This window comes from Diceros bicornis, chromosome X (assembly GCF_020826845.1).
Source record: "Diceros bicornis minor isolate mBicDic1 chromosome X, mDicBic1.mat.cur, whole genome shotgun sequence".
Taxonomy (NCBI): domain Eukaryota; kingdom Metazoa; phylum Chordata; class Mammalia; order Perissodactyla; family Rhinocerotidae; genus Diceros; species Diceros bicornis.
The window spans coordinates 118,950,212-119,081,151 of record NC_080781.1 but is presented as its reverse complement, the minus strand read 5'-3'; the positions used below and the strand labels follow the sequence as shown (position 1 = coordinate 119,081,151).

The 130,940-nt window shown below is 39.5% G+C and overlaps 3 protein-coding genes and 1 long non-coding RNA gene across 9 annotated transcripts; 1 reads left to right on the top strand and 3 right to left on the bottom strand.

Annotated features, from left to right (window-relative positions):
* Positions 1-2,552: 2,552 nt before the first annotated feature.
* RBMX2 (RNA binding motif protein X-linked 2) lies at positions 2,553-19,941 on the bottom strand. The gene is made up of 8 exons (XM_058535109.1): positions 19,935-19,941; positions 19,017-19,051; positions 13,788-13,882; positions 13,479-13,594; positions 12,055-12,106; positions 6,648-6,777; positions 4,832-5,009; positions 2,553-4,384 (listed from the first exon to the last, which is right to left on the bottom strand). Exons 1-8 carry the CDS (start codon positions 19,939-19,941, stop codon positions 3,882-3,884), a joined length of 1,116 nt encoding a protein of 371 aa, XP_058391092.1. The 3' UTR covers positions 2,553-3,881.
* A 9,224-nt stretch (positions 19,942-29,165) lies between these two features.
* GPR119 (G protein-coupled receptor 119) lies at positions 29,166-30,260 on the top strand. Its single transcript, XM_058535108.1, has one exon. It carries the CDS (start codon positions 29,166-29,168, stop codon positions 30,258-30,260), a length of 1,095 nt encoding a protein of 364 aa, XP_058391091.1.
* Positions 30,261-42,791: 12,531 nt separating this feature from the next.
* Positions 42,792-72,427, bottom strand: SLC25A14 (solute carrier family 25 member 14). 5 transcript variants are annotated; one of them, XM_058536715.1, is made up of 10 exons: positions 72,252-72,426; positions 66,981-67,074; positions 65,525-65,660; positions 62,981-63,075; positions 61,586-61,671; positions 57,117-57,212; positions 51,609-51,733; positions 50,685-50,820; positions 44,188-44,268; positions 42,792-43,085 (listed from the first exon to the last, which is right to left on the bottom strand). In XM_058536715.1, exons 1-10 carry the CDS (start codon positions 72,381-72,383, stop codon positions 43,062-43,064), a joined length of 1,005 nt encoding a protein of 334 aa, XP_058392698.1. In that variant the 5' UTR covers positions 72,384-72,426; the 3' UTR covers positions 42,792-43,061. The 5 variants fall into 5 exon arrangements, with proteins under 5 accessions (XP_058392698.1, XP_058392697.1, XP_058392700.1 ...); XM_058536714.1 differs by having other exon boundaries at positions 42,792-43,244; positions 72,252-72,425; XM_058536717.1 differs by lacking the exon at positions 72,252-72,426 and adding an exon at positions 71,875-72,114 and having other exon boundaries at positions 42,792-43,244.
* A 10,321-nt stretch (positions 72,428-82,748) lies between these two features.
* On the bottom strand, positions 82,749-89,204 carry LOC131400602 (uncharacterized). 2 transcript variants are annotated; one of them, XR_009217378.1, is made up of 3 exons: positions 89,064-89,204; positions 88,251-88,355; positions 82,749-83,276 (listed from the first exon to the last, which is right to left on the bottom strand). It is a non-coding gene; the product is annotated as an uncharacterized LOC131400602 (long non-coding RNA). The 2 variants fall into 2 exon arrangements; XR_009217379.1 differs by having other exon boundaries at positions 82,749-83,212.
* Between the last annotated feature and the right edge of the window lie 41,736 nt (positions 89,205-130,940).

The window sequence follows — 130,940 nt, the reverse complement described above, 5'->3', positions numbered from 1 at the left end:
TTGAAGAAACATGATCATAGTCATCACCAACATCACTTCTTAAGCCAATTCTAACCCTAACCTAAGGTGAATGGAAGGATATCAAATGCCTCAGCTTCTTATGAGGCATGAGAAAAAAGAGAGCATTTCTTTTCAATGACCTCTTTAAAAGAGGCTAGGTCATATTCAATCGTCCTCAAAGTACTCCTCTAAATTCTAAGCTGGCAAACGGTAACCAAATTATTGACTGATATGCATTATAGAGAGTATATTGGCCTTTGATTAAATATACAATTACAATAGCTATATATTTGTGTGACAAGCATACACTTTAGAGTAACTTAATTAACATGTGTCATATGGTTTTGTCCCTTTATAGGACCTGGCACATAATTTCAGTATTTTTAATGATTCATCTAGGGACCAACGTATCTTTGATGACATACTAGTGGTCATACTTAATTTATAGAATACCAAATGCTTATAATGAATGTAATTGTTGATTATTTCCTACTGAAAAATATGACCTGCTCTTATCATCTGTTTTATGACATGGTTTCCAGTAACAATTGCAGAAATCAGGGACCACTTATTTAGTAAAGGAAGAACACTAGGTTAAAATCCTTCTAGTGCAAATAATCACACCCAGAATTATGTCGTCTAAGTTTACATTTTTAGATAAAATAAAAGACACCAGGAAACACTTGACCTTATTTTTTGGTCCTAACAGCACAGTACAGAACACTTTACACTTCACTAGAATACCATTTAGACAATGATGAGCCTATTCCTTTCAAAGAGCTTCAAAACATGTTTACAGAAGGGACATCCTGTACCAGACAAGGATTATTTCCAATTTAAGATTCAATGAGTCCATAAACTGCTAAGACAGATCCTTAGTAGGTATATGCCCTAATAGGTTAGAGGAAGCAAAAATAGAGCCAGACAGAAAGACTAGGGTATTAATTAGGCCATATGAAAGAAATATTGAGACACCAACAACTAAAAAGCATTCTTAATGAGTACTTCATTCAATGTGGCTGTTTAGCTTTGAGGTCACTGGGAATTTGTCCAACGACTTCCAACAACCGTCTTCTGTGAAGTGAACCCATGAAAGGAACAAGTATACATTCACTGTTCCCAAAGACTAACTAAAACCAATCACTAGCTGGTTGTTTCAGGCTGGACCTAGTGCAGGGTGTACACGCGCCTCTCAGGTCTCTGAGTGCAGGAAGCATAAGTGACCTACGGCCACAGCTGCTGGGCTCTGAAATCCAACAGTGCTGCAGCTGAAATCCATCATCACTGCATTATCACCAAGGCTCAACTTCCCACAGGCTGTTCTCAGCCAACGACTGAGTGTGGCAGAGATACGAAGACAGGCCATTCCTGCGAGACACAGGACTCCCCTAACACGTGACTTTGGGTCAGGAATGCATTCAGGGAAGAACCCCCCTCACAAAGGATAGCAAGAAGTAGACGTGACTACTTCACAGGTGCAGAAAGTAGACAGTGACTTAATGGGTTAGAACAAGACAGTTGACTACAACACAGCAAACAGCATGAGTATCAGCACAGTTTTGCCAGTTCCCCTGCCCCCAAGTGCCACAGGGCAATGCAATGGGCTCAGATGAATGCCACCCATACAGTGGGATGAATTACAGCTGAGGAACATGGGGTCAAGGACCTGGGACTTTTGAGCAATGAACAAACCAGTGCCCCTCCCCTGGGAAGCAAGAAGTTAAATGGTAGTCATACTGCGCTCACCTTGCCCTACAGAAACGGCTCAATATCAGGAGGCAGATAAGCCTTGCTTAATGACCCTCACCAAGAACGTGCAGGGATGCTCAGGGCCCCTGGTGGACCACGTCTCCCAACAGACACAGTTGCTTTGCAAAAATGTTCTTAGAACTGCACCACATAGCCTGACTTTTCCTACCCACCCTTTCTTCCTTCCCTCTCTCCTGCACAGGGGTTAGACCTGCATTTAGTCCAACAGCTCTCCCTGACTACTCTGGATCTCTCCCCATTTTCTCCACAGGCATTTTCCCTAATAAATCTCTTATACATCTAATCCTCTTATTTTTTTTCTGTGAGGAAGATCAGCCCTGAGCTAACATCCATGCCAATCCTCCTCTTTTTGCTGAGGAAGACCGGCTCTGAGCTAACATCTATTGCCAATCCTCCTCCTTTTTTTCCCCAAAGATCCAGGAGATAGTTGTATGTCATAGTTGCACATCCTTCTAGTTGCTGTATGTGGGACGCGGCCTCAGCATGGCCGGAGAAGCGGTGCGTCGGTGCACGCCCGGGATCCGAACCCGGGCCGCCAGTAGCGGAGTGCGCACACTTAACTGCTAAGCCACGGGGCCGGCCCACGTCTAATCTCATCTTGACACCTGCTTCTCAGAGAACCCAAACTAGAACAAATGGTGCCAGTGCTGGTCCAAGAAAACAGGCTGTGATAAGATGGAGTTCTGGGACTGCTTTAGTCATTGCCTATGAGCAAAACAGACACTGTCCTGACGGGAGTGTGGGGCATGGATAGTGCTAGGCACAGGGTGGCAGTCCAAACTAACACACCAGGTAATCTAACTTAGTGTGCTCACTCTTAAAGCTCTAGTCCTCTGTTTTGCAGGGTCAGAAATTCAATTTTAAAAATTCAGCAAGGGTATTAAGGTCCTGTATAGTAATTCCTACCAAACTCATAAAGGAAGGACTGATAAAGTAGCATGACAAGACTCTCAAAATGAGAAAGAATTGCCAAGCAGACCAGACAGATATGCAATGGAGCTGAAAGAGTGTTCCCTTCTTAGCAAGAACAGCTACTTGAAAAGCAGACTAAGCCCCGAAGTAGCCTAGTATGTCTGGAACATGGAAAGGGAGCTGGCTAGGCAAAAGGTGGAAACAACCCAAGCATTCATCCACTGATGAAGGGACAAACAGAACGTGTTATATCCCTCCGATGGAATATTACTCAGCCATAAATAGGAATGAAGTACTGATGCATGCTACACCGTGGACAACGTTTGAAAACATTATGCTAAGTGAAAGAAGCCAGACACAAGAGGCCACATATTGTATTTCACTTATACGAAATGTCCAGAATAAGTAAATCCATAGAAATGGGAAGCAGATTGGTGGTTGCCAGGGAAAAGAGGAGGAGGGAATGGGGAGTAATTGCTAAATGGGTACAGGGTTTCACTTTGGGGTGATGAAAACGTTTTGGAAGTAGACAGCAATGGTGGTTTTAATGGTGGTTTACACTGTGAATGTACCAAATGTCACCGAATTGTTCCCTTTAAAATGGTTAATGTTATGTGAATTTCATCTCAATAAAAATAAATAAATTGCAAGAAAACACGTGGAGACATATTAACCAAAAAACAAAAAGGAAAAAAAAAAAAAGACGTTTAAAATTTCAAAAGAAAGGAGGGGAGCAGGCTGATGTTAAGAATCGTTATCACATTTGCATCAAGCTGTCTGAACCTAGGTAACCCAGGCTTCTCCACTCCATGGCTCTATCTGCCAACTGGAAAGGTCACTGCAACGGTTCTAACCATCTAGCACACAGACTAAAAGCCTAGAATTGCCTGGCATTTCCCCTTTCTTGGACATTTCATCATACAGTGGGGTCATAACTTCAAAGGCCATGTTCATGAACCCAAATTTAGGATACATACTCTGATAAGTACCAAGTGTATTCCCAGGAACAACGGATCTTGGTCCAGGACATTCGGCTGTTGAAACTATAGCTCTCTCAATCACTCCAATACGCAAGGGATGACAAGAATTCAGCTCAGAGATTCTACATAGAGAAATAGTAAAAGCATAACTGAATTTGATTGCATTTTAGAAACGTAGGTAATTTCCAATTCTACCGAGGAGCTGAGCAGGCTGCAGCGTCAGTGATGCCTGCGGTCACTGGGATTAGAGGACTCCTGGTCCCAGGAGTGCCGGGCCCTTTTATGCCTATGAGATTTATCCTGGCTCCTACTTCTACTTTTGTGACTACGCCCCTCAGAACGCTCACTGTGCCGGCTAGAATGCGTGTCTGAGTTTCGACCTCGGTCTCTGGCCCTGTTCTTGTCTTCTCTTTCTTCCCTCCTGCTTGAGGCCTTGTGTTCGTGCGTGGGCTTCTCCTTCTTGGGCTCCCTCTCTCGGTCCTCTGCTCCACTGCGACAGGTCATCGTGGCCTCAGGGGAGCTGGGGTGCTGCTTCTGCTCCTCCCTGGACTCTGACTTCTGACCCCTCTCTGAGTTCTTGCTGCTGGACTTTTTAGAGCCGGGGTCATCCTTTTCCTTTATCGCCTTGCTTCTGGGTGATGAGGAGGAGGCTGGCTGCTCTGCCTGGACCTCCCGCTCAGTCTTCTCTTTGTCTTTCTTTCTTTTCTTTTTTTCCTTTTTGTCTAGAGGGAAAAACGGGTTCAATCAATAAGAAAAGGAAGATGGAGGAGATGGAGTATACGTAAAAGGACAGCATCCCTGGCAGCAGCATGAAGCAGTCATAGTCTATACTTCCAGAAAAGTATAGAAGCCAAATTGGATGTCCGTCACCCTTGATATGTCAAGTCGGTGTATAAGGCAATTCCCACCTTTAATTACCTCTTTAATGACACTACCTCCAAATAGAGTCACATTCTGAGGTACCGGAACTTCAACATACAAATTTGGGGGGACAGAAGTCAGACGATAATATTAGACTTCCACTGATACATCTCCCTTCCCAATTAAAGTAAGGTTCCCCACACCTTCCCCCTTCACACTTAAGCACTGATTATCAACTCTCGTTGAATCCTAGGAAAAGTAAACACTAAGACTACCCAGAATCTTCTCTTGGGTCTTAACGCTTTTACCTTTTTTGTGTTTTTTTGTGGGTCTGTCATCTTCAGAGCCCTCAGATGAACTCGGTGAAGGGGTGTGAGCCCCACAGCCCTTCTCCTGGAGCCCTTTGGTCACATCATCCATTTCTTCTGAGTCCTTAGGAGCCCGATAGTTAGACACATGATCCACTCGGATAGTTCTTCCTTTGATCTAACACAGACAGGCAATGCTTCAGCAAAGACAGCCCTCCTAACAAACTATTTGAACTCAGCTACAGAAAGCCAGGGTTTGAACCACACCCATTACCTTCCTGCTCATTCTATTTCTGAGGAAATCTCTAAAGCAGATGTGCCCAACTGGTGTGTCACAGCACATATACCTAAATATTAACTCGCTCAGCCCTCGGGGCAGCCAGGTGGGGCCTGGGGCTGCTGGCGCCCTCGGGGCAGTTGTACCAGCAGCAGCATCAGTTTACCCCAGTGTACCATACAAATATTTTCATGTTCTGTGTGTGCCAAGAAGTGAAAAAAGGCTGGGAAGTACCACCCCAAAGCACAAGCAGCAGGGAAAACTGCGAGAATTTAGATGCACAAACAATGAATTACCCTCGATCTGTAACATTAATTTACAGTGAAACATACCAAGAAAAAGCCTGGCAGCTGGAAGGAATTCCTGAAATCAGGCTCAATGCTACAGCTGCTTTCTCGATACAGTAATTAGGATGAGGCCAAGGCAGACCAATAGTTGGGAGGGGGGAAGGAATCTAGAAAAGACCACTTTTTTTCTTTAGCCTTCACACTTTGTCCTACCCCCACCATACTGGAACAACTGACTCACACTGATACTTACACTGTGATTCACAACTCTCCGGGTGGTCAACAAAAAATTAACCCCTCACTTAAAAAGATTCAGGCAAATACAGACTTATTCTATAGGCAAAGCCATTGAAAATTTAAAAAGTCTGGCTTTTATCGTTCCAATACAAGAGCACATTTTTATGCTTACCTTTAAGCCTGAGTGGCTTCTGTCCTCTATCCTATTCCCCATTTCAAAACATTTTGAAAACCTTCCTTTTATGGTGACTCCCTTTGACTGCTGGCTCTCTTAAACATCAAGCCTACAAGCTTGTTCCACCCCGTCCAATAGTCTCCAGCTGTTCCATACTGGTGCAATCAGTGACAAACTCTCCAAGTCAAGCGTCACCCCCCAACCGGTGACAATGCTCATTTAACTGCAGTGCTTTTCCTAAATGAGTGCAGGGACCACGTGGAGCACAGATAAGCCTCCCTTGCCTCATCTCCTTCTCGCAGACCAATGTCTCACAAGGGCGGGAGTAAGAGGGCACAGAGCAAAGAAAACTTCAGAATGAGTTACTTATGTAGAATTTGTCATCAGATTGTAACTAGAGAATTTCCAGGGCCCAGTATTGCTAAGTCTGTGGAGACATATGACAGACATACACAGCTATGTCCTAGGTCATGAAGCCATGACGGAGCCCAAATCCCCTGACACAGGACAGCATGGAAGAGATGAGAGGAGCGTATGAGGAGTGAAAGGGGAGCAACAGACGCCTGGTTGGGGAGGAGGGGCATAATACCTATGCTCCTGGGGAGCCCCTGGTTTGCTAACAGATGAGGAAAAGGAACAAGTGCTCTCAGGGTCATGAGCCAATACAACTATTTCCCAGGATCATTTCCTGGTCAGTATGTCCCCACACTGCTGCAACCCTCACAACACACCCAGCTGACCAGTACTGTCCTTAAGACTGTGGCGACCAGGTGGGAAATGAAACCAAACCCCTACACACAGGAGAAGTCAGGCCAAATCCTGCTTAGTAAGCACACTCACCTTGATCCCATTAAAATTGTCAACGGCCAGAATTGTGCTCCTCTGGTCCTCATAGCAGAGGAAACAGAATCCTTTGGATTTCCCAGTCTTCTTGTCCCGCACCAGATTAATGTTAACAATTTCTCCATATCTATTTATTTTATAGAAGAGTAAGACACTATTGATTTAAAATGCAAAAACTTTCAGGTTGGATGACAAAACAAAATTCAAATAATATAGTCTGTACAGGAGATACATCTAGAACAAGATAACATATAAAGATTAAAAATAAAAAGTTAGACAGGGATATAGCAGGAATACCCAATTAAAAAATGGGTGGTAATATTAAGATCATAGATGAATTCAAGGCCAAAAAAACATTAAATGGGACTAAGAGGGCTCTTTTACAATGCAAAATATCCTAATGCATAACAAAGATATAAATCAGGAAACTATACACAAATTAACAGATCAAAAAATTTAATTAAAAAATGATTAGAAATACAGAGAAACTAATAGTTAAAGCTATGAAAGATTTTAACACACCACTTTAAGTTCATAACACATAAAGATGACAAAAATAAGGTCAGAGGAATTAATTAATATAATTTATATATAATTATGTAATATAAATACAAATAAACATATAATTAATAACATAACAATTATACTGTTAATAAATACTAATGTCAGACTAGTAGATAGACAGATAAATTTGAATCTTACAAAAAGATGACAATTTCTTCTCAAGAATTCATGAAACACATATTAAAACTGACTACAGAATAGGTCCCAAAGTAAACCTCAATATCATCCCAAAATAGAACAGAGCATGTTCTCCAATCACAATGTTATAAAGCTGGAAATAATTTTTTAAACAAAAAACATGCTACAAACTAGAACTTGAAATCTACTCTCCTAGCTAACAACCGGATGAAGGAGAAAGTGAAACAAAATAAAGAAAAATAATTGATGGCAGACTATTTAGAAAATAACAAAAATGAGAAGAATATATATCAAAACTTAATGGGTATGGCTAAAACCATATTCTGGAAAATCTGTAACCTTAAAGAATTTTACTGTTAAAAAAGAAAGAATGAATATAAAAGAAAGCAAATCTAAGGAAAGCAGAGGGGAATTAATAAAGATACAAGTAGAAATTAATTAAATAGGAAATAGAAAAAATTCCACCTTACTCCTTATACAAAATAAATGCCAGGTAAGTTAAAGCTTCATAAATTAAAAATAAAGTCATAAAAATAAAATAGGAATTGATAGATATGTTATAACATGATCACATACATACACCTCAGCCCGAAATCTAGGCATCTTACTTAACAGAAAATACTAGAGATGATTCGACTAAGGTCAGGAACTATTTAACACTGTTTAATATTGCAGGTATTGACCAATGCAATTAGGAGAAAACAGATATAAGAAATGAAACAAGAAGAAGTAAAACTACCTGTTTGAAGATTATACATGATAGTATATATAGAAAACCCAAGAGAATCAACGATAAACAGTGATAAAAACAAACAACATAACACTTCAGTAAGGTAACAGGATATACAGTTGACAAAAACAAATCACCTTCTTACAAACAATAACCAGTTAGAAGGTATAATGAAAGAGAAACTCCATTTATAATAGTAATGAAAAAGATAAAATACTTAGAAATAAACTTAACAACAAGCAATGTACAAAGCCTATATAAAGAAAACTTCTTAAAACTCCTGAAAGACACAAACATCGACTTGAACAAACATAAAGACATCCCTTGTTCTTGAATAGGATGACTCAACATCATCAAGATAGCAAAATCTTCCCCCAAGTTCATACTTAAATATAATGTAAGCCCAATTAAAAATACAAGTTGTGTTTTTTCTTCCTGGAGCTGGATAAGTTGATTCTAAAGTTCTTATGGAAAAGTGAACATGTAAGGATAACTGGGAAAACTTTAAAAAAGAACAATGAGGGGGAATAACTCTCCCAGATACTAAACACACTAAAAAGCTTCTATGATTAGTTAGTGTGGTACTGGCACATGAAGAGACAGACAGACCAACAGAACTGAATGAAGCCAAGAAAGAGACCCAAGTATATATCGAAAAATTAGTATATGATACGGGTGGGATTCCAATTTGCTGGGAAAAATATGGACTTTTTAAATAAATGTTGTTGGAACAACTGGACAGCCATTTGAAAAAACATGAAATTGGATTCGTATCTCACACTACAGATCAGAATAACTCTAAATGGATCAGAGATTTCAACGTATAAAATTGAAATCATATAAGTACTAGAAGAGAACACAGGTGGCTGGGTGGAGAGAAATACTTTCTAATTATGACTCAAAACGCAGAAGCAATAAAAGACTGATAAATTTGACCACATAAAACACTAGAGGGGTAGACTATAAAGGGACAGCACGAGCGATTTTTTGGGGTGATGGAACAGTTCTTCATCTTAACTGTGGGGTGATTACATAAATATATAGATATATTAAAACTCATAGGACTGCACACGTCCTAAAAAAGTCAATTTTACCATAATTTAAACATATGAATGAAAGAATGAAAAAATAAAAAAATAGTTTTGCATAGCAAAAAAAAAAAATCACAATAAGCAAAGTCAAAAGACAATTGACAAACTAGGAGAAAATATTTGCAATTTATATCACAGGTTAAGGACCAGAAAGCAATTTTTTTTCCTTTTGCTATAAAGGACATTATCAGGAAAACTGGTGAAGTTGAATAAAGTCTATAGGTTAGATGATACTAGTGTATCAGTGTTGATTTCCTGAATTTGGTCACTACACTGAGGTTGTAGTGTCCTTGTTTTTTGGAAAATACACGTTGAAGAATTTAGGGATGCATGGGCATCATGTCTGCAACTGACTCTCAAATGGTTCTGAAAAAAAAATGTTTAAGTGGAGAAAAATAATAACAAAGCAAATGTGGTAAAATGCTAACATCTGGGGACTGTGAGTGAAGGGGATACAGTTATTCTTTATACTATTTTATAACTTTCCTGTTTTAAGCCTGAAATTATTTCAAACTAAAAAGTAATGGGCCGGCCTTTTGGCTTAGCGGTTAAGTGAGTGCGCTCCGCTACCGGCGGCCCGGGTTTGGATCCCGGGTGCGCACCGACACACCGCTTGTTTGGCCATGCTGAGGCAGCGTCCCACATATAGCAACTAGAAGGATGTGCTGCTATGACATACAACTATCTACTGTGGCTTTGGGGAAAAAAGGAGGAGGATTGGCAATACATGTTAGCTCAGAGCCAGCCTTCCTCAGCAAAAAGAGGAGGATTGGCACGGATGTTAGCTCAGAGCTGATCTTCCTCACACACACAAAAAAAAAAAGTAAAAGAAAAAAAGAATATAGGAGCTGGCTTGAAGGGACTCCTACAGACCAGACTGGGACAAATTGAGCATCAAGAAATAATGATGGCAATGTAGTATAACCCATCAAATTGAAAAAAAATAAGTCAGTAATACAATACGTGACAAAGTGTTATAACAAAGAGTTAATATCCTTAATACATGAAGGGCTCTTATAAAATCAATAAGAAAATGAGGAACACACCAACAGAAAAAAATAGGCAAAGGATATGAATAAGCAATTTATAAAGAAAAAAATAACAATGGCCTGTAAATCTATGAAAAGATGTTTAACCTCACCGATGATGAAATAAAGGCAAAGTAAAGTAATAGAGAAGGAATATGGTGAATATTTTTTTAAATAACCACTGCTCTTAGGATTCAGAAAAATGGGCATTCTAGTGAGAGTAGAAATTGATATAACCTTTTCAGAGGACAATTTGGCATGTTTATAAAACATCTTAAAAATGCTAACATACTGATCCAGTAATTTCACTAAGGAAACCATCAGGGATGCATACAAAGATGTAGATACTGTGATATACATTGCAATATAATTTATAACAGCAAAATATTGGAAATAATGCCCAACACTTAAAAAAGACAATAAAGAAATACACCAAAATGTTAACAGTTTTTCCTTAAAGTACATTCTATTTCCTTCATTATACTTTTTCCTCTTGCCAAATGTTCTATAATGACTATACATTAATAATCAGAAAACAAAATATTTTTTGAAAGCCACTGTTATCAGTGGCAAAGGCAATCTTCATGGAGAGCAATGTGTGTAGCCAGAATAGAGAATTAGAATAAATACACTAGCTGATCATCACTCATTGCAAATAAGACAAAAACAGCTCCTAGATGGAAGGCTGGACCAAGCAGAGGTACCACAAAGGGGTGGAAATTATAGGCTGCACCTGCTGTGAACTTCCCGATGGCCTGAAGTTGAGGAAGCAGCCTCAGTCCCTGCAGGGCGCTCTGCCTGCGTCGGCCGCCCAAGCCCTCTACCATGGGCTTCTTCTCACGTGTACTGTCCAGTTTCTTTCCCACGGCCTTCCGTCCCACATGCTGCCCAACTACTCAGCCAGAACCTGCTACCCGCTAAGTTGCCCAACCACTCAGCAAGGGCCCTCTGCTTATGGGATGGTCCTGCCATGGGAATGCCACCGCCAGGGTGTACTGGCTGTGTCTGCTTGCCGAACCCCTTCCACCACGGTCCTCTGCCTGTACATGCTGTCCAACTTCTCTGCAACAGTCCTCTGCCTCTGAGAGCTACACAACCCAGGGGCCACGGCCCTCTGCTCCTATGAGCTGCCAAGGCCCTCTGGTCCTATGGACTGTCTAGCCACTCTATGTAGCTCTGGGGTTGTGCCCAGCCCCTCTCCTACAAGCTGCCCTACCAGTGTGAGTTGCTAAGGCTCTCTCCTGCCCAGTGCTGCCACTATCATCTCATAGCAGAGTGAAGAATATGAAGTTCTCCCATTCATTCTTGTTCCTTATCAGCCTGTGATTCTTAACCTCTGGGTAAAGAGATTGGCTCTGCTCACTAACCTTACACTCATCTAGAAACAAAGAAACCAAACTACTGCCTAAACCTTTTGCTTTTTTCCCCTCTGTGATTTGCCCTAATGCTACAATGCCACACAGGTGTGGGCCCAGAAGGGCCCTGTGATCATATCATGGGTTACCCCTAGTTTGTAGGAGCACAAGGAGATGGACCAACATAGTACCTTCCTGGGAGTTCTAGTCAGTTCCAGTGTAGGCCCAGGCTGAACAAGCCTCAGTAAAAAAGCAATGAAAATAGATCAGAATCCCCAAGACAGCCTCCTAAATCATCCAACTTCTTGGATTTTCCACATCGGGAGAGTTCTAGAACCATGTCCTGGGACTGATCTAGACTAGAGCAGAAGCTACAGCCCTCCCCATGCAAGGAGGCCGGTAAGCCTAGAATGAAATGGCTTTTGTGATGCCACAAAATGCATCATGGAAGCAAACTACTCTGATGACCCAGAATGCAGGAAATGAAAGGGGACTTACTGTGAGAACACACAGATGATGTCCCCTTCAGTCAGTTCATAAGGAAGCCCTCCTAGAAGAGAAAACCACATCTCAGCTCAAGAAACATTTACCAAGTGTCCACTACATATGATGCACTAGGCCAGGCACTGGAGGTGCAAAGAAGGGTAAGCCAGAGGGCCTGCCCTCAAAGAACTCAGTCTGATGCAATGACAGAAGCACATATAAGGTGCAGCAAGAAGTGAACAGAAAAAGGAGTGGTTAACTTTAAGTGGAAAGGTCAGGGTCACCACTAACCAAACTAATCCTCCTCACACCCAAAATCTTATGGACAAAGAAGATAGTTTCCAGCACAAAACTCTGCTTCCAAAAACATATCTTGAACTCATCTGCCCTTTACCCACAAATTCATAGCTAAGATCCAAATTCAGTTTAAATAGGCAAATATTAATCCCACCTCACATAGACTAAGGATTAGAAAGACAATTGTAAAGCATTTCATAGAAAATAAATTTCCCTGCAAATGTTTCCCTCCTCATCTGTAAAACGGGGATATTGGTACTTACTTCACAGAATTGTTATAAGAATTAAATAAAACAATAAATTTAAAAGAATTTTTAAAAACAATATGGGGGGAGGGTGAAAGGGGTAAAGGGGCACATATCTATGGTGACGGATGGAAACTAGATTATTGGTGGTGAACACGATGCAGTCTATACAGAAACTGAAATATAATAATGTACACCTGAAATTTACACAATGTTATAAGCCAATATGACCTCAATAAAATAATTAAAAAGTTACATCTCAGCAACAATAACAAAAAAAAGCATGGAAAAATTTAGAGAAAATAAACAAGGAGAGAAGATTAGATACAAAATGAAAACAATATAAAGTGCTTAGTACAATGTCTGGTGCAATAACCTTTTGAACTGTCAAATTATTGGATATGACACAAAGTAAATACAGAGATGGTAACATGGCCATGGACAGAGGGCAGGAGCTAGTTAGATGAGGAAAATGAATTCTGAGGGAAGGGAAGTGAAGGGGTGGGCAGTTAGCAGTAACATGCGATAGAGACTAAGACCATGAGTTCTAGAATCTCATAGTTCTGGCTGTTCTACTTACTAGCTATGTGACCTTAAGGAAGTCCATTAACTTCTCTGCACCTTAGTTTGTCATAATGGTCTCTGAGAAACGAAGTGGCAAGACTCTTAGCACAGTGAATGGCAGACAGTAACTACCGTGAGCACTGATTTGGCAGGGAGAGCAAACTAGAAACGGGGAAGAAAAGAGATATGGAAAACCAATTTACGGGCAGACAGCAGAAGAAAAAAAAAGTAGGTGATGAGTGTCAGGATGAACGAAGGGCGGGGATGCTGAAATGTTAGGAAGCAGGCCAAGAGAGAACGAGGAGCTCTGCGGAAGAAAGATGTGGACCTCACCCAGGAAGATCCAGGCGCTGTCCTTGTACTCGGAGTGCCAGGACACCTTATCTGCCACCCCAAGCTGGACCTCACGCTCATTCAGCTCGTTGATCAGCTTCACTTTAGTTAAAGGGCTGCAGAGGGGGCAGACGAGCGGACAAGTAAGCGCGGCCTGGCCTGAGATAAGGGAGAGCAAACCTACGGGACTAGTTTTCTAGTCTCCGCGCCTCTCCCGCCCCTCAGCCCTGCAGACGCTCTGCCACCCCACCCGCGGTGGGCCCTCCTGGCGGTCCGCCCCCCTCCCTCCGAGGAAAGCTGAGGCCTTACTTCATCTCCGCGGGTTCGCGCTCAGCACCGAGGCACCGACTTCCAGGCGAGGCTGCAGGACGCACGCGCGGCCCTGGCGCCGCGCCCCCATTGGACTAGGTGGAGCTCGCGCTGCGCCGGAAGAGCTCGGCGGCGCCGGGGCCTGGCGCCTGCGCACGAGTGCAGGAAGCGGCTATCCTCGCTCAGAGGGGCTCGCTCCTGCGGAGAATTTTTCCCTATTCCCTGTTTTCTTCCCTCTGTGAAATGAGGCATGAGAGCGAGCCTGGTCTGTTGCAGGATCCCCAGTTCCTGGACGACGCCTGGCATTGATTGGGTTAGCTATAAATGTTTGCTGAATGAAGACTGAAAAAGTTGCCTGATAACAGCGACATTAGTCCTAGCCTTGGCTCCCACTGCAAATCCCCACGCGGGCCTTCGTTCCCAGCCAGTCGCTCATACACCGACACACACACCCATCAAAGCATCGCTGTTGACGAGTTACGGCAGAAAAGTGAAGAATATATGTGAGAGGGTATCTTTTTTTGTCCCTCAAATCCCAATGCACAGGCAACTAACCAGTGTGCCTCTGTAGGCTAAATTGAATACTCGATTTGTGTGAGAGCTGCTACCCTCACCCTTTTCCATAGTCTCTCTCTTACTTAAGCAGGAGACAGAAATTAATATTGTTAAATTAATAGCTAACAATTGAGCAGATAATGCTAGATTATGTGCTAAGGTATTTACATGTATTGGCCCTCCATCCTCACAAGAACCCCATGAAGTCTCTAGATACAATTACCATCCCCATTTGATAGAGGAAGAAACTGAGGTTCAAAGGATTTAATTAGCTTGAAAGGTACTCTGCCTCTACCCATCAGGTCTGGTTGATTTAATTAGTCCTTACTGAGCATCTGTATTTGTCCTGTACAGCAGGTCTGTAGACAGGAGTGTAAGGTTGAGTTCTCTGCCCTCAAGGAGCTAATAATATCATTGAGAAGACAAGACATATTTGCTTGATAGATTTTTCTCCAGAAATAACCAGGATCCTGTAAAATAGATGGTGGCATATAATGTGTGATTTAAGCCTACTGAAGATTTGAATCCATTGTGCACATGTCCACATCAATATCTGGTCTCAGATCATGCACAGTCTAAAAGTGAAGGTCCAGAGCTGTGTAGTTCTCTGTGCAGCTCAGAGCCCCAGAAATTAGGCACTTCATAAAAGCACTTTGATGATGATGGTGATGATGACAACTGTACCATCAATGGCTCACCATGTACCCAATGTCCTGCTAAGAAGCAGAGCAGAGGCTGCCCACCAATGACAGTTTCTCTTCGTTCATTCTGTCTGTGTCCCTCCCCCACCCAAACCCAGCTATTCATTAACTTTGTAGAATTATCTTAGCAATAAAAACTAAACAGTGACAGATTGCATACGGCTTTTATCTGCTCCTAGGAATCTTAGGTTGCTTAGTTGTAGGGTTGAAGTAGCCACTGCAAAGTGGTAAACTAGCATGCAGCATTATCTGGCTGGATTCTTCAGGCGACTGTGAAATGAGAGAGTTGGGGCTACACCTGGGACTTGGTCATCAGCATTCAAAAGAAAGCTGAAGCAAAAGAGGAGAGTAAGACCAACCAAAGGGAAGGACAGTTTAGGGTGAGGAGAACATGAGAAGACTGCTACCATCCAGCTGGTGGGTTCAGCAGAGATATTCTGAAGCTGGGAGAGCTGAAAACCGTCCCAGTTTGCTGGGACATCTCCATGGATGTGCTTGCAATTGGTAGGAATTGGTAGGTAAGATGACGCCTAGAGATTTTTATGAATCTGTGTGGAAAGGGGATGGGGATCCAGAGGACCCTCTGAACTTAATGTCCGAGAGGAGGACCAGGGTTTGCCATCCAAGGTGGCTATTAGTGATCTCCACCAATAGCGTTCGTTTAGCACCCATTTTATGCAGAGCTCAGTTCTAGGTTCTGTGGGCAATGCTAAGGAAGTCAAAGGCAGTCACCACATTCAAGGAAAGGCTGAACAATCTGCCTAGCCAAATTGATCCCTCCGCTTCCCACCACCACACCACATCCCAAAACAGATTTCCCTCCTGACTTCCCTATTTCAGGCAATGTTATCACCATTTTCCTGGTTGCCCAGGTTAAAAAACAGGGGTGTCATATTTCAGTCTTCCCTATTCCTCACCCAAAGATATCTATCCAATCACCAAGTCCTAATAATTGTGCTACTGCAGTGTCTATAAAATGCATCTCATCCAGTCATAGTTCTATCCTGAGTCATCATCACATGTGTCCTAGCTCTTTCAGGACTCTTATGAACTGCCCCAGCCCTTATTCTCCAGTCTTTTCTCCCACTGCTCCCCAACATGAAACCTCAACTTCAGCCAGGCTCCATTTCCATCCATTCCCTTGAGGGACCCTTTCATTATCCAGCCTAGACACCACTGCTGAGAGCCCCACACCCCTGGGCCAGTCTCCTGTCTCTGTCTGAAACCTGCCCAAGCTCCCAACTCCCATCAAGGTATCTCTCGTGCAGGAAACCTTTCCTGACCTCGCCAGCCCACAGTGAGGGCTCCCACTTCTGAACTCTGCAGCACATCGCCACTCTTGTATGTTCTCCTCCAGAAAGACTGTAAGATCCTGGAAGGTAAGGGCTCTGCATTTTTAAGCCCTCAGCAACTCAAATCTCACTTTCTTGCACCCACAGCAAGCAACCAATACACTTATTGGTTAACTAAATTGAAAACACACACAACTATGGTTACCTTTAGGGAAACAGATGAGGATAGGGGAAAGAGGCTTTTATTTTGCCTTTGTTCCTTTCCATACTGTTAGAATTTTCTTGCCTTTATCCAGATATCACTTACATTTTTTATTGCCATGTTATCTTGGCAGAGAGATCATGACCTTTATTTTCTTGCTTTAGTCTTTTATTCATTCATTCAACAAATATTTATTGAGCAACTATTATATGCTAGACACTATTCTGCGTGCTGGGGTTATAACAGTAAACAAGCCAAGCAGAGTTCCTGTCCTCATGGAGTTTACATTTTTGTTGAGGAGGAAGGAAAATAAACATATATATACAATGTTGATAAGTGCTACAAAGGAAAAATAAAGCTGAGTAAGGGGACAAAGAGTGATGGAGTGTTGCTATTTTATAAAGGGTGATTGGTCAAAGAAGGCCTCCCTGATAAAGTGACATGGAGGCAGAGACCTGCAAGAAGATGGGGAGCAAGCCATGTGGGTATCTGGGAGAAGAGTCTTCCGGGTAGAGGGAACAGTAAGTGCAAACGTCCTAAGACAGGAGTGTGTTTGAGAAACAACAAGGAGGCCAGAGTGGCTAGAGAGAAGCAGGCAAGGGGGAGAATGGCAGTATATTTTTGTTTATTTAACAAAATCTGATTTAGTACCCACCATGTACCAGACACTGTTCTAGGTACTTTACACACATTAACTCATTTACTTCTCACAACAACCCTGAGGTAGATATTATTATCCCCATTTTGCAGGTGAGGAAACTGAGGCACAGAGAGGTTAAGTCTCTTGCCCTAGGTCACACAGCTGGTAAATGGTAGAGCCAGGATTTGGATCCAGGTAGTGTGGCTCCGAAGTCTGCACCCTTAGCCACTATGCACAGGATAAGTGGGAGCAAATCAGGCAAGGCCATGTTGGGTAGCAACTTTGGATTTTACTCAATGTGAGGTGAGAAGCCACCAAAGGATTTTAATCTGATTTACATTTTAGCGGGATCACCTTGGCTACAGACTGGGTGGGGTGGGGAGCGGGAGGGAGTGTGTAGGGTAGAAGCAGGAAGACTAGTTAGGAAGATCTGCAGTAATTCAGGCAAGAGACAATGGTGGTTTGCCTCAGGATGATAGCAAAGGAGGTGGTGTTCCATGCCGGTATTTTTTTAAGATAAAAATATATTAAAAAAATATATAAGAACACACATGACACCAACATAAACGCATATCCTGTGTTTGTGAGTGTTCAGGCACTGGGCTAGATGCTTGAGATACTATAGTGAACAAGACCACAGGACCTAGTCCCTGTTCTTGAGTACCTCACAATGTTGCCAGGCAGTTACATATATGAATATAATACAAAGGGATGAGTGTCATAAGGAAGGTATGAGTGAAATGCTATGGGTACCAGGAGAGGAATCGATTAATTCTGACTACTGGGGATCAGAAGGGGGGTGGTGGTGGAAAGCTGATTGTCAGAGAAAGCTACAGAAATGGAGGTGACAGTTGAGCTGGGTCTTGACAGCAGTCACCATGTAGATGGAAGACGGGATGGGTGTTGTACAGAAAGAGCATTTCGAGCAGAAGAACCAGCAGAACCACCAAAGGTAAAGGAATCAAAGCATCAAAAGTATATGTTGTGACCAGGGGATGGGTTGGGGCAGGGCATCCCATGAAGATGGAAGAGGCCATTTTGTGAAGGGCCTTGTAGGTGAAGCCAAGAAGTTCAGATTTCAGCCTGTTGGCAATGAGAAATGATCATACGGCTCAATCATTCAGTCATTCAGCCAACCAACAAGGCAGCCACTTTTGTTGAAGACCTGCTATATGCAGACACTGCATTCGGTGCTGACAGTACAAAGGTGAACATGCTCAGTCTGGAGGGAAAACACGATGTGAAAAAACAGACGATCTGAGTATGCTCCCTTAACCCTGGGAATGAAATGGTCAATTTTATTTTGGAACAAGTATGGAGGATGGATTGAAGGCATTCAAGCCTTAATGTCGGGGGACCAGTTGGCTGTGATGGGCAGGACCAAAGCCAACAGATTTCAGTGGCACAACATGTTGACTAAAATAGATGTGCTTAGTGAGGAAACATCTGAGGATGACGCTTATGTTTCTGGTTTGAGAGACTACCTGGGTAGTGACACTCTGCCAAAGTAAGAAAGGCAAGGAAGAAGACTGGTTTGGGAGGAAACTGATGAATTCAGTTGGCAAACTGTTGAGTCAAAAGTGCCTGAGGAACCAACAAAGGAGACCGAAGAGGAGGATGACAGATGAAGATGAAGCAGCAGGAAAAAGTAGGATTCAAGAAGAGAGCAAAAGGTGGTCAACATTGTCAAACACTGCAGAAAAGTTCTTTTGGAAGAAGCACCTTTAATTTTCCAGTGTTTTCACCCACTTATTTCTCCTGATCCAAAAGAATGTCACCGTCAGGAAAGTCGACTTGAGAGGACCTATAAATCTAACCAGCATGCCATCCTGTACTTACCTGCTCCCCCACTGGAAACTTAGGGATAATGCTGTCTGATGGAAGCAAAACAGAAGCCTAAAAGGGTGGATGTGGGCCACATTTTCCTTGAGTTGAAGATTAAATTTATTTAATTAAATGTATTTGTTTAAAAGATCTGTCCCTTAATTGTAGGTTACTTGGAGAAATAAAGGGAATAAGAAATGATGCACTGTGTTAACAGAGGGTCTTATCATCTCTTCCAGAGATATTAACCCGAATCCATGCATGGGCTTCAGGGAGCCTATGAAGACCCTGAATTTGTTTGTACGATGTGTATGTACATGAACATGAACATGTGTGTTTTTTAGGAGAAGGTTCCGTAGCTTCCATCAGATTCTAAAAAGTGTTCATGGTTCAAAAACAACAGGTAAGAACCACTGCCTTAGACCGTCTAAGGATTATCTGTGACTGCTGTCATCCATAGCTAATTGAGCGCAGTTTGCAAAGCTTAGCGAGAAGCTGTTGCAGGAGGACGGGCACGAGTCATGTAAGTCAGATACTGACGAATTGGAAGCACAGTGAACCCGCACTGGCTCCCCACCAGCTTGGCACAGCTTGCTCATAGCAATCTGACATTTAGGTAGAATCTTGAGGAGCTGGACAGAGAATTCCAAACTCTTGAGAAGGAGGAGTCCAAGTTGCTTCCAGGGGTGAGGATGCTTTCTAGAAAACACACAACAGATGTCCTTTTACCACCTGGCTGTCATTGTTCACCCTTCCTCCACTGCCCAGGCCAAAGCACCAGCATTCCACACCTCAAGCCGCACAAACTTCGGAAGCTGCCTAAGTTTTTGATGAGCTGACTTAAAAAGCAGAATCCAGTTCCAGGGAAGAAAGGGAGAGAGTAGAGAAGAAATTGCTGAGGAAGTAGATGGCTCTGGTCCAAGTGGAGCCCACCTATCATCGCGAATCACATTTACTCTGAATTCATAATGTGAAATCCCCATTGGCGTGCTAAGGAGCATGCATGCTGAACTGAACTGAACGGGACAATGAGACCACGTGTGATGAGGCGTAGAACTGGACCAATCTAACTGGAGATGAATGGAAAAGCATTTTTGAAGGATGACAGGAGCCTGCCTAGAGCAGGAGTTCCAAAATGGTCATCACAATTTACTAAGCAGGTAAATACAGAGTAGGCACTTGATAAACCACTGACTACTGCCCCACCCCCTATCCTCCAAAAGACTCCTTGCGTGGTTGGCTTTTACCCTCCTCTCAGTCATTTTCACTGTTCTGAGTCAGACTTTTTCTGGGGTGTTCTGTTGCTGAGCCAGATCATAGAATGGCATATTGACATCAAGGTGAAGAAGCCAGTTAGCAGGAGTGCCAGGTGAAACACTGATCCAGGGAATAGAAGACAGTCTGCAGATTAGGGAAAGGACTGGGTGGGCCATGGGGCAGAGAAGCCGGATAACCGAGACACATCACTGAAAAGACTAGAGCAGATGGGTGATCAGAGAGAGAAGCTGAAAGGCAAGCAAAGCCCTCAGAGATGAAGCACAAGGCGGGCCTGTCTTGGCTCAAGTCACAGTGACGTTGCATGTAGCTGGCAGCATTCTTCTTTTGCATGGCGAGGGCTGGCATCTCTCATGATGTTGGGCACAGGTTTTCAATGCCATAGGATGATGCCACATAGCTTTCACTCTATCGCTGGTCAGCAACTTACCTTCTGGAGAGACCAGGTGGCATAGTTAGAAGAATATAGACTCTGAGGCTTGGCAGACCTAAGCTCAAATCCCAGTTCCACCGTTTGCTAGCTGTAAAACCTTGGGCAATTTAATTGGCTTCAATTAACTTCTTTGTGCATTGGTGATAATATCACCTCAGAGGGATGTTGTGAGGGTTAAATGAGATCATGCATGTAAAGTGTGTGTGATAAGAAGTAGGTATTACTAATATTAACAATAATCTTCTTCTCAGGTTCCAAATACCCACAGCCATTGTTACAACCACCTTACCCCTTCTGCAACCTCCAGATCTTACCCCTAGCTCTTCCTCAGGAAAAAGTTGGAAATGGCTGTCTGAGAGTTGGAGGGCTGCAATATAAAATTCAGGCTAGAATGGCCCCTTGAGTGCAGTCTTTCTTGAAGGGTATTCTTCAAGAAAGACTTTCAATGAAAAAAGCAAGAAGTATTAATTGAATATATATTTTCTCCCCTTGCCCCACCCCATTCCACAAACCACGGGAATTAACCAAAAATGTGTGTGCCTCATTACCCAACTCCTATTCTGCAGGGGAGGAAAGGATTTCAATGTACCAGTCCCAACAATATAAATAAATAAAAGGAGCAAGTAGGTTCTGAGCCCTGAGTGGCAAATGAAAAGGTCTTCATACTCAATGTGCTCCACTGGCCTGCATGAAGGGACAGCTAAGATGCAACACAATCACAGCAACCCATAAGTGCCTAGAAGGATCTTTCCTTTTAGAGACCCTTCCTATTTATATAGGTAGACAGAAGCAAAGCCTTTCCAAGGATTGCTGTCTCCCCACAGAGTGCCTGCCCTCTGCAGGGCTTCCCGGTCATTGGCATTTTGGCATCTCAGGCCAGCAAGCTGCTTTTTCCTGGCTAAGTAGGAACGCTTGCAGTAATGCAACCAAATGTCTCTTGGGCAGTAGGCACTGCCAACCAGCAATATAACCAGGACCTAGTTTTTGAACCATCTCCTCATGTTAACCCTTTAGCTCAGTGTATTAGTTTCCTATCGCTGCTGTAACAAATTACCACAAACTTAGTGCTTAAAACCTAGATTTATTATCTTACAGTTCTCGAGGTCAGAAGTCCAAAGTCAGTTCCACTGGGCTAACATCAAAGTCTCAGCAAGCCTGGTTCCTTCTGTAGGATCTAGGGAAGAATTCATTTCCTTGCCTTTTCCAGCTTCTAGAGGCCACCTGCATTCCTTGGCTTGTGACCACTTTCTTGCATCACTCCCACTTCTTGCTTCTGTCATCACATCCCCTAATACTGCTCGCTCTGATCTCCCACCTTCCTCTTACAAGGACCTTTGTGATTACAGCATTGGGCCCACCCAGAAAATCCAGGATAATCTCCCCATCTCAAGAGCCTTAACTTAATCACATCTGCAAAGTTCCCTTTGCATATAAGATAATATATTCACAGGTTCCAGGGATTAGGACATGGACATCTTTGGGATCAATTTTCAGCCTACCACACCCAGGCTTCTGCAACATGGAGTAGCAAAAAGACCATTGGACCAGGAGTGAGGAGAACTGAATTCCAATCCCAGCTCTGCCACTCCTTCCTAGTTGGGTAACCTTGGGCAGGTCCCTTCACCTCTCCAAGCCTCAGCTTCTTCACTTGTAAACTGAAGATAATAACACCTAGCTCACAAGGTGTTTCTTGAACGTATGAAAAGCTCTTTCTGAGCATAGTAACCAGCACAGAATAAGGTGCTCAATAAACATGCTGGAAGGGGGATGTTAGCATGGGGAGAGAGGATAAGCAGCTAGAAGGCCCCAACAATCATGCAGATGAAAGATCATAAAGTGCTAAAAGAGATAGGCAATAGCAGGAGTGGAAAACAGGAGTGGGACGATAACTGAGGAGGTACACGCGAGTCCAGGTTTATAGATTTCCTTGGGCTCAGGGTAAAAATGATCCTCATTTTCCACAATCGCTGGGCTTTAGTGACAAAAAAAAAAGGTTTCCACTTAATCTCAGATCAAGCACCTTTGAAAACACCCAAAGCATAAAAGTGTCAGCTTGAAGGTAGGAGGTAATAGGATGTGCAAAGGCAGAGAGGCACAAACTGGCAAGAAAGGGGGACAACATGTAGTCTCTATGGTTGATAAGACACAGGACAAACTCTTCTGGCTGTCCCACACAAGCTGCTGGCCTGTCTGCCAATTTCCAACACCTACTGCTTACAAGCTGTGCAGTCTTGGGGAAACAAGTCACCCTCTCTGTGTGCCTTGGTTTCCTCATCTGTAAAATTGAGGTATTAATAGTACCTACCTTATAGAATTGTGAGGATTAAATGAGAATGTATGTTGTATATTTACAAGTACTCAGCACTTGAAGGCCCCATAAATGTTAGCTGGTATCATCATTGCTACAAGAAGGCTCAGATGCCCCAGAAGTCCAGGGCTGTTTCCTCAAAGTGCCTCCCACTCCAAGAAGAGACTAAAGCCTCAAATACTGATTCTCTCAATCCACACACACACCTTTCTACAACTGCAGCACAGGCAGGTAAAAACAATATAAGCAAAAGCAAATATATAACATAACTATATATATATAACTATATATGTACATAGATGTGTGTGTGTGTGCATTTCTGTGTGGTCTGAAAAAGGCCTTTGCAAAATGGTGCCTGAGCTGGAATGGGAAGGGAGAGTTTTGAGGAGGTTCTTTTCTTTTGAAATTACAAATATACTCTTACTGTGAAAATATACAACAAGTCAGAAGTATTCAAAGTAAATTGTGACAATCACTCTTCACTCCCCATCAATCCCACTCCCCTCCTCAAAGTTATTCATTCTGTGTTAACAATCTCCTTTCTATGGATTTATACAGGTATATAGCTGGGGTTGGGGTTTTATTTTCATAAGTGGGTCCAGACTCTACATATTGATGTGTGACTTGATTTAACAATCAACAAGATGTCTTGGAGGTCTCTCTGTAAAGATATATAAACCTACCCCATTCTTTTCACACCGCTGCATAATATTTCATAGTAGTGGGTGTACCAGATTCAGGAAGAGATATTAAATGTCACTGCTGCCTTTGTCCTTGGGGAAGGTGCAGCTAAACCATCACAGGCAGATGGCTGGTCTAGGGGCCACGAGAAATCAGGCACGACTTGTCTTGGATAACTTCCTAGAGCTCCTCTCCAGGGGCCTGGCCTGTTGAAGCCTGGTGTCTCCTCCACTCCCATTCCAGCTGAAACCCCTGATCCTCAGCCCCATGCCCTCAGGGTAGATGAAGTACCCTGTTGCATCCTCTAATGCATTCGTTATGGGATAATTTAACCAGGAAATAAGCCCTCTCGTACTTTACCTTCCTTCCCTTTCTCAATCCTGGTTTGTTTGCCTTCTCACTGCTCCAATCTGGAGATTCTAAGAGCTCTCAGCCTGCTCCAGTAGGGCAGGATTATAAGAACCAGCCACTGACCTCCCAGGAGGAACCACATTCTCTGTGGCCTTGACCTCATGGCATGGGCACACCCCCTAGGACACACGGCTGAGACCATGTGCTGGTGTGGGAGAGGGGGTGGGAAAGACCAAGGGGGACACAGAGGTGGGGGTAACTAAGAAAGATGGGAGGGAGCTGAGAGAAGGGAAAAGACTCCCAGGGGCCAATCAAAAACAGATTATATAAAGACTGAAAGACGATTCAATGGGAATAATGATGTTTTGCACCACTATAGGAATTCCTTCTAAGGCCTTCCTGACAGGTGGGCATTCAGCCTCTGCTTGCATACTTTCAATGACAGAGAGCTCACTATTTTCCTAGGCTGCCTAGATTAGTTCCAATCAGCTTGTGGGTTCCTGAAGGGACAAGAGAGAAAACAGGAAAGTGTTGATGGCTAAAAGAAAAGAAAGAAATATCTAGTGCATGAGTGAAGGAAGAGTAAACTGAGAAGAGCATCTGTTGTTGGATGGAGGGAGAAGAGGCCTGGGCAGCAGAGAATACCAGTGTGGTAGGCAAAATAACACCCCTCACCACCACCAAAGATGTGCAGGTCCGAATCCCCAGAACCTGTGAATATTTTACCTTACACTGCAAAAGGTACTTTGCAGATGTGATTAAGTTAAGGATCTTGAGATGGGGAGGATATCATGGATTATCCAGGTAGATTCAATGTAATCACATAAGTCCTTGAAAGAGGGAGACAGGAGAGTCAAAGTCAGAGAAGGAGACGTGACTATGGAAGCAGAGGTCGGAGAGATGCGCCATGAGCCAAAGAATGCAGGCAGCCTCTAAAAGCTGAAAAAGGCAAGGAAATTATTCTCCCCTAGAGCCTCCCAAAGGAATGCAGCCCTACCAACACCTTGATTTGAGCCCTGTAAGACCCATTTTGGACTTCCGACTTCAAGAACTGTAAGATAATAAATTTGTGTTGTTTAAGCCACTATGTTTGTTGTAGTTTGTTACAGCAGCAAAAGGAAACCAATACAACCAGGCACGTGAGAGTGGGAGAGAGGAAAGAACAACTTTAATGTGCATACATATCACCTGGAGATCTTGTTCAAATGCAGACTCTTCTTCAGTAGATCTTGAGCAGACCCTGAGATTCTGCATATCTACCAAGCTCTCAGGTCATACCAATACTCCTGATCTGATACACACTTCGATTAACAAAAGACTGGAAGACACTTAATAAAAGTACCTGTGTAACATTTTACAGTTCATGAAGCCTTTTCATATCCATCACACCTCCATTTTATCATCCCCAAAACTCTGTGATGTAGGTATTATTGTCCCCGTGTTACACATGAGGAAGCCAAAGCTAAGTCACAGAGGTGAAGTCATTTCTCCAAGCAAAATCACAGAGCTAGTGTCAGGCTGGACCCCAGGTGTCCTGACTCCAGAGCCTGTGCTTTTGCCATTGAACAGTGGTTCTCACCTCTGGCTGAATATTAGAATCACCCCCAGAACTTTTGAAACTCCAGATGCATAGGACGCACCCCAGACTAATGACATCAGAATCTCTTGGTGTGTGAATCAAACATCAGTATTTTTGGAATCACCAAGTGAGTCTACATAGTTAAGCTGTGTAGACTACACAGTTAAGCTTAAGAACCATTGCACTAGAGGGGTCCCTGAATCAGCAGCATCAGCATCACCTGGGAACTTGTTAGAAATGCAGATTCTCAGTCCCCACCCCAGACCTAATGAATCTGAAACTCAGGGAGTGAGGCCCAAGAATCTGGGTGTTAACAAGCCTTCAAGGGGATTCTGATGCACTCTCAAGTCTGAGCACGGGCTTAAAAAGGGCCATCTTGACTCCATGCATGGAGTCAAGGGATGGGGAAACAAAAGCACACCTTAGATTGAGGTATAAAATTAGGCCAAGTGCTAAACAACTCAAATCAGCCTCCTAATGGATGTACCAAAGAATAAGAACTGTTCTAGATTCAATGCAATCCCTATCAAAGTCCCAATGACATTTTTCATGGAAATAGAACAAAGAATCCTAAAATGTATATGGAACAACAAAAGACCCTGAATAGCCAAAGCCATCCTGAGAAAAAAGAACAAAGCTAGAGGTATCACACTCCCTGATTTCAAAATATACTACAAAGCTACAGTAATCAAAACAACATGGGACTAGGACAAAAACAGACACACAGATCAATGGAACAGAATTGACAGCCCAGAAATAAACCCACACATCTACTCACAGCTAATTTTCAACAAGGGAGCCAAGAACATACAATGGAGAAAGGAAAGTCTCTTCAATAAATGGTGCTGGGAAAACTGGACAGCCACATGCAAAAAAATGAAAGTAGACCATTATCTCACACCATACACAAAAATTAACTCAAAATGTGTTAAAGACTTGAATGTAAGATCCGAAACCATAAAACTCCTAGAAAAAAACATAGGCAGTATTGTCTTTGACATCAGTCCTAGCAGTATCTTTTTGAATATCATGTCTCCTCAGGAAAGAGAAACAAAAGAAAAAATAAACAAATGGGACTACATCAAACTAAAAAGCTTATGCACATCAAAGGAAACCATCAACAAAACGAAAAGACAACCTAACAATTGAGAGAAGATATCTGCAAACCATATATCCAACAAGGGGTTAATCTCCAGACTATATAAATAACTCATATAACTCAACAACAAAAAAAAACAATTAAAAAATTGGCAGAGGATCTGAACAGAAATTTCTCCAAAGAAGATATACAGCTGGCCAATAGGCACATGAAAAGATGTTCGACATCACTAATTATTAGGGAAATGCAAATCAAAACTACAGTGAGATATCACCTCACGCCCATTAGAGTGGCTATAATTAAAAAGACAAGAAATAACAAGTGTTGGAGAGGATGTGGAGAAAAGGGAACTCTCACACACTGCTGGTGGGAATGCAAACTGGTACAGCCACTATGGAAAACAGTATGGAGATTCCTCAAAAAATTAAGACTAGAACTACAATATGATCCAGCTATTCCATTGCTGGGCATTTATCCAAAAAACACAAAACATTAATTTGAAAAGATATATGCACACTTATGTTCATTGCAGCATTATTCACAATAGCTAATATTTAGAAACAATCTAAGTGCCCATCAATGGATGAATGGATAACGAAAATGTGGTACATATATATACACGACAGGATACTACTCAGCCATAAAAAAGGTGAAATCTTGCCATCTGTGACAACATGGATGGACCTCGAGGGCATTATACTAAGCAAAATTAAGTTAGATGGAAAAAGCCAAATACTGTATGATTTCTCTCATATGTGAAATATAAAAAAGAACAACAAGAAACAAACACGTAGACACAGAGAATAGATCGGTGGTTACCAGAGGGGAAGCAGGGAAGGACGAGGGCGAAAGAGGTAAAAGGGCACACGTATATGGTGATGGATGGAAACTAGACTTTGGATGGTGAACACGATGTAGTCTACACAGAAATAGAAATATAGTGATGTACACCTGAAATTTATCTATTATAAACCAATGTTACATCAATAAAAAGTTAATTACATAGTAATAAAAAAGGACTGTTCTCAGGCTGGCAACTGGAAAACAAAGCCCCCACACCACAGCTTTTCTGATTCTTTGTAGGAGAGGCATCTGCCAAAGGCCCTCTCAGACTGTCAAAACATCCTGGAATATATTTGCCTCCAACTCTGCACCTTGTTCACCACTCCTTCACTTAAAACATTAACCTTTCCCATTTGTGCTCTCACCTGAACTGAGTAAATAAGCTTCTAACCGCTCTTCTCCCCACCCCTCTCTTCTTGGTATCCAAGATGCGAGTAGCAGGCAAAGGTTAGTTTTAAGGTACTCGAGCAAATGGATATACAACCTAAAATAGGAGTGAGCTACACAGCTGCCCTCCCTGAGTCCATCTCACCTGCCTCAGCAACACTGCTGCCCTGTCCCTGGAAAATGGAAAATTCCACAACCAAACATTAGAGCACTTTCCAGAATGCAGCCCACCTCCTCTGCTCCTGTCCCAAAGATATCTCATCTCTACAGGATCAAGAAAGGCAAGGCTGGCAGCCACTACTCATGACCAGAATCATGGCTCGACATGGTGCAGAAAAAGTTCTTAATGAGTATACCCAACAGACAGCGGCTTGACGGGGAATGGGCTCTATTCTAAACTGAATGACAGCTATTAACAATTCTCTGCTTGCTTTTCCTCCCCTTCTGAATCTTCAACTAATTGAGTTCCGCTGGATGAGAAATAGGGGAACAGCATACCTTACTTGAGAGAATTAGAACCTGAGGTGTTAGGAAGCAAAGATAAGAAACAGCTTAAATATGTGGTAACTCCCCTGAAAGTATGCTGGGCCCTGAAATAGCTTGCCTGCCCTCACTTCCCACTTTGAATCTGATCATCTTGCTTGATTAAAAGCAGTCATAACAGTAACTGAGAATTAGTTATTAAGCAAATACTTAATTAAGCTGAGATTAGTTGTTAAGCTAGTACTTGAGGCTTAGGAAGAAAGGAAGTGGAGATTTAATATCAAGCTGTGGAGGAAGAAAAAGTGTGATTAGAGGCAATTATATGTCCTGCCAGACAGGAGACCTGATGAATGCCCCAGTTCCTCCAAACAAAATCCCGGAAGCATCAGTAAAGGGAGAGAGCCTGGCAAGACAGTGTGCACCAGGTACTTGGGAGTTGTCTAGTAACGCGGTTGTTGGAGGGGGAGGGACTAGCTCAAGGCCAAGGGGGAGGTCTGCACTGGGATCGCTGCCTTCAGATAGCTGGAGAGGCAAGAGGCTGAGGACTGAAAAAGAGAGGGTGACCAGCAGGATCCCAAAGATGGCAAGCTGTCAGCCTGGACTACCAGTGAAAGCCAGAACTGTGTGGCAGCTCTGAACCCATGGCTCCTTCTTCCCCAGCCGGTGAGAATTTGAGCTGGAGAGCCAGCATGCCCTGGTAAGTGGAAATCCTGCCACTTCAAGACATGGAGTCATCTTTCTCATTTGGCGTGATCCTTGCTGGCCTGGCCTCCCTCATTATTGCCGCTAATGCACTAGTGGCTGTGGCTGTGCTGTTGTTGATCCACAAGAATGATGGTGTCGGTCTTTGCTTCACCTTGAATCTGGCTGTAGCTGATGCCTTGGTTGGCCTGGCCATCTCTGGCCTAGTCACAGACCAGCTCTCCAGCTCGGCCTGGCCCACACAGAAGACCCTATGCAGCCTTCGGATGGCATTTGTCACTTCCTCCGCAGCTGCCTCTGTCCTCACAGTCATGCTGATTGCCTTTGACAGGTACCTTGCCATCAAGCAGCCCCTTCGCTACTTCCAGATCATGAACGGGCTAGTGGCTGGGGCCTGCATTGCCGGGCTGTGGTTGGTGTCTTACTTCATTGGCTTCCTCCCACTTGGAGTCCCTGTATTCCAGCAGACCACCTACCAGAGCCCCTGTACCTTCTTTGCCGTGTTTCACCCGCTCTTCGTGCTGACCCTCTCCTGCGCTGGCTTCTTCCCAGCCCTGCTCCTCTTTGTCTTCTTCTACTGTGACATGCTCAAGATTGCCTCCATGCACAGCCAGCAGATCAGAAAGATGGAACATGCAGGAGCCACAGCCAGGACTTACCGGCCTCCACGGACTCCTAGCGACTTCAAGCCTTTCCGCACAGTGGCTGTTCTCATTGGGAGCTTCACTCTGTCCTGGACCCCATTTCTTATTACTAGCATTGTGCAGGTGGCCTGCCAGGAGTGCTGCCCCTACGTAGTGCTGGAACAGTACCTGTGGCTGCTTGGTGTGGGCAACTCCCTGCTCAACCCACTCATCTATGCCTATTGGCAGAAGGAGGTACGGCAGCAGTTCTACCAGATGGTCCTGGGAGTGAAGAAGGGGCTCACCTCGTTCCTCTTCCTTCTCTCGGCCAGGGATGGTGGCCCAGAAGGGCCCAGGGAAAGTTCCTATCACATCGCCACTATCTCCCACGCACAGCTTGATGGCCAAGATGGTAAGGGCAGAGAAGTTCCAAAGTGCCTTCTCCCTCCCCTCTCTTGGCCCCCTGAAGGAGATCAGATGGAGCTAGGAGAATGAGAGCACTTGCTTCAGGCGATTGACCACCCTCTGCACGCTCTCACCCCAGACTGAGGGGTAACTGAGGCAGGGTGCTGACTTTCTTCTATAGTCAGTTTCTCCATTTGCAAATCTCCATTCCTCTCTGTCCTTCTTTTGCAATAAGTCTGTTTCTCCTGTACTGGTATACTTAAAGCAAGAAATGAACTACTGAAAAGATGTTTAAAAATCAAATCCTATTTTTGAATACACTAGAGCAGCACTGTCCAATAGAAATATAACGCAAGCCACGTATGTAATTTTAAATGTTCTAGTAGCCACATTAAAAAGGTAAAAAAAAGGGGCTGGCCCGGTGGCGCAAGCGGTTAAGTGCGCGCGCTCCGCTGCGGCGGCCCGGGGTTCGCTGGTTCGGATCCTGGGCGCGCACAGACGCACTGCTTGGTAAGCCATGCTGTGGCAGCATCCCATATAAAGTGGAGGAAGATAGGCACAGATGTTAGCCCAGGGCCATCTTCCTCAGCAAAAAAAAAAAAAGAGGAGGATTGGCGGATGTTAGCTCAGGGCTGATCGCCTCACAAAAAAAAAAAAAAAGGTTAAAAAAAAACACAGGTGAAATTAATGTTAATGTTTCATTTAACCTAATATATCCAAAACATTATTTCAACATGTATTTCTTCATGCTCAATCTTTGAAGTCTGGTGTGTATTTTACCCTTACACAACATCTCAATTCAAACTAGCCATATTTCACTAGAGAAATGAGGTTCTGTTCTTTTTAACTGTTTGCTGATTGCTGATTGCTTTGGTAAACTGAGTCCTTCCCTCCCTGATGTAAATTGGACCTTTTATGCAGTGAGTCTGCATAAAATGTAGGAACTTGAATTAGATTCTAAAGCTTGTCTTTTTCCATACTTCATAGTGTTCAAAACAGTGCTTCTTTGGGAAATAGCCTATCTTGTGATTATTTCTGCTATTACCCCTTCCAATCCACCACCACCTTTCTAACTCTGTGGTGTCCCTTCCCCTCAGCTGACCTCTTATGTCACTTGTAGCTACTTGCTGATGATAATGCTGAACCACAAATTCTGACACTGTAAGAGAAGGAAGAAAGAAAAGGGGTAGGTATCAAGAAAGGCACTGCCAAGCTTTCCACACTGGACCCACTTTGCTCCTCAGAGCTTGGCTTTCTTCTATTTACTCCCAAATTTGCATTTTTCCTAAGAAACTTAGTCTCATAAGAGGATGCCTCCAAAATGGCCCAGGAGACCAGCTGAGGAGCAGGTGCCTCATCCTGCTTTCTGTGGGTACAGAAAATGACCGCTGGCAGCTGGGAATGATGCTCAGGCTTCCTCTGGGCAACGCTGGCAGCAGAAATTCAAGAACAGAATGAGGAAGAAACCCAGGAACCACACTCAACCTTCCTGAGCTTCCCTGTAACCCTTTCCTCAACCTCCTGGTCTCCACAGTGGATTCCCAGAAAGTTTGTGTCTTAAGGCCATAAACTAGATTATTTCCTTAGAAAGTTGCTGAGTGAACAAAAGAGGGCAAGAAAAAACCAAAAGAGATTTGTCTGAGATTTGGTGCCTTTGAAGGTTAACCCCTCAATATCTCTGAAATGATGGCCTGAGGATGCATGAGTCCAATGTGTAATGGCTAATTCCAAGAGGCCCATGAAAATTTCCATTCAAATCTCAAACTACAATTTTCAGCATCTGGATAGAATCCAGTCATCCTCCTCTCAAAAGGGTGGCACCACACCATGATACTTTGCACTTGCGTTTTAATTCCCCTTCAGTGTTAGATTAACTACCAGAGCTTGTTTTCCTCATTTGTTCAGAGATTAATGATCATCCCTTTCAATTTCTATACTCTTAAAAATTCCCTTCTCCCTCTCCTCACCTTTTACATTCAGCCCAAATGGCCTACTTCTCACTGATCTATTCTAATACACACCAATCCTCCTTTGATAGATCTTCCGGAGTTGCTCTGCTTACCATTCTGGCCCAGAGGAGGATCGTGCTTGCCTTCATCATAGTACGCTTTATATTCCTATAACTGAAGAACTTTTTGGCTCTCGAGTGGATGATGGAACCCAATATGCCTTGAAGTGCTGAGCACCAGCAAGTACCAGTTATGCCAGCAATAAGGCACACTCTTGGATTAGGTTATGAGTTACTGGAACTAGGTAAAACACAAACAGTAACTGGGTTTTGGGACAAAATTGAAAGCAGGCTCAAATCAATGCCCTCCTTATAGGTGGGTCAAAGCTTAATTTCCTGGCCTTGCTGCAAAGGATTGATCTTGCTGAGGTAACACAAGCAAAGCAGAAGGGAAATTACTTAGTTACAGGAGAAAGGCAGGAGCTGAGGGGAGGCTAGGTGATTGTTGTGTTATTAGGTTCAGTCTAAGAAACTCTGCTATCCCTGGGAGTAGGTATGTGCAGTGGAAAATACGCAGGCTTTGAAGTCTAACAGACCAGTGTTCAAATTATTATTCAGTCGCTTAAATTCTCAAAGCTAGTTTTCTCATTTGTAAAATTGGGGTAATAATGCCTACCTTATACGGTTATACTGAGGTATAATGTATGTACTCAGATAATGAATGTGAAAATGCCTAGTAAACTACAGCACATTGTTAATGCTCAGAAAATGTTCTCTTCTCTTCCTTAAAAATCCTGAAGAATAAAACATCCAGCTGACCAATTGAAGGATGTCCGTCATATCTGTAGATATTATGACCTCCTGGACAAGGACAATTAGGCTCTAAACTGTGAATTCCTCAATCCCTGAATGAGGGTTTTGAAAATGAGAGAAGAGGTGACAGGCTGAAACAGACAAACAGTAAATCTAATACCTTAGCAGGATCAAGACAGAGCAGACACAAACAAGGCACTATTATCATACACTTGGGTTTACGAGTAACCGTAATTAAGAACACTATGTTTAATAAGCTACCAAGAGCAGGGATACAGAATGCTATGCAAAAGGCTAATGGCTTTCTTGAATACAGGCTCCTTCACAGATAAGGGAATGCACTGGAGAGGAAACATTTAGATTTCATTCACGTATCCACTGTTGTTTCCTGATGGACTTGCCAAGAAGCCAGATTCTGTTCAGCAATTTTATCAAAGTAGCCAAAAGATATTAAGACCTTGTAGGACAGAATGTAGGTCAACCAGTCCCATTTATAATTTCCATGGACAGCTTATTGTGAATTTGTTATAAAAATTGTGACATGACTAAGTTTTATACTAATTCCTCAGGTAGCTAACATTACGCATAACACACCTCAGTTTCAGAGGACTACTCTCAAGAACATAAGAACACACAGCCCTCTGTACAGGGGCATTTTGAATGTCTCACAAGTGTTAAAGGCAGGTTGCCCTGATCCACCAACACTCTCCTGCTTGTCCACATGACCAACAAGCGCATCTCTGAGAGCTGGCCAGCCAGAATGAGCCTTGGGATATCTTCTCCCTACACGGAGAAGTGTTCACTGGTTCAAATGGGAAATGAACTCGTGACTTTGATTTCATTCTCACTTGCTCAGTCACTGGCCAAACTGAATAGAGACCAGCGAGAACAGCAGGCATGAGAGATACTTCAAGGACACACATAGAACAAGAGGAAACATGGTGTCTATAGCTGAGCAGCAACGGACCCAAAGCCAAACCACAACTCCTTGGCTGCTGTCAGCCACTCACTTATTTTGTGACTCATTCAGTACCTTCCATGTCATCCTTCAAACGGTTGACTGGTCTGGAATCTTCTCCTTTTAATTAACAAATCTTTATTTGTTATTTCTGCAGTCATATAAACTCAACGATGGTACCCACAAGTGTCAACTGTCATTCATTCTTCTGTCCGTCCATCTGTCTACCTATCCCACAAACATTTATTGAGAGCTAGATGCTAAAATTGCCCCAGATTTGCTGGGATTTCTTCTAGAGATATATATTGATGTATATACGATGTTCATTATTTTCTGATTATAAAAGCAATTTTTGTTCATTTTAGAAATTTTTGAAAATACAGAAAATCATAAAGGTACCCATAATTGTACAATCCAGAGATGATCACTATTATTCCGCTTCATCTGTTTTCTTCACTTAACATTATACTGTGCATATTTTCCTGTTATTAAGTTTTCTTCAAAAACATGACTTGTAATGGTTGCATGTCTTTTTCAACATATGAGTATATGATATTTTAACCATTTCCCTATAGTTGTACATGTATATTGTTTCCAATTTCCCACTGTTATAATACCACTATAAATACCCTTGTTCATAAATCTTCAACACGTCTGTTTAATTCCTTAGGATAAATTCTCTAAAGCAGTATTATTAGGTAAAGGAGCATTAAACATTTATAAGAATTTTGATTCATATTTTCGCTGGCATTTCTTTAAGTGTAATGTTTCCCTAGGATATTTGCTAAGAAAAGTCAAACGTGAGACATAAATGAACTGACCACACTGATAACGATTATCTCAAGAAATAAAATTGCATGGCTTCCTGACCTCATAAACCATACCAAGAGGGCTAACCAGTTATTTTTCACAAAAGGAAACCTATTGATACGTCCTACTGCTGGAGTTAATCTGCAATTTAAAAATCTGGACTGAGATACAGCAGTTTAAGAACACCCCTCACAGTACAACTGCACCATTGATACAGCACTGTGTGATATCCAGATACCAATTTCAGTATGTTTTCACTAGGAAAATTTTCTGAAGTAGTTGCTTTGTGAATACCATAAAATGCTAAGTAGGCATGAGAATATGAAAACATGATCACATGGAGCCAGGAGACAGGTCTCGATGCAGTTGAAGCCTTGAAGCCACAGTCTCGCAGCCTTGCTGAAAGGGAAAGATGTGCTCCACCTAATGGAGCAACTGTGGCAGGGTAAAGTGCATGACAGTTTAACATGCTGCTGCCAGCCATATGTTCTCTGGATTTACAAGCTGTTGGGACCATAATCAGACATTGGGCTCAAAGAGCCCTCTCATGAGGAGTCCTAGAAACGACGAAGGCAGCTTCTAAGGGTCTCAGAGTCTGTTTTAATGCACAAAGCAGTTCCTGTTTCTTTCAAAACGCCTTCTACACAATGGGACAGGCAGGATTCATTTGCTCCAGAGCACTGGAGGGACTAAAATCATGTAAGACCAAGAGCCTGAGGGGGGTCTCTTTATTTGTTTAGGTTTGTTTTTATTTGTTGTATAACAATCCCATGATCAAATTATATTTCCCATTTTCTATAATAAATCCCTATCAGTTCCAGTTCTATATCAATTGTGTTGAGATTAAGGCACTAAAAAGCTGATAAACATGCTGAGATAACAGTCATTGGCCCAGTAAAATGCCACACTGTCTTATAAATAATATTTTACCACTCATAATATTTTTACAGATTTGCCTACTGAGCCATTCAACAAATATTAAAGCACTTCCCATAGAAAAGCAAACTGGTGTCATGTCGTCTCAGAGGTGGTTTAAAAAGTAAGAAAACTAAACCAAGAAATTATAGCTGAATGGCTATGAAGTTATTTCAAATGTGAAAAACAGACTCATAATTCAAAATTCCAAACACCACTTAAAGATTACCACGTCCCCTAGTAATCTTATACAAGGATGTGTTAAATTGTTTTTCTTATTTACTAAATAAATGGGAGAGACAAGTATGCATGAAGGCTGTTGATAGTGAGTTAGGCACAGCCCAAAATACAAGTGAATTCTGATACTGAGATACTGAATAGAAAGAAGAAATATCCTTTAGTGAAATCTCAGGAATTAAGACTAATGAGGAGTGGCTATTCTAACCGAGAAGATATGAACATATTTGGTTTTTAAAAAAAGCAATTTTATTACTCTAACTTACATGCAATATCCTGACTGGGCTAGGCTAACAAAAATATTATCCCTTAAGCAATATGCTTTAGTGAATAGAAAAGAAGTATTTATAATCAGGTTCTTAGTAGTTTAATCATTCCTCCCATAAATTTGTTTATAGGCCTAACAACATACTTCTTTGCATTGGACGAGAGAGGGCAAGAAATCTAGCCCCATGTCCAAATTATTCAATTTCAAACTAGTGGCATCTGTATCAATAATTCCAAGTTCTTCAACAAATAGTATAACATACAACAAGAACAAGTTCCTGTGTTTGTGGTGAACTGTGCTCACTTAGACTAGAGGAAGAAGGGGTGGGCTAGTGATGAAGGAGGTTGTGGAGAAGAAAGGCCAACAAAGGAAAGAGGGGGAAGCAGTACAAAGTGGACAATAAGAGGAAAATGATATACATGCAGTCACAGGTCTCTGGGAAAATAATCTAAATCCAGTATTACAGTTAAGTGTCAAAGAGTGACCAACCACAACAACTATTGACATTCTTTCTCCCAGGGTGCTAGAAAGATAGGGGAATTAATGAAATCAATATTCTTTACTGCTCACCTGCCATAAACTTGAAGTGACCCTGGACAAGGCTGAGTCAGTACACCTCTAGGATAGTGATTATAAGCACGGGCTCGTGAGCCAGACTGCCTGGCTTAGAATCCTGGCTCTGTCATTTCCTAGGAACAAACTATCTTACCTTTCTATGCCTCAGTTTCTTATCTGAAAAATAAGAATAGTACCTACCTCATAGTGTGGTTGAAAGGATGTAAACAGAGTTTCATAAACACATACACTTAGAACACTGTCACATAATAAAAGCCATGTAAATTATTATAATTATCCGAGTTGTCTCATGTTCTAGCCTATCAAAAAAAAAAAAAGGGAAAAAAAAGTTGAAAGTTTTTCCATCTTATAGCCTACAGATTTTGATCATCATTTTGTCCCTTCAAACCTGGGGTTTCCTGATCAGAAACGTCAGTTGTTTGATCTTCAGGTTGCTGGTAACACGATGGATCTGCTCATTCCAAAGGAAAATATCCGTGTGATCAACTGGAGTTAATAGGAACCAATCTGTATCTTGTTACCAAGCAGCTTCATTGAAATCCCTCACTAGCCATCCTCATCAAGCTAAACCACATGCTGAATTTCTTTAAAAAAAACAGCTTTATAAAGTATAATTTACCTACTTTAAAGATCATTTGTTTAAAGCGTACAATTCAGTGTTTCTTAGTATATTTACAGAGTTGTGCAACCAACACCATAATCTAATTTTAGAACATTTTCATCCGCCAAAGAAACCTTACACCCATTAGCAGTCTCTCCCCATTTCCCCCCAGCCCTAAGCAACCACTAATTTACTTTCTGTATTTATGAATTTGCCTATTCTGGACATTTCATATAACTGCGGTCATAAAATATGTGACCTTTTGTGTCTGACTTCTTGCATTTAGCATGTTTTAAAAGTTCATTCATGTTGTAGCAATGCATCAGCACTTCATTCCTCCTTATGGCTGAATAATATTCCATTGTATGGATAGATTACAATTTGTTTATCCATTCATCAGTTGATGGACATCTGGGTCATTTCCACCCTTTTGTTATTGTGAATAATGCTGCAATGAACATTGGTGTACATGGACTGTTTGAGTCCCTGTCTTCAATTCTTTGGGGTACATATGTAGGAGCAGAATTACTGGGTCATATGGTAATTCTGTTTAGCTTTTGAGGAATTGCCCAACTGTCTTTCAAAGGAGCTGCACCATTGTACAGCCCCTTCAGCAGTGTACGAGAGTTCTGATTTCATCACATCCTCACCAACTCCTGTTATTGCCTGTCTTTTTGATATGCTGGGCTTTTTACATGGGAAAAAAATCATTTCTCTTCCAAATGAGTGGTGCCTGCTCATCTTTGTGAAACCCTTTCATTCTGAGTTCTTTTTTAATTAACAGACTTTATTTTTTAGAACAGTTTTAGGTTTACAGATAAATTGAGCAGACAGTATAGAGAGTTTGTCTTGTTTTGTTTTTTGACAAGCAAGATTTCAACCAAGGTCCTCAGTCTCTTTAAAGATTGTTTCCTTGTACTCATTGGCTCCAAAAGATTTTCATCCTCAACCTACCTTCAAAAGACACTGGTGGATCTATTTCATATCCGATGTGCCCCTAAAAAGTTATTTTTCAATCAAAAATTGCAATTCAAATATACAACAAGGAGCTTGTTACTTAAGGGAACTCTATGGTGAATATTTTTGTGAAACACTGAATTCTTCACACATGTGAAATAATCCCCTTCAAATATTATATGGCAAGAGTTAGACCCTTGTTTTCTCCCTGAGGCACCCTTACTATATACCCTATTTCACTATAGAAATGGGTTAACCCTTAGTGTTCAGTCAATCAAAATACTCTATTCATCATATCGGTTACCTGAGGGGATAATGTATTAATCCATGACTAAGAATAGGATAGGATACTATAACAAAAACAAAAATAACAAGACAAATTCTTTTAATCTGAACTATCTGCCCATGATTATGGCTACTATAAAGGAAGCAATCCTTAAAGCTTTGGTAATTTGGTAAAGATCTCAACCACTTCAAACTTTTTCTTCAAATTTTATATTGAAAATAATTGACCTCCCTGCCCCCTTTACTCTTTCTCTATCACCAGAATATTCATCTTTTTTAGACAACTTCAGGCTGGGTACTTAGTCATCGCCAGTGTCCTCTGTGATCTTCTCTCCCAACTGTTTTATATTGGACTGTCCCAGGCTCAGTTCTTGGACCTCTTTTCTTCTCTATTGACGCTCACTCGCTTGGTGATCTCACTCAGTATCACAGCTTTAAGAATCATCCATATGCTGAAGATTTCCAAATATATATCCCTAGCATATACCTCTCCCCTGAACTCCATGCTTCTATGTCTCACTGCCTACTCCACATCTCTTAAAGTCTAACAGGCACTTCAAACTTAACACATACAAAAATTATTGCTTCCCCCCGCCCCCCCAAAAAACCCATACCTTCCAAGAGTCTTCTCCACCTCTATGGCGATACTGCCCTTCTCGTGGCACAGGTCTTGGAGTAATCCTCACCTCTGCTCTCTTTCTCTCTTACAGCCCATACCCTATCCCCTAGCAAGTCATTATTTGTTCTTTCCCAAAACATAGGAATTTCAAATACTTCTCACAGCCTCCACTGCTACTACCCTCATCCAAGCCACCATCACTTCTTGCTTGAATCATCACATTAGACTCCAGGCACACTCTCCTCTCAGGACCTTTGCATTTGCTTTAACTCTAGATTGGCTCCTTCTCTCACCTCCTATAGACTTCATTCAAATATGGCTTCCTCAGTGTGTGATCCTACCTCAATACTCCCCACCTCTCTTCCCTGTTTCATTTTCCTATAAAGCATTTATCACCATCCAATATACTGTATATTTTACTTGTTAATCTTTTTATTATGTCTTCCTTCTGTAGACTATATGCTCCATGAGGCAAGGATATTTGTTGAATGAATGAATGAATGAATGAATGAATGAATAGATAATCAGTTAAAAAGACTAGATGCATTTCCCCTAGCATCTCTACTTTCCCTTAACAACCTCTTCTTTATCCACCACCTCAGCGTTAGTAATTCAAAATTCAATTTAATTCCATTTAAATCTTATAGTATTTGAATCTTTGGTATATTTTAGGCATTTTATCAGATTTTTGGATACAGATCAATTCATTTATTCATTTCACAAATATTTACTAAGTATACATAACTGTGCTAGGCACTGAGAACATAGCAGTAAACAAGACTGACAGAATCCCTATTTTTATGGAGCTTGCAGACTGATGAGAAATATAGATATTAATCAAATAATAACACAAATATAATATGTAGTTATTAAATACATGGTATAAGAAATTATAATGAGGAAAGTTATTTAGATTGGTGGAGAGGAAATCAATGAAAGCTTTCTCTGAAGGGATAACATTTAAGCTGAGGTGAATGAAAGCCAATTTCCAATATATATAAATCCTTCAAAAAACTATCTTTCAGCCTATGCCATCGTGAAAAAATGGCTTCCTTTTTGCTCATCTATTTGGGAATGAGTAGGCTGTCTGACTGGTGTAGTAGTCTTAAAAATAAATATAAACAAGATACCACTACACACCTATAGGAATGGCCAAAATCCAAAACACTGACAACACCAAAAGCTGGCGAGGATGTGAAGAAACAGGAACTCCCATTCACTGCTGCTGGGAATGCAAAAACGGTACAGCCACTTTGGAATACAGTTTGGCAGTTTCTTACAAAACTAAACATACTATTACCATACAATCTAGCAATTGCACTCCTTGGTATTCACCCAAATAAGCTGAAAACTTGTGTCCACACAAAAACCTGCACAAGAATGTTTATAGTGGCTTTATTCATAAATGCCAAAACTTGGAAGCAACCAAGATGTCCTTCAGTAGGTAAGTGGATAAATATACTGTGGTAGATCCAAAAGAAAAAAAAAAAAAAGAAAATGAGCTATAAAGCCATGAAAAGACATGGAAGAACCTTAAGTGCATATTTCTAAGTGAAAGAAGCCAATCTGAAAAGGCTATGTACTGTATGATTCCAACTATACAACACTCTGGAAAAGGCAAAATCATAGAGACAGTAAAAGGATCAGTGGATTCCAGGGATTAGCAGAGAGGGAAGAATGAATAGGCAGAGCACAGAGGATTTTTAGGACAATAAAACAATTCTGTATGATACTATAATGGTGGATACATGTCATTATACATTTGTCAAAACCCATAGAGAGCCAGCCCTGACGGCCTAGTGGTGACAGTTCGGCGTGCTCCACTTTGGCGGCCTGGGTTCAGTTTCCAGGTGCGGAACCACACACCCCCATCTGTCAGTAGCCACGCTGTGGTGGCGGCTCACACAGAAGAACTAGAAGGACCTACAGCTAGAATATACAACTACGTACTGGGGCTTTGGGGAAGGAAAAAAAAGAGAGGAAGATTGGCAACAGATGTTAGCTCAGCACGAATCTTTCCCAGCAAAAAAAAAAAAATTTACATTTATATTTGTTAAAAAAAAAAAAACATAGAATGTATAACACCAAGAGTGAACCCTAACGCAAATGACGGTTTTGGGGTGACAATGATGTGGCAATGTAGATTCATTGAGTGTAACAAATGAACCACTCTGGTGAGAATTTTGATGGGGGGGAAGCTGTATGTATACGGAGGCAGGGAGTGTATGGGAAATCTCTGTACCTTCTGCACAATTTTACTGTGAACCTAAAACTTCTCTAAAAAATAAAGTCTATGAAAATTAATTTTAAAAAGGTAGTACTTCAGACTGATGGTTAAGAAGGCACTTTAGACTGACAGTTAAGAAGGCACTGTGGGACGGCATAAGGAGACAGGGAAGAAATTATAACTAAGTGCTAGCCTCAAATACACCACAATCTGGCTATGTGACTTAGGACAAATTTTCTTAGTTTTTCTGGACCCTTTTTTGTCTACCTGTACATAAAGGGGAGTAGATTTCAGTGGGTCTTAACCTTTTTTGGGTTGCTCCCCCCCAGGCTACGCTGCACACTAGGGTTATCTTTCTAAAAAATAAGCTGATTATGTGATTCCCCTATTTTAAACTTCCTTTGCCTGCCCCCTCCCTCCAGGATAAAAGTCAAACTCTTTCTTAGGAAATATAGAGACTCTTCGTAATTTGACCCTTTTGGCCACACTATTCTTATTTCCTTTCATTCTAGCCCACCCTTCTTTACAAGAGCTTCTCAAAGAGTAGTCTAAGGACCACTTGCGTCAAGTGCCTGTGACAAGGCAAATCCCTTTGCCCCAAATAAGTTAGGATCTCAGGTGATGGGATGCAAGAATCTACATTTTCACAAGATCTCCAGGCAAGTCTGCCTCATGTGGTATTTGAAAACCACTGCCCTACATTTCAGCCACACTAAACTTTCCCCCATTCCCCTGCCTGGAACATTCTTCCTCTACTATGAAGCCTTTGGCCAATCCCCTAGGTAACTGGCTGTTCTCTCCTCTGTGCTTCTACAGCACTTTGTTCATCTTTCACATAGTACTTAGAATCTGCTATAATTATCTACTTACATATCTGTTTCTCCCACTATAATGTGAGCTTGAAAACAGTGATTATGTCTTACTCGTTTTTATATTCCCAGCATCTGGGACACAATAGGCACACAATAAATGTTTACTGAACAAATGAACAAATGGATAAAAATGAAGAACTAAACTATTCTTTCCACAAATATCTGAGTGCCTACAATGTGCTAGACACTGTTCTAATACAAGAAAGCAGCCAGAACTTTTTGCCGGTAAGATGATTAGAACTCTAGACTCAGGTTTCTATTTTAAGCCTCTTAGCATTTTATCTCTAGAAACTTCCAAATGAGCCTCTTGTTTGTTTATTCATGCTTAGGAAAGAACGATTTGCCTGATGTTTACAAGTGAGTGGCATCATGACAATAAATGGCAGTGGGAAAGCACATGCACTCAGTCTACTCCCATAAATGTGCTTTAAGAGTCCAGACTCAATTTCACAGTCACCTACTCTTTATCACTTCTGGAGAATGTAACTTAAAGAGTTGGCAAAGAAGAAAACAGTAAATGAAGACAAAGCCAAAGTGATTCTGTCAATAATTACTTTAATGAGAACCAAGGTCTGTAACATACATAGCAGTAACTGCCCTGTCCTATGCCTTCTGCTCTAGCCCGAGTCTGGGGCTAACCAACTACATTTAATCCACATTTGAAAAGAAGGCCATTTTGAATGTCATCCATCAGTATCCATCTTCACAGAAGATACCAATCTGGGGCCAGAGTCTCAATGTTAACACTTCCTCTCAGGGAAAAGTTAACATGGTAACACAAACACATGAACAATTTTGAACTATCCTATCGTTCTTCCATCAGGAGGCCCTTGGGAGACCAATGGTTCAGTAAACACAACTTTGTCAAAATACATTAGAACACAGAAATAGGGAAAAGGAAAGAGTAGAAAGATTGGTAGGACTTTGCTCACATATAATTCAGTCCTTAGATTTGAAGCCTCTTGAGTTGCTCGTATGTAATAAAAAACTGAGGAGTAAGTCATGGAAGATCACTGGGTTGATACTAAAAGCCAAACCCAGTTCTAAAATTGTGCATTGCATTCTCTTAAATTGAGGTACTTAGTCTGTACTATTCTAAGCTGCACTTGCTTAAAAATCATTTTTAAAACAATACCTGGCAAATCAAGCATGCGTTGAGTGCCCACTATGTGCCTCTTATGATTGTTGGCATTTAGCAACATAAACTGATTAAAACTCTAACATACTTACAGTCTTAAGGGGCAAACAGGACACAGACACACATACACACACACACAAATAACCGAGAACGTCAATAACAACATATCATTCAGTGCTAGAGTAATTGTTACTGACATTAGGTGTTCAGAGCAAGGAAGGAGAGAGATACTGTCTCCCTCAGACTACAGACACCCCAAGGGTAGGGAATTACTTTCCAACCCTGAAATGCTTATCACTATACACACACCACCACAGACAGTATCCAACACATGGCTCTGCCCATAGGAGGCACTCAAACACAGCTAAAGGAAGGAGATTGACCCATGAGGAAAGAGCCCTACTTGGCTCTGGATTCCTTTGCCCTATGAGTGTTTTCTATCTTATTACTTCCCAACTATCTTGGTCCCATAGTTACAAGTAGGAAATACGGACCACCTCAGCGTGAACTTTCCTGTGGTTCTGAAAAACTTCACAGCCCCTTCTAGATTGGCTGTGTTTGCTATGGTTTTGTTTTAAAGAGGAAATTTGGCATATCTTTTCTACTCCCTTTAGTTTGTATTAGACTCCAACTGACAGCTGTTTCTCTTAGTTCCATCCTCAATGGTCACTATTAGAATGCTTGAGTTTCTCACTTGCCTAAAGGCTTAGATAATCACATTTTCCTCCCCATAGCCTACAATTACCTGGGAGCTTGAAGCATTCGCTTTCATTCTCGTGTTCTAAAAGGATACAATGATGTTCCAGGGTCCAAGTCGAAGCCAGTTTGGCCAAAATCCTTTATAGAGTGCAAAAAAGCCCTCATGTTTCCACATCTGAGGGAAAGATACAATCAAAAACAGAGTGAATTCCCCTTTTTCTTTACATCTGACAACTACTTTCATTTTAGTACTCATCTTCCATGCCCCTCCCCAACAACTTATGGTTCCATGAATGGTCTTTTTTTCTAAAGACATACATTTTAAATTCATATGTAGTCTATATCCATCCACTCCCTTATTCAACAAATATTTACTAAGCACGTACCATATACAAGGCACTCTTCTTGATGCTGGAAATATAACAGTAAACAAGAGAGAAGAAGTGTCTATGGTAGCCAGCCTACAAGATGGCCTCCAATGAAAGCCACTGCCAGTTATTCATGCCCTTGTATAGTGCCTCCCACAATATATCAGGATTGGTCTGTGTTGCCAATAGAATATGGCAGTAGTGAACTTATGTCACCTCCAATGCTGTTACAAAAGACGTTTTATATATAATAAAACTTCTGCCTCTGCCTTGTTCTCTCTTGGATCGTTCACTCTGGAGGAAGCCAGCTGCCACGTCATGAAGAGAGGAGCACATGGTGAGAATCTAAGGCCTCCAGCCAACAGCCAGAGAGGAACGGAGGCTTCCTGCTAACAGCCACATGGGTGATTTTTGCAGTAGATATCCCAGCACCAGTAAAGCCTTGAGAGGACTGCAGCCATAGCTGACATCTGGACTACAACCTCATGAGAGATCCTAAGATAAAGCCACTCAGCTAAGCTCCTACTGAACTCCTGACCCACAGAAGCTGTGAGAAAATAAATGTCTGTTGTTTTGAGGCACTGAGTTCTGGGGTGATTTGTTACACAGCAAGAGATCATATACAGTCCCTCTTTTCATTGAGTGTATACTCTAGTGGGGCTGACAAGTACAAATTGATACATATTACATCCAGAAATGGTAAGTGCTAATAAGAAAACTAAAGCAGGATAAGGGAATAGGGAGTTGGGCAAGTCACTCTCCTTCTCTGAGTCTGTTTTATCATTGTAAACTCTGTGTAATGCCACGTCCTACCTCATGTGAATGCTTTGAGGATTACATGAGGAACAATGTGAATTGCTTTGAGTTTTGGTTTCCTGTTTTACACAATTGGGCTCCTACATTCCACACCAACTGAGCGGTTATGAGAATTAAATGACAAATTATGCATACCAAAGGTCATAAACTGGTGGCATCTTCTGAATTCAGCCAGCGGAAACAGTTCATATTTAATCAACAAATATCCATTAAGTAACTCCTGTGTTAGGCATTGTGTTAGACATTGAAAGATGTTAATTTGCTGTTCTACTGCTGAGGTGAAACCCACCACTATACTAAAAAACTGATATATTTGGGTAAGACAATAATATGAGAATCCAGACTTGTAAATATCCCTTATCTCATCCTGTAGATTAAGAACACTAGAGATATTTATCCTTACTAACCATTTTTTTTGGAGCAAATAGTAACATAATAAGGGCGCTATTTATGGAAACTTAACGGTAATATGCTTCCCCCAATAGATCTTCAGCAAATGCTAAAGGTCTTGCACTAAAATTTATATTGGAAAACTGTGAAAATCGGCCAAAATAAAGCCCAGATTCAGATAACTTAGAATCAGAGACTGCTGAGTGACAAGGGATCTTAGAGATACAATCCAACCTCTCACCTGGACTACCACAATACGCCTCCTAACTGGTCTACAATTTCCATCTAGAAGCCAAAACAATCTTTTAAATTTATAAGTCAGACAGTGTCACTTTCCCATTGGATTTCATTCTAACTGCAAATATTCTGCAATGATCTACAGGATCCTACATGATTTTGCCCCTGCCCTTCTCTCCAGTTTCATTCCCTACTACTTTCTCCTTCATTCACCATACGCAGCCATACCAGCCTTCTTTTTAACCTTTGAACATGCCCAGCTAATTCCGAACTCAGGGCCTTTGTGCCTGTTCCCGCTTTATGAAATGCTTTTGTCTCAGATCTTCACAGGGCCACCTTCTTCTCATCTTTTAGACCTCTGCTCAGATGTCACCTCCTTATAGCCTTGTCCTGGCCATCCTAGTTGAAGTAGTTCCCCACCACCCTCACCAAGTCACTATCTCCTTAGCACTTACTTCTATCTAAAACTATACTTTTTCTTATCTGCGTATTTATTGCCTGTCTCCCTCAACTAGAATGTAATGTCCAGGAGAGCAGGGACTATGTTTGTCTTGTTCACCATTACATCCCCACCACCTAACACTGTCTGGCACAGTAAAGTTTCCAATAAATATCTAAATAAATATTTGTTGCACAAATGAACACACAAACATAATGAGGGTCTCCAACACTCCCATGAGCCATCTGAATCCTTATAAAGCTCCAAAACAGTGACCAGCTTCTTCACAACGTTAGAACTGGGAGGCACGCTTTTGACTTGAGGCAGTTGTGTGAAAACAAATGAACTTCTGTAGATAAACAGAGACAACAGGCTACTTCATGAAGTTATGCAGGTTCATTCATTCAATAAATAATTTGCTGTGGATAAAGTGATAAACAAGATGCACATGGCCCTGCCTTCATGGAACTCAGAGTCTACTGGGGCAGACATTAAAAGCAATTACAATAAAATGTAACAAATGTGAATAAATGTAATAAAGCCATATAACGGAATATTATCCAGCCATAAAAAGGAACAAAATACTGATACATGCTACAATATGGATGAACTTTGAAACGTTATGGTAAGTGAAAGGAGCCTGTTAAAAAGGTCACATATTGTATGATTCCATTTATATGAAATATCCAGAACAGGCAAATCTGCAGGGATAGGAAGTAGATTAGTGTTTTCTTAGGGCTGGGAGAATAGAGGGGTGATAGCTAAAGGGTACAGGGTTTCTTTTTAAGGTCATGAAAATGTTCTAAAATTGACTGTGGTGATAACGGTTGCACATATCTGTGAACATACCAAAAATCACTTAGAATAGGTGAGTTTTATGACGTTAGTCCTCAAAAAATATGTTTTTTAAAATATAATAAATGATATGACAGAGGATACACAAAACTATGTACAGATAACCTAGTTCAACAGTCAGGGAAGGCCCTTATGAAATGCTAACAAGATCTGAAGAATGAGTAGGAGCTTGTCAAGTGAAAGGGTATTTAGGGCAAGGTGAGGGGCATCTAAAAAGTATCTGGCACGGGTGAAAACTTGGGAATGAAAGTCTAGCATTAGAAATTATTCAGTACGTCTGGAATGTAGAAAAAAGGTAGCAGAGATAAGGCTGTAAAAGTAAAAAGGGATCAAATCATATAGAGCCTTGGGTCAATGAGAAGCCACTCAAGGGTTTTAAGATGGAGGTGATAGGATGAGATCTGCAGCTGTTCTTTTCTATGTCAGAGATGAATGCATGACTCCATTCACCAAAGTATCTTGGGACTCTTACAGATGAAATAATAAAGTATGATGCTATTATACATAATGACAATACAGAGCGAAGTCATTTTAAAGAACTTCAATAACAAGTAAGTGAATGAGTGAGTAAATATAAGTACTTAAAGGTTATCGCCAACATGAAAATATGTTTCTGCTGATATAACACAGCATAGTGGTTACAAGCACCAACTTTAGAATCAGATAGACCCTGCTTTAAATCCCAGATCTGCCCACTTATTAGGTGTGTAATCTTGGGTAAATACTTATCTGCTCCGAACCTGGGTTTCCTCATTTATAAAATGGGAAAGATAATACCTTCTCCAAAGGGTTGCTATTAGAGTTAAAGGATATACTATAGTGTCTGGCACACAGTAAGCATTCAGTAAATGCTAGCTATTACTATATTATTTTACCTTCTATCTCTTCTTAGCCAACCCTCTTGAAAGAGTATTTTACACTTGTCTACTTATCCTCACTTCCTATGTGTTTATCTGTCTCTTCCTATTAGAATTTAATTGTCATTAACTTTTTTGTTCACCAGCCTGGAACAGTACCTGGTACTTAAGACACTTAAACATTTTTGTATTGAATGAATGAATGATTAAGCACACTCCTCAATGCACAGCAATCTGGCTTTTGCAAACACCAATCCAGCAAACCACCTCTAGAAAATATTAAATCCAACAGATAATTTGTACTTTTTATACTGGATCTCTCTATTGCATTTGACATTAAATAACTACTCATCCCTTCTTGAAACTCATTATGCCCTTGGCTTCCATAACACTAGGCTCTTCTAAGTTTCCTCATATCTCTTGAACTGTTATCTTTTGGTGTCTTTCCTGGGTTCCTCATCTGCCCAGCCCTTAAAAATTGGTATTCCCCAGAGTTCTTTCCTTGGCCCGGCTCTTCTCAATACACCAGTGATCGTCAAGTGGAAGGGTGAGCATGTCAGAAATACCAAGGGTGTGGGGGGCTTTTGCCAAACTCTACTCCCCAGAGTCTGAGAATCACTGTCTTTTAGAATCACTATTAACAGAGGAGTTTTATAATACCAGTGTGCTGGGAAGGCAAAAAGGTTATGAACTCCTCTACCTGCTCTCCTTGGTCTCCCCCTCCAAAATTATGAAACACCTGCACACTAATGATTCCCCAGGCTCTTATGTATACCCCTGAAATTTCCCCTGAATTAAGACTAGGATACCCAAATATATCCACCGAATGTTCCTCACACACCTCAAACTAAGTGTCCAAAACTGTGATGTCTCCCACAAAACTCGCTCCACTTCCTGTGATGCCTCTGTCAGTGAATGTCACCATAGGGTCATCAAACCCAAAAACCGGGAAGTTATCTTCAACACCTCCTTTCTCCCACACCTTTCTATATCCAGTCAACCCAGTCCTCTTGTCTTTATCAACTAAATTATTCTCAATTCTATCCCACCTTCTACATACCCATTACCATGCTCGAGTTCAAGCCCTCATCACTTCTTGCTTAGACTACTATAAGAGCCTTCTCGACAGCTTCCCTATCCTAGGTCAGTGGTTCTCAAAATGTGGTCCCCATGCTAGCAGCATCAGTATTGCCTGGGAACTTGTTAGAAATGCAAATTCTCAGGTCCTCCAGACCTACTAAATCAGAATCTAGTGATGGGGCCCGGCACATTTTAACAAGCCCTCCAGGTCATTCTGATGCACTTTAAAGTTTTACGACCACTGATCCAGGCTTATCCCCTTAGATTAATGGTTTTCAACCTTGGGTGAACATTGCAATCACCTGAGGAGTTTTAAAAATATTGACAGCTGGGTCCTACCCTCAGCGGTTCTGAGTTCATTGGTCTAAGGTAGACACAGAAGCTGTGAAAATTCCCCAGATAATTCCAATGTGCACCTAAGATTAAGAACCACTGCCTTAGATTCAGTCTCCACAAAGCCACAGTGATTTATTTAAAATGCAAATCTGACCTGATTAAAGTCTTTCAATAGCTATCCATCAAGTAAAAAAAACCTCCAAGCACTTCATCATAGCATTCAGTATCTTTTATAACCTAACTAACCCACAGCCACCAACATGAGGAAGGCACCATGGCGCAGAGGTTAAGAATGACAGTTTGAAGCGAAGTGTTATGAGTTTAAATCCCAGCTGTCCGACTGACTAGCTGTGAAACCTTGGGCAGGTTAGTTAATCTCTCAGTGCTTCAGTATCTACCTCATGGGGTAATGGTGAGGATTAAATAAATGAATATGTGTAAGTCTCATTAGGACAGTTCCTGATACACAGTAAAGCCCTCAACAGATGTAACTTATTATTACTCAAGATGCCACCATCTACAGGGAGCCTATCCCAAACTTCCAAATTGGACTAAAATTTCCTCCCACAGATCCCCGAGTTTAACACTTACCAAGCTGTGTTGATTATCTGTTTGTACACATGCAGCACGCTATAATTTCTCTGTACCTTCTAAAAAGGTGCCTGATAGATAAAAGCTGTTAAACTAAACTGATAACAGCAGAGAAACCATATGGAAATATCATATTTTAGTCCCAAATTTGTTTTTTGTAGAAGTATTATCACCAGTGATTATATAATACATTTATGATATTCAGCTTCCTACAAACATAACATAGCAGAAACTTCAAAGCCAAAGTGTGAACAATAGCACAACACTGAACTGAAATTAAGCACCAGATTTTCTATTACAGGGTCTCTGTCTTGTCTGAAGCAGGCAAATGTGGGATATGTTAAGTCCTTTCTATCAATAATTCTACATAGTGCTACTGATAAAAGTGTCCTACATTCTCAAGCATTCAGATTGGAATAATTACATTAAGGACCACTGTGCATCAGCAGATTGCCAAGGAAACAGCTTTTCTACCTCGGAATGACTCTGAAAGGCTACTAAAAATATACATAACAATTCTTCCATCTTCAGAATGATATGTAGCAACCAAGAATAAGGACTGAAATAAGGTCTGAGACATAAAGAAAACTAAAAATGCAACCCAAGCCCACAGTGTGCATACCTTTAAAATACCATCCAAAGTGCCCTTATAGAGGTCCACATGTCCCACAATTGCCCTCTGGTTCATCATGCGAGTTCGAACCACATCAACTGGATTGGAAGCAAGAGCCCCAGCCAAGCCGCACGTAAAGCTGGAACTAAAGATGAAAAGTTTAAGAAGACAGATTTCCCCCACTTCCACTCCTGCCCACTAAACAGAAATTAGGCCAAACATAAATGTACAATAAGTCAGGCTCATCAGATAAAACCTGCCACTTGCCATTTCATTATAATCTAAAGAGAAAATTTTTCTAAAGAGATACCTTTCAAAAGTTGTCCCCTTCACTTTTCAATTCAAAACTCAGAGAGCCTTTTTCTTTCTTTAAGGGGACAGTTTATAAGTCTAGCAAGATTCCTAAGCAGGAAGTGTCACGCATTATCTATTAGTTATGTAAATTTTTCAAACCACAGCATCATATGCCAAATACATTCGAGTAGTAAAATATAATAAAAGTTGCAAGATAAAGAAAATGTAGGATGAGATTAGCAACAGTGTTCCCCAAAACTGTGGTTTCGTTTCATAGGCCCTACAGAATTTCATCTTTTTTTTTTCTGATTCTCGTTAAGTTTGCTTTCTGATCCAAATTAACCAAAGCAAATAAGAGATGAGCTTATTGGATATAGAGGCTGAGTGTATGAACAAATGCAAGTCCTACAGACATCTGATATGCTGCTGTATTAGACACTGCCCTCAAGTAGCAAAGTGCCCATAGCATCTGGGATCTCTGTACATGTATCAGAAGGCTTGCAGTTCTGGTGATAAGAGAAACAAGGTTATTTAGGCCATACGTACCCATTATCAATTCTACATGAGGACTTCAGGGAAAAATGCTTTTTGTGCTCAAAATACTGGAAATATGGAATGAGCACAACCTACCATACTTACACAAAATGAGTTAAAATTGTGTCTCCCATCACCCCTGACAATATTAAGTGCTTCTTCGTAATATCATAGACTGGTAGCTCTACCCCCACAACGATGGCAGCCCGCTGAGCAGTTGGGACAACACCCTACAAAACATAAGTGATATTAGACACTAAGGAAATACACAGGTAGTGAAATAAGTCTAAAAGCGAACAAAATAGGTTGGGAGTTAAAAAGTGACAGAAAAATCCAAGTCTGAAGTACAGAGGTTACTCTTTCAAATCAATGGTTAATACTGGAACAATTATAAATTCCCAATTCACTTACTGTACTAAAAATATAATCATTGAAGACACCCAAAGCACAAGTGACAAAAGAAAAAAATAGATAAACTGGACTTCATCACACTTAAACATTTTTGTGATTCAAAGGATACCATCAAGAAAGTGAAAAGACAAGCCACACAATGGGAGAAAATATTTGCAAATCATTTATCTAATAAGGGACTAGTATCCAAAATGTATAAAGAAGAGGCTGCCTTTTACATTGTATATTTTTGCCTCCTTTGTCATAGATTAATTGAGCACATACGCGTGGGTTTATTTCTGGGCTCTCTATTTTGTTCCATTCATCTATGTGTCTATTTTTGTGCCACTACCATACTGTTTTGACAGCTACATACAAAAGAATGAAACTGGACCACCTTCTTACACCATATACAAAAATAAATTCAAAACAGATTAAAGACTTAAATGTAAGACCTGAAAGCATAAAACTCTTAGAGAAAAAAAAAAAGGTAGGCAGTAAACTCTTTGACATCAGTCTTAGCAATATTTTTTGAATATGTCTCCTCAGGCAAGGGCAACAAAAGCAAAAATAAACAAATGGAACTACATCAAACTAAAAAGCTTTTGTATGGCAAAGGAAACCATCAACAAAACAGAAAGACAACCTACCAAATGGGAGAAGATGTTTGCAAATGATATATCCAATAAGCGGTTAATATCCAAAATATATCAAGAACTCCTACAACTCAATATAAAAAAACAAACAATCCAATTAAAAAATAGGCAGAGGACCTGAACAGACATTTTCCCAAAGAAAATATACAGATGGCCAACAGGTACATGAAAAGATGCTCAACATCACTAATCATCAGGGAAATGCACATCAAAACCACAATGAGATATCACCTCACACCTATCAGAATGGCTATTATCAAAAAGACAAGAGATAACAAGTGTTGGCAAGGATGTGGAGAAAAGAGAACCCTCGTGCACTGTTGGTGAGAAAGTAAATTGATGTAGCCACTATGAAAAACAGTATGGAGGCTCTTCAAAAAATTAAAAATAGAACTACCACACGATCCAGCAATTCTACTTGTGGGTATATCCAAAGAAAACAAAACACTAATTTGAAAAGATATATGCACCCCATGTTCACTGCAACATTATTTACAATAGCCAAGATATGGAAGCAACTTAAGTGTCCATCGATAGATGAATGGATAAAGAAGATGTGGTATATATATACAATGGAATATTATTCAGCCATAAAAAGAATGAAATCTTGCCATTTGTGACAACATGGATGGACCTAGGGGGTATTATGCTAAGTAAAATAAGTCAGACAGAGAAAAGACAAACCCAGTATGATTTCACTTATATGTGGAATCTAAAAAACAAAACAGGGCTGGCCCGGTGGCGCAAGCAGTTAAGTGCACGTGCTCCGCTGCAGCGGCCCGGGGTTAGCAGGTTCGGATCCCGGGCGCACACCGACGCACCACTTGTCAAGCCACGCTGTGGTGGCGTCCCATATAAAGTAGAGGAAGATGGGCATGGATGTTAGCCCAGGGCCAGTCTTCCTCAGCAAAAAGAGGAGGATTGGCAGATGTTAGTTCAGAGCCGATCTTCCTCACAAAAAAATAAAAATAAAAAAAATATATAAAAAACAAAACAAATGAACAAACAAAATAAAACAGAAACAGACTCACAGATACAGAGAACAAACTGGTGGTTGACAGAGGGAAGGGGGTGGCGGCATGGGCGAAATAAGTAAAGGAGATTAAGAGATACAAACTTCTAGTCACAAAATAAATAAGTTATGGGGATGTAATGTACAGCATAGGGAACAGTCAATAATCTTGTAATGACTTTGTATGGTGATAGAAGGCAACTAGATATATCATGGTGATCATTTTGTAATGTATAAAAACATTGAATCACTATGTTGTATACCTGAAACTAATATAATATTGTATGTCAATTATACTTCAATAAAAGAAAAAATATATAAAGAATTCTTACAACAATAAAAAGACAAACAAGCCAATTAAAAAATGGGCAAAAGATCGTTAGAATGGCTATAATCACCAAGATAAAAAACAACAAATGTGGGAGAGGACGTGGAGAAACAGGAACTCTCATACACAGCTGGTAGGAATGCAAACTGGTGCAGCCTCTATGGAAAATGGTATGGAGATTCCTAAAAGAATTAAAAATAGAAATACCCTATGATCCAGCTATCCCACTACTGGGAATCTATCCAACAAACCTGAAATCAACAATCCAAAGAGGCTTATGCACCCCTATGTTCATTGCAGTATCATTCACTATAGTCAAGAAGTGGAAGCAACCTAACTGTCCCTCGACTGATGATTGGATCAAGAAAATGTGGTATATATATATACAATGGAATACTATTCAGCCATAAAAAAAGACAAAATTGTCCCATTTGCAACAACATGGATGGGCCTGGACGGTATTATGTTAAGTGAAATAAGCCAGAAAGAGAAAGACAAACACTGTATGATCTCACTCATGTGTGGAATATAAACCAACACACGGACAGAGAAAACTGTACTGTGTTTACCGGGGGCAATGGGGGTAAGGGGTGGGCACAAGGGGTGAAGGGAGACATATATATGGTGATGGACAAACAAAAATACACAACCCAAATTTCCACAATGTTATAAACTATTAAAACTTCAATAAAAAAATGGGCAAAAGATCTGAATAGACATTTCCCCAAAGAAGATACACAAATGGCCAATAAGCACGTGAAAAGATGCATCACCAATCATTAGGGAAGGCAAATCAAAACCATAATAACATACCACTACACACCCACTAGGATGGCTATTAAAAAAAAAAAACAAGTGTTGGTGAGGATGTGAAGAAATTGGAACCCTTATACACTGCTGGAGGGAATGTAGTATGGGGCAGCCACTGTGGAAAACACTTTGGCAATTCCTCAAAAAGTTAAACTTAGAATTCCTATATAACCCAGCTATTTCACACATAGATGTATACCCAAAAGAACTGAAAACATATTTATGCAAAAACTTGTACATGAATGTTCATAACAGCATTATTCATAATAGCCAAAAAGTGCAAACAACCGAAATGCTTATTAATTGATGAAGGGAGAAACAAAATGTGGTATATACATACAATGGAATTATTATTCAGCCATAAAACGATGAAGTACTGATAAACGGTAAAACATAGATGAAACTTAAAAACAGTATGCTAAATGAAATAAGCCAGTCACAAATGCCACATATTGTATGATTCCATTTATATGAAATGCCAGAATGGGAAATCTATAGAGACAGAAAGTAGATTAGCAGTTGTCTAGGACTGGGAGAGTTGGGGGACATGGGAAGTGACTGTTAATGGGTATGGGGTTTCTTTTCGTGTTGATGAAAATGTTCTAAACTTTGACAGTGATGATGGTTGCACAAGTCTGTGAATATACTAAAAACCATTAAATTGTACACTTTAAGATAGTAAATTTTATGGTATGTGAATTATCTCAATAAAGAAATTATAAAAAATAAAATAAAACCATGAAGCAGAAGTCAGTGGGGAGAGGGCTTCCAATTTTAATTCACAGAATTTTAGGATGTGCAGAAAGGACACACTGGGATGACAGCAAAGGTATGATGCAGCTGGGGAGATGGCCAAGGCAAACGGGTACTTCTTCACAAGTCCTCTTGTGGTAACACTACCAGCGTTTTACTCACTAGCACAATACTCCTATCACAGTTCATGTTACAACCCAGGGCTGCTAGAGGATTAAAAGTCATGTTTTTGAAGAATATAAATGACACGAGAAAATGGTTATAACATTAAAGAAGGCAAGACATAAAATCACATATAGTATTATTTCAACTTTAGGGAAAAAGGTATACACACACGCCAAATTTTTGTAAAGGATTAGAAGGAAATACACAAAAATATTTTTCTTCATCTGGAATTAGGATAACAGATAAGTTTTCATTTTTATGCCTTTCTATATTTTTAAAAAGATTTCACAGTGAATGTTTTACTTTTAAAATTGTGTTTAAATGTCATTTAAAATTAAAAATACTTACTGCAGGGACAACTACTTTCTGGCATACCTGTTATATTAAAGTGTTAACCATCTCTCAATTCCCAAACTCAACTTATAAAGTGGAAGGATGTAGCTATGCTGTCATCAGATGTTTGATTCCTCTGGTTGGGCTGGCTGGCCCAACAGTGCCATCCTCTCTGATCTTTCCACCTGCTCAAATCTGTTAGAAGATGACCTTCACAGAAGACTCATTAGGTGACTAGTAAGGCCCCAAACTAGAGCCCACAGGCTGAATTCAGGCCACAGACATGTTTTGTGTGGCTAAACAGTGTTTCTAGAAGGCTGAATTAGCTGTTAACATATAAAAAACCAGGATACTTCACATAGGAGTGCAGATTTACAGCTTCTCTTGAACGTCTAGAAAATATGGCCACACTGAAAAAAAAGTGTGTGTGTATGTGTTCATTGTTCTATTCTTTCAACTTTTCTGTATGTTTGAAAATTTTTATAATAAGAAGTTGGGGAAAATTATAAAGGAAAAAAAAAGCAAAGCTCTCTTCTTTAAGAGTCTATTAATGGATTTCCCATTCTACTCTCTCTGTATATTCTACTAGTAGTCTTAATATTACAATCTTGAGTGATTAAAATAGGATAAAAAGTTATAAGAACAACAGAAAAATCAAAATATAGGTAGAAGACTGGAAGATAATATGATAAAATGTTAACAGTGATTATCTCTAGCTGGTGGAACTACTGGATTTTTTATATTATATATTTTCTCAATATTTTATAGTGCACCTTTTACCTTTTATAAGGTTAAAAAAGTTGTTTTAGGTAACAACTTTTGAACTATAGAGACTATCATAAACATACATTGCTGTGTTAGTACAAAACTGGCAAAAATATATATTGAAGCACTAAGTTCACTGTGAACTTGAACAAACCAAAATGGCTATCTCAAAAAACGTAGTAACTTCTCTTACACATACAACCCCCAATATTAAGCAGAAATAAAGATGACTGATAAGTTTTGGTCCTTTCATAGGTGATGAGGAGCTTCTTACTTTATTTTTTGGGTTACCAAGAATCTCACACAGTATAAGACGACAAATCATAATTTTATGGCTTTATACAAAAAGTATTTGCAAATTCTAGGAAGTGAGTACAGAATACCAGGAAAAGAATACTCACCCTCCACAGACCCCTGGTACCTTCTTGTTGGTATATATCAATGAAGCTGCCAATCATGCTGCCTTGGAACAAGCTTCCTTGAGCCTGCATTCGAATCTAAAATAAGACAAAGTGAACATTTTGCTTTGACAGAGAGAACCAAAAAGAGATGTTTCACTCATTTAAAATTAAGAAAACAGTATTTGAAAATAAAAAAAAAAAAAATGCAAAGCTGAAAAAAAAAAGAAAACAGTATTTGAGAATTATGAGAAAAATCAACCTACTACTATGCTAAAATTAATGACAAACTATATATACAAAGAATGTAAAACGACCTACATGTCCAAAAACAACAACAAAAGATCAGTTGCATAAATTATGACACATCCATTTAATGCAATACTATGCAGCCATAAAATTCTGTCATGGAATAATATTTGCTGATGTTGGAAAATGTTAACAATTAATTGCTAAATAGAAAAAGCAGGTTGCAAAGCAGTATTATGGAATATCATTTTTAATAAAAACATATAAACTTAAAAATAACCATATCCAACAAGGGGTTAATTTCCAAAATATATAAAGAACTCATAAAACTCAAAACAAAAAGATGAACAAGCCAATCAAAAGATGGGCAGAGGATTTCAACAGACATTTTTCCAAAGAAGATATACAGATGGCCAACAAGCACATGAAAAGATGTTCAACATCACATGAATCATCAGGGAAATGCAAATCAAAACTACAATGAGATATCACCTCACACCCAGCAGAATGGCTATAATTAACAAGACATGAAATAACAAGTGTTGGCGAGGATGTGGAGAAAAGGGAACCCTCATACACTGCTGGTGGGAATGCAGGCTGGTGTAGCCACAATGAAAAACACTATGGAGATTTCTCAAAATATTAAAAATAGAAATATCATATGATCCAGCTATTCTACTACTGGGTATTTATCCAAAGAACATGAAATCAACAATTCAAAAAGATTTATGCACCCCTATGTCCATCACAGCATTATTCACAATAGCCAAGATGTGGAAGCAACCCAAGTGCCCATCAATGGATGAATGGATAAAGAAGATGTGGTATATATATATATACAATGGAATACTACTCAGCCATAAAAAAGACAAAATTGTGCCATTTGCGACAACATAGATGGACCTTCAGGGTATTATGCTGAGCAAAATAAGTCAGACGGAGAAAGACAAATACCATATGATTTCATTCGTATGTGGAAAATAAACACATACACAGAGATAAGGAGAACAGATTAGTGGTTACCAGAGGGGAAGAGGGTGGGGGGAGGGTGAAAGGGCTACATATGTATGGTTATGGATAAAACTAGACTATTGGTGGTGAACACGATGCAGTCTATACAGAAACTAAAATATAATAATGTACACCTGAAATTTACCCAATGTTATAAGCCAATATGACCTCAATAAGTTTTAAAAAATAACCATATGCACAACAAAGAAATTGGATGAACATACACACCCAAATGGTGACAGTGGTTTAAGTCTGAGTTATAAGGCTACAAGTGAGCATTTTTCTCTTTCGTGTTCTTTTTACTGCCTTCCACTTTTTTCTACGTTGAACATGCATTGCTTATGTAATTATAAAAAGCAAAAAATGTTTTAAAATACAATTCTATGCTTACAAGACCTTAAATTGAATTTTATTTGTAAAAAGCATGATACTCTATTCTGCAAAGTGGCCTTTGAGAGGCACAAGAAAAAAGATATAGCATGAAAAGCCAGCCATTTGTGACAACATGGATGGACATTGAGGGTATTATGCAAAGTGAAATAAGTCAGAGGGAGAAGGTCAAATACCATATGATTTCCCTCATTAAGTAGTAGATAATAACAACAACAAACAAACACATAGAGACAGAGATTGGATTGGTGGTTACCAGAGGGGAAGGGGGGAGGGAGGAGGGCGAAAGGGATAATTCTGCACAAGTGTGTGGTGATGGGTTGTAATTAGTATTTGGGTGGTGAACATGACGTAATCTATGCAGAAATAGAAGTATAATGATGTACACCTGAAATTTATACAATGTTATAAACCAATGTTACTGCAATAAACAAAAAATTAAAAAATAAAAGCCATGTAAAAGATCTGGTAAAATTTCCCACTGACTGCACATAGAGATCACAGCAGCCAGTTACTAAATACTAGTGGCCCAAATGTAGGTCTGATTTTCATGAAGCACAACTCTAGGTTTCAATAAATGTCCTTGGTAAGTCATGTAACAGCAGCATACTTTTATGCGGAAAGTCAACTGCTACTACTAAGGGTTTTGAAATAAAAACCTAAACCAAATTAAATAGGAATAGACACTAATCACAAAGACAAATGGAAACCACAAATATCCTATGGTAAGTAGAAGACTTCTTTAAGGAGGCGATTCTTGAACAGGGCTGGGACCAGGGTGAGGCAAGTGTGGCACATTCCTCAGGAATGAACAAAACGTAGGAGGGAGATGCAAAAAACCTCAGTAATCCAGCTAAATAATATCTTAATGCAATATTTTAAAAAATCAAAATTCACAAAAATCCACGATGAACCAAATATCAAAATTGTAACTAAAGACAGGATCCAACAGGGCAGGATTAGGGTGAGGCAAGTGAGGTGAATTGTACAAAATATTGATATTTTGTCTATCATGAATTTTTTGCATTCATTTTAATTTTGGAAAAATATTGCATAAAAATGTGATTTCTCTTGATTACTGAGTATTTTGGTGCCCCCTTCCCGTTTGCACCCAAAGAGAGTACCTCACTTGTCTCATCCTAGTCCTGTCCTGTTCTTGAGCAGTCTTAAAGGATAAATTCATGAGGCAAGGGGGGAAACGTACTACAGGCAGAAAGAGAACTACATGCACAAAGGCAAGGAAGCAACACGTAGCAGATCAGAGAAAGAGCTGTCCAAGGATAAGTGAAAGGACTGAACAGCCCAACTGTGCTCAGAAATCCTATATTGGTCTTGTCACAGTCTAAAACTGTGACTCCTCCCCCAGCTTCACTCAGCCCTCCAAGGTATAAGAAAGGAAAAGGCAGATTGTAGCATTGGTCAATGGTTGTAACTGTGCCAGACAGGTCAGAGGGTCAGGAAATTGAGTAGGTGATGAAGTCTAGGACCCAGCTGGATAACAAAGGAATCTTTAGGGAGTTAAGTATCATTGTTTTTGAAAAGCACATTGTAACAAGTATAATTATATGGCAAATATTTTAGAGTTTTAGGATACAGTCAATTCTCTTCATAAATACCTGTTCTGTAAATTCTAAAGTGATATAAAAATTCTGTAGCTAAATTACTCTCAATTTAATCCAGAAAGATCACTTCATCTCTTTTCTTCACCAATCACCACCGGTTTCCTTCATGTGTGTAGTTTGTCAAGTCACTCTCTCGGTTCTCAAAACTCTCTGAATTGCAATAGATTTCTCCTTCGCTAAACTAGCCACCTCTGGCTTCAAATAAATAAAGCATACGTCTTCTTACTTTTTTCTTACATTCCCCCCAAAATAATTTTTAAAAACTTGAGATCCTATCACACATTTAATCATATATTTAGAGCATTTAATTAATCATAGATTTAAACAAGTTAATTAGTAGGAAATGTTTACCATTTTATGAGATAAAATAAGATTGATATTATTAAAATAAATGTTTCATTCTGTCTTTTGATAAAAGCTGAAAGAAATCCAATTATATTTTTAAAACTCAGCACCACTAACCTATACTGTTCTAGTTCTGAATTCAGAATATCCCAACACAGGCCAAAATATACCATTCTAAAGCCAAATCTCACCCTTAATAGAAATATGGATAAGACAGGAAAAGACAGAGGCATTATAGGTTTAAGGTACCTCAATTAGTTACTAAAGGAGGCTTCTCCAAAAACTATATTTTAATTTATCCCTTTGTTTGGTACCTCAGGTTACGCCACAGGTCAATATACCATATAGTAAGATACAGAATTGGTGTGAGATATGCCTTTCTTTTGTAAAGTGGGGAAAGGACTATTATAAACACAAATTCATTCTCAGATCAGTTTTAGAAAAGAATACAAATGGAAGTAAGCGATCTGGAAATTTAAGGGAAATTGATTCCCTTAAAACTGCATAGCCCCTGGAAAGAACCTACAGAGGTTTCCATACTCTAGTTCAAAGACCAATGGATTAATGCATATCATAATAAACTGACTACTATTTATTGAGCATCTACTACCTACCAAGTACAATGATAGGCAGTTTAAATATATTATCTCTAATCATTAACAACCATATGTGATAAGCAGTGACTTATCTTCATTTTACAAATGAGGAAACTGAGGCTTAAAACAGTTAAGTGATTTACCCACGGATTTACAGCTGGCAAGTGAAAGAGTGCAGATCTGAACCCAAATCTGACTCAAAGATCATGCTCTTTTCAAATTACACTGCAAACATCCAACGCTACCAGACCTCTCTTACCTTTAGTACATCGGTGGGATTGGCTATAGTGGAAGATATTACTCCTGACACTACCCCACAGATCATATTAATTAGAAGAGTTTCATCTGTAAAAAGGAACAAGAAAAAGAAAGAAAGGTCCACTTGTATTATGCATCCGTTTCTCAGAACAGAGTACTGAGCTATCAGAGGAAGGGAACCCTGGTCAGAGAGATGACTGTAGAAATGAACTACAAAGCTTATGAAAATAAAGAAACTCAAATATTTCTAGATCCCAAATCAGTATCGAAACATAGAAAAATTGTAAAACATAAATCATTATTTAAAAAAAGTATTTCTAAAGGACACTGGAACATGTCCTATTATCCTATATAACTGCCAATACCCCACATAAATTCAGAATGTGGTATTTCCCTTTTAATCATTTCAAACACCTAAAGAAAATGGTTTTTAAAGTCTTTTTCTGGATAATTATCAACTCTAAAGATTTAGGAACCGAATGTTAAAACGTAAAATCTTATGTCTAATAGAAAAAATTTATCTAAATATTAATTTTGATGGGTCTTGATATCTACTAGCATCTATTTATCTACAGAAGGTTTCTGTAGTTAAATGTGAAAAACTAGTCATTTGGAACTAAATCCTCTCAGCTAGACAAAAGAACAAAGAAACCATGGAGCATATTGTTCTAAAGTGAAAACTGAATCTTCACCACGCCTCCTCACCATGAAGAGCCTACAAATAGAAACTAGGAAAACCCAAGTGAAGAATCTGTGAAAGGAAATTATTTTGGAAGAGAACCCTTTAGGATCCTCAAAGAAGAGCTTCCAGAAAAAGTTGATTTAGGACAATAAAGTGATTCAAAGGACATTACTAACCGAAAGACTCTCCAGCTGTCCCCAACAATGCAAGAGCCTAAGGCCTATGGTAAATAACTATTTAGTACAGTATCAGGCTGGAAATGCTGCAGCAGCAAATAGAGACACATACGATATCGCTGAATGTGGGTAAGGTGACCAGAGGCACATGATAATCTAGAATATAATAGCCAAAAATTACTTCACCTAACAAAAGCTTATCAAAATTGGCAGCCAAAGAATTCCTTATAGTTGAAGTCCTCTTGTTGATGAGGATGGCATTAGTTTTCTGGACAAGCTTGTTCCGTGTTCCCTCTGTGATGACCAGAAGACTTTTTTTTTTCCTTTGATAGGAAAAGGGACAAACTTGAAGAGCAGATCCCTCTAACCCACATATCACCTCTGCAAGGATTAATCCCAAGTCAGTACAAGCTTGCTTTGTCCTTGCAATGACCGTCACCCATTCTCAGGCATCCTGTGATAAACACTTCCCACTAAGCATGATTTCAATAAGCCCTCTGAGTATTACCCCAAAAGAGAATGAGGAGTCCATACTGACCTTCTAAACGTTCTACAAATAATCTCTTCAAGCTTTGGTAAATGCCAATTTTAATGGTGCCATATGATGCCTGTCTTAGTAAAGCAGGAGCGATTCTGCAAAAACAAAAAAAGAAAGCAAAAAAAGTCAATTATACTCAACATGCACTGGCAGATTATACATATCTAGACAGGCTACTCATTTCCATTACCCACTTCATTCCACCCAACAGCAGAATATGAATTTTCTTCAAGCACCCATGGAACATTCACCAAGAAAGAGCACATTTGGGTAATAAAACAAACCTGAAAAAATTTAAAAGAATTGAAATCATATAGAGTATGTTCTCTGACTATAATGAAATTAAACTAGAAATCAATAAGGAAAATTCTTAAACACTTGGAAATTAAACAACACTTCTAAACAATCCATGGGTCACAGGAAATCTCAAAGGAAACTTTAAAAATATATAGAACTGAGTCAAAATGAAAGTTTAACCCATTAAAATATGTGGGATACAGCCAAAGCAGTGCTGAAAGGGAATTTTATAGCACAAAATGCTTACGTCAGAAAAGAGGAAAAGTCTCAAACCAATAATGTAAGTTCCTACCTCAAGAAGCTAGAAAAAGAAGAGCAAAATAAACTCAAAGCAAGCAGAAGGAAGAAAATAATAAAGAGCATAAATTAATAAAATTGAAAACAGGAGAATAAAGAAAAATCAATGAAACAAAAAGCTCTTTTTGAAAAAAATCAATAAAATTGATAAACCTCTAGCAATGCTCACACTAATAAAAAGAAAGAACACATAAGTCACCAATATCAGGAATGAAACAGGGAATAGCATTACAAATTCTGCAGCCATTAAAAGGATAAGGGAATACTATAAACAAGTTTATGCTCATAAATTCAACAACTTAGAAGAAATGGACTAATTCTTTGAAAACCACAAACTACCAAAACTCAATAAAAATGAAATAGGTAATCTGAATAGTCTCATAACCATTAAAAGTTTTTAATTCATAATTTAAAAGTTCCCAAAAAGGAAATCTCCAGACCCAGATAATTTCACTGGGAAATTCTACCAAGCATTTAAAGAATTAACACCAATCTTACACAATCTCTTCCAGAAAACTGAAGAGGGAATGCTTCCCAACTCATTTTATGAGGCTAGTATTACCCTGATACCAAAACCAGACAAAAACAATATAAAAAACGAAAACTATAGCCAAATATCTCTCATGAACTTAGATACAAAAATCCTTAACAAAATATCACCAGATTGAATCCAACAATGTAGAAAAAGAAGTATACACCATTACCCATCTCACTGAGATTAAAAAAAAAAATCAACCTTATTTCCTAACAGTTGCAAATACATCTTTAATCCTATCAAGGAGGTACTAGAGCCAAGATTTCATCCTATTTAAGTTTTGCTTACAAATTGGAGACATTCTCACTCATACCTCCTTTGAGATTCTTCCAAATTGTAGAACTGCACTTTAGTAGTCATAAATAGAAAGAGAGCAGCAGCTCAGTTAAGATTAAAAAACGATGACTAAATATGCATATTTATGACTTTATTGCTCGCTATCAGAAAAAATAATCTTGTCAGAAAAAAATAATCTTGTGATTATCCATGCTGATGAAAGAACAAGGTGAAACAGATGACCCATGATTCATCTGCTTCAGGATGCACTACTTGATTTTTTCCCCAAGAAAATTACCTTTGAAATTAAGTCTAACATAGGTTAATGGTAAAATTGATGTCCATTCTCTGAGCAATAAACTAGGACCCCAGAGCAGGAGTGGCCTAGGAAACTGCCAGCAGATAAATTACAAACTGGACAATAAACCAAAAATTATGGGTAATCAAAGTTGACAAAAAAAGATGGGTCTCCCTCTCTCTCATTCCGCATTTTCTGTTTGAACAACCAGAATAGTATTTCTTTAAAGAGGAAAATTTTAAAAGAAGTCAGTATTTGGAAACTAATTAAGAATATCACAGGGGCCGGCCCGTGGCGTCATGGTTAAGTGCTGGCGGCCCGGGTTTGGATCCCGGGCGTGCACCGACACACCGCTTGTCAGGCCACGCTGTGGCGGTGTCCCATATGAAGTGAAGGAAGATGGGCATGGATGTTAGCCCAGGGCCAGTCTTCTTCAGCAAAAAGAGGAGGATTGGCATGGATGTTAGCTCAGGGCTGATCTTCCGCACGCGCACACACACACACACTAGATAAATAAATAAATATTAAAAAAAAAAGAATATCACAGAAATATATACAGTTAATTGGTGCTGCTATTCACAGTGGCTATCGATGACCTGGGAAAACAGGAGAAAGCCAACACTGCACTGAGATATCCATTTTAATGTATCACTTATAGCCAGATGAACACAAAATCCAAAGCTTAAAACTTACAAGCAAGTGAAACACAAACTGGCACATCAATATTGAATTACAAGTTGAAATGGTGAATATGAAGGGCACAAATTATCAGACAGCTGAAACACATGGCTTCTTTAAAAAGTATTTCTATTCATGATGTAAGAAAAGAATCCAGTCTCACCCCGAATATAGAGCCAATATACCTTCTTCTTTATAGATTCGGAACAGGGCATGAAACATTCCTCGGTATTTTATCTCTTTGAAGCTTTGGCCTTGAACCTGAAGTCGCGTTTTGGTTAGGTCCACAGGGAAAGTTCCTATGAAGGACCACACTCATTTACAAGCTTTTCCAAAGAGTCACAGTTAAATTTTGGCTGAATTCAAGCCAATGACAATTTTTAAAACACAAGACAAAGTCTTTCTTATAACACATAGAAGATCTCTACTAGAATACCACTGTCAGAGGACAAGAGTTGTATGCGGTAAAGTGAAATGTACTGTATTGGATCTAGGTAGTAGGATTTGACCCACAGTATAAATGAAACTGTGATATAATAAAGTGCTTTAAGTTGGTCCTAATATACTGTAAATGCAAAATAATTTAAATAGTTTTAATTTCATATGTAACATACAACCCGGCATTTATCTCTGTCTCTTCCTTCTGTCCCCCTCCCACTGCAAGTCTCCCTACTTCTCCCTCATAAATTCTCCCCAAATTTTTGCAACGATAAGAAAGCATGGGATTGGTGCTTTAGGTACTCATATATTATTACAAAGTTTTGTGGGTTTTTTCTCTGATCTGTTTACAAGAAACAAACAGTTTCCTAGTATTATGAAAGATAATGGCAAAGTTCTATTTAATCTACTTATCCTGGTAACTTAGGTAATTCAGGACTAACACCAACTCAGTGCTTGGGGGGAAATATTTCTTCAACCAAGCTTCTTTCTCTTATTATGTCAACACGTAGAAGTGGTCATTATACTGACAAAATATGTTTCAAGGTATATTTCAAGGTCTAAAACTAACAAGGTGATTATGTAGCTCTCGTCACTGATGACCTTGATATGACAACACCAGAGCATATGCCAAGAAAGTCAACAAAGATTAGTGGATTTGAGTCACTGATGAATAGTTTATGAATGAGAAAATTTGGGAGATGAAAAAACACAATCTAAAAATATTTCAAAATTAAAATCAAATAGAGAAGAAGCTGGTTTGATCTTGTTAGTCAATTTTCCTCTAAAATGGGACAGAGGTTTGAAAATAAGAAGTTTGGATACTAAGAAAGTTATAAACAACTTAGCATAAAGGAAAGACCATTAGTACAGGAAAACAGCAGAAACTCCTATCTTCTCTAACTCTCTCTATATTTTCATGAATATTACTTAAGCCTAGCAAATTAACAAATCATTAACTATCAAAAAAGCTTCCTAAGTCTGACTTTTCTTAACTTCACTTGCCATACCAATTAGTAGTACTTTCTCGGAAAATATTACTTGATGGCTTTGAGACCATAATTTTTAAAACAAATAGGGTGAGCTTTTTACTTTTTCTCTAGTTTTCACCAAAAATAACTGTCAGCATAAGCTACCATCTATACCATGAGAAGCAGATTTGTCAATTTTCACATTCTTACCAAACTCAGCAACGATGGAGGCAAGGCCGCCATATACAAAGGGTTTCCAATTCAGACCAGACATCTCATGGCTTACAGTGGCACTTTTCTGGTGCTAAAAATAAACACAAATCAGAACAAGGCACAAGAGTGAGGAGCATTTGTTAGTGTCTGCTCACATAATTCATACCAAAAAAATTGGCAAATGAAACAGATGTAGAGGAAAAACCCTACCAAGTGGAATGACACAAAATGGGGGATCCTGTTTTATGTGATGGATGATCATGTGTTCTTTACTGCCATTCTGTAGGGAGAGGTGTATGATTCACTCAAAGATCAACCTGTGCCCTTCATTCTCTCTAGTTTCATTAATGTCATCCCCATCCCCACCCAAAGAGGTTTCAGTCCATCCAGCACACCCAACTTAGACACTCAATTAGACAATTATAAGTGAAGGAACCAGGAGTTCAAATTATATAGGCTGAGGCATCTCATAAAAGCAGTTCATGGTATTCAGTTAGTTTGATTGAGGTGCAAAGCACAGGCTGACACCACTACTTTCTCATATTCTTAGCCTTCTCATCTCTCCACTAAACTTTAGGGTTTTAGTTCATCTGGATTCTACATATACACAACTACCCCGCAGTAGGCCCAGGCTGAGCTAAGCACCTTTTCACCCTCCTTCTGGTTCCCAGAGGAATGACAGTAATACGGAAGATGTCTCTCTTCTCTCTGACATTTAACATACGTCCATCTAGTGAATCTCCTTCTCCCTGGCTTTTTAAAGCACATACATACAAATATTGTTTTTCTTTGATATTTGGGTTCTTGAACAATGTATTCTACTCCCCACCCCTCTCTCCTCCTTCCCCATCTCGCCCCCATTAGACCTGTCATCTTCAATCTTTTCAGCTTTTTTTCCTGCCACTCTCAGCTATTTCTCACTTGGATCTTATTTTTTTCCACAGCTTTGTCCCCTAGATCAGTGGTTTTCAAATTTTAATGTTCCCCAGAATCATCTAGAAGGAGAATTAAAACAGATGGAAAAGCCTTACCCTCAGAGTTTCTGATTGGTGGTCTGGGTCGGGCCTGAGAATTTGCAAGTTTCCAAATAATGCTGATGCTTCCACACTTTAAGAACTACTGCTCTAGGCATCACCTACTAAATCCTGGTCCAGCTGGAAGTAATCTCTTTTCTTAGGATGGATTCTCAGATTTCTTTTAAATATTCCTTTTTCAGAGCTTCACAGTATGTATGTTACTGAATTTCAAAAGCCACTTCAAGTGGTTTATGGTCAGGAATGAAGGCTCTGAAGTCAGACTGCCTAGGTTCCAATCCTGACACCACCACTTCCTAGTTCTGCGACCTTGGGCCAGTTACTTAACCGCTCTATGCTTGGGTTTTCTGAACTGTAAAATGGGGATAATAATAAATACTAGACTATAGGGTTGTTGTAAAAATAAAATAATATATGTACAACACCTAGAAAAGTACCTGGCACCTAGTTCAACCACTATTAGCTATTATCATTATTACATTTTTGAAAAGTTAAGTACTCAAATTTACATTTTAACAGATATTACTTGCTGCCCACCTCCCCCATTACCCAATCTGGGGTTAGCACTATTGAGTCACAGTCTCTTTTTAGGAGACACAAGGTTTTGCTTTGTTTCCACATAAGGAATTCTCTGTAACTAAGCTCAGAACAATTTTCCAGAGAGGAGAGCAAACATGCAGACAAATGTTTTAGTTAGAGGCCACAAAAATAATTATGGAAACTTCCTTTCAAGCATAGCGTGATCAGCCAGTCTATCTGACATACAGATTCTGGAACAGATAGCTCTTTTGGAGGAAAGTTGTTGAAAAGAATTCTAAAACACAAAGTGGGAATAGGTACTTCAAATATCAGCTGCAGCTTGAAATAAGAGTCTTGAGTACTAAATACTATCTTATCAACATTTTCAACTATGCCCACATTTTAATATTACAATTGATAGTAAAACATGACACATATGGTGAGAGGGTAGGCATGGAAAAGCAAAGACCATGGCATATCCCCTCTCTGAGTTTGCAGGGAAAACATGCCCCCTCCATTCACCAATTTAGAGATTCCCCCAAACAGTCAAACATTTCAAAAGGCTGCTATGCTTCTCTCCAAAGCTTGCTCTTTGCAACTTCTTTCAATTCTTTTCATTACAGAGAAAGCCTACATCTGAACTTCACTACCTGTACCCAGCCTTTTAATAGGGGTCAGGGAGCAATAATCAGTAAAATACAGGAGGCAGAGCCATAGCAGGGAGCAGAAAGACCAGTCACTGAATCTTAGGTCAGTTACCCCAGTGGTTCCTTAATGAAGTTTTCACAATTCTGAGGTGAAAAGAAGAAAATAAGGGCACGTAGTGCCTTTTTTCCAGCTAAATGTATTTAATTTAAAGGACTATTTATTAGGAGATCATGTTCTTCCCACTCCTGGAGCATTTTTTAAAAATCACATTAATTGTATGAAATGATAATAGTAGTTGGTAGTTGATTTTATTTAGTGTCCTTACTTGGCAAAATAAGACTGGCTACCTGAATTCATGCCCCCTCCCCACACTTTCATTTAAATTTTATTGGTCCATGAAATCCCAAAGTCTGGGGACCACTGATCAAATTCAACACTGCTACCACTGCCACCTTCCCGCCCCCATCTGATAGTAAAATCCTTTTCCCTTCAATGTTAGGAAAGACTCTTGTTATGAAGAAGTCTTCTAGTTGTCATCCATTTTTGGAAGGTAATATTGAACAAATTTATTCTTTTTCCCTAGGAGAGTACTTCAAATATTTAAAGATAGCTATCCTGTTCTCCTACATCTCATCTTTCTCAGGCTAAATATTCACAATCATTTCCATCATCCTCTATATTATACTTCAATTTCTACAGCTGAAAATTGCAGTTGCTTTTGTGGGGGCCATATCACACTACTGAATCATTGAAATGTCAGCTGAAACCACCGAGTCTTTTACATAAGGCTGTATACATGCACGCCTGTTATGTCATACCTATTCTATAGATATGCAATGTTTTATTGAGCCTTCATTTATCCCTTCTATATCTTAATCTCAGGACACAAATAATGACTAGGATGAGGTTTATCTTCTAGTTTCCCTATATTATTTTCTCTTAACTAGGTAAGATCCCTGAAGGCAGACATCATGCCTCACATTATTTTTTATAAGCCTTAAAATTTCTTGGACAGAATTGGGTACACATCCATTAAATACTTCGTTGGTTCCAGTGTGATGACCTTTATCTATGTATGCAGCCTGTATGTAAAAGATCATGGGAGAAATCAGAAAGCTAATTTGCTGGACCTGACCAGTGCTACACACACTGTACACAACGCTTTGCAGATCCTCAGAGGTTCCCTGCCTACTAATTCTCTTCCCTTGCTTTTGTTGCAGAGAATTACTTGTGTAAAATAGCCCAAGCACGCTAAAAATGATTTTGACTTGTGGGGGCTCTCCCCAGATATGGGTAAAAGGAGAGAAGTCATATCTGAGTTAAAACAGAAATATAGTACCTTAAATAGTTTTATTGTATAAAAAAGCTAATGAAAAAAGCCTTCAAAATGCAGGTGTGTATCCTGAGGCCTAAGGAAAATCCCATAGCCTAAAAGTGAGAAGAATTTTCTAGAATACAAGTTACATAGCCCTCACTACTCCAAAGATCTGGTCAGAAAAATCTAGGTGCCTTTCTTGCTTTCTCCTTTGAGAAAGAATAGGCTTTAGAAATTCTCAGATTCAGGAGGTAATAATGGAGAGTCAAGCAAATATTTATTGAAGTCATATTAAATGCCCAAACCTGCAATGTGCTATGGGTATAAAATTCATGTTAAAAAAAATACAGAACATATGTTCTAACACCATGACATTTATCATTCAACCTGTCTTTCCTGGATAATCAAGGAGATGGGAGTGGGGATAAAAGTTGCATTATACAGTACTTGCCTTTCAAGAGCTAATAATCTGGTGGAAGAAATCAAAGTAGTTTATTAGAGAAAAATTAAGTGCTAAACTATATAGGACAAACTGTAAGAGCAGGAGAAGCACAGAAAAGGAGACAATCAGCATGGGCTTGAATAATTTGAAAAGGCTTCTGTAGGTGAGAACTTAAAATGCGCCTTGACAGAGGACAGGTAGAATCTGGAGAGATGTAGGTAAGGGAGAGGGTAGGGGGGAGGAGAACAGGGTGAACAGAGACACAAATGTGGGGGAAAGCACAGCATGTGAAGGCAGGCATCAGTATGGTTTGTTCTGAGAAAGACAAGTGCAACCTAACTGGAACAGAGGATTCCCTTATCTGATTGAAACAGTACCAGGCAAGAAGTATGACAAGAAACAGGCTGGACTGCAAGGCTTGAAATCTGTGGCCAGGTGGGAGGGATAGTGTAAGTTTTTGAACAGGGAAGTGACTTGAGGAAATCCACCACATTTTAGTCAGCTTACTCAAGCTGAAGCAAGCAATGGATTACAAACTGGAAAGGCAGGGAAACTAGTTTAGGATGGTGTGAAGTAAAGCAGAATAGATGTTTGTTGGCAGTGAGGTGAGAGATAAACTTCTAGAATGAAGACACAAAGGAACCTGATGATGTAGGGAATGAAGGTGAGGGAAGAGTTCATGATGACTCTAAGCATCCCTAGCCTGGAAAAACCAAGGAAACCCTGACAGAAAACTACAAATGCCCCTGCTGTTACCTTGTCTGAGAAACTAATTCATGTTGATAATGGCTGTCATCCCAATTAGTTAGCTGAACTGCATTTTAATAGATGCCTTCAATGCCTTGACCTCAAGGAGTGGCAGGGGGTAGAAACGGAAGGGGAGCATCGTTCAACAGCATCCCTCACACTAATACAATGGAGGTGTTTGCTTACTCCGCTTACAATCACGGCCGCCGTTGCAAACTTCACCCTTAGAAAAATTAGGATTATTCCGGGAAAGATACCCATTCACCCTCTGGGTAGCAGGATCTTGCCAGTTCCTCAGCTGTCAGAGCGAGTTCGTGGAGAGAAGGGAGGCGCCTGAAGGAGGCGGCCTCCCAGGGGGGTCGAGGAAGCAGGGTTCAATCGAAGAAGTAAAACCACCGATGCCAGAAGAGTGAAAGACAGGGAAGGGACTCGGCTGAGGGGAGAGAGAGACCAAAGGACCGTTAAGCCCCTCCCAGGCCGGGAACCAGGCCAGCCCGGCCCCGCGCGGCCTGGCGCGGCCCAGCCCCGCTCCCCAGCCTGGAAGTCCAGGAGCTCCCCCTCACCTGCTCGGGCTCATCGGACGACTGGGAAGCCGAGGCTCCCCCAGTCGGAAACGCCACCGCAACGCCAACCCGGAAGCATTGAAACCAACGGAAGTAACCAAGTCGTCGCCTCGGCAACGGTGGCGCAGGCATTCCAAGTCCACCTCCCGCGAGCCTAAAAAAGAAAGCGCGAAATAAGCAGCGGAAACGACGGGGGTCTGAGTGGGGGTGTCAGGCGGGCTGCGGGCGCAAAGGCCCAGAGGGGGCAACCTGACCCTCCGGAGCTGTAGGGAGACGCAGCTAAGGCGTGAGCACTTGGCAGCTTCTGCAGTTACAGTGCTCGCCAGTGGGGGCAGAGATGTCGCCTCGTCACCGCGTTACCACCCACACCGCGCAGCCCAGGACTAGGAAAGGAGGGGCGGGGTAAGAGCAGAGGGACCAGCGAAGCTGCGGGGACGCGAGGGGCGGGGCGCCTGCGCACAGAGTACGAAAAAGGAGGGAAAAAGGGCTTAAAACAAAAGTGGGAAAATGAGGGCAAGGGGGGTGAGAGGTATTTAATGAGGTGCCTGAGTTTGGAAAGAAAATAAAGATCAAGGAAGCAAATAAACCTCAGCACCTGCCGGGCGCCAGGCGTTAGGGACTGAAGAGTTAGACTCAGGCCCTATACTCAAAGCGCACTGTGCAGAATGAGCAAGTTGGAAACAGAAAACGGGACCATAAAAACGTAAAGAATCTGAAGAGTAGAAATGCTAACGGGGTAGTCCGAGTTAATCGGCACCTCACAATCAGCCAGAAAACGAGGTGACAGCCTGCTGACTGGCTTCTGGCTCTAACCACTGGGACCAGAAGGAATAGCTGCAAAGCACCATGGGGGATTGTTAGCCAGTGAGCTAGCTACATGTGATTTTTGAGCCTCTCGTGTAAAGGTTCCGTAATCACAATAATAGGGTTTCTATGTTGAGTATGAGTAAAATCAATGCAAGACACATGGCCCTAAGTGGTTATTTGTTGAATGAATAAATGTTCGGAATACCTTTGTTCCAAAAGGATCTTTCTCATTTTACTTCACATCTTGGTCTTTTTTCCCCATTTAAAAATTTCTTCAGGCAGCACGCATAATAAAATTACCTGACATTATGGAATGCTTACCAAGGGTGGTGCCATGAGCTTCGTGTGCGCACAACTGCCTTAGGAGACAGGTACTATTATTTTCCCTTTTGATAGAAGGGGTAACTGAGGTCTTAAGAAGTTAAGAGAGTAACTTGGTAAGTGGCAGAGCTGGGATTAAAATTCAGGTGTGACTTTGGAGCCCAGGCTCTTAACCACTATGCTATACTGCTCTCAACTTTAATAATACACTTGTGACCTTCAGAAACTTCCTTACTAAAAATAGGGATACTATAAGAAACATGTGCGTGCATTCCAAACTGTGAATTCCCTTCAATCTACATCTCAGCAAAGCACTCCCTTCCAGCCAAAGAGGGTTGTAGCTTAGAATCGTTTTTATTTGAAAGGGCTATACTCTCTCCAATGACATGAATTCCATGTCCAGCTGTGGCCTGGGCCTGTCCCTCACATCCAGGTTGCTGAAACTTGTAGAATTATGGCCCTCTCTGTGAGCAAGTCACTACTTTAGCTTTTCTACAAAACTGCACTTTTGCCTCCTCAGCCACCGCCACCAACAGCTAATCTCACCCACCGCCCAGGTAAACTTCGTTAAAAGGAGCTTTGTCTTCAAATGACTTATTTTAAAGTTCTACAGTAGATGAATTAGAAAATAGCATTTGTAACAACATTGTAAACACACACCACACTTCTGTTTAACACATTTGCAGTTTGATTGCTTAGTTTGTTTTCAAGATTTTTCTAAAACTACAACATAAAAAAATCTAATATTCATTATCGAAGTTGGCCATTTTCCTTTTTAATAACCTTCTATTAATAGTCTCTATCACACAGACTAATATTTGATTATACTCTGTCTTGTGTTATGCTTGAATTCTGATCCCTCCAAGAGATAAGCTATTCAAGAGGATAGAATCCTGGAATCCTCACGTTGGAAGGAGATTTAGAGGTCCCTTTTAAAACATTCATTATAGACAGTTGTCTAGTCTCTGCTAGAATACTTCCAGGGTAAGTATACATCACAAGTCAGCCCATTACAAAACTTTCTGTTAGAAAGTTTTCACTTATGTTGAACCAAAATATGCCTTCCTCTTTCTATTCTCCCATGAGAAATACCTGGTCTTAAAGAATGAAAAGAGCATTGTGTTTGGAGCCAGAAGATCTTTTTTAAATTATTAATCGAGGTGAAGTTCACATCACTATACATTATGTAAATTATGTCTCAATAGAACTGGAGGGAAAAGAACAACAAACAAAAAATATGTAAATAAAATAAAATTGAGAACATTTTTATTTTCATTAAAAGACACAATTAAGAGAGTGAAAAGGCAAGCTCCAGACTGGGAGAAGAGATTTTTAATCTATGTATCCTATAAAATCTCATATCCAGTATCAATAAAGAACTCCTAAACTTAGCAATAAAGACAGGCAACTCAATATTTTTTTAATGGGAAAAATATTTGAAAGGCACTTCATTAAAGAGTATATCCAAATGACCAATAAGCAAATGAAAAAGTGCTCAACATTATTAGTTATCTCAAATATTCAAATTAAAATCACAATACACACCCACCAGCATGGCCAAAGTTAAAAAGACTGACAATACAAGGGGTCTGGCGGAAAGCATCTCAAATTCTCTTACACTGCTGGTGGGAGGATGTATTAGTTTTCTATTGCTGTGTAAAAAAGATTGCCACAAATTTAGCAACTTAAACACCACACATTTACTGTCTCTCAGTTTCTGCAGCCCAGGAGTCCAGGCATGACTTAACTGGGTCTTGAGCTCTGGGTCTCACAAGGCTGCAATCAAGGTGTTGGCCAGACTGTTTTTATCTCAAGACTTGAATGGGGAAGAATTCGCTTCCAAGCTCACTCGCGTTGCTGCAGAATTCACTTCCTTGCAGCTGTAGCACCGACAGCTTCAGTCAGCTTCAGTTTCTTGCTGGCTGTTGGCCAGAGGTCACTCTCAGCTCCTGAGGCTGTCCCCAGTTTCCTGCGACGTGGCCCTTTCCATAGGCAGTTCACAATATGACCACTCGCTTCTTTCAGGCCAGCAGGAGAGCCAGAGCCTAAGATGTGGTTTTATCAACACAGAATATAGTGGGACTATTATTTTTTGTGATGAAGACTATACCTATTTTTCAAAATTACAATAGTTTCTTGTATCTGCTTATAAAAAAGTACATAGTCATAAAACATTTAAACTACACACAAAAGTGGAAAGAAGGTAAAAATTACCCAAAATCCAAACATCCAAAGACTATACTCTTAACAGTGTGGAGAGCCTCCTATGGCCCTCTCTTGATGCATACACACATGCTTACACTCTCATTCTCGTGATGTGCGCGTTCCTGTCACATGCTCCTGCGGGGTGGCCTCCTGTGCTGAAGTCAGTGTCCCCGGCTACCTCTAACTTATGGTCCTCCTACGTTTCCCTGATTTTAAAAGTTATGCATCTTTATGGAGGGAAAAGGAAAATACAAAAAACATACACAAGGAGATAAAAATACAAAAGAAGTAAAAATAAAATATAAACATCATCCCCACTAGCCAGATACCACCATTGACATTTCTATGTGTTTCCTTCCAGTCTTTCTGTCTTTTATATCACTGATATATGCTGCATAAACCTTGCCTTACCTCCTGCCTCCTCGCAGACCACTCCCTCACTCACTCCCCCTTGCTGATCCTAGAGAGCCAAGCTCTCCCTCCTTTCAGCTTCATGTTCTTTCTAAGTTCCTAAAACAAGAAAATCCTCTTCTAACCCTGTGTCACCCTCTAGATACTGTGTGATCACCTTCCATTTATGGCCCTTAAAAAATTTTTAACAAAATTTTATTTAACCCAACATATCCAAAATAATATTGTTTCAGAATATAATCAATATAATAAGTATTAATGAGATACTTTACAGTTTATCTTTATGCTAAGTTTTTGTGTATTTTACACTCACGGTCCATCTCAATTCAGACTAGCCATATTTCAAGTGCTCAATAGCCATGTGGTGAGTTGGCCACAGTACTGGACAGCAGAGATGTAGATCTCTGCTCCTCTGATGAATTATCATATACCTTCTCCAGCATCCCCCTAAAGAATCATCTGGCTCTCTGCTACTCAAATGTGGTCAACTGGCAACCTCAGATCACTGGGGGCTTGTTAGAAATGCAGAATCTCAGGCCCCACACAAGACCTATTTAAATTAGAATTTGCATTTTAACACTATCCCCAGGTGATTCATTTGCATACAAAACTTAAGAAGTCTGTTCTGCCTCCCATTAGACACTTCACCCAGTAGCAGAGAACTCACTATTCCATCCCTAAGGAAGCCCATTCCATCTTTAAGTGGTTCTAATAATTAGAAAAACATTGGTCCTTCCTTTATTGAGGATTCCCTATAAACCTGGCATTGTGCTAAGCACTTCACATGAATTATCTCATTTAAGCCCAGCACTCTATAAGAAAGAGGCTAATTTTGACTCCTTTTGCTGTTGTTGTTTGTTTCAGTTAAAATAGACATAACAAAAATTTACCATTTTAACCATTTTTAAGTATACAGTTCAGTGGCATTAAGTACATTCACAATGTTGTGCAACCACCATCACTATCCATTTCCAGAACTTTTCATCATCCCAAACAGAAACCTATTAAACAATCACTTTCCCTTCTTCTCTCTCTCCAGCCCCTAATAACCACTATTCTTTCTGTCTCTATGAATTTGACTATTCTAGGTACCTCATTTAAGTGAAATCATACAATATTTGTCCTTTTGTGTCTGGTTTATTTCACTTAGCGTAATGTTTTCAACATTCATCCATGTTGCACCCTATATCAGAATTTCTTTCCTTTTTACAATAATTATTCCATTGTATGTATATACCACATTTTGTTTATCCATTCATCTGTTGACGGACATTTGGGTTGTTTCTACTTTTTGGCTATTGTGAAGAATGCTGCTATGAACATTGGTGTACAAGAATCTGTTTGAGTCCTTGCTTTGAATTCTTTTGGTTATACTCCTAGCAGTAGAATTGCTGGATCATATGGTAAGCCTATATTTAACTTTCAAGGAACCACCAAACTGTTTTCCACAGTGGCTGCACCATTTTACCATAGCCTTTTAAAAAAGATAGCAGTTATTGTGGCTATTTTTCTGATCAGAAAAATTTTAAAACATGCTCTTTTAAGAAAACTGGAATATAGAGACAAAAAAGGTTAAAAAAACTGTAATCCCATTATCCAATGAAACTGTTCACATCTTGATACACATTCTTTCAGGATTTCTTTTTATGACAACTGCTTCTTAAAATAAAGGTTTCATTTGTTACCATGGAATTGTAAACATGCTTTTGAAGGACTAATATTTTAGAAATGTATTTGCCTTAAAAATATACCATTTTTCAAATAATATGCAGCCATCAGAAATTATGTTTGTGAGAACTATGCTATAATAATAATAAACTCTGCCATCTGTTGACTGCCTACTGTATTCCAGACACTTTACACATGCCCACTCTAATCCTTACAACAACCCTGTGTAGGCTTTACCATTGGATGGGCCACGTTTCACCAGCTGTGGGGTCTCGGATAAGTACCCAGCCTCCCTGTTCCTACGTTTCCTCACCTGTGAAAACAAAGATGCTCCCAGCCCCTAGCTCTGGAGTCACTGAGCATTCAAATGAGATGACCCACAGAAGGTGCTTGGAGCAGGGCCCAGGTCATCATCAGCACTCCAGAAATGTCCTTTCACCAAATAAATTCCTGGTGCCCTGAAAATTTAAACATGAAGAATAAAATCAAGCCATGACGGTACTAGAAGAAAATGCAAGTGAACACTTTTATAATCCTGGGTGGGGAAGACTTTCTAAGCCTTCTGTCAAAGGCAGAAACAATAAAAGCAAAGAATTATTAGAATGACCACACAATAAAAGTACTTTCTGAATGGCAGAAAACACCACAAAGTTAGAAGACAAGCCAGAATTTGGGCGGGGAAATTGTAACTAATTTGACAGACAAAAAGCTCTTTAATATACTGCAAGCTTTACAAATTAAAAAAAATACACTGAAAGGTATTTTCCTAGAAAAATAGGCAAAGGATACAAACAGCAGAGCCAGACGGTCCGACGTGACCAGTTTATCCGTGGGGACATTTCGATGAGCCCCGTTGACACAGCTGCTCTGATGCTGCGGCTGTGTGTCAGCTGTCCCAGTCGGCACAGCGCGTTCCCTGCCCTCCCTCTCCCCCAACCTCCAGTCCAGAGGACTTGCACTGCCGACCTTAGTCCCTTCTGCATTGTGTACATTTTCTTCTACAAATGTGTTACTTCTAATCAGAAAGAAAAAAGAAAGAAAAAAAACCTTTTCAACAGGGTTAGCCTCTAAGGGAAACTCAAATCATCTTTATAAAAGAAATTTTATGATACTAAATATAATATTTGCACACTTGAATCCTGAGAGAAAAGTTAAGAATTTAGTTGAGCATCTCCTCTATAGTCTGGAGCTGAGAATAAGGAATCTTACTGTGCTCCAAATACCTTCAGTCTTCCCCGCTACTCTGTGTCTCTGTCTATATGGGATTCATTCACTCATTCACTCATTCCCTGGATAGCTGCCTACTGAGCACCTGTCGTGTGCCAGGCCTTGTGCCAGGCCCAGGGATCTAGCAGTGAACTAGAAACAGTCCCTGCCCCCACGCAGCAGGCTAGGCCCAGGGATCTAGCAGCGAACTAGAAACAGCCCCTGCCCCCACGGAGCAGGCTAGGCCTGGGGATCTAGCAGCGAACTAGAAACAGCCCCTGCCCCCACGGAGCAGGCAGTCTAGTTGGGGGAGGGGTGGGCAAAAAGGAATAAATATTCAGGTTCAGGACACATTCTCAGGTACGAAGGAAAATGAAGCAAGGGAAGGACACGGAAAATGGCAGGGACTGCTGTTCTGGATAAAGTGCTCAGGAAGGCCTCTCTGACGGGGTGATATTTGAGGAGAGGCATGAAGGAGGTGAGGGAGTGAGCTGTGAGGACTTCTGAGAACATTCCAGGCAAAGATAACAGTGACAGCAGAGGCCCCGGAGCAGGAGTGAGCCTGGCGTGTTTGAGGGACATCAAGGTCAGGGGGGTGGCTGGGGCAGAGGGATGAAGGGGAGAGCAGGAGCAGATGGGGTCAGAGAGGTAACGGGCTGAGGGAGATCAGCTAGGGCTGTGTATATCGTGGTCAAGACTTTGGATTTTATTCTAAGTCTGGGAATGTTGACATAATCAGAAGAAAGCACACCAACAAAAAGCAGAGGTGTCTATTCTTCATATTTTTTAATGAAAAAGAGAGTAATTCCCATTAAAAAAATGACTTCTGGTTATATGTGATTATAGGCCAAATAGTGTCCAATCCCTAACCATCCTTCACTCCTCCATCACTGAGACCTGTACCTCAAAATTGGCAGGGTTTAGCAATAGAGAAATCTCATATTTGGGTGTTATGAGGAAAGAGTTAACACAGCAAGTTTGGTGGCTTACTCCTTGCATGTGTCCAAGAGAACCATGATTGTCCCTCAGCCAACCCATGAAAATGTGTCTGTCAGAGTTCTTTATATCACCAATGGATTAATGATTTTGTTGTGTACACCCGCAGTAATAGACCATGCCATACCATCTTATTAGGATTGCTTTGCACAAACATCAAGATTGATGATGTGGGCCGGCCCCGTGTCTTAGTGGTTAAATGCGCATGGTCCACTACTGGCGGCCCGGGTTCGGATCCCAGGCGCGCACTGACACACCGCTTCTCCGGCCATGCTGAGGCCGTGTCCCACATACAGCAACTAGAAGGATGTGCAACTATTACATACAGCTATCTACTGGGACTTTGGGGGAAAAAAAAAAGAGGAGGATTGGCAATAGATGTTAGCTCAGAGCCGGTCTTCCTCAGCAAAAAGAGGAGGATTAGCATGGATGTTAGTTCAGGGCTGATCTTCCTCACACACACAAAAAAAGATTGATGATGTGAACGTGGTTTCACTTTTGGGGTCAACAACATTGTTGGGGTCCTGAGTTTCCTGGTCATGGCCAGTTGTTAACAAGATGTGCATATGTGACCAGTTCTCCCATCTGGGCCTCAGGCTCTGAGACCCAAAATGGGCTTTACTGGGCATAGATATTCCTCACGTTTCCCTGGAGTTCACTGTTACAAAAAATTGAAAAGGAAATCAGACAGTATTTTGAACTAAATGAAAACACAGCATAACAAAAGCTGTGGGATGCATCTTAAGCAGTACTTAGAAGGGAATTTATAGCACTGAATCTTTATATAAGAAAACAAAAAGGCCTCAAATCAATGACCCCAGCTTCGATCTTAGGGAACTAGAAAAATAAGAACAAATTAAACTCAAAGTAAGCAGAAGAAAAGAAACAATAAAGGTAAGGGCAGAAAACAATGAAACAGAAAACAGGAAACAATAGAGAAAATCAATGAAACCAAAAGCTGGTTCTTTGAGAAGATCAATAAAATTTATAAACCTGTATCCAGATTGATCAGGAAAAAAAGAGAGAAGACACAAATTACCAATATGAGAAATGAGAGAGGGGATATCACCACAGATCCTGCAGACAGCAAAACGATAATAAGGGAATATTATGAACAACAAATAATAAATAAAATTAGATAAATTGGACTTCATCAAAATTTAAAATTTTTTGTGCCTTAAAGGACACTACCAAGAAATAATTCCCATGGAATGGGAACAAAATATTTGAAAATCATATATCTGATAATAGTTTAGTATCTAGACTATATAAAGAACTCTCACAATTCAACAAAAAGATAAACAACCCAATTAAAAAGTGAGTATTACAAGAGACAGAGAGGGACATTATGTGATTATAAAAGGGGGGTAAATTTTAAAAGAGGACATACAATTCTAAACATTTATACACCTAATAACAGAGGCTCAAAATACATGAAACAAAAACTGATAGAATTGAAATGAAAAATAAATACACATTTAGAGATTTCAACACACCTCTCAATAATTGATAGTAAAAGTAGACAGAAAATCAGTAAGGATATAGAAGACTTAACACTATCCATCAACCTGACCGAACTGACATTTAAAAAAGCTCCAACCAACAACAGAATATACGTTCTTTTGACATGGCCAGGAAACATTTACCAAAATAGACCATATTCTGGGCCATAAAAAAATTCACAACACATTTAAAATTATTAAAATTATACAAAGTATGTTCTCTGAACACAATAAAATTAAATTAGCTTTATTAGATTAGATTAGATTAGATCAATAACAGAAATATTTCTGGAAAATCCCCAAATATTTGCAACCTTAATAACACACTTCTAAATAACACATGGGTCAAGGAAGAAATCAAAAGGGAAATTATAAAACATTTTGAACTAAATGAAAATGAAAACATAGCAAAATTTGTGGGATGCAGCTAAAGCCATGGTTAGAAGAAAATTTACAGCAATAAATGCCTATGTTAGAAAACATTAAGGATCTTGAAACAATGACCTCAACTTTCACCTTAATAAACTAGAAGACAAACAGCAAATTAAACCTAAAGTAAGCAAGGTTAAAGCCAAAGTAAAGATGACAGAAATCAAACACATTGAAAACAGAAAAACAAAGAAAAGCTGGTTCTTTGAGAATGTCAATAAAATAGATAAACTTCTAGCCAGACTGATCAGGAAAAAAGGACAAAATTAACCAATATTAGGATTGAAAGGGGGAACATAAACCATAGATCCTACAAATATTGTGGACAGTAAACTCTAAAATGGTCCCCATTGATGCCTGCCTCCTGGTATTCACGCCCCTGTATAATCCTCTCCCCTTGAATGTGGACTGACCTAATGACTTGTTTCTAACCAACAAAATACAACAAAGATAGTGGGATGTCACTTCTATGACTAGGCTATGACTACCATCTTGCTATACTCTCTCTATTGCTGGCTTTGATGAGGCAAGCTGCCATGCTGGAGAGGCAACACGGCAAGGAACTGAGGGGAACCTCTTGCCAACAGCCAACAGGAAATTGAGGCCCTCAGTCCAACAATCTACAAGGAACTGAATCCTACCAACAACCATGTAAGCTCAGAAGTGGATCCTTCCCCGGTCAAGTGTTCAGATGAGACCCTGGTCCAGGTTGACACCTTGATTACAGCATTGTGAGAGACCCTGAACAGATGACCCAGTTAAGGTGTGCCCAGATTAACGACATGTAGAATCTGTGAGATAATAAATGTGTGTTGTTTTAAGCTGCTAAGTTTGTCGTAATTTGTTATGCAGAAATATATAACTAGTATAATTGTTAAAATGATAAGGAAATATCAACAATTTATGCAAATAAATTTGATAACTTCGATGAAAAGAACAAATCGACAAATTTCTTACGATACACAAACTATCAAAGCTCATTCAAGAAGAAATCAATAACCTGAATAGCCCCATAACTATTACAAAAATTAATCTGTAGTTAAAAAACATTCCCATAAAGAAAACTTTGAGCCCAGATGTCTTCACTGGTGAATTCTCAGAAGCATTTAAGTAAGAAATAATTACAATTCTATACAAACTCTTCCAGAAAATAGATGATAATACAATACTTCCCAACTCATTCTATGAGACCAACATTACCCTGATACCAAAATTAAAGACCTTATAAGAAGGAAAACAAAGCCAGCCCTGATGGCCTAGTGGTTAAAGTTCAGTGTTATCATCACTTCAGCAGCTTGCGTTCGCTTCCCAGTCACAGAACCAGACCACCCACCTGTCAGTTGCCATGCTGTGGCGGCAGCTCACATTGAAGAGATAGAAGGACTTACAACTGGGATATATGACCATGTGCTGAGGCTTTGGGGAGGAAAAAAAAAACAGGAAGATTGGCAACAGATGTTAGCTGAAGGCAAATCTTTCCCTGCAAAAAAAAAAAAGAAAACAAAGACCAACACCCCTCAAGAACTTAGATGCAAAAATTCTTAGCAAAATTTTAGCAAATCAAATCTAACAATATGTAAAAAGGATACCTCATCCTGCCTACATGGGGTTTATCTGAGGAATACAAAGTAGGTTTAACAATCCAAAATCAATCACTGTAATTCACCATATTAACAAAAGAATAAAGAAAAAAATGTATAATCTCATTAGACACAGAGAAAGCATTGGACAAAACACAACAACTTAGCATAAAATCTCTTAGCAAACTAGGAATAGAAGGGATCTTCCTCAATCTGTATAAAGGTAACTATTAAAGACCTACTGCTGAAACGCTTTCCCCCTAACATCAGGAACAAGGCCAGGCTATTCACTTTTACCACTTCTAGTCAACATTATGCTGGAAATTCTAGTCAATGCAATAAGGCAAGAAAAAAGTGCATCTAGACTGGAAAGGAAAATGTTAAACTCTCATTATTCACATATGATAAGTTGTCCAAACAGAAAATCTTCCAGACTGTACAAAAAAGTTACAACTAATAAGTGAGTCTAGCAAGGTAGCAAGATATAGAGACAATATACAAGAATCAATTGTATTTTTATATATTAGTCATGAATAACTGGACATTTAAATTTAAAACAGCATCAAAAATATAAAACACTTAGGGATAAATTGGATGAAAAATGCGCAAGACCTGTACATTGAAAACTACAAAAGATTACTAAGAGAAATTAAAGAAGACTTAAATAGAAAGATACACTATACTCATGGATTAGAAGACTCAATATTAATAAGATGTCTAGGCCAGCCCCGTGGCTTAGCGGTTAAGTGCGCATGTTCTGCTACTGGCGGCCCGGGTTCGGATCCCGGGCACGCACCGACGCACTGCTTCTCCAGCCATGCTGAGGCAGCGTCCCACATACAGCAACTAGAAGGACGTGCAACTATGACATGCAACTATCTACTGGGGCTTTGGGGGAAAAAAGGAGGAGGATTGGCAATAGATGTTAGCTCAGAGCCGGTCTTCCTCAGCAAAAAGAGGAGGATTAGCATGGATGTTAGCTCAGGGCTAACCTTCCTCACACAAAAAATAATAATAATAATAATAATAAGATGTCTATCCTCCTCAGATTGAATAAATTCAACACAATGCCAACAAAAATTATAGGAGGCTTTCTTCTAAAAATGGACAGGCTAATTCTAAAATTAATAATTGATGTGTAAAGAACACAGAATAGAAAACTAATTTTGAAAAAAAAATGACAATGTTAAAAGACTTACACTACCTGATTTCAAGATTTATCATAAAGGTACAGTAATCAAGACAGAGTTGTATTGCCAGAAGGACAGACATACAGATCAATGGAGCAGAATAGAGGGTCCAGAAGTTGACCCATACATGTACGGTCAACTGATTTTTGACCAAAGTGACAGGGATAATATTTTTAACAAATGATGCTGTCAAAATTGGATAACCTTATGCAAAAAAATCAAGTTTCATTCTTGTTTCATGTCATATGTAAAAATAAACTCACAATTAATCATAGACCTACAAGTAAGTGTTAAAATATTTCTTGAATGCCTCAGTGAATAACCTTGTGCATATGTCATTTCATATTTTTGTCAATGTATCTTTGGGATGGATTTCTAGAAGTGATAGTGCAGGGACAAAGGGTAAACTTACATATGTAATTTTGCTATATGTTATTACTTTTCCAAATAGGGGTTGTACCATTTTGTATTCCCATCAGGAATGTATAAGAGTGCCTTTTCTCATGAATAGAGTATATCGTCAAAATCCTGGATTTTTTTGCCAATCTAATAAAATGACTAATGGCAAAAAAAAAATTCTTGAAACCATTATATAGCAGTTAAACCTAATTTATAACTAATACAGAGGGATTCCATGGTGTAAAAGTAAAATAATTATATTGCTTTCTTAAAATTTATAATTTACAATCACCAATTAAAAACTGAGAAATCCAACAATAAACAAATCTGTTTAATTTTGTTTAACCAATTAATACACAAATGTATTTGACCATAGAGCTCTTTATTTGCATATTAGTAATATTCTGTGAAACACACTTTGGAAACCATGATCTTGTTCAAAACTTTTGCTTTACATGTGAGGAATCTGATGGCCGGAGAGAGTAATTCACTTGACCAAGACTGCTTGTCTAATGGGAGATTTCTCCAGGCATAAATCCTCCACTGCTTGTATTTCATAACAGATTATCATTTTCATTTGGTATGGGATATGCCTTGAAGGTTTCATAAGCAAGTATTGCTTCTATTTCTGTGCTTCCACTACTCCACGGGCTGTCCTTATTATAGCACTTATCACCATATAGTTCAATAACCTGTCTTCCCCATGAGACTGAGCACTCCTTCTGCCCAGGGGATGTAGACTGATCATTTTCATTTCACCCAGTTAGTTCCAGTAACTAGAATATAGTGGAATCTCAATAAATGTTTCATGAATGCCAGGGCAGGGGGATTTCCATGTGAACAGGCCAAGAACAAGAGTACAGACATCCAAGAAAAGAGTACAAGACTCCAAGTTGGGAAGAAAGATACTGAGGAAAGTGATCTTAGGGAGGGAGATAGGATTGGTGGGAAATTAAGAACAGTATTCACACAGCAAAGACTCAGGAAAGTAGACCCAATGAGATATTGTGATATCATCAATGCAGAAAAGATAATTTGGCCTAGGACAGCTGGTAAACTATTGCATAATCTCTAAATAATTAGCTAGACTAAAGTGTAAGAAAACGCTCTGCTCCATGCAAAACAAAAAAAATAGCACATAATAACCACATTAAAATAATTATTTGATTTGGATAGCACTGGATATATATCATAAATAAGTATTGGTTCAATATGTTGAGGGAAATCATTTGAAGCTTGTTATTCTCAAAATAAAAATATTAGATTATATGAAAACAAAAGCATTTCACAAAAGGAACTAATATTTATTTGATCATGACAAGCTCTTAACATACATAAGCTCATTTAGGTCTCATAACTACCCTTTGAGGTAAACATCTCCCTGTTCCTCTTAAAAAGATTTGAGGAACTGAAGCATCCACTCTTCTAAGAATCTGCATTCTGTCATAAGAATCTGGGTTGCCCCAGTTTTTTTCCCAATAATTTCCAAAACCAAAATTTTTTTAATGTAGTGAACTTTTACAATGACCCATGTTTTATAAACAGAGTTTAATTTTCCTGACTTAAAGAACCTCTCGTTGAGCATTTTAAAATGATAACAAGTCCGTTGTTTTGTTTAGGATAGACTCTAGGAACTCAAAACAGCTGCCTCTCTAAGGAGCATCCAAGATTTGTAAGAGTTCCTAACATGGTTTCATATCAAAATCAATTTGTAACCTTTCATGGGAACAGAAGTAAAAACAGGAATGAATGCTTATAGAGTGCTTAATAAATTCCAGATACTGTGCTAGACACTTTATAAAGCTTCCTCTGTGTAATTCTCACACCCTCCTTATGAGATAAAATGGGCCTTGCTTACAGAATGTTTATAAAAAATTATGAGTTTTAAAAATTAGAAAAAAAATACATAAAAGGGACAAATGTTTAATAATGGAGCAGATTAGTAAAAAACCTACAGAAAGTAAACTTAAAAACAGCACTACTGTAGGAATAAGAATCTAATTTAATTTTAAATCTAAATTTCTATGTATTTGTATCATTTATTTCATTAACATTTTAAATAAGAGTCCACAAACATAAGGCAAATACATTGAGTGATACTATTTCCTAACACTACTTGGAAATATTGGTTATGTTCTGTTCTGGAAAACCAGTCGCTTACATGAGAGATTTTAAGATTATTAACTTTCCACTGTAAATTTTTGCCTATGATCTTCACTTTGGAACAAAGTTAATTTCATTACATTTACTTTACATTTACACATATGTAGTCAAAATCGTGTCCAATGACACTACCACATACAGTAAAGATTCATTATAACACAGTTCTATAGAGCAAGCGTTCGTCCTACCTCCTAGCCAGCAGTTAACAACGAAATTCGAGCCATTAAAAGTAAAGGAAGTGGCCCTTTAGTTTCAGCTGATTTTTTTTTTAAGTACTTTTTTGTGTGTGTGAGGAAGATCAGCCCTGAGCTAACATCCATGCCAATCCTCCTCTTTTTGCTGAGGAAGACCTGCTCTGAGCTAACATTTAATGCCAATCCTCCTCCTTTTTTCCTCTTTTTCTCCCCAAAGCCCCAGTAGACAGTTGTATATCATAGTTGCACATCCTTCTAGTTGCTTTATATGGGACGCCACCACAGCATGGAGCATGGCCGGACAAGCGGTGCGTGGGTGCGCGCCCGAGATCCCAACTCTGCCACCAGCAGTGGAGCGCGCCGCACCCAACCGCTAGGCTATGGGGCGGCCCCCCTCAGCTGATTTTTTTTGTCGTTAAATTATTTCCCATGTGAAAAAAAAAATCCAAAGCAGTCATAAAATAAAAGTGCCCAGCTCAAACAGCTGGAAATTCTAGCCCTGGACTGGCTTTCTGATAACTGACATATTTCAGGTATCATAAACTATATTAATCTGATCTTGGGAAGGTGAATGAAAAGGGATGTTAAAGAAAAATTAATGTTCTTTTTTCATAGAAGACCCCAAATCCCTAAATTCCTAACAAACATCAGGGTCAGAGGGTGACTCATGATTAAACTGCTATCCTTTTAACTGGTTAAATCAAATGACCCCTCTGGCATTCACGTTTTAAATCTGCAAGTCTAGGCATTACATCAAAATTCAGATGTCCATCTCGGGGAAGCTGGACTCCAGCCCCAAGAACTGCTGCTCAAAGCAGATGGACTTCACGTTGCCTAATCTCCACATCACCTTTTTTTCTTTTCCTTTCCTTTTTTTTTTTTTGTAAACCTGGGCAGAACTCCAAGATGCCGCGGAAAGTTCTCATACCGCACTAAAGTCGAGCAGGTCGCTCAGCTCCTCGCTCAGGTCCTCGTTGGCCCCCATGCGCTGCTGCTGGGATTCGTCTTTGGCCACTTCTAGCAGGTCCTAAGGCTGAGGAAAGGGGCTCAGTGAGAGACCACCGAAGCCCAAAGTGCTGAGTGGGGAGATGGGGTAGGGCGTCCGGAAAGAGGAAGAGGGTTGGCGGCGCCAGAATGACTTCCAAAGTCCCCTCCTCGTTCCCAAAGCGGTGCGGGCAGGAGCAGGGGCCCGGTGAGGGGTCAATTCGGGGTCCCGCCAGCTAGGCGGAGGCGCCGGCGAGGAGAGATGTGAAGTGACCCGCTCGCCTCGTAAGGATAGAATTGACAAGTCGCAGGCAACGCGCCTCTGGCAGCGCCGGGTCTGAGCGGCCCCTGGATGTCTCCAGCGGGGTCCGGAGGTCAGAAAGCTCCCCTCTGCAGGTCCAAGGCGCGTAGTTAAAAAGAAAACAGAAACACCGACAACTAGTCTCACTTTCGCCCGGCATCCTCCTCCGGCTTGGCCTTCTCTCACTTTTGCCGCCCTGCCCGCAGCCGACCAGCCCTGAACCTGCCGAGACCACTGCGCTCACTCCGCGCCAAAGCCGCCCTCTCTCCCATGTGCCCCGGGGCCCGGGCGGCGCCCCAGCCGAGCGCGGCGCCCGCGGACTCGTGACCCGGGACTCGCGCCCCGACTACGCCCCCCAAGGTAGAGCGGACTCCGGGTTCAGCGCCCTGCAGAGGAGCGCGGGAATTGGGACGCCGGCCAGAGGCGCTCCTCTCCCCCTTGCCAGCCCGAAATTACCTGCTGCCCCATGGCCGCATCCAGCCACTGGGATTAAAGATCCCTTTGGCTGGGAGAGCCCCTCAGTTCACTTGTCCGGAACGGGCTCTGGGTCCCAGAGCGGGAGGCGCTCTCGGGCCTGGCCGCCCCTTCCTCCTGGGACCAGGAGGCCGTCCCCCGGAATAGAACTGATGGGTCTCCTCAGCGGACATTTTTTTCCTGGGGTGGTCTCAGCATGGGGCTCAGCTCCAGCTCTGGCGCCCCCTATGCCGCAAAAGCCCCGAGTTAACCCCTTAGTCCCCGGCACGCTGGCGCCACCTGCGCGGAGGAAGTAGGGGCCCGCAGGTGGGGGGTGGGGTCGCAGAAGAGCGGGCGGGAACACGGAGGGGCCGCTGCGCGGCTGGAGGACAAAGCTCTCGATGGGAGGAGACAGGCGGGAGAGGAATGCCCGCCCCCTGGGGAGCGCGGGGTGGGAGCACGGCGGCGCCTCCTCCCTCCCGTTCTTCTCGATCCTTCCTCTGCCCCGAAGCGGAAACAGAAGGAGATGCAGCTGTGGATGCATCTGGATCTGCTGTCATGCAGATGGCTGTGGTCTCTGATCCACCCGCGCTGGACGCTGGCGACTCAGGCCCCGGGTGGCTGCGCTGCGCTCAACGCTGAAGATGCGCGCGTCGGAGAAGGAATGCCAGGCCACCTTGGACCACTTCGGCCCACTCTTGGAGCAGGTTTCAGTTGCTCAAATGCACTGTGGAGCCCAAAGCAGAATGAATGGCAAAACCTCCCTCAAAGTCTACAAAACAGTGTTGGCTTCAGGTTTCCAGTCACTCACTCAACCCCCAGCGTCTACAATTACTTCTTCCCATGCGAATCCTGCGGGGCCACAGAATGGCACAGTGGGTCCAGTCCTTGGAAATGGATCGAGACAGTCCTTTTCGTCTTACAGAGGAGATCCAGACAGGTTCTGTCACATAGCCACTATCTAGCACAAGTTCTCATCTTGGCTTGAGGAAGAAGCTTCAAACGAGCTAGAAAGAAAAGATAAATAAACCACCGTTCCGTTCAATTCAGGGATGGAAGTAAAAATTTCTCTAGTGACAGCTAGTTACTTTTTGGGTCAGTGAATCCAGTAAAGACCAGTAAGGCCCAGGCAGAAGAGACACTGCGGAGAAAGCAGATGCATCCAGAATAATAAATTCAATGAAACAGCCAGCGCCTAAGGGCAACAAAATGGCAAGAAGGAGCCATTGATAATCTGAGTTGGATGGAAACAGGGAAGTAGATTCAATGAAAATTATACGGATATACTTCCTTACAATGGTATTTGTCCAGCAGGAAAGGCAATTGAAGCTTGCAGGTGGGAATTTACATGATATTGTCAATGGCTAAACCAAGACCCTGTGCCAGACAGACCCTGTGGTAACATCCCCAATATCCGCTCCTCCTTGTCTTGGTGGCATCCTCCTGTTTTTTAATGTCACATCCCTGCCCTGACTCCCTCCTAGCAGATATGATTCCAATCTTAGCAAATTAGCATAATTAAAATCTAAATTAATCAGCATAGTCCCATTCCTTGCCATTGGTTGGCTATGGGCATGACCCAATTGGGGCCAATGAGAATAGCAATTTCCTGGGGGCTTTGAGGAAAGTTTTTCTTCCATATTATGGAGGAAATTCAGAGGTAACCCCCTCTTCTGCATGTGCTCAAAGAAACAAGGAGCCCCTGATACTGTGAACAGCTATATATCAGCCATAAGGAAGAGCCAAGTTAAAATAAAGCAGAGATCAAGAAAGCATAGGCAGGGCCAGCCCCCTTGGCTTAGCGGTTAAGTGCGCGAGCTCCACTACGGGCGGCCTGGGTTCAGATTCCTGGCGCGCACAACGCACCGCTTCTCCAGCCATGCTGAGGCTGCGTCCCACATACAGCAACTAGAAGTATGTGCAACTATGACATACAACTATCTACTGGGGCTTTGGGGGAAAAAAAGGAGGAGGATTGGCAATCGATGTTAGCTCAGAGCCGGTCTTCTTCAGCAAAAAGAGGAGGATTAGCATGGATGTTAGCTCAGGGCTGATCTTCCTCACAAAAAGAAAGAAAGAAAGAAAGAAAGCTAAGGCAGAACGTAATCTGACTTTTGTGCCACTTTTGAGCCTCTGATTCAAACTGCTTTTGAGTCCAGGTCTACCTTCATTGATTAGGTCAATGAGATTTGAGTTTTCTGTTCCTTGTAATCTAGTGTTTCCAACTGATACAGGCCCAATGGGCATTTTTGGTTGCAAAATCCCAAGCATCAGATGGGCAGATGGATTAGATAACTTTTAAGGCCCCATCTCAGTGGTAAGATTCTACCTCACCTCAGTGGTAGAGCTAGAAGCAAATCCTGGGAAAAGAGGATGCATGTACTCTGATCTGAAGGATTCATATCTGTTTTCAAAAGTAATGGAGAGCCAACTTTTCACCCTTCACATAACAACTGATTCAGTGGGAGAAATAGCCATCTGCCTCAATCCTCAGTCATGGCAGCTGTGAGGGACTGACTGGTGGAATATTTCATATCTATTATGGCCCATAATGCTTTTTTTATACTTTCTTTTCCTCATTAGGATGCAAATTCCATGAGGGTTGGGGCTTCCAGGCATCTTTCTACAGCACACAACTAACAAAGTAGACACTCAAAAAATGAGGGCTGGAATGAAATGTATCAATCATCTGACATTATAACAGAAAAAAAATTGATGCTGTAATGCAGTCTTTGTATGTGTCATTTTTCATGATTTTGAACGACACATTTTATTATTCCCACCAGTGGATTTCCTATAATAGCTCTGTCCACTTGGGACTAGAGGGAACAATATAATATAAAAATTAGTTTAATAACAATCAAACCGCTCAGTTCACGGCATGCCAATCATTGTTGAACTAAATTCCAAGATTTAGATCTTCTGTTCTATCATAAGCCAGGTTTCAGCATTTACCAACAGTTCACTCCTGCTATTCTTCTCTATCAGCCAGCCACAATATCCCGCCGCTGGGATTCTCTGGTAGAAAATTTAGTTACATTTACTCTCTGAACATTGGTAGATACAAAGATTTCCCTAAACCTTGCTAGTACTCTTGTTTATTTTTAAGGTAAAATTCACATCACATACAATTAACCATTTTAAAGTATTAAATCAGTGGCATCTAGTATAGTCACAATGCTGTGAAATCACCACCTCCCTCCAATTTCAAATTGTTTCATCATCCCAGAAGAACACTCTATACCTAGTAAGTAATCTCTCCCCATTCCTCCCTCTGCCCATGCCCTGGCAACCACTAATCTGCTATCTTTTATCTCTATACATTTGACTATTCTGGATATTTCATGTTTAAAAAATCATAAAATATGTCGCTATTTGTGTCTCACTTCTTTCACTTAGCATGTTTTCAAGGTTCATCAATGTTGTAACATGTATCAGTACTTCATTCCTTTTTAGGGCTGAATAATATTCCATTTTGTGATTACACCACGTTTTGTTTATCCTTTCATCCATTGATGGACATTTGAGTTGTTTCCACCTTTTGCCTCTTATGAATATTGCTGCTACAAACATTCATGTACAAGTTTTTGTGTGGACATGTTTTCATTTCTCTTGGGAATATACTAGGAGTAGAACTGTTGGATCATATGACAATTCTATGTTTAACTATTTGAGGAACTACCAAACTGTTTTCCACAGCACCTGCAACATTTTACATTCCCACCAGGAATGTATGAGGCTTCCTATATCTATACATCCTCACCAAGACTTCTATTCTCCTTTTTTTTCTTATTATACCCACCCTAGTGTGTATGAAGTGGTACCACATTGTGGTTTTGATTTGTATTTCCTTAAGGACATCTTTTCATGTGTTTCTTGGCCTTTTGTATGGCTTTGGAGAAATGTTTATTCAAGTCCTCTGCCAATTTTTAATTGGGTTGTTTGTTGAGTTGTAAGAGTTATTTATATATTCTGGATATTAAACTCTTATCACAAATATGATTTGCAGATATTTTCTAAAATTCTGTAAATTGTCTTTTCACATTCTTGATAATGAACTTAGAGGCACAAAGTTTTTCATTTTCATAAAGTCCAATTTATTTATTCTTTGGTTGCTTGTGCTTTTGGTGTCAGTCTAAGAAACCATTGCCAAACTCTTATACAATGCTGGTAAGAATGTAAAATGGTGCAGCCAATGTGGAAAACACTTTGGCTGTACCTCACAAAGTTAAACATAGACTTAATATATGATCTAGCAATTCCATTGCTAGGTGTATACCCAAGAGAATTAAAAACATATGTTCACACAAAAACTTATACACCAACAGTCATAATAGCATTACTCATAATAGCCAAAAATGGAAACACCCAAATATCCCTCAATTGATAAACAGATAAGTAAAATGCAGTATGTCCACAGACTGGCATACTATACAGCCATAAAAGAGAAGAAATTACTGACGCATGCTACCACATGGATGAACCTTGAAAATAGCATGTTAAGTGAAATAAGCCAGGCACAAAGGCCACATGTTGTCTGGTTAAATTTATATGAAATGTCAAGCATAAGCAAATATAGAGAGACAGCAAGTAGATTAGTGGTTGATTAATGCTGAGGGCTGTTGGTGTTAAGATGGCAATACGCCCCAAATTGACCTACAGATTGAATGTAAGACCAGTCATCAAAACATCATTTGCTTTTTTGTTTTGCATAAATGGATGAGCTTATCATAAAATTCATATGGAATTGCAAAGGACCCCAAATAGCCAAAACAAATTTGAAAATGAAGAACAATGTAGGAGGACTCCCATCTCTCCATTTCAAAACATACTACAAAGCTACAGTAACCAAAAGAGTGTGGTCCTGCTGTAAGGCTAGAAATATAGACAAGTGGAATAGGATGAGAGTCCAGAAGTAAGCCCATACAACTGTGGTCAATTGTTTTTTGACAAGGATGCCACAACCATTCAATAGGGAAAAATAGTCTTTTCAATGAATGATTCTGGGACAAATGGATATCCACATACAAAAGAATGATTTTGTCCCCTCTCTCATACTATATGCACAAATTAACTCAAAATGGGTGAAAGACCTAATTTTAAGACCTAAAACTATGATATTCTTAGAATAAAATATATGTATAAATCTTCACTTTGGATTATTCAAGTTTCTTAAATATGACATCAAAAACACAACTAACAAAAGGAAAAAATAGATGAAATGCACTTAATCAAAATTAAAAATGTTTGTGACTTAAAGGAAAGTAATAATAAAGTGAGGAGACAACCCACAGAATTGGAGAAAATATTTGCAGATCATATATCTCATATGGGTCTAGTATTCAGAATACAGAAATAACTTTCCAAACTCAACCACAAAAAGATAAACAATCCAGTTAAAAATTCGGCAAAGGACTTAAACAGATATTTCTCCAAAAATGGCTAATAAACACATGAAAAGATGTTCAACATCATTCTAATGCAAATCAAAACTACAATGAGATACCACTGCACACACACTATCATGGGTATTCAGAAAAAGAAAAAATAACAAGTGTTGGTGAGGATGTAGAAAAATTGGAAGCGTTGTGCATTGCTGGTGAGAAAGTAAAATGATGCAGCCACTGTGGAAACCAGTTTGATGGTTCTTTAAAAGTTAAACATATAATTATTGTCTCAGTCATCTTGGGTGGCTTCAAAAACAGAATTTTTGTTTTTTTTGTGAGGAAGACCTGCCCTGAGCTAATATCCATTGCCAATCCTCCTCCTTTTTCCCCCTTTTTCTTCCCAAGGCCCCAGTAGATAGTTGTATGTCATAGTTGCACATCCTTCTAGTTGCTGTATGTGGACGCCACCTCAGCATGGCCGGACAAGCGGAGCGTCGGTGCACGCCCAGGATCTGAACCCGGGCCACCAGTAGCAGAGTGCACGCACTTAACCCCTAAGCCACGGTGCAAGCCCCACAACAGACATTTATTTATCTCAGTTATGGAGGGTGGAAAGTCTAAGATCAAGGTGCCAGCCAATTCTGTTCATGGTGAGAGCCCTCTTCCTGGCTTACAGATGGCCGCCTTCTTGTTGTATCTTCACATGGTGGGGAGAAAGAGAGATCTCTCTCCTGTCTCTTCTTATAAGGGCACTAATCCCATTATGGGGGCTACACCCTCATGACCTCATCTAAACCTAATTAATTCCCAAAGCCCCACCTCCTAATATGTCACATTGAGGGTTACGGCTTCAACGCATGAATTTTGGGGGAACACAAACAATACCACACAATCCCTCCATTCCGCTTCTGGGTATATACCCAAAAGAACTGATAGCAGGGATTCAAACAGGTATTTGTACACCCAAGTTCATAATAGCATTATTCACAATAGCCAAAAAGTGGAAGTAACCCAAGTGTCCATTGACAGATAAATGGATAAACAAAATGTGGTATATATGGACAAAGGAATATTATTCAGCTTTAAAAAGGAATGAAATTCTGACACATGCTATAACACGAATGAAACTTGAAAACATAATGCTAAATGAAATAAGCTACACAAAAAAGAACACATATATGATCCCACTTATATTGGGTATCTATTATACACAAATTTATAGAGAAAGAAAGGAGAAGAGAGGCTACCAGGCACTGGGAGACAAGGGGAATGGAGAGTTATTGCTTAATGGTTACAGTCTTTTTTCTGTTTGGGGTGAGGAAAAAGTTACGAAATAGCTAGTGGTGATGGTTACACAACAATGTGAGTGCATTTAATGCCACTGAATTGTAAAGTTAAAAATGGTTAAAATGGAAATTTTTATGGTATACATATTTTGCGACAATTTAAAAGAATTATGTAATATACTGAAAAGTATTGCATTGTACTCTTCAAATGAGCAAATCCATTGTATGTGAATTATATCTCAATAAAGCTGTTTAAAAAATTCATTATCACCCCAAAAAAGTATCAAGAAGGACAAAAATACTTAAGAATATATTTAACCGAGGAAATGCAAGACTTGTGCACTGGAAAATACAAACTATTCTTGGAAGACACCAAAGAAGACCTAAATAAGTGGAAAGCCAATCTAGTTTGACAGGCTAGAGAGATAATATTGTTAAGATGGCAATTCTCCCCAAATCGATCTGCAGTTTGATACAAGAACTATCAAAATACCCTTTTTACAGAAATAGATGAGCTTATCCTAAAATTCACATGAAATTCCAAAAGACCTCAAATAGCCAAAACAATTTCGAAAAAGAAGAACAATGGTGGAGGAGTCACACTACTCAATTACACAACTTACTATAAAGCTGAAGCAATCAAAACAGTGTTGTTTCTGCCATAAGGAAAGAAAATATATAGCAGTGGAATAAAATGAGATCCAGAGATAAGCCATATGTCTATGGTCAATTGATTTTCAGCGAGGGTGACACACTGACTCAGTGGGTAGTGTTTTCAGCAAATGGTTCTGTGACTAGATATTCATATGCAAGAGAATGTATTTGGCCTCTACCTCATACCATATACAAAAATTCACTCAAAGTGGATCAAAGACTGAAATGTAGCCTAAAACTATAAAAATTTAGAAGGAAACATAGGTTAAATCTTTGTGACCTAGGATTAGGCAATGGTTTCTTAATTATGATACCAAAAGTACAAATGAAAAGAAAAAGTAAATGAATTGGACTTCATCAAGATTAACATTTGTGCCTCAAAGGATACTACCAAGAAAGTGATGAGACAACCTACAGAATGGGAGAAGATATTTGCAAATTATGTATCTCATATGAAGGTAGTATCAAGAATATATAAAGAACTCGCTTACTTACAACAAAAAGATAAACAGCCCAGTTAAAATATAGGAAAAGGACTTGAACAGACCTTTCAACAAATAAGATATATAAAGTCAATAAACACATGAAAACATGCTCAAATCATTAGTCATTAGGGAAATGCACACTGAAATCACAAGATGTCACTTCACATCTGTTAGATAGCTACAATTTTTAAAAAGTTAAAAAACAAGTGTTGGCAAAAATGTGGAGAAATTGGAACCATCATATATTGTGGGTGAGAATATAAAATGGAATAGTCCCCGTGGAAAACAGTTTAGCAGTTCCTCACAAAGTTAAACACGGAGTTACTGTATGACCAAACACCTTACTTCTAGGTATATACCCAAAAGAATTGAAAATATATGTTTACACAATAACTTGCCCATGAATGTTCATAGCAGCATTATTAATAATAGCCCAAAAGTGGAAAAACCCAAATGTCCATCAACTGATGAGTGGGTAAACAAAATGAGATATATCCATACAATGGTATATTATATAGCCAAAAAAATGAATGAAGAACTGACATACGCTACCATATGGATAAATATTGAAAACATCATGCTAAGTGAAGGAAGACAGACACAAAGGCAACTTATTATATGATTCCATTTATATGAAATGTCCAGTTTAGGCAAATCTAAAGAGAGAGCAAGAAGATTAACTGTTTATTATGGATAAAAGTCACGTGAGATAGAAAAATGATTGCTAAAGGCTATGGGATTTCTTACTGAGGTGACAAAAATATGTTATAATTGGCTATGGTGATGGTGCACATATCTATGAATATACTAAAAATTATTGAATTGTACAGTTTAAACAAGTGAATTGTATGTTTGTGAATTATATGTCAATAAAGCTGCTTTTAAATAAAACAACTATATTCCTATATACTTGCATAGAATAATCGAAGCAAAATTGAGGAAAGAATTGCATTCAAAATAGAATCAAAACTGATAAAAAATACTGAGGAATAATATTAGCCAAGGAAGTACAAAACTTGTACACTGAAAAGTACAAAATATTGTTGAAATAAATTAAAGAAGACATAAGGGGAAAGTCTTTCCAGTTTCATGGATTAAAGAACGTAATATTGTTAAGATGGCAAACTCTTCAAATGATTTAAAGATTGAATGAAAGGCCTATCAAAACCTGCCTTTTATGCAGAAATGGAAGAACTAATCTTAAAATTCATATGGAATTGAAAAGTACCCTGAAGAGCAAAAATCGTCTTGAAAAAGAAACAATGTAGAACACAGCCTTCCTGATTTCAAAACTTACTACAAAGCTGAAGTAATCAAAACAGTGTGCTCCTGCCATAAGGATAGAAACAGAGACTTGGAATCGAATGACAGTACAGAAATAAACCCACACATCTATGGTCAATTGATTTTCAGTGAGGGTGCCACAACCTTTCAATGAGAAAAAGTAATCCTTTCAAACAATGGTTCTAGGAGAAGTGGATATCACATGCAAAAGAAGGATTTTGTTCCCTACCTCATACCATAAGCAAAAATTAACTCAAAAGGGATGAAAAACCTAAATGTAGGACTTAAAAATCTAAAATTCTTGTAAGGAAACATAGGTGTAAATCCTTGTGATCCTGGATTAGGCAAACAGTTTCTTTCCACTCCTAGTTATATGCCTAATGAACTGAAAACATATGTTCACACAATAACTTGCCCATGAATATTCATAGCAGCATTATTCTTAATACAGAAAAAGTAGAAACAACCCAGATATCCATCAACTGATGAATGGGTAAAAAATGAGGTAAACCCATACAATAAAACATTATACAGCCATAAAAGGGAATGAAGTACCACTACATGCTACCACATGGAGGAACCCTGGATACATTTTGCTAAGAGAAAGAAGCCAGACATAAAAGGCCACATATTGTCTGATGCCATTTATATGAAACATCCAGAATAGACAGATCTATAGAGACAGCAAGTAGATTTGTGTTTGATTAGGGCTGGGGGACCTGGGGGTGAAGGTAATGACAGTTAAAGTGTAGGGCGTTTCTTTTTGAAGTGATGAAAATGTGCTATAATCAACTTTGGTAAAGAAGACATACAAATGGCCAATAAACACATGAAAAGATGCTCAACATCATTAGTCATTAGGAAAATACACATCACAATCACTATGCGATACCACTTCACACTCACTAGGATGGCTATAATTGTTTTTAAAAGGAAAATAAGTGTTGCCAAGGAGGAGGAGAAATTGGAACCTTCATGCATTGATGGTGGGAATGTAAAATGGTACAGTCACTGTGGGAAACACTTCAATGACCCAGCAATTCCACTCCTAGATACAAAGCCTATGAAAAGGAAAACATATTCACACAAAAACTTGTACACCAGTGTTCATAGCAGCATTATTCATTATAGGCAAAGTGGAAACAACCCAAATGTCCATCAAACGAAGAATGGATAAACAAAAGGAGGTATATCCATACAATGGAATATTATATAGACATAAAAAGGAATGAATTACTACTACATGCTACCACATGGATGAACCTTGAAAACATTATGCTGTGTGAAAGAAGCCAGACACAAGACTATACATTGCATGATTCTATTTACATGAAATCTCCAGAATACGCAAATATATAGAGACATCGAGTAGAATGGAGGTTGCTTATGGCTGAGGGGGAAAAAAAGGTCAGTGAGTGACTGCTTAATGGGTATGGGTTTGCTTTTCAGAGTGATGAAATTGTTCTGGCATTAGATTAGTGATAGCTGCACAATATTTTGAATATACTAAAAACCACTGAATTGTACACTGTAAAAGTGGTTAATTTTATGGTATGTGAACTACAACTTAATTAAAAATATGTTTTCTAGGGGCCAGCCCCATGGCATAGTGGTTAAGTGCGTGTGCTCCGCTGCTGGCGGCCCGGGTTCAGATCCCAGGCACGCACCGACGCACCGCTTGTCAGGCCACGCTGTGGCGGCATCCCACATAAAGTGGAGGAAGATTGGCATGGATGTTAGCCCAGGGCCAGTCTTCTTCAGCAAAACAAGGAGGATTGGCATGGATGCTAGCTCAGGGCTGATCTTCCTCACACACACAAAAAAATGTTTTCTATAAACGAACAATACAGAAACAAATACAAAAATTATATTTCACTTCTAATACCACCAAACAGATTGCCAATAAGGACTTTTTGGTATGTTTTCTTTCCCTTCTAATCTATGTTCTTATTTTTTTAATTAATTTTTTTTGTGTGTGAGGAAGATCCACCCTGAGCTAACATCTGCCAATCCTCCTCTTTTTTCTGAGGAAGACTGGCCCTGGGCTAACATCCATGCCCATCTCCCTCCACTTTTATATGAGACACCGCCACAGCCTAGCTTGCCAAGCGGTGCGTCGGTGCGCGCCCGGGATCTGAAGCAGCAAACCCCGGGCCGCCGCAGCGGGGCGCACGCACTTAACCACTTGTGCCACCAGGCCGGCCCCTCTAATCTATGCATGTGTATATATACATATATAATATATATTTCAAAATTGAAAGTGAAATCTTATTCTAAATACAATTTTATAACCTAATTATATTTTATGAAAAATTCATGCCTTTATAATATGGATAAAACAGCATAGTTAAGCCCCATGAATCTACCATCTGAATCAACAAATATTCAACTCATGGCCAGTTTTTCTTCATCCTTGCTTCCTGATTAATCTGAAGCAAATCCTGGACATCAATTCATTTTATCTATAAATATTTCAGCATACATATCTAAAAGATAAGGATACTTCTTAAAAACATAACAATAATACCAATATTATACTTACAATTTTTATAATAATTTTCAATAGCATCAGCCTTTCAGTCAGTATTCAGATTTCCCCCGACTGTATCATGAATGTTTTGGTTACAGTTTGTTTGTTCAAACTGGGATTCAGATAAGTTCCACACACTACAATTGTTTGATATGTCTGAAGTGTCTTTTAATCTAGAACATCTCCGTCTTTCTCTTTTAATTTATTTGTTGAAGCAATACCGAGTTGTCTGTCCCATAGAGTTTTCCATAGTCTGGGTTTTCTGATTGCATCATTTAGTTTGTTATTTATCCTCTGTATTTTCTGTAAATTATTATTTAGATTTAGAGCTTAATCAGATTTTAGTTTGATTTTTCACAAGAATGCTTCATATGTGGTGTTGTATACATGCCATCAGGAGGCAAATAATGTCTGCTTGTCTCTGTTTTTGTGCAGTTAACAGACACTGAAGATCCTTTCTCAGCTATATTGTCTCATTAAGGATAAGAAAATGATGAAATTCTATCATTTTTTCTCCATTTATTAGTTGAACTACTTTTGTAAAGAGAAACGTCCCCTTGTTAACTCTGTGGTTACCCTGAGGTACAATATGCATATGAAAGGTGACATAAATACTTTCTTCATTCTCTTCTATTTTCCAGTTTTTAAAATAATGAGGTGGTTCCCTAGCGTCGTTTTAGAGTACCAATCTGACCTAATGCATTGAAATACATTTGATATGTTTCAATCCATTACAGTTATTATGCTCATTGATACTCAAATTGTCCCCTCTTTGAACAGCAGGAGGATCAAGTTGGCTCCTGAGTCCTTTTTAGCATGACCCAGTGGTGTTCGATACTTAACTTCTGATATGACAAGATGTTCCAGGATCATCTTGTAATTTCCTGCTCCAATCCTGGAGTCAGCTATATCTCCAAGGAAACCTGAGAAAGTTGACTTTTAATGGCTGCATCTTATGAATATACTATTATTTATTTAATCAGTCCACTATTTGGAGGGAAACAGTTTTAGATAGTTTCTAACTATTCTGTATTATAAATTAAATACTGGCTATTTTACAGAAATAGTATATACAAGTGACTGACGGTATGCTTATAAATGTTGTCTCTATTATTTCATATTTAACGAAAGCCTAGTCAATTGATCCATTTATGGCCTGACCCACAAACTAGTGTGTGTGCATCATTCACCTATCAGAGACATCTGCCTCTAGAGTGGGGCTTGCAAACAATGAATCAAAAAGTGGTAGCAAAAAAATTAAGCAAAAAACAAAGGCAGCAGCAAACATGAAAAAAACCTCTAGAGGAAAAAGTGTGTATATTTAGTCCCTAATACTCATTAGCCCCAGAGGATATTCTGCTTCCTGGATCTATAATCCCCCTGACAGTCCCTGGACATTTCATCACCAGCCAAGAGGATCAGACTTGGTGGGAATATGGTAACTGAAAGGGTTTTGTTGTTAAGCTTCATTGGAGGTGGCTCACTTCTTGTTTGCCTATGCCAGAAGCTTTTATCTAGAAAACTGCTCCCTTACTCCTAAGAATTATAAACAGAAAATCATTCTCTCCCAACCACCCAACATTCCCTAGTTGGTTGCTTGGCTATATTTGTTTTGGCTGAAATAGAGTAAATTAAGCCATCTTATACTTGGTATATATACTTTGGAGTACTAAAAGTTTTCTTTAATTTTTGAACATGATGCTTCTAATTCTGATACATCATACAAGCTACCTCTTTCTCAAACAGAATGTTTGAAAACTATTTTTCTAAGGCTCCTGGACATGGGCAATAACTCTTTTCTTCAGGAAGAAAATGAAGCATTTGCCAGAGGGAAGCCAGCACCTATTTTCTTTACCACATATTTTTCTATATTTACTTTAAGACTCATGTCATCCTTTTTTTTTTTTTTAGTGAGAAAGATTCACCCTGAGCTAACATCCCTGCCAATATTCCTCTATTTTGTATGTGAGATGCCTCCACAGCATGGCTGATGAGTGGAGTAGGTCCAAGCTCGGGATCTGAACCCACAAATCCAGGCTGCCAAAGTGGAGCATGCACAACTTCAACCACTTTTCATCCATATTTTGAAAAGAATGTAAGTGAGGTTCTATGGGATAAAGGTGCTGTTGGTTAAAATCCATTAAGTAAAAGTAGCCACAATTCATAGGTGTATTTGAAAAAAAACTTTGTTCTGTGGAACACTTAATAGGGGAAACCATTCACCCTTCAAATTATAGAGATCTCAGGCATGGAATGTTCATGCAGAACTCAGTGTGCTTGAAACTGTGGAGTTTATATGTTCTGCTGTCATGCTGTTTATAATCTACTATGCCAAAATAGAAAACTGATGTGCATGCATTCCTGTAGGCTATGTTAATTTTTCTTTTTTGTTCATTTTATTAATTGTGGGGAGAAGGGTATGTGGATGAGTAGAGTCGCCAGATAAAATACAGTACATACTTATACTAAAAAATTATTGTTTAACTTGAAATTCAAATGTAACTGGGAGTCTTCTATTGTTATTTGCTAAATCTGACAATGCCATAAGTGAGTTAGAGGGTAATAGTGACTGATCTTTGAACACTGTATAATGTAGAGAGGCACTTCTAAGCTTTAATGTGCATATGGATTATCTGGAGTGCTTGTTAAAAAGCAGATTCCGATTCTGAGGATCTGGAGCAGGACCAGAAGTTCTGCATTTCTACAGTTCATGCGAATAATGCTGGTTTGTGGCCCACAGTTTGAGCAAGGCTGTAGTGGAAACTTGAGTGTGTGTGTGTGCGTGTGTGTGTGTTTTCACTGCCCAGCATCTGAACTCACTTTCTGCGTGTAGGGAATTCACCAATGTATGCTTCTTCAAGGAAAGTAGAGCCTGGTTCCCATTATGGAAGCTGATAGAAGGTGTCGAATACTCATTTTACCAGCTTGCCTTGCAGCCTGGATTTAGTTCGGTGAGCTACACTGGGCCAATCAGAAGCACCTGCACAGGAATTTGAGTCAAGAAATAGTAACACATAAAAACTATGTTAACAGTGAGTTGTCTCTGTTGCAACAGCCGCGGTTGTGGCCAAATTCAGTTCCCAGGGCAGTGGTGGTGGTGGCGGAAGGGGCAGAGTCCAGCACAGGAGCATCAGTACCAGTAGTCTTCTCACTGGGCTGAAGCTACAACACGATTTTAGGCATTGTTCCTAGCCGCAAGCTCGGAGCTTGGTTCTTAACCTTCATAATGATTTTGTGAGCTGCTCAATTCCTTTCCTACCTCAATCACTCAGAATTGATACTTGTTGCTTGAAACTAAGAACTCTGATCAAGCCAAAGGGTCTGCCAGAGGCTAGCTGTCTTGCATAGCCACATCAGCTAGCAGTATATGTGTGAGATGCCATCTAGGTCACCACTCAGGGTGATTTTTCTTCACAGGGTGAGGACCATTCTGAGAGAGGGGCAACCTCCACTTTTGAGAAGGGTCTCTATCTCCTGGCATACACCTCTATGTCCGTTCTTTCATTATTACCTCTGGTGATGACTGGTCTTGGCTTAATAGGACTAGATTCATATGCTAACGCTATCACTAACTAGTTATATCTGGCAAATCACTTAGTCTCTGTTTCCTTGGCTGTTAAAGGGGGGCAAGCTAATGATTCTACTATTGCATTTATTCACATTCTTTCATAATTATTTTTTTTACGTTCTTATTGAAGTACAAACTGCACATCATAAAATTCACCCATTTTAAGTGTACAATTTAATGACTTTTAGTAAATTTACTGAGTTGCGCGATCATCACCATAATCCAGTTTTAGAACATTTCATCACCCCAATAAGATCCCTCAGGCCCATTTACAGTTAGTTAATCCCCATATCCACCCTCAGGCCTGGGCAACTACTAATTTACTTTCTGTGTCTATAGATTTGCGTTTTCTGGCCATTTCAAATAAATAGGATCATACAATCATAATTATTTGTTACACAAGTTTTTTCTGCTATATATTGAGTTCCCAAAAGGCCTGTGTCTAAGAACAAAAATCAACAAAATTGAAAACAGGAAAACAATAAAAAAATCAATGAAACAAAGAGCTGGATCTTTGAAAAGATCAGTAAAACTGACAAACCTCTAGCAAGTCTGACAAAGAAAAAAAAAGACACAATTACTAATAGCAGGAACAAAACATGGAATATCACTATAGATCCTGTAGACATCAAAAAGATAGAAAGAGAATATTACAAACAATTCTACACATATATATTTTAGAATTTAGATGTGGACCAATTGCTTTAAAATCACAAACTAACAAAACTCACTAAAGACTAAATAGATACTCTGAATACTCCTATAACTATTATAAGAATGTTAATTCGTAATTTAAAACCTTCTCAAAAAGAAATCTCCAGGCTCAGATAGTTTCACTGAATAATTATATCAAATATTTAAATGGAAATAATACCAATTCTACCCAACCTCCTCCAGAAAATAGAATAGGAGGTAACATTTCCCAACTTAATGTATGAGGCCAGTATTACCCTTATACAAAAACCAGACAAAAACAGTACAAAAAAAGAACTACAGACCAATACCTTCCATAAACTTAGACACAAAAATCTGCAACAAAATACTAGCAAACTGAATCTAAGAATATATAAAAAGAAATATACACCACGACCATGTGGGATTCATTTCGTGTACAAAAGGCTGGTTCAACACTTAAAATTCATTCAATGTAACTAACCATATTAACAGGCTAAAGAATAAAAATCCTATGATCACATCAACTGACTGAAAAACATTTGGCAAAACCCAACCCCCATTCATGATAAAAGCTCTCAGTAAACTAGGATAGACGGGAACTTCCTCAACTTGATAAAGAACATCTACAAAACCTACAAGCTAACATTATATTTAACAGCGATAGAGCATCATAGTTAACAGTAGAGGACTGAAAGCTTTTCCCAGGGGAGGTCAATCTACCCGTGTGGCTCCAGGAGAGGAGCTATGGTTCAGATCACTCATCTCCCTCCGCCCCAGCCTCTGGGGAGTCAAGCATCCCCAAAGGAGGGACTATTTGTCCCACGCAGCGGCAGGTCCAAGGACCTGGGGCCCCAGCGCCCTTGTCTGCAGGGATGAGTGGCCGGAGATTAGCCTAGGGCTAATCCAGAATCGCCTCACACGAGCAGCCTCAACCCCCTTGAACGTTTCCCTTCCCACCCGGCATTCTTCCTTCCGCCGCGTCTCTCCTTTGAACCTTCTCCAGGTTTGGACGCCGTCTTCTGAACACATTGATGTTTCTCTCTAAAGTGAAAATGAATGAGGAAAAAACCTAGTAATTAGCATTTTTGTCAAGGTTTATACTAAACCTTCCAGCTTTCCTTCCAGTCTTGCTTAACAGACTACCTGTACAGCGATGCCTCGGAGACTTCTCAGTGAGGAGGAAGGAAGAGTGCATCTCTCCTGATTCTTTAGAGATTCGGTGGAGAACTGTTGCAACATTCTTGAGTGTTCTCTATTAAGAGGATCTTAAACTGGTGAATTTCTCACTTGGTTTTCAGCTGTGGTCCATTGAGAGCTCTTGATATATCTTTTTCTTTTATATCTGATGGAAAACAACACCACTACTTCCTCCTGCACACATTTTCAGACTTAGGAGGCCACAATTAATATACACGTTCGAAGGAGGAAAATGTTATATTGTGCTTTGTTCTCTCACTTGCATTACATCCTCCTGAAACTGTGGCTGACCTGTAGGCTCATGGTGTTCCTGAATATGATTGGCATGGGTAATTACCAGGCTAGTAAAAGAGAACGAAGAAAGTGCTATCAAGACATGTATATACAGGGACATCAGAACAATGGCTTGAGAGCCTGAGGACTTAGTGGGCCATCCCAGCTCTGCCATAGACACCCTCTGGGACCTTGGCCAAGTTAGAGCAACTCTTTGTGTCTTTGCTCCTTCCTGGTAAGTTAAATTAAACTATTCTTACCATTCTCTATCTCACAAATATGTCATAAAAATAAACTTAGATAATTGAGGTGAAAATATTGAAGGTTTTGTATTGAGAGCAAAGAGAGTGGCTGATGAAAGGCGCTCTCTGAATGGAAGATTCAATAAAAGGAAGCCATTTGACCTTCAGTTTAGAAACCAATCATTTCAATTAAATTCAATACACATCCGATGAGCACTAACTCTGTATATGCAGCATTCTGGGCTGTGTGCTGTATGGCCTTTTCATCTGGTGGAGCCACGCTAACTCCTGCATACTCTAGCTTTCTCTCATGCCTGTGTCAGTTCCCAATCCTGAGTCGGGGCCATTTTCACTCTCCCTCTATTCATACCGAAAGGCAGCAGAGCATTCTAGATACAGGCACAAAATGTGCTGAAATTGCCCCCTGCTCCCCAGCCGCCCCCCGAGCCTAAACTGTGCCTTAGGGTTCAGACATGTCTGATTACTCCAGTGACTGAGAAGCCTCCTGGGAGAGAACATTTCCTCAAGGAAGAAGGAACCAAACATGATAAGCTTGAGCCAAAAACAAAGATTAGGTCATCAGAAGGGAGAGATCCTCTGAGTCCAGTCCTGTGTCTCTTGGCCCTTGTTTGAGTCCAGTGGGAGGTGGGGTGGGGATAGAGTGAGGGGGAAGAAGAGGGAGCGGGAGCTATAGGTGAAAGCTGAAATATCTGTTTCCAGCTTTTCAAATCCCACGCTTCATATGTATCACATGTGCTCTCACTTCTTAATTTACTAGAAAGGATCAAGGCGTCAACACAAGTGCAAGCAACAGAATACTTAACTGGAGGTGACGTTAAAAACAAGAAATTTATCATCTCAGGAAATAAGTTTGGGGGAAGATGGTTCCAAGGTTGGTTAATTGAGTAGCTCAAGTATGTCATCGAAGACCCAAGTGGATTTCTTCTTTCTGTGCTGCAATCCTCAGCAGCGTATACCTCGTTTTATTGTGCTTTGCTTTATTGCATTTCACAGATATTGTGTTTTTTACCAATTGAAAGTTTGTGGCCACCGCATGTTGAACAAATCTGTGGGCGCCATTTGTCCAACAGCATTTGCTCACTTTGTGTCTCTGTGCCACATTTTGGTAATTCTCGCAATATTTCAAACTTTTTCATTATTAGTATATTTGTTATGGTGATATGTGATCAGTGATCTTTGATGTTACTACTGTAATTGTTTGGGGGCACCACAAACTGCACCCGTATATGGTGGAGAACTTAATAAATGTTGTGTGTGTGTTCTGACTACTCCACTGACCAGCCATTCCCCCATCTCTCTCCCCCTCCTTGGGCCTCCCTATTCCCTGAGACACAATAATATTGGAATTAGGCCAATTAATAGCTCTACAGTGGCCTCTAAGTGTTCAAGTGAAAGGAAGAGTCACATGTCTCTCACTTTAAATCAAAAGCTAGAAATGATTAGGTTTAGTGAGCATGTCGAAAGCTGAGATAGGCTGAAAGCTAGGCCTCTTGTGCCTAACAGTTAGGCAAGGTGAGAATGCAAAGGAAAAGTTCTTGAAAGAAATTAAAGTGCTACTCCAGTGAACACATGAATGATAAAAAAGTGAAACAGACTTATTGTTGATATGGAGAAAGTTTTAGTGGTCTGGATAGAAGATCAAACCAGCTACATCATTCCCTTAAGCCAAAGCCTAATCCAGAGCAAGGCCCTAACTCTCTTCAATCCTGTGATGGCTGAGAGAGGTGAGGAAGCTGCAGAAGAAAAGTTTGATGCTAGCAGAGGTTGGTTCGTGAGATTTAAGGAAAGAAGCCATCTCTATAACATGAAAGTGCAAGGTGAAGCAGCAAGTGCTAGTGTAGAAGGTGCAGCAAGTTATCCAGAAGATCTAGCTAAGATAATTAATGAAGGTGGCTACACTTAACAACAGACTTTCAATGTAGACAAAACAGCCTTCTTTTGGAAGAAGATGCTGTCTAGGACTTTCACAGCTATAGAGGAAAAGTCAATGCCCGGCTTCAAAGCTTCAAAGGACAGGTTGACTCTCTTTTTAGGGGCTAATGCAGCTGGTGACTTTAAGTTGAAGTCAATGCTCACTTACCATTCCAAAAATCCTAGGGCCCTTAAGTATTATGCTAAGGGGCTGGCCCCGTGGCTTAGCGGTTAAGTGCGCGCGCTCCGCTGCTGGCAGCCCGGGTTCAGATCCCGGGCGTGCACCAACGTACTGCTTCTCCGGCCATGCTGAGGCCGCGTCCCACATACAGCAACTAGAAGGATGTGCAGCTATGACATACAACTATCTACTGGGGCTTTGGGAGAAAAAATAAATGAATAAATAATTAAAAAAAAAGAATTATGCTAAATCTACTCTGCCTGTGCACTATAAATGGAACAACAAAGCCTGGATGACAGCACATCTGTTTACAACATGGTTTACTGAATATTTTAAACCCATTGTTGAGAGCTACTGCTCATAAGAAAAGATTCTTTTCAAAATATTACTGCTCATTGACAATGGACCTGGTCACCCAAGAGCTCTGATGGAGATGGTCAATGAGATTAATGTTGTTTTCATGCCTGCTAACACAACATGCATCCTGTAGCCCATGGGTCAGGAGTAATTTCAACTTTCAAGTCTTATTATTTAAGAAATACATTTTGTAAGGCTATAGCTGCCATAGGTAGTTATTCCTCTGGTGGATTTGGGCAAAGTAAATTGAAAACCTTCTGGAAAGGATTCACCATTCTAGATGCCATTAAGAACATTTGTGATTCATGGGAAGTGGTCAAAATATCAACATTAACAGGAGTTTGGAAGAAGTTGATTCTAACCGTCGTGGATGACTCTGAGGGGTTCAAGACTTCAGTGGAGGAAGTAGATGCAAATGTGGTGGAAAAAGCAAGAGAACTAGAATTAGAAGTGGAGCCTGAAGAGGCGACTGAATTGCTGCAATCTCATGATCAAACTTTAACGGAAGAGGAATTGCTTCTTATGGATGAGCAAAGAAAGTGGTTTCTTGAGATGAAATCTACTCCTGGTGAAGTTGCTGTGAAGACTGTTGAAATGACAGCAAAGGATTTATAATTTTTATTTATTTATTTATTTTTCCCCAAAGCCCCAGTAGATAGTTGTATGTCATAGTTGCACATCCTTCTAGTTGCTGTATGTGGGACGCGGCCTCAGCATGGCCAGAGAAGCAGTGCGTAGGTGCGCGCCCAGGACACGAACCCGGGCCGCCAGCAGCGGAGCGCACGCACCTAACCACTAAGCCACGGGGCCGGCCCCAACAGCAAAGGATTTAGAATATTACATAAACTTGGTTGATAAAGCAGCAGCAGGGTTTGAGAAGATTGACTCCAATTTTGAAAGAAGTTTCACTGTGGGTAAAATGCTATCGAACAACTTCACATGCTGTGGAGAAATCATTCCTGAAAGGAAGAGTCAATCGATGCAGCAAACATCATGGTTGTCTTATCTTAAGGAATTGCCACAGCCACCCCAGCCTTCAGCAACCACCACCCTGATTAGTCAGCAGCCATCAACATCGAGGCAAGATCCTCCAGCAGCAAAAAGATTATGATTCACTGAAGGCTCAGGTAATGGTTAGCAATTTTTAGCAATAAAATATTTTTAATTGAAGTACGTACATTGCTTTTTAAGACATAATGCTGTTGCACACTTAAGAGGCTACAGTGTAGTGTAAACATAACTTTCATATACACTGGGAAACCAAAAAATTCATGTGACTCACTTTATTGCAATATTTGCTTTATTGCAGTGGTCTGGAACCAAACCTGCAATATCTCCGAGGTACGCCTGGATTTCCTGTCATCTCCTGTCAAGGCTGCACCATGGCTTCAGCATTCCTTGGCATCAGGTGCAAATGGGAGTATCCAGCAAAGAAGAGGGATGTTGCCTCCCATACCTATGATTCATTATCTCTCTCAGCAAAAGAAGGAAAACCCTTTCAGGAAGCCTCTAGCAGAATTTCCCTTGTGTCCCCTTGGCCAAAATTATGTCACACACCCATCCTAAACTAATTCCTGGCAAAGGGAATGATGCTAATCATAATCCACCCCTCATGCTGAGAAGGGAGATCACCTTCCCACAGCATGTGGCAGAGTAGGCTTCAAACAACATCAAATTTTGCCAGAAAGAAAGAAAGAAAGGTGGCTGTGGCTTAGGCCCCAACAATTTCCTTTGCCTTCCCTGTCCTCTACTTCAAAATGTTTGTACGTAGTCCTTTCTACTGCAAAATATTTCTGTATAAACACCTCTTCATCACTTCTAAATTGTTCTATGTTCACTCAAATTCTGTACTATCTCAATTGGAGAGATAATTTCCCCTCCATTTCAAGACCTGGCCCTCTATCTGTCTACCTGATAGATCCTTGACCTTGCTCTTGTCCTAGCCCCTCACGGTGTTCCCTGAACCACACCTGCAAGCTGTTCAACCTGGTACTCCAATAGTGAGAATCAAAGGAGATGTGAAGCTCTTTTCTTTGTCCCAGGAGAATCCAGATTTAAAGATGCAGGAACACTTTCAAACTCTATGAGGTGGGGCAGAAGTGAGGTCAGGAAGGCAAGGACCAAAAGCATGCTTTATGGTTTCCTATCAGGATTCTATACCCAAGGATTCTCTGTCCCACTCTGGGATATAGGAGCACCACGTGGTATCCTCAGCCACTTGGCTGGGGTCTGCTTCCAACCCCCCTCTATCCCCCACCAGCCATGATCCCCTGGAAATTGGGTTCCATTCTAATTTTCTGTGTCCCATCCTGGAGGAAATCTGAGAATGACTTGGCTTGAACCTGAAACCTGTTCCTCTTTCCTACACTCCCATTGATGTATTTATTCATTCATCAAATATTAAACTCGGTTCCAAGAACAAGGTGCCAGGGAGACATTAGTGAATGAATCAAGGTTCCCTGCCTTGGTGGAGCTTACATTCTGGTGGGAGAACTTTGTTTCTCTAACAAGGCTTGGCTTGAAATTGATGGCTCTCTCACAGGGACCAGAATGGAAACAAAACTTAACGGTAATGCTGAGTTATTAACTCATACAGTATAACTCATATTTTAATCCTTCACAAACAGCTACTATTATTAGTCTAAATCATTTTGATCTTTATACAACTCATAAAATATCACGTTTTTCACTGAGATGGTTGTTTCACACAATTACAGTTTCCAACAAGATAAACACAGTGTTGGGCAATGTACTTGTGGTACAATATGCTTTATTAACAGCATGCCTTTTCAGCTGAGTTGGCTAGGCTATTAATGGATGATTACAGCAAAAAGGGAGCCCGTACCTGATTTAAGCTTATGTATCATCAGAGTTGTTACCCTTTCTCTGCTTATAGTCAGGAATCTATCAGATTATTCAGCAGAATCGTTTGTAGATGCATTGTCCAGAGATAAAATATTTACTGTTACCTACCCTCCTTTGGCTACTCTTGCTGGAGGATATATAGTAAAATAGAATTTTATTTTCTTTTTTTACATTTCAAAATTCACCCAAGTTTATCATTCCCATTTTTGCTCTTAGTAAAAAAAATTTAAAAATCCCCAAAAAGTGCTATACTATATGGAAATACAAAACTGCTTTTTTATATTTTCTACTTATAGTAGTTCTGCTTCAGATGACATCATGGACCCTTGGTGTCTAATTTATCCTGACAGTGTCTAAAGTGGAAGTAACCCAATTCAGAAATATGAGTCTAAGATGGTGCATGTAGCAGAAGTGAAATGAGAGCATTTAAATGAAATATAAATCTCAGTCAATTTGAATAAATTCCCCTATTATCTTGGTTCAGGAGAGAACCTGTGAGGACCTTAATCTTCACTCCACTCACAACAAAGTGCATGACCCCAAGTGAGTCACTTAATTAATCTCTGCGTCTTGGTGTCCTTGCTTTTGCAACAGTGTTAACAGGACCTGTAGTGCACCTGCACTTACAGGAGAAAAGAGAATGACACTCCTTCTGAAATATACCTGATAATTATCAATCAATTATCAAGAGGAATTTAGTGAGCTCTGCGTATAATATACCCATCATTATATGCCCAAGGCCTAGTAAGTACCTCACATATAAATACTCAAAAAAATCTTTGTTGCATAGATGAATGAGAAAATGAAAAAATGAGCCATCTATTGTGCACCAGATCCTCTGCTATAGAAGATCTGAGATTCATCTCTGCCTTCAAGGAACTAATCATCTAGTCAAATGAGACATACATAAGTAATAAGTTATTTAGCAATTTAAAGTAGCAAATGCCAATGAATGTTATAGTCCATCATCTTCAAACTAGAATTTCCAGATTCTCTGCTTCATTATGAATTCTTCCCTAAAATTTATCTGCTTGAAAATATGCCTATGATTTTATTACATAGACATATTTGAGGATGTTTAATTAATTAATCACTTTCAGATGTAGAAATATATTTCATTAGGATAAAATTCTGTAGAGAACTGGAATGGAAATATAAGTTCAAGGGGAAAAAGGAAAGATATAAAACATTTCCGTCACTCCCAAAAGTTTTCTCATGTCTCAACCTTGTGCCTCTCTCCTTCCATCCCCGACTCTAAGCAACCACTGATTCTGTTCGCTCTGTCGCTACAGATTAGTTTGCATTTCTAGGATTTTATATAAATGGTATTGCACACTCTGTACTCTTTTTTTTCTGGCTTCTTTCACTCAGCATGGTGATTTTAAGATGAATCTATATTGTTCCATGTATTAATAATTTGTTCCTTTTTGAGAACAGATTAGCGGTTACCAGAGGGAAAGTGGGTGGGGGAGTGGGTGAAAGGGGTAAAGGGGCACATATGTATGGTGACAGATAAAAACTAGACTGTTGGTGGTGAACACGATGCATTCTATACAGAAAGTGATATATAATAAGGTACACCTGAAATTACACAACGTTATAAACCAATATGACCTCAATAAAATAAATTAAAAAATAATAATTTGTTCCTTTTTATTGCTGTATTCCATTGTATGGATATACCCCAATTTCCTTTGTATACCACAATTTGTTTATTCATTCATCTGTTGATAGACATTTGGGTTGTTCCCAGTTTTGGCTATTACAAATAAAACTACTATGAACATTTGTGTACAAGTCTTAATATGGATACATGTTTTCATTGCTTATGAGTGAATACCTAGAAGTGGAATGGCTGGGTCATATGGTAGGTTCATGTTTAAAATTTTCAGAAACTATCAAACTGTTTTCCAAAGTGGTTGTACCATATTACATTCCCACCAGCAGAGTATGAGATTTCCAGTTGCTCCACATTCTTACTAACACTTGGTATGGTCAACTTTTAAATTTTTATCTATTCTAATGGGTATGTGGTGGTATCTCATTGTGGTTTTTAATTTGCATTTCCCTGATGACTAATGACATTGTTTTTTCCATGACTTTATTGGCCATTTACATATCTTCTTTTGTCAAGTGAATGTTTGAATCTTTTGCCCATTATTATTTTGTCTTCTTATTATTGAGTGTATGTCTGTATATATATATTTTTTTTTTCTGGATATAAGCCCTTTGTTTGATATATGTGTTGTGAATATTTACTCCCAGTATCTGGCTTGCCTTTTCATTTTATCAATTGTGCTTTTTAAAAATTAAAAAAAAAAAACTTGCTGGAGTTTTTCTTCTGTTTGTGTTTTATCTATAGATGATTTGGGGAGAATCATCGCATTAACAATATTGAGTCATGAGCATGGTATGTTTCTGTATTTAGGTATTCTTTAATTTCTCTCAGCTTTGTTTTGTAGTTTTCACATAGAGGAATTTAATTAGATTTACATTCACACATCACTTAACAACGGGAATATGTTCTGAGAAATGTGTGGTTAGGTGATTTCATTGTTGTGCCAACGTCAGCGAGTGTACTGAAGGGAAACAAAATTTACCACCCCAAAATGTGTCTCTTTAACTTGAAGATTATTTTAGGCTGAGTGTTTTTTTTTTTTTGTGAGGAAGATCAGCCCTGAGCTAACATCCATGCTAATCCTCCTCTTTTTGCTGACATAGACCGGCTCTGAGCTAACATCTATTGCCAATCCTCCTCCCTTTTTTCCCCCAAAGCCCCAGTAGATAGTTGTATGTCATAGTTGCACATCCTTCTAGTTGCTGTATGTGGGACGTGGCCTCAGCATGGCCGGAGAAGCGGTGCGTCGGTGCACGCCCAGAATCGAACCCGGGCTGCCAGTAGCTGAGCTAGAGCACTTAACTGCTAATAGGCTACTATTTTAAGAAACAAAGACTCAGAAAATTTTTCTTGTTACCTCTCCCTCAATTGCCTAAAAGAATTCCGATTAAAAAACCTGTCTCAGGCAGCCAGCTATCACCTTAGCATCACATGAACTAGGTGGTAGACAAGGAGGAACCTAGAAAAGGCTATTTGTCAGGCTTCCCTCTGTGTTCTCTGTTTCTGTTTGGCAAAACAAACACTTGTTTTCCAAATGTTTGTTCCTTTTCACCTCTTTGTGAATTTCCTGCCTTCCTTTTGAAGTCCCTGGCTCACCCCACCCCCAACATCTTCTTTTGTCTTTAGTTGAGGATGGTATTTAAGGTGAGGGCTTCAGCCATTTTGGCCAGTTGCTCAGTTTTCCTGGGTTTCTCCCATGTATACATATTAAAGTTTTGCTTGTTTTTCTCCTGTTAATCTGTCTTCTGTCAACTTAATTCTTAGACCAGCCAGAAGAACCTAGAAGGGTAGAGGAAAATTTCTTCCTCTCCCACAGTACTTACATAAACCTAGATGGTATAGCCAATTACACAGCTAGGCTATATGGTACCAATCTTATGGGACCACCATCATATATGCGTTCTGTCATTGACTGAAATATCATTATACAGAACATGACTGTATTCACAAATATTTTATATTTTAGTGCTATCGTAAATAGAATTGTTTTTTGAGTTTCATTTTCCAATAGTTTGCTGTTAGTATATAAAGATACAATTGATTTTGAACATTGATCTTGTATCCTGTGACCTTGCTAAATTCATTTATTGGTTCTCATATTTGTTTTCTAGGTTCGCTGGGATTTTCTACATCAATAATCATAACATCTACAAATAGGGATAGCTTTACTTCTTTTTTTTATCTTAATGCCTTCAATTTCTTTTCTTTCCTTTTTCCAATGGCTAGGACCTCCAGTACCATGTTGAATAGAAGTGAGAGTGGCATCCTTGCCTTGTTCCTATATTAGGAAAGAGCAATTCAATCTTAAACCCTTAATTATGATGCTAGCTATAGGTGTTTTATAGATATCCTTTATTCATTTGAGGAAGTTCCTTGCTATTTCTAATTTCCTGAAAATTTTTATCAGTAATGAATATTGGATTTTGTCACATGCTCTTTCTGCATCTATTGAAATGATCATATGGGTTTTCTCCTTTATCCTGTTAATATGTTGAATTACATTGATTGATTTTGGATGTTAAATTAACCTTGCCTTCTGGGATAAACTCTACCCAGTCTTGAAGTATTATTCTTTTTACATACTGTTTATTTTATTTGCTAATGTTTTGCTAAGGATTTTTGCCTCCATATTCATGAAGGCAAGTGATCTGTAATTTTCTTTTTTATAATATCTGTCTCATATTTTGGTATTAAGGCTATGCCAGCCTCATAAAATGAACTGGACAGTGTTCTCTCGTCCTCTTTTTTTCTGAAAAATCTTTGTAAGATTGGTATTATTCAGTAGTGAAGCCATCTGGCCCTGCAGTTTTCTTTTGGAGAAGATTTTTTATAACAAATTAAATTTGTTTAATACATATGGGAATATTTGGATATTTTGATTCTTGTGTCTATTTTGGTAAGGTGCATTTTCATCTATGTTGTTGAATTTGTTTACAATGTCATTCATAATGTTTTCTTATTATCCTTTAATGTCTGTAGGATCTGTGGTGACAATTCTTAGCCATAATTATGATCATTACTATATATGCATTATGTTATGTATGTTAATACGTAATAGATTTATTATTTTTGAAATAAATTGATTTATAAATATTTTGAAAATTCTCAGTATTAATATTTAATATGACAAATATTGTTATAAATAACCTGCACAAATAAAAACTCTTTGGTGTCATCAATAAATTATGAGTGTAAAGAGGTTCTGAGAACCACTGCTGTATAATATTCCAGTGTATGTACATACCATTATTTTTTAATCCATTCTACTACTGATGGAAAATTGTTTTTTCTCTAGGTTTTGGTTATTATGAATAAAATACTATGAGTATTCTTGTACATATCTTGTGGTGGATATATATACTCATTGCTCTTAGAAGTCTAGAATTGGAATGGCTGGATCTCCTGGTATTTTTTAAATGGATGGTGGTGAATATAAAACCCTTCTTGAATTCAGATTCCGTTGGATATATTTCAAAGAGTATTATTTTGTAACATATGTTTGCATATACAATGGTACCACTTCTATATTCATCTTCAGCTCATTCCTCTTCTCACTTGGCACATTCCCCCAGGAGAACTCACGCACACATTAACCTATCTGAAGTCTTTATCTCCAACTCAGAATTATTCTTTGAGGTCTAGAATTCCATATATAACAACCTGATGGATATCTCAATGTCTCATAGATGACCCATAGAGCAGACAACCCAAACATGTCCTAAATGGAACTTGAAACTGGTTACTCCTCACATATTTTCTACCCACACTAGAGAACTGGGCCACATCCTAGTTTCCACCTTCATACTTAACCCCTGCAGCCAGTCAATCACCAAGTGCCTCCAGTTTTTCTGTCTAAATATTAATTAAATTCACCTTCTCCTCTCCCTTCCTATTGTCACTCTCCTTGTTATTTCATTCTAAACTAACACAGAAGTATCCTAATGGGTCTCCCTGCATCTAGCCTTAATTCCCTCAAGTCTCTTTTCCACTTAGAGTCCAGAAAGATCAAACTAAATCACAAATCTGCACTTCATTCTTCCATTGAATTCTTCAATGGTTCCCTATATCCACAGGCTTAAAGTCCAAGTTCCTGGGCAAGGTATTCAATGGCCTCTGTGGTCTGCCCCACCCCCCATCTACCTCCCCATCTAATTTTCCTCCACTGGCCCTTACCCACAAATAATACTGCATGATTTCTTGTTCTCCTGCATATACTTTACTGCTTTGTGTCAGTTCAGTTTCTTGGAGAAGCAGATGTCAAGATGGGATTAGAGGTGCAAAACATTTATTGAAAGAACCACCTGTAAATGATAAAGAGGAAGGGAGCAGGGATAGGTGGGAGGGGTCTTGAAACCATGATGCAGGTCTGACACTTGTGAAAGAAGAGAAGAAAAAAGGATTGAGTAGGAAGAGCCTCATACTACAATGCAGTTCTAAGAAAATCTTGGACAAGGCTGATGGGGAGTATCCAAGCAAATGTTGCCCAGTAGAAGAATCGCACAAAAGGCAAGAATGGCCTGGTACTAGTGACCCTGCCAAGCCCAGTCATTGCCTGAGAATTCCCTGGGGGGAAGCATAACCTGGTTAGAATGCTGCAATGGATTCAAAGGTGATGTAGCTGGAGCCTGTCAATCATCAATGATCTCTGCAGTGAGTTCTTTCATAGGGAGATCTGAGTGGGGTATTGCCATGGCTGCTACGTGCTCCTACCCCTACAGTATTCGCCCATGCTATTCTATCTACCACGCACAATGTCCATCCCACTTTTGATTGGTTGACTCCTACCAGTATTTAAGCTCAGCCATCACTTCTTCCATGAAGCCTTCCCTAATGCACCCAGGCTGAGTCAGGAGCCCATTTGGAGCATACCTCTATTACAATACTTATATGTTTTATGAATCTGTTTCCTCTACTTGAATATAATCAACTTGAAGGCAAGGACTGGGTCCCATTTATCTCAGTGTTCCCAATACCTGACATTGTGCTCAATAAGTATTTGTTACATGAATGAGGAGTAAAGGAATAAATAAATGAATGAATACCCAAACTCATTGTCCCCTACGCCTAATATACAACATCTGCTACAATCAAACTTGTCCCTTTATTGTCTCATACAAATATTATTTTCATTTATGTCTCCCTACTTTCCTTCATGTCTCTCCTCTTACCTAAAATGCCTCTTCTTTGCCTTATCAAGTTGTATTCATCCTTCAAGACCCTGCTTAGTCTAAACTCAGCTTAAGACTAGGACTTTCATGTCTACTTTCATCTGCTCTAATTTCTCGTTTCTCTGAATTCTCACTGCACTTGACAGTCTGAACCACACAAAGCTAGTACTTGATATATGCTCATTAACCATTTCTGGGGTGTTGAGCCTAGCTTGCCAATTAGATGTTAATATCCTAAGAGAAGGGTCTATCTTGTATCTTCTTGGTGCCCCCCTTAATAAATAGCATAATGCAAACAAGTGATTACAAAAATTTAAACCTTTCAACTATGAGGGGCTAAGTCAATCTCCGCATATAGTTACCAGAGGAATGTGAAAACTCTCTTTTCCTAGAAATTATATAAGTGGGCTGATCATCCTTGAGACTTGTTCAAGAGCCCTCTACTGCTAAGTAGTTTAATCAGAAATGTGAGGAGCATAGAAAGGCCTTTAACTGGAATCTTAGAGACCTAAGTCATTAAAGGTATTTTTTCCACCAAAATTTATGACATGAGTGACTTTTCTTAATGGGAGATTCATTCTACTAGCTACTCAATCTATTGCACTTATTCTATATGAAGGTAGTATTGTTTGATATCCCCTGTTATTTGATATGTCCCCAAGAATCTATGATCCCAGTCTTTCATACTCTCTATGCATTCATTCATTCAACATCCATTTATTGAACAGCTAAAGAGATAGGATAGTATAATGGCTAAGATTCCAGATGCTAGAACCAGAATTCCTGGGTTCAAATCCTTGCTCTAACACTTTCTATTTGTGTGACTGCAAACAAAGTACTTACCTTCTCTGTGCCATCTGTAAATGGAGCCGATAAAAATAGTACTTTCCTGATAGAGTTGTTGTATGAAATAATTAATATTTATAAAGTACTGACAACTGTGCTTGGCACACAATAAGTGCTATATAATTTTTTAGCCACAATTGTAGTCACCACTATATACCCAGTGTCTCTACTGATACCTCTCCTTTCTTTCCCACATTCAATTTCTTCCATTCACTAAAGTGTTCTGAGGGGGAATCTTCTCTTGAAGGCCCCACTCATAATAAACATACATTCCTGGGAACTTTGGTTACTCTATCAGATGTACCACTTGACATTTTTGTTTTTGATAGGATGAGAAACAGAACAGGAAAATTTTATTGTGGGACCGTTGAGTACAAATGGAAAAAACATTAGACTGTGAGTAAGGAAAACTAGGTTCTAGTACTTTCCCTGCCATTTCTCTCTTGTCCCTTGTGTGATATTGGACAACTCTTTTAACCTTTCTAGGTTTCCATTGACTCATCTTTAAATTAGTTGTTTGGCCTAGAACAATAGTTTTCAAATGTTTATTATTTATTTTATATCGTTGGAAACTTTCTTCACATAAATATTAGGTAGAAGCTCAAAATGTAAACATGGAGTTGCTGCTTTGGTCAAAAAGAAGATGAGGAGCTTCCTGAAGCACCTTTTAGTTAAGCATTGGGCCATAGAGGTTGAAACCATAGAATTTAATCAGTGGTGTGCTGGTAAATCAGCTCTCCTAAAACAAACAAGACATGATTAGTAGCGTTTGCTGATTTCTCATGCTGTTAATACTCCATCATGGCCAATTTCAACTTACCAATGTGACGTCACTGAACAAGTTGAGAAGAAATGTGCACAATCAGCTCTCCTAAGCCAGTAGGGGCCAACTCCAGTACATCATTGGACTCAATTATCTCCAGCATTTTTGGACTTTGAGATTTTGGCCAGGGAGAGTTTAGGGCACTCGGGGCTTGAGTGAGTATGCAGAATGTTGGGAAGGGTGTGTGGTCATGGTTGCCAGATGGTGAGAAATATTTAAAAGAGAAGATAAAGGGCACTAGGTTTAACATTTTGTCAATGTCAGCTTTGAGGGCATAGGACTAGGACTTCAGCATTTTATGTATTTGTCTCCAAAAACTCTCCACATTCAGAAGGAAAATGAGTTGACCAAATGCCATTGAGGAACCTAAGGAGCCACAGTCCTATCGAGAAAAAGAAAACAAAACAAAATCATATGTAAGTTTATAGTAATTAGAGTAAATTGAAAGCGCAGATAATCTGTCAGCCCAGTTCATGGAGTTCCCTGGGCAGCCAAATAAATATTTCTGTGTGACCTGCTTCAAATGTCTCTGTGTTCGGGAATATTATAGCTGACATGTGCATACTGAACACCTACCTTAGGCATCAGGCTCAGCCCAAATTCAGTCCAGGAAAGAAACTGGAAATGGAGCTAGAAGAGAAGGTTCAAAGATTTTCAGGCTTCGAATAATTTTCTCTTCCTCCCCAGCATTTCTCATCTCTCTTCTTTCCCTCTCTCCATCTTCTCCTCATCCCCCTCCCTTTTCTCCTCACTCTTCTCCCCTCTACCTCTCTCATCTGCCTTTACCTCCTCCTCCTCCTCTCCCCTGCCATCTTGCTCCGGAAGGAGGCTGTTTCTTGGGCTGCCTTGTACCAACCCGAAGCACAGTGGTATCAAAATGAAAATTGGACAAGCCTCAGGGTCAGGCAGATGGCAGGTCTGAGGTTTAGTTTCCCTGACTTGCTATCAGTTTCTATGTGACTTAAATGTTGAGTGGAGAGCAAGTGGACCTACCACGGCATATCTAGCCCCCAAAGCCAGTGGGATGACTATAGGAAGTGACGGAAATTCTGAGGTTGGAGCAAGTGGCAACCAAGGTGAGGTCAAATCAGCCAAGAAATGCTACCTCAATAAATCAAAAGAGACTAGAGCACCAGATTCACCAGCCACGGACTTCAGCCTTGAATGCTCACAGGGCAGCCAGCACCCAGGTGGACCAGGGTCATTGCCAAGAAAAGAGAATAGAGAGAAAAACTTACTATGGGTCTCCATTCTTCCATTCATACACCCAGACAATATCCTAGAAGAAAGTCAGGGATGAGGAGACCTTCTGAAAATTGAACATTATTTAAGAGGCCTGAACATTAGCTTAAGGGACTATTTAAGTTATCAAATTGGACTAAGTCTTAATCATATTGGATTTGGTTATTATTTTACTGCAAATTTTGAGTGGAGGCTATGGAAGGTTAGCGTAATTATTGAAAAAAGTCACGTTTTATTCTGGACACTTGATTTATGGGTGTGTTTATTTTGCAACCCATGCTATACCCATTTGTGTGAGTGAATGATGAATATATAAATTTGCAATGATTTAAGTGTTCAAAATTCTTGAGTTAGTCTGAGAGTGGGAGATGTTTACTGTAGCTCATCAGGTTCCCACGTAGCTGTTGCATTTGGAAAGCCCTTACACATATAGCAAATAATAGTAGCTAAAACTTACTGAATTCTTACAATGAGCCAGACACTATTCTGATCTAAGTATCTTCACAATAACTCACCATGTTAAGAGTTGTATTTCTCTCTTCAGATGCGAACCGAGGTACAGAAAAATTAAGTAGCTTACCCAGGTTCATAGCTAGCAAGTGATGAAAGTAGGATTAGAACCTAGGCTTTAACCAGAACTTGTGCTCCCCCTGACTTCCATGTACAATTGCTTGCTGCTGTAGGCGGTTTCCTAGCTGCCTTTAGTGATGAGGACATAAAGACCATTTATTCATTAGACAAATATCATTGAGGGTCTACCGTACACCAAGCTCTATGCTAGGCCCTGAGAGACAATGGTGAGTATGCTTGAGGGAGAGTTTTATGTTGAGCACATTTATATGCTGGAGGAAAAAAGAGACAACGGAAAGCAGTAAAAGAAACTGTTTGGAGGCAGACTCATTCGTGGAGCAAATTCCCAAGGAGGTGAGAGGAGATGGAATCCAAAGAAAGAGATTTGCCTTGAACAGGAAGAGAAGCACCTCTTTTGAAGAGATGAGGAAATCAGGCTAGCAAGATTTCACTTTAAACAATATCAATTGAATCAAGTGATTTTTCACGCAAATAGAAAATGACTTTGTGAGTGTAGAACATTGTTTTAAATTCAAAGCAGAACAAATCAATGCAGGAAAGAAATTGATCACAGAACATAACTGGCTCCTATTCTAATCTATACAAATTTTCATTATCCATCCCTCAGCATACTACATGTACAGTGAATTTCAATAAAACAAATGTAATGAACTTTAGAAACTGGTCTTTTTTATACTGGTGCCCTGAAAGGTTTCTTACCAAGACCACCAATGACATACCAAAGCCAATGTTTAATTCTTTCTCTTAAGCTTACTCTTAACTTCAGCAGCATTTATCACAACTGACCTCTGGGGAGAGGAAGGGACATCTTGAAACACTTTTTTATCTAGGTACCTAAGGCACCACTTTGAAGACAGTTTCTTCATACCTCACTTGCGGCTCTCTCTTAGTGTCCTTTGCTGGAGTTTCCTGCTCTTCCCCACTTTAAATGTATTATCTCAAAGCTCTGTATCCAGTCCTCTCCTCTCCTTTTTCTCCTCTCCATTCCATTCCCCTCTCCTCTCCTCTTTTACTCTCTTCTCTTCTTTATCTAGACTCCCTCTGAGCAATCTTATCCAGAGCAATGGATATTCAACCTATTTCTCTCCTGAGCTCTAGGTTAGTATACTTTCAGTTTAATTCACACCCCACATCCAATTCATTAGTAGGTTTTATCAATTTTAATTCCAAATTACATCCTCAATTCAACTATTTCTCATTACCTCCGGATCAATAACCCTAGTATACACCGCCATTATATTTTGTCTGGTCTCTTGCAAGAACATCCTAACTGGTAATTTGACTCACCTAGATGCAGGTGAGCCAAGATTGGTGAGCATGTGTGCAGAGGAATTTGAGGTCCTGCTGTGTGTACGAGCTTCAGAGTGTGTGGTGTCTGCACTGGGAGGACCATGGTGAGCTGGTCACCGGGTCTGGGCTGGGATTGTGAGGTTGCTTAAGGACTGTGCACTCTGGGTTTGTGGCTGGGGCAGAGCACCACAAGATGTCCCTCCTACACACATGCATCACTGATGGACTGTGCAGCAGTGGCAAAAAAAAGCAAAACACGGAGCAGGAAAAAAAGTCCTCTTCTTCCTGCAGTGTCTCTCCAGTACTCTCTATTGACAAAGTTTAACACTGTGCTCACTGTAAGGGATAAATATTTAAAGAATCTAGTCTATTATCACAGAGCACACTTCACTGAAGGATGAATTTGGAGCTGAGAGGCAATACATTGACAACTGGCACAACATATTTCCAAACAATACACAAATCTTAATTAACTTTCTCAAATCACTATAGTATAGGACTTATTATTATATTCATTTCTAGGATTATAAATTATTTATGGAACTGGAATTCAACTTTAGAATTTACCGTTCCCATGTCTTTGTTCCCATTCCTAGCTTAAGCCTATTCTATGAACACCATTAATACAATGAATGATTAAAAATCCAAAAAAGTACACACCAGCAATGTCACTGGGTCACTGAGTCCACATTTAGCAAACGCTTGGACAGAGGGCTGAGCATGGACAGCAATGCTTGATGGCTATATTATAGATTTCTGGCAGATGAATCAAAAAAATAGTTCTTTCAAACTTATCCAAGAGATAAGAATTGCTATACTTTCCTGTGTGCAATCACTCTTTAACAGCAAAACTAGTGCATTAGCCCAGATCAGGTAGTTACAATAGCTACCTAGTAAAGAGCAAGTCCCTGAGGGTTATGCTAGAGGTTGGTGAGATTTCAGAGAAAAATTAGGTCAAGAGGTAAGAATAAAAAGACATAGAATGTGCCACTTTCTGGAGAAGGCTAGCTTGGGTGAGTGTCATAGGCACACAAGGGGCATCATGAGTTTCTGGGGTACTTGTGCGTGTTGGCAATGGGGGAAGAGACACAGAAAGGGAAGAAGGTAAAAGAGTAGCAGATAAACGTCTTTCACAATGTCACCATTTTGCTTAGAAATGGCCTTTTTCAACCAGAGAAGGGAAATGGAATCAAGGTTATCCCAAAAAACATGCAACACACGTATTTTTCTACTTCAGTGTGGAATTATTTTTTATTTTCATTTCAGTATACATCTGTAGGAGTTCTCTTCAAAGTAAATATAATACGACTCAGGAGAAGTTGAGAAACTAGTTTTCTTATCCTGTTTTTCTGTGCAACTACTTCCTGCAACCCCGCTCCATGTTATTAAGGGACCATTCTTTCTCAGTGTGATATATACACTTCCCTCACAATTTCAGTGCCCAAAAGACAGCTTAGGGTGAAATGATATTTAATTTTTCCATAATCTCCAGTCTGCCTGTTAGCAACCCCCTTCCATTGGTATGGACAACTGACCATTTCTCATCCTTATGTAGAGTGCAAACTCTAAAACCATCTTCCAACTAATGGTGTCGGTTAAGCCCCTCCTATATAGAAATAAAACTGTTCGCTTGGCTCTTCTTAATAGACGAAAGTGGGTAATTTGAGTTTGAAAGGACTTTTCTGTAGACAAACTCAACGCAAGGTGTAAAGATATCCATGAGGTTGTAAATTAAGTGATTTGTATATAAACTCTCAGTAGACCTCTGATACTGAGGCAGTAGGCACTCAATAAAGTCATTGATTGTAGTAAATAAATTAAATAAAGCATCAACACTTAAGCATTACCTCATTTGTCTCATATCTCTATCCCCACACTTTCAATGTCCTGATATTGCACCTCCCAATATAGTGCTGGTTCTCAAGTTTTCTCAGACTCTGGTTTCTAGAGCTCTGTTTTTATAGAACTCTGTTTTCTTAGCCCAGGCTAAGACATTTGCTGCAGATACAAAAATGTGAATAATTGTTTTTTGGGAAAACTAAGAATTCTTGACAATAAAGAGCCTGAAAATTTGTGATAAAAATGAGCATTTAAATGCTTATAAAACTAACTGGAAAAGGCGGAATACAAATTTGTATATGCAATCTAACCTTAATTCTGTAAAAATAGAGAGAAAAAAGAATTGAAGGAAATAAAATTTAACCAATGGTTGCCTCTGGTGGTGGCTTTATGCATTTTTGTCTTTCTTTAAACTTTCCTATACACTCAAAATTTTCTATAAGGAACCTGTGTTTCTTTAATAACCAGAAAAAAATATATTAAGAAATCAATTTAAAACTCCAAAACAATAGCTTCTTGATGTGTAACATCAATCAACAAAGAGTATATTATGTTTGTGTGTGTATATATACATATACATATATATCATATAGTCATTTCATAGATGTAGACTAAAGGCCAACATTATTGACCAAATTGAAGTGAAATTAACTAAAGGTTTTGAATTTTTCTAGAAAAGTTGATTGTAGACTTATAAAACAGAGAACTCAGTTGACTATGGATAATTCAACTGTTAGTATTAGGAAATTCAATACTTATTGAATTTTATTGAAAAATGTGATACTTTGAAACTGATAAGGCACAGGCATAAAAAATAGAAAAAAGTAACTACATAAAGCTATGGTAGATACTAAAATGACACAGTAATCAATTTATTTTAATACCAAATATCAATTTATTATTGTTATTTCAGAATAACTTTTAGGTACAAAACTTATGCCTTAACCTCACACATTTTTCCACTTTTTATTTGGAAATACTTTCAAACTTACATAGAAGTTGCAAAAATGGTACAAAGAATACCTTTATATTCTTTACCCAGATTCACTTATTATCAGTAATTTATCTCATTTGCTTTGATCTATCTATCTATCTATCTATCTATCTATCTATCATGGACTGAATGTTTGTGTCCCCCCAAAATTCATATGTTGAAATCCTAACCCCCTCAAAGTGATGATATTAGGTGATGTAGCCTTTGAGAGATGATGAGTTCATGAGGGTGGAGCCCTCATCAAGGGGATTAGTGCCTTTAAAAAAGAGACCTCAGAGAGCTCTCAGGTTCCTTTTGCCATTTGAGAACACAAAGAGAAAACTGCCATTTATGAGCCAGGAAGCAGGCCCTCACTAGAGCCGAATCTGCCAGCACCTTGTTCTTGTACGTTCTAGCCTCCAGAACTGTGAGAAACAAATGCTTTTTGTTTAAGCCACCCAGTCTATGGTATTTTTTATAGCAGCCCAAACTGACTAAGACACTATCTATCTACCTATCTATCAACACACACAGGTATACACACACACACACACACACACACACACACACATACATATGTATGTAATATTTTTTCTGAAACATTTGAGAATAAGTTGAGTGTAAGTTTATCCATAAATACTTCAGTATATACTTCCTTCACCCATGAATACTTCAGTATGTACTTCCTAAGACTAAGAATATCCTCTTACATAGCCACCATACAGTTACCAACTTCATTAAATTTAGCATTGTTATAACATAATAATATACCATATGTATTCCCATTTGTCAATTAATCCAATAATATCTTTTAAAAATATTTACCCTCCAGTACATGTTCTGGTCTAAGATCAGGTATTACATTTAATTTAGTCTCCTTTTATCTGGAACATTCCTATAGCTTTTCTTTATCTTTTACGACAATGACATTTTTGAATAATGCAATCTTTTTTTTTTTTTATAGAACATTCACCATTTTGGGTTTGTCTGATATGTCTCCTGATTAGATTCACGTTATACGTATCTGGCCAGAATACATAAGTGATGTTGGGTTTTTGTGTCCTTCTCAGGGCATCACACCTGGAGGTACAAAATGTCCATCTGTGCCTCATTGATGATACTAATTTTAATCATCTGGACAAGATTGATATTTTTTTAAGTGTACACTTAAATATCTGTAAGCTTCTCCTTACAGTTTGGCAAGGCTATCTTAAATATTGTAGTAGACTTCATTATTATTGACTTATGCATTCCCTCACAACCCCCCCTACTGTCACATAAAATGTAAGAACCACAGAAGCAAAGATCATTGCCAGTTTTGTTCAGTGATACAGTATATTTCAAGCACCTGGTATCAGATCCATATTTATTGTGTGAATGAATCAACAGATGATGACGATTAATAGAATGTTGAATAACAGGGTATTTATTATAATAAAAAGCCTTCATGGAAGAATATCATGAAAGCAATGCTAATTCAGTGCTCTATGATTATAAAATATAAGAACAAGATGAAAAACATATGACTGACAATAATCGTAAAACCTCCTCCGATTTTTGCCAATATTTTTAATGAAAACCATCAGTAGCAAAACTGACTGATTTAGGTTGCAGTGTATATTCCCCTTGTCACTCTCTGGAGGCAACATTAGCAGAAATAAAATTACTAGAAAGTAGGAAGTAGAAGGAGGTATGGAAGAGAGAGAACATAGACCCATTTAGATTTTGCTCTCCAGCTCTGAACAATGGATCCATTCTCCCTTTGCATGATTCTGATATGCACACACTCCACTTACCAGAGTTTGGTTTAAAGAACATCAGTCCAAAACAACATAGTTCAAATTTCAGTTACCACCATATCTGGAAGTATAAGGGAATACTATGAACAATTGTATGCCAACAAGTTAGATAATCTGGATGAAATGCACAAATTCATAGAAAGACACAAACTATGGAAACTAATGCAAGAAGAAATAGAAAATATGGATAGATCTATAGCAAGTAAAGAAGTTGATTTAGTAATCTAAAATTTCCCACACAGAAAAGCCCAGGACCAAATGGACTAACTGTTGAATTCTACCAAAAGTTTAAAGAAGAATTAATATCAATGCTTCACAAATGCTTCCAGAAAATAGAAGAGGATGAGATGCTTCCTAGCTTATTCTATGAGGCCAGTATTACCCTAATACCGAGACTAGACAAAGACATCACAAGAAAAGAAAAAAACAAGAAAAAGAAAAAGAAACCACAGACTGATATCTCTATGAATACAGACTCAAAAAATCCTCAATATGACCTAAATAAATGGGAAGACATTCTGGTTTTATGCATTAGAAGACTTAACATTGTTAAGATGGCAATACTACCCAAATTGATCTACAAATTAAATGCAATGTTATCAAAGTTCCAACTTTTTTTTTTCATAAATGGACCCTAAAATTCATATGGAAATACAAGAGATCTTAAAGAGACAAAACAATATTGATAAAGAAGACCAGTTGGAGGATTCACACTTCCTGATTTCAAAATTTAGGACAAAGCTACAGTAATCAAGACAGTGTAGTACTGGCATAAGGACAGACATATAGATCAATGGACTAGAATTAGGATCCCAGAAATAAATCTATATATTTACAGTCAACTGATTTTGACAAGAATGCCAAGACCATTAAATGGGGAAAGAATAGTATTTTCAGAGAATAGTGCTGGAACAACTGGATAGCCACATGCAAAAGAATGAAGTTGGCTCCCTATGTCACACACTATACAAAAATCAACTCAAAATGGATCAAAAACTTAAATGTAAAACCTAAAACTATAAAACTCTTAGAAGAAGAACATAGGTAAATATAAGTGACCTTGTATTAGGCAACAGTTTCTTAGATATGATACCTAAAGCATGAACAACAGGGAAAAAAAGATAAACTGGATTTCTTCAAAATTAAACTTTTTTGCATCAGAGGACACTATCAAGTAAGTGAAAAGATAACCCACAGAATGGGAGAAAATATTTGCCAACCATATATCTATAACAATCTAGTATCCAGAATCTTGAAAGAACTCTAACAACTCAACAACAAAAAGATAAACAGCCCAAGTAGAAAATGAGCAAATGATTTAAACAGACATTCATGCAGAGAAGATATACAAATGACCAATAAGCACGTGAAAGGATGCTCAACATGCATAGGGGGATTGCAAATCAAAACCAAAACGAGATACCACTTTATACCCACTAGGATGGCTTTACACCCACTAGAATGGCTATAATAAAAAAAAACGAACAAAAAAACAGAAGAGAGCAACTGTTGGCAAGGTTGTGCAGAAACTGGAATCATAATAAACCCTAGTGGAAATGAAAAATGGTGCAGCCACAGTAGAAAATTTTGGCAGTTCATCAAAAAGTTAATCACAGAGTTATCATCTGACCCAGCATTTACACTCTTAGATGTACACCAAGAGAACGGAAAACATATTTTCACAAAGAAATGTGTATATGAATGTTCATAGCAGCAGTATTCATAACAGCCAAAATGTGGAGACAACCCAAATGCCCATCAACTGACAAATAGACAAACAAAATGTGGTACATCCATGCAATGGAATATTATTTGGCCATAAAAAGGAATGAAATATATGCTACCACATGGGTGACCCTTGAAAATATTATGCTAAGGGAAAGGAGCCAGTCACAAAGGATGACATATTATATGATTCCATTTATATGAAACGTCCAGAACAGGGAAATCTATAGTGACAGAAAGTAGACTAGTGGTAGGCCAGGGCTCATGGGTAGCTGGGGGGTGGGTGGGTAGGGGAATAGTAGTCAATGTGTATGGGATTTCTTTTGGGGGTAATGAAAATGTTCTAAAATTGACTTTGGTGATGGTCATGCATATCTGTGATTATGCTAAAAACCATTGAATTGTACACTTTAAATGAGTGAATTGTATGGTATATGAAGTATGTTTCAATAAAGCTATTTTTAAAAAAATCTTGTACACCAATGTTCATAGCTGCATTATTTGTAACAGCCAAAAAGTGGAAACAACCCAAATCCAACTGAAGAATGGATAAACAAAAGTGGTATATCTATTACATTGGAATCATATGCAGCCATGAAAAAGGAATGAAGTACTGATACATGCCACCACACGGATGAACATACCTCAAAAACATTAACCTAAGTGAAAGAAGCCAGACACAAAAAGCTTGCGTATTGTATGATTCCATTTATGTTCGACATCCATAACAAGCAGATCTGTATGACACGATGTTGATCAAACATTGCCGGGGGATGTAGGTAGGAGGCATTTGGGAGTGGCTATTAATAAGTCTAGAGTTTCTTTTTTGTGTTGATGGAAATGTCCTGGAATTAGATAGTGGTGATGATTACACAATATTGCAAATATATTAGAAACCACTGTATGGTACACTCTAAAATGGTGAATTTTTATGTGAATTTATCTCAAAAAAACAATTGCCAAAAAAGGCTATACTGGAGTAAATCCTTACTTAATGGCAGTCTTGAAAAAAAAAAAAAAAAGAACACAGGGCCAGTTAGTCAACAGAAC

What these genes read in the sequence shown, in the direction of transcription:
- GPR119 (XM_058535108.1), top strand. Translation starts at nt 29,166, where the DNA reads ATGGAGTCATCTTTCTCATTTGGCGTGATCCTTGCTGGCCTGGCCTCC.
- RBMX2 (XM_058535109.1), bottom strand. An exon ending in ACAATTTTAATGGGATCAAG is followed by an intron (nt 5,010 to 6,647) that starts GTGAGTGTGCTT and finishes TGTCTGTGTTAG; the next exon opens with ATCAAAGGAAGAACTATCCG. An exon ending in CACAAAAAAACACAAAAAAG is followed by an intron (nt 4,385 to 4,831) that starts GTAAAAGCGTTA and finishes TTTTCCCTCTAG; the next exon opens with ACAAAAAGGAAAAAAAGAAA.
- SLC25A14 (XM_058536713.1), bottom strand. Translation starts at nt 72,383, where the DNA reads ATGCCTGCGCCACCGTTGCCGAGGCGACGACTTGGTTACTTCCGTTGG. An exon ending in ATCCCACCGATGTACTAAAG is followed by an intron (nt 57,213 to 61,585) that starts GTAAGAGAGGTC and finishes GTCTTATTTTAG; the next exon opens with ATTCGAATGCAGGCTCAAGG. An exon ending in GTACCAGGGGTCTGTGGAGG is followed by an intron (nt 51,734 to 57,116) that starts GTGAGTATTCTT and finishes TATGTTTTGTAG; the next exon opens with GGTGTTGTCCCAACTGCTCA.